This window comes from Melopsittacus undulatus, chromosome 6 (genome assembly GCF_012275295.1).
Source record: "Melopsittacus undulatus isolate bMelUnd1 chromosome 6, bMelUnd1.mat.Z, whole genome shotgun sequence".
Classification (NCBI taxonomy): Eukaryota; Metazoa; Chordata; class Aves; order Psittaciformes; family Psittaculidae; genus Melopsittacus; species Melopsittacus undulatus.
Window position 1 is genome coordinate 21,309,205 of NC_047532.1, and position 104,846 is coordinate 21,414,050.

The window sequence follows — 104,846 nt, forward strand, 5'->3', positions numbered from 1 at the left end:
AAATCTAATATAATTTTGGAATCCATGTGACCAGGACAATCCTTGTTTCCTTTGTTAACTTCCTCCGCTTGCTGGTTAGCTGCTCAGACATGAACAAAATTAAACATTCCATTTGTTGCTTAACACTAGCGAGCAATGTTTAGTCATTAAGTCTGAGAGACATCTTCAGTAGCATTTGCCTTACTTAATAATCTTTTATTGCCTTATGGAAAGGTTTACTAAGAGTTCCTATTTTTCAAACTCCATACTCTAAATTGAATCTGGAGTCCATTTTCTGATACAGTTAAATGAGATTGAAAGATGGAAGTGAGATAATACTGTCATATGCTCAGAAAGTTCATTGAGATGACATCCGTTTCCTGGCTTCTGTTGAGTTTCTAAAACAAGTTCTGCTACTGCTGACAAAGCGGGTTTCATTACTTTCTGGTAGATATATACCTTGTCCATGGAGTTATTTTTGCTTTTTTGCCTTCATTTTGTAACTCATTATTATGATCCATTGTATAACTCTTAAAAATTTCACTTCTTCCTTGTCAAATATGGTTTAGTTCCTTATAGTCATTCCTTAGCAAATCTTAACTTAGCTATTTTAATCCTTCTTCAAAAGCATCCTCTCTAATCAACACATAATCTCTCAGGATTTTTTTCTGAATTATATTTAGTTCATTGACACCTTTCTGGTATTAGAGTGCCAAAAGCTATGCACAGAATTCTATGTGCAGTCTCACCAGAGCTGCAAGGAGAAAGATAATCACATAACTGGGCTATGATACAGTATTTCTACAACCCAGAGTCAGTTGCTGTTTTGGCTGCTTCAGCTTTTCACTGTGAGCTTTAATTTGCCAAGCTTGGCTGTCTCTGGACTTTCCAGTATCTCCTTTCTATAAGATTGAAGTGCTTCAAAGCATAACAAGGCATGACTTCGATTTTTGGAGGAAGAACTTACTATTTTTACTCTCATTTGTAACATTTAAGAGGGTTTTTTTGTATAATTTCTTCATCTTTGACTAGAATATAAAACTGCCAAATTTATTATGAAATTATATGCTGATACATAAAGTATGTATTTTCTACTTCCTTTAAATTGTCACTGTTGTAGATAAAACATGCTAGCCTCCTGTTCACAGCAATTTTTGCTTGCATCCTGTTGCTGGTAGTGATCACATGTAATATAATTTCAATATATTTTAAATAAGATCTTATGAGAGGTTTTGCTACGTCTGTTGGTACATCAAACTCAGAAGACATAAAAAGTGGAATCGCACAAGGATCTTTCTTATGTCTGGTTGCATAAGCATTACACTACTGATTGAGATTATGAAATGGAGGGTAAAAGAAACCCCAAAAGGTTGGGAAGGTTTGCAAGGGGAAAATTAGAAGTGCAATTGGTGATGATAAATTGGAAAGGCATTCTGAAATCAGTAAGGGGACAACCAATACAGACAGGTCTCTAGATGGAAACACCAACACACTGTGAAGGGATTAGCTATGCAAAATCACTGCAGATAATTACATGGCCATAAACTGAATGGGAGTCACTGCACAAATGTGATGCTGGGTAGAAAAAGCAAATGCTATTCTGAAGTGTAGAACAGGAGTGTGATCTAATTATACCATGATTTTTAGTACTGCTGGGGCTCTCCAAGGACCACTGTATTCCATTTGCAACTTCACACTTAAACCTATAGACAGTTCAGAGAAAGCTGAGAGAATGCCCAGCAAGAACAATACAAGGTTTAGAAATGAAAGGATGGTAGAACTGATTCGTAAAGGATTTGAATGTAATAACCACCTGTGAGAAAAATTGTAATGAAGAGAACAGTAATATGGGGATTTTTATTTTCCTGGGTCTACTTACAATAAAAGGGAGAAATGAGCCTGTTTAAAACACACAGTGTTGTTCTGTTGTTAGGAAAACCTTTTGACTTATAAGATGAAAGGTTGGGAGCAGGCTGCCTCTGGAATTTTGGCAAGCTTTTCCCAAAGGATTTAGGGGAAAGGAAAATCGGCTAACCCATGTCTTGGGTGACAAGATTTAGTGTGAGGTGTCCCTGCCCATGGCAGGGGGTTAGAACTTCATTGTAAGGTCCTTTCCAACCCTAACTATTCTATGATTCTGCTCACAACTCTGTCTCAGAGCAAAGAGAACTCCTCCTAAGGCCTTGTCTAGCTCCATATCTTCATGTTTCTCTATGCCCAGTGTTTCCACCTCCCAGAATTAAAGCAATGCAAACTATAAGAGAGGTCTGACTTGATACAAGCTCCTTATTTTATAGCCAGACAGGCTCAGGAACCTCTTGTGAAGGTTATTGTAGCTTGTTGTTATTGTTGCCATACAGTGAAGGCAGATTTCATTGAATCACTGAAACTTTGGGGGTTTGAAAACTTTCCCTCAAGTGAAGGTAGAGATCTGGGAAGAACATGCTGCCTCCAGGTGAGTCTGCCCTGGCGAAGGGTAGTAAAAGCTCCGGGCTTCTGAGCCAGCCATACAGAGATGACAGTTTTCTTTGCTACTTGCCTGTCCATACCACATTTCCTTATTTCTCTATTTTACAAACCAAACTTACAAAACAGACAAAACAAAATCACAGTGCAGGCAGCTCAGTCATGTTTTGAATCATTAGTAAGGTAATCCTCCTGGTCTAATTTCTCATTAGTGTTTTTTTTTCTTCTTGATGCCTCCAAATATTCTTCTATTCACTGTTTCCTCTTTAGCTAAAATTACCTCAGTGCACATTTAGTTGGTCTTTTCTTTGTCCAGCTGTGCTCATTTATTTATAATTTCCTCTATTTCCAGAACATTCTCACTGCCCTCCATTTTTTGAGTAGACATTTGGGAAGCTTCACTGGCTGCTTGGCATTTTCCTTTCTTTATCACCAGGATTGTATTGTATTCTGATACCTTTCAGAAGTCTGAGGGCTTCTTGCATTTTCGTGTCAGAAAGCATCCTTGAACTTCAGTCTCTGTTGCTCTGTGAATCCATTCTTTAGCATGCATCAAAGGACTAATGGGCACTACTAGGGAGCATTCTTATTATTTAAAATCAGTTCATAGTATGAAAAACTGCTGTAATGAAAGTTAGACCCATGCTGAATGTTCTTTGTCTAGAATCTTTACTTCTATGACTCATGAAATTTTCTTTTGTATGATTTAATTTTCAGATTTAGAATGAAACTCCATGAGGCCAGTTTTTTAATTATTTTTGCCACCTTGCAAATACAGAGGAGCTATATCCAGGCTCTATATAGCCTCCTATATATATTCAGGAGCTATAACCAAGCCCTAGAAAATATTACCTGTATATAGAAAAGGAGAGAGATATTCCAAAACCACACTGCATCTCATTTTAACTGTCACTATTTTGTTGACATGGCTAAGAAGATTCAAGTCAATGCAGTATGAGGAAATAGTCCTCAGCCAGCTGCCTAACAGGAAAACTGTAAACCCCTGTTTGAATTTTTTCATACTTTGTCAAATTAACAGAAATCAGAGAATCAAGTGGAGAATCAAGGCTACTCATTAATTTGCACTAGTCATCCAGCAGTGTTTGGTCAGCTGGATGTATTTATGCATATGGTTACTATAAAACCTCACTGGATCCCTTCATTAGTATTACAGATTTTACCTGAATTCTTCTGTGGCCACCTCTCAACAGTACTGGAGTATCTCACAGTCGTTAAATTTGTCTGTCCACACACCAGTCCCATGAAGTCACTGTGGCTGCTTTCTAAATAGGAAAATTGAGTGTAAGGTAAATGTCACGCTTGAAGTCATAAAGGTTTGCAGCAAATCCCAGGTCTACATGAACTCTAACTGACAGTCACAAAGCAATGACATATCCAATATGTTTTATGTTACTTCAGATTATTGAGGGTTGAAATACCTGAAGATGGAATTAAATTAAATAACTTTTAAATGCAACCAAAAAAAATGTGGCCACTGTGTGTCCTACTTCTGTCCCCACAAGAAGCAGCAGGTGGACTTTTATTGGTAACTGCAATGAAACTGAAAAATGAAGGTAGAGAAAATCAACAGATTCTGAATGTCCTCCTCAACTTTGCTTTGAAACACCATCTTTTTAGCACCTGCAGTCCCTTTAGTGAAACGATGTAAGTCAGTTCTGCAGAAAACAAGACATAACAGTCCCACATAGTAAAACCTGAATTTCACTTGGACTGTAGAGATGGAAGCTCATTACTGAGTACTTTAGAGATTAAAATTCTTCCTTGCCCTAGGGATCCATGAAAAGACAGTCACAAGAAAGCTGAAACCCTAAGATGCAGAGGTATATGTTAGCGGGTACTGATGCAGTCATGGTTAGGTGCAGGTAAATGGAGACGCTCTACATTTAATTCAGAATAATTTAATAATAGAGCTTTTTACACGTTCTTTGTTTACAAAAATAAAGACTACAAACAGGACAGATACTGCCTGTGTGTTGTCTTACGAGAAGATCCATGTGTGTTGGATGAGGGAGGTAATACTCCATCACCCACTTCTAAACTAGTTCTTGAGAAAGATATTACAGATAATGCAGCCAGAAAGCTACACAGATGAAAACAGGAGATAGTGGGCAAAGGCTGACAAAGTCAGTTCATGAGCCATGACATTCAGTATTCATAGAACAAAACTGCAACCTGAAAATGCAGTACAGCAACAAAGCAAAAAGCATGTGAAATTGTTGTATGGAGTGAGGTGGACTTATGGTAATAAAAATTGCTGTGCATGTGTGACATCCTATAAAGCACCTCTTTCTTCATGTTATCAACTTGGCTGTATTAATTCTGTTTGTAGAAAGAAAAAAGAAGAGCTACTATCTTTATTGCATACTCTTGGTATAACAGGAGGGAAATAACAGATATATTTAAATGAACTGTTGTATTTTTCTTTGCATTGAGATGACCCAGTCAAGCCAAATATTAATAGTTAGTGGGAATTGCAGATCTGCTTTAGCCCTTTTATCTGTTCAATCATACATATGACTGAAATATCAGGTGCTTGCAGCTGAGAACTGATTTTTTATATATAACAAATTCAGAATCATCTAAACACAGAGCCTATGGGTTCCTGTTATTTTTAAATTAAAATTATTTCGTGGGGAGATCACTTGAGTTTTGCATTGGAAGAGTAAAGGCATGTAGAACCCCTTTCCATGGAGTCTTTCAGATGCTGAGGCTGCTACACAGGAATGATGGAGTACGGAGTCCCATAACCTGTGGACTGTTTCAATACAGTCACATGGAATCCTATACATCTGGGTTTAAGGAGCTCCCTTTTTCCTGTTCCTGTCTTGCTGCTCCCCAAGACTCAGGCCTCTGTCTCTATTACAGCACAGTCTCTTGGCCATTCATTTCAGCTGTTACTTTTTTCTTTTTTTGTATTGTCAACCCTGAAGATGTTCAGCACAATGGAAGGAGATCCCAGGCAGAAAAGAAAGTAAATTTTGAAAGCATTAACTTACATTTAGCAGCATCATGAAATTCGGTGAAGGGGTTGACTGGGGAGGGATGCTTTTCTGTTCATCCTCACAGCTATCTGTCACATTCTTTACAATTCTACAGCTTGTGAGCTCCACAGGTCACCCAGTGACTTGCCTGTATGGAGCCGGGCTAGGTGTCATACTTCACAGCTGCATTTCCTTTCAGGGACCTGATGAGAGCTCCAGACTGAGGCTTAGATTGCAGAATTGCCAAGGAAGTGGACTAATAAAAAAGACAGTGCAGCTGACTGCTTAGTCACTAGGTGAAGCTGAAACTGTGACTTACAGGAAAGTTGAACATGTGTCATATTATAGGAGTAAGCAAAGTGGAGGACTCATTCCTGTATTAAAGCAAGATAACAGCTATGAAGATAGATACCTTCATTTTCCAAATCTCTTGAGTGGACCCTGAATCAATCCTACTAAAGAAACAGTAAATATTATAAAATCTGATAGTGTGTAAGCTGATGGCTTTATAACCCTGAAAAACTTTAGGATCCCCTCTCTATAGGCAGGAAGTATACTTTTTGACTTTGCCCTGGGTTACAATCTACAGTTACTAGAAAATGACTGACAGCTTAGAAAATTAAACAAGCAACTTTTTGTACCTGTATTATGTGTGTTTATATATGTGTTTCTATCCATAAAACTTAAAAACAAATCAAAAGCAACTTGAGCACCATCTTTATCAGTTTAAGTGCAGATTTTATTCAAGTAAAATTCTTGTTGGGTTCAGAAAAGTCTGGAAAGGATGGCAATGTCCTTTCCTTCATTTTCAGAAAAGCATACACTGCACTGTAGCAATTTATGTCCCTGGCTGGTCCATGTGTAAAACTCTGTATAAATCCTTTATCTTTCTGCTGGGATCTGAATCCTGAGAAAACCAAGGTTGGAAAATGAGTAAAACTAATACAAAGCATTTGAAAATTACTTTAAAAGTAATTTATCAATATTTAGGGGCCAGAAGTAGCTTCAGCCTGTTACTGCAGATCTAGGTCTGCTGAAGACTTTCATCAGGCTTGGCTCTAAGCACATCAGTCATCTTTTAGATACAAGCATGTCTGCTGAAGTAAAATATGTGCACTTGTCCTTGCAGGATGAGGGCTTTGAACCATATGTGAGGCTTTGCAAATTGTTTTACCACTGAATTGTTTTACAAGTTTATGAAACACCTTGAAGTACCAAAATGAATTAATTTACAGCATACGTTAATAGCAGGAAACTTTGTGCTTTACACAAGGCTGTGAGACCTCAAAAACATCCTAAACCAACTGGGTAAACAGTGTAAAAATGATCCAGAAATACTGCAGATGCATGCCATTCTTCAGTCATTTTAAAACTTACTATTATTGCTTATTTATAAATCCCTAGAAATAGGTATTTCTGATAGATCTGCTGATAGATCCTGAACCACAATGACACAAATGGCACACTGTAATTAGACAGGGAGAGGGAGAATGAATCTGATGTTCTGCCAAAGCTCATTAAAACTGGTTGTGCACTCAAGTGCACAGAATATTGCTCATGACTGTTAACAGAGTAGCATACTACTAGTTAGATAGTTAGAATATGAAATTATTTTTTTTAAAAAGGAGGGAAGTATTGGAGAAGAATAGAGAAATAAAAAGGAGAGAGTTTTCCTTTTGAGGACTGAGATATTGCTGTTCTTGACCATATGTTGGTAAACCAAAATGCCATTGTGCTTTACCATTTATTAACAGGGCAAAGGTTTACTGCTCAGAGGTGCCAAGGCCAGAGTCAGTGTCTGTACTGCCTAATCTGGCTGGCATTAATTTGGCAAGGTGCACACTTTTGTGGCAGATCTGGTGGTTCCACTTGCTAATCATGTACTATGCCTTCCTCTGCACTTATGTTTGACAGTATGAGAAGATGTGTGTGGTGCCTGGAGCTACCATTTATTAAAGCAGATGCAGTTTTTAGGAAGCATTTTACTTTGGGTAACTTTTGTGCATTCTTACTCACCCTTGCTTTCTAATGGCCAGTTTTTAACTCTGAAGGATGATCTCAATACGTAGATAACACACATCACTACTTGCTCCAGCAATGCCAAACGAAACACAGATTGCTAGCTGGCAACCTTGGCTTTGCTGCATTTACTTTGGCAAGACAGAATGGCCACCCTCCACGTGGTAGCATAAGAGAGGGGGAAAATATTACTGAATGCAGCAACTCACTCATGAAGCTTATTCTGCAAGCAAATGTTCTGTATTTCACAGAGATGTAAAAAACAGTCAAGCAGGGGCATACACAGCAAAATAGCAAAATAAATGCATTGGATACCCCCTAAAAATAATAGAAATTAAATACTGTATAAAATACTAAGAAATGGTGATAAATGAGAGCAGATGTAGACTTGAAGGGTTAGGATCAGCTACTTAATAACCAATTAACAAAATTAGTGTAATGAAGCTTAACAGAAGTTAAAAAGGCAAGAAGATTTCCCTTCTGCCGAGTTTCACATAAGGGGAAGCTTCGGAGAAGTTGAATGTTACTTCAGTCATAGTGTGTCAGGGCAGTAGGTCAGATTTTAGCACCTCTTCTGTACAGGTCTTGAGGGAGAGCATAGGTCTTTAAAAGTCTAACACTATCTATTAAATACTTCTTTGGCTTTCATAAACTTTGTCTTAGCCAGCATATGGTATTCTGTAAATCCTGTATCAAACAAAATATTCCCACTTATATAGAGAAGGTGAAAGGATTTGTCATCACTCAGATACTAGATGTTAGGTTGAGATGAAGAACTGAACAGAAACCTCTTGAGTTCTGGTTCAGTATTCTCTTAGCAAATATTTCCAGCAAACTAGTTTTGGGACTCCCTGTTTGAATGCTGTTCTCGTATCCTATAGACAGTTTGTGCCCGTATTACATGAACAATATTAGCCTTGTTCATTAATTACTGATTAGAGATACAAAACCTCCCTGAACTCAGGTCTGATTTCAGCTATAATCCTATAAATCTAGTGGAACAACAAAGCTGATAACTTTTTCTCAGATTCTCTGGGGGAATCCAGAGTGAACACCTGCCAGCCATTCCGAATCCAAATCATGAACAAATGACCACATACTAACAAGTCAATGCAAGACTACACACAGTGAGACAAGGTACTGACGGAAATGCTGATGAAAAACAAGAGAAAGATTTGCTTTCCCTATTTAGGAGAAAGCAAAGAGCAGAATCCTCTTTAAGTTTTATTCTCGTAGGTGATCTGGAGTTGGCCTTATGTGTGTTGACGTGCTGAGAATCTGGGTAGATGCTCCCCCCTACTCAGTAACTGGGGACTGGAGGTTACAAACCACAACAACTATGGAAATCCTCGCCATTCTGCTGCTGTGTTATGTTCTCAGTAACAGTCCTGACTGCTTTTGATCTATGTCAATGGTTGGATACGTCTTGCAAATGCATGAAAAAGTTTTCATGAAAAAAGCCAGGGACTGGCAGAGGAAGGTCCTAGGAAAGGTGAATTTTCAGGCTTTGTGGCATGTATACGTGGTGAAATGGAGCAGTTAGCTGTGCTATCAGCAGCTCTGGACTAAAAGATTGTGAAGTTTTTATGATATGCAGCATCAACAAAAGGTTATATAACTTGTTTAAGTCATTGTACAAATTCACAACTTAGAATGACTGAAACCTACAATTGTTACTGAAACTAAACATAAATATTAATGGTAAAGCCTGGGAATATGTCCAGGCCTCTACAATACTTTGTATATTTACGTTCTTCCTCTGCACAGAGTTTCTCTTTGTAAATGGATGAACAGGTGTTAAGATGAACCAATAAAAAGGTTACAGAACATTAGTTGCTGCTTTGAAGTGTTACCTTTAGGGAAGGTAAATTGAGATATAAAGAAAGCAAGCCGTGAGTTTGCTCCTGTGGCAACAGATAAGACTCGCTTGGAGGAGTTTCAACACCAAGTGACCCAGCATTTTACTGCTGCTGAGGGAGGCAGAAAGTAAGGTACACAGCCAAAGGCTGGCCTCTATCACAGGTGTCCACCTCTGAAGCCAGGGAGGTACTTAGAGTGGATACCATTTTCTTAACAAGTTCTTCTGAAGTGGGTAGTTCAGAGCTATTACACCAGATCTTCATCAGAGGAGTATTCCTTAATTAGTAGAGTCTGCAGGTGTCCAGCTGAACAGGTGCTATAGCTGGTTTGTACAGTTTTTCTGGAGGCCTGTGATATTCTTTGTGTGGTAAACTTTTGTCCATCTGGGTATTTCAGAGTCACTTACCTGAGTAAACTCCTAGGATGCTTGCTTGCACCTCTGTCCCACCTGGGGTTGCAATTGCAACCTTGAAGTTTACATGGCAAGTGAGTGAAGTCTGGATAAAGACAAGGAAATAAATCCTTTTCTCTGCTCAAGTCAGGAATAATTTTGCTATCAAATTCAGTGGTACTCAAAAAAGACTTTACCCAGAATATGTAACTCTGACTCTTCTGATCTCTTGAGCATAGCTATATGGCATGACCCATTCAGAATCAAAGTGCTACTGTTGTGGGCCTCAAATATTGTGATGAATTCCCAAGGTATATGCCAAGGTAATTCTCTGAATTCTCTTGTTAGCTTTTGGTCCTATTCAGTGGGTTGTTTTGTTCCAGTTCTGGGATTTGACATTTCATATTAATAAATGGCGTTTGTGAGACAGTGGGCATTAATATCACAGCAGGCAGGAGCTTTACTGACCCTGACATTCGATGAAGACCTCATCTACCTACATAAATCAGCTTGGTTACTGGAAGACTTTTGTGATGTGTTTATTTCTGAACAATAACACAAGCCAAACAGATGCATCAGTAGAGTGAAAGAAAAAAAACATATCAACAGGAGCCTGAACAGAAACCAAATACTGATGAGAATGAAACCTTATCTCAGGCTGCAGGACTTGGCATTCCCTGCTGCCAGCAGCTTTCACAAACCAAAGAAGAGAGAGAAATGGCTTATAAAAATTATAAAGAAGTTGGGAGACCCCCTTAGATAACTATCCACCTACATGTAGCTGTCACTGAAAAACCAAACGGCAGGAATAAAATCCAATAAATGCTTATTCTTCAGTATGGCCAAATGTCAGCCAAGGGGCTCCAGGGAAATGAACGTGCTCCATCTTGTGTAAATATATATATTAATAGCTTGGAGCTGCACTATCAAAGACAACCAGCTGAACAACAGAACAGCAAAACAAAGAAGCTCTGAGGCCTTCCACTGCCTACAGCAATATACAGTTGAAGATGAATACGCCCCTCATTTCCATTCTGAACTGAACTCCATCTTCAATGGTATCAATATCATCAGCGTCATTACTGCAACTACTGCATGAGTTTGATGCAATAACTATTAATTAGACCATTTTGTTCTCCTTCAACGACAGCCCTAGTGCTTCAGTTCTTAATGGAGTTTATCTTATTGTATTTTGATTTTGCTCAGAGCAATCTTTCTGAATTCCAAGTTACTGTAAGGTAATTGAAAGTACAGCAAAGGTTATAGAATACCCTTCATACTTTACCAGCTCATCTGCTTCACAACATTACACATCAACAGCATAAACAGCCAACTCAATAATGAAGAATGCTGACATAAAAAATAACACCCTACAATCACACACTCCAACTCTTTTCACTCCTCTCTCGATGGTCAGCAAGGGGAACAAAATTGGGAATGGCAATTCAAAATGAGAGAGCACAAATGAATTAAAACTCTTCCCTTTCAGAGGCAAGAACTATTCATCCTTAAAACATCATCAGCTGTTCTGTTTGTCCTACACCCTGATGGTTGTCCTCTCTACCTCAGATATTTTTGGATTAGTCTAAATGTATTCATTTCTTTGGTCAGTCTATAGGCATATTTAGCATGTTACCTAACTTGCTGGTTTAAGTCTTTCCATTGGTACATGAAACTGCCATAAATTAATTTGCATTGTAGAAGTGTAAGGTTGCTGCGTCATCACTGCACAGCGAGTAATGCACATCTGCCTGTGCTGACATTGCTGTGGCTCCTGCCTCCTTTAGTCGTTGAGTAGAGATAGGATAACGACTACACATCTTGTTTTATCTAACTCTCTCATCTGTTTTCACAGCCCCCATCACAAACAGAGCTAAGCTGCTCTGCTTCTGCAAAAATGAAAAAAGAAAAACACTAGGTATCGCCTGAAAACATAGCTCCTTCAGTTTGCTGCAGGAACCAGCCACAGAAAGGCTGTAAAGATTTCCTGGTAGTCCCACCAATGTTCCATTCCCTTTTCCTAATCTGTGGGTATGACACTTGTTGTCCACTGATTCATGAATATGGAAACTGATGGACAATAGGTTTTGTAGATCATTGCTATTGTAATCCTTGCTGCTACTATGAGGGAGTTCCTGCTTACTCATTCAAATAATCTTAAGAGCTAACCTATCAAGCAAGGAAGTTTTATTGTGTATACTCATGTGTATACAGATATATATGCACACATACCATAGTGTATATGTTAGAATCAGCTGTTCTATTAAATGGCTCAATTTTCTGCATCTGGATTGAAGTATATTTTGAAGAAAAACACATTCTGATCAGATTTCATTTCAGAAATTATTGAGATATGTGGGGTTTGGGGGTTTTGTAGTGGTGGTGGGCTTAGGGTTTTTTGGGGGGGTTATTTTTGCTTTATTTTTAACAGAAAAAAAACTTAGATGGAACCTAAGTTTTTGCAACTACAAAATTCTGTGCCTCGTATTTGATACCAGTTCCTGCTTTTCAGGTTTATCATAACCAGTAAGTCAACATATAACTAGACAGCATGCATCTGATCCAGCAGCTTCTATGGAAGCAAAACCCCCATTGACTTCTGTTGACTTAAGGGAAACTTCTTATTGCTAGTGATGATGAGTTTGAGTTCCTACAAGTGTGAAGCTTTAGGCTTAAAAATATCCATGGACAGAACTACTGGTAATCAGTGTTGCTAAAATGTCAGAGAAGTAACCCAAAAGTGTCATGATGCAGCTTCCTTATCAGTAGTTAACCCTGAAATGGAAGAGAACTACAGGGGCTTTGCAGTCTTCAAATCTTTGATTCTGAAGTCCAGTGCATGTTTTGACTGAGTGATTTGTGAGGTTGATGTTAGGAAGGAGACTTAAGGATTTAGCCCTATATGTCTCTTTGGTTTGGACTCACAGGTATCTAAAACTCAATTATTGTTTTAGTAAAGCTATGTAAGAACTTGCTGAAAACTTTGTCTCCCTTGATTCTTAATGTCAACAGGATATTCCTTATGATAAATATTAATAATTTGCAAGGACATGGATGAATGCATTTTTATAATTATCAAGAAACAGACATACTGGTTTAGTGTTTAAAATTAATTATAGTAGGGAAACTAGCATTCCATAAGGGAATTACATTAACTCATCGGAGTGAGTTCATTTTGCCTTTCAATTTACATTTGTTAAACTTTATTTACTGATTTTGTATTTAACTTCTAAACAGTGAAACCTCAGTTTTTGTAATGAAAGGGCTTTATTCTTAAATGTTTGGTTTCATGTGCATTTTATTTACGTCACCCTATATTTAAATCTGTTACAAGTCCACAAATACAAATAAGAGGAGAATAAGAGTAATGAATTTTCAGAAAGGTCCTTCAGCTGCAACACTGTTATGGTGTGAGACTGGAAAATTAGCATTTAGGGCTTTTAGATTGGTTTTCCCTCCATAGATACTTCAGTTTACCGTGTTACTGAAAGGCAAGGGATGTCAAGAACTAGTGGCAGTTAGACATTGCTGATTTCAGGGTGAACCAAATGTCCCACCACCTTCTCTGATTCACCTGTGTCCTACCATAAAGATCACATTTCATCCAAGAAATGTATTTCCTTGGCCATGCAATCTTTTTCATAGAAGCAGTGATGATCTGATTACACCTAATTACAGAAACCTGTGATAAATTAGAACCAACTGCTTAGTTAGTTTCATCAGGTACTTCTCAGCATTTCACCTGTACTTTGCTGATTTCTCTATTGCCATAGGGACTAATTCCAGCTTCCCAAATATGTAGCATTGGGAGTGGTGTGGAGTTACAGGTTAGAGCTCTGCATGAGCTGGTAGTGGAAGGATCTTTGCCAACATCTATCTGCAAGACGCTCATCTAGTGCATGAGAGAACAGAAAGAGAAACTAGGAATGGGAGAGGCTTGAGTAAGGGTTGCCGTGTACCAGAGAGCACCACTGTGGGAGGATGGTCTCTCGAAGTTATTAAAGTGAGCATAATGCTGGACAGCAGTACAGGAAGAATCTTAAAATATCATAGAAGAGGGTCTGACATTTAACACGGGAGAAGCAGGAAGCTGGGAAACAGAGGAATCCTCATCTACTGAATATCTGGGAAGTTGTTTAGGAACTGTAGCTCCCTGCAGAATCTGTTTTAGCGTCTCAAAAGGGTTACTGATATATAATAAAATGGGATACCATTTAAAGGGCAGTCTGCAAATACAAGCCCTCAGCTCTAACACATTCTATTTTAGAGTTGCCGCCCAATCTCCCTAGTCTTTTAAAGATTGGTTTGCTTCCATTACCAAAAATAGCACCAACGGTGGGCACCTTTGACTAGTCTCCCTCGAAAGTCAAAATTGAGGTAGTATTGTGACATTAGTATGCATCCTTGCTCAGAACAGTGTAACTGATGCAATACATTTGCAACAAATTTTAAAATTTCCATCATAGTAAAGAGAAACTGCCATTCAATCCACTGAAATGCTTTCTCAGCGTCAAAAGATGCTATTACCACAGGACTGGCATCATTTTTCATCTTAAAGAGGATATTAAATAAGCACAGCAAATTCGTGCAGGTGAACCTACTCTACTAACCATAAAGTAAAACCATGCATTGTTCAGGATGAATTATTTTAATGCTTATACTTTGAATCAATTGGCCAATAACTTTGCCAATTTGTTAATACCTGCATTTAGGAGTAAAATGGATCTATGTAACGGGTATTCCTATATGGTTTAGTCTGTTACAATGTTGCCACAATCAGCACCCTGGAGCTGCAGAATATCTGCTGGTCAGCACCTGGTTTGCATAATCTAGTGTTACAAAGGTGCAAAACCAGCCAACATGAGCTTGCAGAAAGATGTTCCCTTTCTGCAATGTGAAGGCTAACCTTGTCTAATGATGACAAGATTTATAAACAATTCAATAGCAATAGACTAGAAATGTGAAAGGTCAGCCCATGTGTAAACAAAGACTAAGCAGCTTGGGGTGAGATGAAAGATAAAATGAAGATCCAGCTTAGATCCAGAGCTGTATTTTCAAGATAGCACAGCATGCTAAGAAGTAACATCCTTATATAGAAACATTTAGGGTTGAATTTAGGAATATGCTTTAATCACCTAGATTTGAATACAGTCTCCCTCTTAATGGATTTCAATCTCCAAGCAGTGTGAGGCAGAAATGTTATTTCTCTTTATTCCACTTCTCTATTAAGACCTAAAAATGGTATTTTCCTAAAATTTGGTATGGTCAGAGAGCAGCCATTGCATACTATGTTTTCTCTGTGTACTATCTTCTACTTTCTTTGCTAAATCCTAATTAGCTGGCTTGAAATGTCATCAGCCCAGGGCAGCCTTTGCGCCCCAAAGCTGTCTTTTCTGCTTGTGTGAGTGAAATTGCTCAGATCAGACTTAATACATTTCTTAATATCTCTTTTGACTTCCTGACTGCCTGTGGTGATGTCTAAGACCTTGTTTATTCCTGACATACTCCTCAAAGTTCTTCCCACACTGTGCTGTACCCATATTCTTTCCGCCGCACTAATTTCTTCCCCTTTCTCTTTCACCCTCAAATATGTAAAGCTGTGAATAGGGCACTCTTTCTTCTGTATGTTAGTTAATAATGCCCAGACTGTGAAACTAAAAGTACAGTGCTGCATTTCTAATTAATCAAAAAGACATGCTGTAATAATATATCTACAAATAACTAGCTGTGCTAGCAATCACCCCATGCTCTGTTGAAAAGTGACTTGCCAGGCAGATCCACCATTAGCCAGTTATATTGTGGAGCTCTGCCTGGGTTGGCTAAGTAGATGGTGGAGTGGAGGAAAGAGTAGCCAGAAAGGACCTACTTCAGATATTCAGTTACTGGACAAAGGACAGTTTAAAAAAAACCAACCTCCCCCCACCCCCCCCAAAAAAAAACCAACAAAAACCCCCCAAACAAAACAATAAATAACAACAGAATGAAAAGAAGTGCAGGTGTATCGACTTGAAGATGAGGGTGGGGGGATTTGAGAAAGGTTAGTTGAAGGTGTAATGTTTCGGGAAAATCGGTAGAGGGTAATTTGAAAGTATTGCAGAGATCAGGGGCTCCTGGGCATTTCTGGCTCATCTCTGCATAGTTTCTTGTAGGTCCTTATACTTTGCTGGCTGGAGAGATAGTGCAAAGCAAAAAGGGCTGCGCAAAGTCCCTACAGAAGATGAGAAAAGGAAACTTAAAATGAGAGGTGGCCCATATGTCTAGCACATATGCTAATAAAGGCCAGTCCAGTTTCTCATTAAATGAGCGTGTGCATAGTCCATCTTTACCTTTTGGGAAGAGTGAAGGAAAGACTTGTTTTTCCAATGGCCTGTTAGTCTCCAGTGTGTCTCATCAGCTTTTGATAACTGCTGATGAGAATGAGATTCTGTAACTTACAGTATCTAGAAATGTGCAGAATAAGAGTCAAGTAATGTTTCAAGCCAGCATTTGTACGAGGTCACTTTCTGCCCAATTCTGTTTGAGACTTTTTGAACTACAAGCTGAGAAGGGAGACATTGCTATCACAGCAGTCCTCAAGTGATGCTGAGAAGTAAGAGCAGTTGCTTTTGAGAAGTCAAGAAGGTTCAGATTTCCAAAAGACGTTTCTAATTTTCAATGCCTAACTTCAGGCTACATGAGCTTCAATACCCAAGATACTAAATATTCATAGCTATGAATATTTAGCTGGATTTGAGTGACCAGCATTCCTTACCTTCATTACAGAAATATTTTATGTAAATAGGGATGAGGCCACATGGATTTTGTGAGGACTACGTAGTGTGTAGACAATGCTTGAAGATGAATAGTGCTTAGGATAAATTTTTTTGAGGATCCTAAAGAAATAGACCAAGTCAGTAGTTTCATTAATTAAAAGGATTGAGCCAGCTACACAAACAGAACTGGCAGATAATTGCTTCTTTCCTCACTTAGGAAGAAAGTCCAATATTGTCCACGCTTTCTCACCAGCAGGATACCAAACTGTGTACAAAAACCATCTCCCAAATCAGTGACTGAACAGCTATTGCATTATTTTATGCTAATGCATCACACCTGTTGTTTTCACTTCTCTGGTAAGCTTTTGTTCTTCATTACTGTTTGCAAGTTCTTGAACCACAACCCACAGTCCTTCAACCTAGCAGATTGCTAGTGAGTTGGAGCTGATGTGCAGATGGACCCAAGCTCCTCTGCACAGGCTCCAAGCTGGGTGATGTGAGCCAGCTTTATCCCAGAAGGCTTTAGTCACAGTAATATGCTCCTGTGCCCAAGTTAATGTGCCAGTATAGGCATGCTTTTTGGATTCCAACCTCCACAGACTGATATTGCTTAGAAGCAGAGAAGCTCTCATTTATCAATGGACAGAAACTGAACCCGGCAAAATGGAGTAACCATTGCTGGAGAGTGATTTGGGATTGTGACAGAGATGAAGCAGTAGGACACTGAGCAGAGGAAACTCATACAATGAGCAAGAACAGCTTGTGTCACGTTACCACCTGTTCCTTTGACATCTGAATTTATGGTCTAAACCATAAATGGCCTAAGGCCTCATTTATTTGAACTCGGGACAGCAACAGCACGTGCCCAGCAGAGCTTAGCTTCACATTTGAAGTACTGATCACAAGAAAAAATGAACAAACCTTACAGAATTTGGGGCCTTTTGGTACCAAAATTAGATATTTACCATAGGAACAAAAACTATTGTAGAGAAAGAAGAAATAAAATAATCTCATCTGAGCTGAAATAAATCACAAGCAAAAAGGGAAAATAAAGCAATTAGATAAATGAGTGTTCGATTAGAATGATTTGGTCTCTGGAGAAATTCAGCAAAACAAAAGGCCAAATGCAATTCCCACCAAGGAAATAATCAGAAGGCAGTCAAAGCACTGCAACAAAAATGGAGTCTGCATGTTCCTGGCACTATAGTTTATGGGAGAGAATAGATACATAATCATAACCTTGAATAAAATATTTAACTGTGATTGGGAAAAGTACAGGATTTTTAAAGTTCTCTCACTTGAATCAAAAGCAGGAGGCAGGTGGTGGTGACAAAGGCTGGGGAATGTGATAACAAGTATTAATAGCAGTTCAAAGAAAGGAGGGTACAGCTGCTGCAGGAAATGTTGGATCCAGTTCTGCAGCTGAGCTGAACTTGGTCCTCTGCCCTGAAATGTAAGAAAAAAAAAGAGTGTGTATAACCATGGATTTGCTGTAATCCATGATTTGAAGTTGCCAGTAGACACCCAAGACATCTATCCTGTATGAAAGAGAAGCCTTATTTTTGTATTTAAGAGTGACAAATATCAATAATATGGCAGAAATGTTTAAACAAGGACACAGCACATTGCAAAGGAGGACTATCCATCTGTTTCAGCAGCTGCTTTGAAGCATTCAGTTAGGTATCTATTGCAGTGAAGAAACTCTCCCACTGTTTCAGGCTAATTCCTACAATGCTTACTCATCCTGGATAGAAAGGTTGTTTAGGGTGGTTTGCAGTCCCAGATTTGGACATGGGAAATAATTCCATAGCCAGATTTCTTCTAGGTCCAGATTTCATGTTCAGTTGCAACTAAGCAAGCCATATAAATGTGGTCACTACCTCCATACCTTTAAAATAACTGCATCCCAGGCCCATGATCTCTGATATTTCCTAGCAGAAATCTGTGCCCATAATAATCTGCAAATGGCTAGAACCAATGCTGTCTGTTACATGCAGCTCACTTGAATGCAGAGACCCTCCTTCAATCCCTGTCACTTTCTCTGGGAAACAAGAATACTCAGAACCTCTCAGCAGTAAGCTCAAATCCCCCAGACTTCATTTAGGTAGTTGTGTCTGGTGTATACTGGGTAAATAGAAGTACTTGTAATTTTAGAAGCACACAGGACACGAGCATGAAATTGCTGAGCTATGACAGGAGTCACTGGCAGCTATTCTCACACTGTACACTAACTGATTTATGGCTCTGCATTTACATATATGCTTATATAGTGATATACTATATGAATAGTAAAGATGGTTTCTATAAACCTGTAGATAAGAACAATAGCTATTACCAAAGCTATATATAGCTTGACCACTGAAGGACTTTACCTGATTCTGTGCCTTTTCAGTTTGATGGTAATGGATCCCCTTGTTGCCAGCTGTTGTTCAGCCTGTCATCATAAGTGATGTTTGTATTTGTTTTAGTAATAGCAGGAGAGTTTCTATTGACTCTAATAATACACAAAGAACTGCAAACTAATCCATAATGAGCACTTATCCTTCTTTGCTTCCTTTTTTCCTTCATGTCTGATATTTGCTTGGTAACTTCTTTTTAGTTTAGAAACTCTTTTCTATTTAACAGTTTGACTTCCTGTTAGTATAGTTTTTCTCTGCAAAGGAACAGACGTGCACACAATAAAAGCCAAGCCATTTGGAACCCTGTAGAGATCTCTTTTATTATAGCAAAGTTACCCCCAGAATATTGAAATGTATCCAATATTTTTTCCTTGGATGCTTTAATTCTTATATCTGTAGTATGTTTATAGAGATTATGTATGCTCTTTTGTTTTGGTGGTGGATGGTAAAACAAAAGGCCATGAAGAACAGTTTCTTGTCATGCCTGTTGGCTTGATCAAGTGATATTGGGTACCCCCATCCACAGCCTCCTGTGCTATTTTCTTAACCTCCAAAGTTTCTGAATTTAGACATGGAACTCTGGGTGTGCTGTATACTCCAGCATGTGCCTTGCTTAACCTTCTCTCCCCCATGCAAAAGTGATTAGAATGAAGCACAGTGTTTCACATGTGGTCTTAAAGCAGATGAGTCCATTCAGTTTAGCTAGACAGATTGTTTCTGAAACATCCAATACTTTTATTTATGCTTCCTCAACTGGGGAGAAAACTAAGAAATAATAATAAAAACAAAACAAAACAGCAGATTCAGCAGATCTTATCTCACTATTTTCTCCTTTCTGTTTTCATTTGCACTTCTATTTCCATGCAATATTTCATTTTTTTAATGCATCTATCACTGTTTGCTTCTGTCAGAAGTTCAAAGGCAGCCTGCTTTCATAAAGAAGAGACAGTATTGACTGATCTGTAATATTGTTTCTACCTTTCTTGACCAATCCTCAATGCATATTTCCAGTTTTGAAAAGCATTTCATGAATCACTGGGCAGTTTGAAAAATCGATAGTGTAAGCTCATTACTTTGCTGGCTGCTGAATGTTTTGTACCGGTTGAGTTTGTGATGCAAAAGTGCAGCCCTTTCTCTCAGGAAAAAGAAGTTAAAATTTCATGTATACATAAATAATAAAACAACACATGGAGGTGGTATCAGTGTGACATATTTCATTTCCTATATACTTTTGGCTGCCCCTCTGTCCATTAATCCACACAAACTTTCATCTTCCAACCTCCTTAGTAGCATCTTTGGTTTCATTTTTCTCATCAAAAACTGCTTACTTCTCCCCGTGAAGAGTGGCATTCCCAGCCATCCTCCCAAATGTCACTGTCTAGAGGTCCAGGACAGCAATATTCTTTTCTGTGCTAGTGATTGTGGTTTAAGCTAATACCTCATGAGGCTGCGGAACTAGAAGTGGGAGCTTTATACTTGCTTGTGAGCTCCATGCACCAGCAAACGAAGAGGGATAAAAGATGTATGGGAGTTAATTTTGGTGGGGCCAGGATTTTACTCTTGAGGAGACAGATCGAAGGCTTCACAGATCACAGAGTATAACGGAAATGATAAAACAATGCAACTTTAAAAGGAATCACTTTTAGATTAATTTTACACTTTGAACAAATATTTTCTCATGCATAGCCACTTACAGAATCTTGGTAAGTCAGACTTTCCATTTCAAAGGCATAAGGATACCAAAGTGGTCCTGATACAATTAAACTGCCCCGTGTCCCCTGTCCCCCCATCCTGTCCCCCCCATTCTGTTTAAGCACTTCCATTACCAGTATTTTTTCTGAAAAACCTCTTCATACATGTAGTGTGATGAGAATGTATTTAAGGTGCTTTCAGCACTCCTGCAGAGTAAGAGGCACAACTCACCTAGAATTTAACTACTTATATCACACAGATTCATTTTTTTTCCTCACTCTTTTGTGAAGAGTAGTAGATAAACAAAACCTTCATTTTCTTACTCTCTTTAAAACTGGGCACAGATCTAAAACAGAGCTCTAAAATATCCCTTTTTTTTTTTTTTTGCAGCAAAGGAGTCACACTGCCATCATTGAGTCACAAAATAATAAAACATTTAAGACTGTCTGGGCTTTCATTCTGAGGAGGTGACAGGGCTGAACAGTAGCTCCAGCTTCCAGTTTGTAGGTATTCTGTGTACTGACTGCAACCACAAACACCCTGCCTCCGGTTAGGGAGGGGAGGAGAGAGGGACAGCAAGTTCCAGAGCAGGGTTTGCTGGAGTCACACAGGTAGTATCCAGTGTGCTCTGGGAAAACGTCCTGGCAAATATCATCTGGGTCATCAGAAATACTGGCCATTGCCCTCACCTTAACTTCCATTGTATAATTTGTCTACCACCAGTTGCTGAGATGGCCTGGCAGAGATGAAGAGTAAGAGGCTCTTCCACCTTGTACTCAATTCTGTTCTTTATATCAAGGTGTAGATTATGCTGTGTTGTCTCTATATCAACCTCATGAAAATCAACCATAGTTTGAAAGAGTGTTTTATAGCTATACAATGAAATATCTGAAAGACAACCTGGGTTAAAATGCATTATAAAAAGATATTTGTTTCATTCATCCAGACAGCTCAGGATCAGTTTGTGTTTTAGCAGTTTTATTTAGGAATCGGTGAAAAGAGCTCTGTTGCTCCAAGTCCATTGTTGGTTTTAAGAAGTTTGTCTGCATCACTACTTCTTCAGTGGTTTTCTCACTCTACTTACAGATTTTTATTTTGGTCGTTTGCATCTTAGGTCCTCTGGAAGCTGCCACAAGCACGTTTTTATTTTATTAGACTGTTTTGTCAGCCTGTAGCTACCAGAAAGCTGGAAACAAGAAGGGTAAATTGGAAAAGGGGACAACCCACTCTTACCCATGCAGATGAAATGTTCTCCTCAGTCAGACTTTGTTGAAAAATCTAACCATGGCTCTGCACCTTTTTCTCCTGGGCTAGAGAAAGCAGCTGTTTATGCTTTAATCTGTCTAAAGACAAATAGAAATGCACAGACAGTGCAGGATCCCTTGCATATTGAAAATAAATTGGTTGAAGCAAGAAGTCAGATGGACTTTAAGATGTTCTCTGTATTGACTCTTTTCCAGGTTGATTCAATGCTTGTGAGTTCAGCCTATCCTCTTCTCCTTTTTGCAAGTCTAACTATTGGGTATACAGATGTGTACCTACACGTATGTAGATTCCAACAGTGTTAAAAGACAAACCTCCAGATAGCTAGAACTATTAGTTCATGGGAATTTAAAATTAAATTAAATAGCTGGGCTGTTTTCCAGATGATTTCTAAAGTTCCCATACTTACGCATAAAAATCTCGGTAGGATTTACATTACACTACTGTATTTGTTTCAGTGAGCATTTGACTGCCAAGAATACTGTCTATGACCATCATGGCAATCTAATTAAATATTTGACGAGCAGAAAGCTGGACATTATTCAAGTCAAGCATTAAATTAGAAAATTTAGTTTCTCTCCTTTATCAGTAGATTTTAAAATCAGTCTATTCTACCAAAACCCACAAGTTTAATGAATTTGGTCTGACATACTGTGTAACAGCTGTCTAACATACAGCCACTAGCCTAAATCATAAAAATGATGCTTCACTTTGGCATGGCAAAATACATTAGAAAGGCTTAGAAAGGTCAGTCACCAGCAACCTCTTTGCTGGTCGTTGAGAAACAGCACTGTAAAATGCATGAGCTGCCATTTGTAGTCTCTTGCAGGAAGCCTTGGAGAGCCACAGATAATTTGCTTTCAATGATTCATCAAGTTGGCCCTTTGTTCCACTAATTTGAGTGTCAAATGCAATCTCCTAATAAAGAATTACCAAGACCTGATAAGATTCTTCTTATATTGCTTCGTTTGTCTTAACAACTGGTACTACTGAAACCAGACCCACAAATTGAATAAATAGCAAGCATGCATGCAGTATGGCATTCTTCTCTGGAATGATGAAGCGTGTTCACTGTGCTATCCCCTGATGTTCTTGTTTCTTTTTCCTTTCTTAAAAGGCACTGAATGCTGCACACTGTGCATGTGCTAGGGATGACATTTGTTTCACTGTTAGTCCTCCACTGAATTAGTAAAAATAAAAAATGGATGTCAATGGCAGTTCCAGCCTTGAGAAAGCTGCTATTCTGACCATGGTTGAGTTAGCCTCCTGATCATTTTCTCCTTAATGTAATTTTTAATGTTATATAGTTATAGGTTAAATGAGAAGCCATCTATTAGAACCATTATTTCCATCAGTAGTTTCAAGAAAAATATCTTCCTGATTAGGAGATAGATGATTTTTCTTTTTAATGCTATGCTGTCAGTTTAATAACTCCATAAGAAATCAACATTAAAATGGCTTGTTTTGAAGGGGCACATATAAAAATGTGGAATTCCCAAAGCAAGAAATCTATGTAATTTGAGATCTGATGATAAAGTTTTCAGAACTGAACTGTACTCCATTAATACAAATAAAGAAATAATAAAAAACTTTGGGAGGCTGCTTAGGAGTGGGAAAATGTCCGTCCTCAGAAACCAAAAGGACGGCATGGGGAGCAATGTGAGATTTACTGTTAAAAAAAGATGTTCTGCCAAAAGGCTTTGAAACCGGTTTTTATGGCTTGGGGCAGGTTGTGTGACAGAGGGCGGTGTCAGCGCCGCACAAGGAGTTGAAGGCGTCGATTGTATATTTTTTTTCACTAACGTGAATTTAAAGAGTTGCCTGAACGCCGCCAGCCTCGGGAGACCCAGCTGGCGGCGAGAGAGCGACGAATTCTCTGGCAGGGAAAAATACAAAGAACATCATGTGAGGGTCGTGCCCCGGTGCTACCAGCAGGACAGAAGCCTGGGCCGAGGGAGGGAGCCCTTGCCCCGATCCTGCCCGCTCGCCCGGCGCCCACTGCGGGCCGGAGGGACTGTGCCGAGCGGTACCTGCCGTGGCCATCCCCGCTGCTCGCCAACCCCCATCCCCGCCCGGGGCTCGCCGGCGGAGCGGGAGGCAGAAGTTAACTTCCACCGACCCTGGAGCCGCCGCTGCGCCGGCAGGAGGAGGCGGAGGAGGGGGCGGAGGCAGGCGGGGCAGCCGAGGACCCGGCTCTGCCAGGCTCCGAGGGTCCGGCCGGGTGTAATTCCCCCGTAATCCCCACCACGGCGGCGCTTCCCTGGCCGAGCCATGTCTGCGGCTTCCCCGCCATGCCGAGCCTAGCAGGCAGCGGGAGGACTGGCGAGCGGGAGGCGCACAAAATGAAGACCCTGATGGTAAGTGCATTGTTGGCACTGCTCATCCCGGCTCCGGCGGCGGGGAGGAGCGGCGCGGCGCGGGGCTGCCCCGGGCCCCCTTCACACGCTCCAGCCTCCTCTAGGCTGCAGCCCCGCGGCGCTCAGGGATCGCGCGAAGGAGAACAGAACCCCAGCGGCGGCGGCGAAGAACTTTCCGCTTGCTTTCTTTTATTCGTGTTGCTCGCTGTTAGGGGGTTTTGTGTGTGTGTGCATTTTAAGGTGCGGATAGAAAACCGATATGCTTAAAGGACGAGGTTGGAGGTAGCTGCGCGGGGTGTGTGTGGGGAAAGCGCTACAGTCCCCATCACTCGTTAGAATGCGGGAATGAGATGCCCGACGGGAGGCGGCTGCATGGGAATGAGAGGCACGGAGGGAATGAGAGACACGGAGGGGTGAAGAAGCCAGGAAGCAGGGGTGGGGAGGCGGCAGGAGGAGGAGCGAGGGGGTTCCCCAGTTCTCTCCACACACTTTGCCCGATCTCCGTTGGTGTGAAACTTGCGGGCGGCGGTGCGCGGTGCGCGGGGTTGGGTCCGCGGCGGGGGGACCCCGCTGAGCTGCCTCTCTCTGTTCCCCCGCAGCGCCACGGGCTGGCCGTCTGCTTGGCGCTTACCACCATGTGCACCAGCTTGTTGCTCATGTACGGCGGTATCGGTGGCGGGGGGGGTCGCCCGGAGCCGCGGCGGAGGCAGCAGCAGGTGGCGGCGGTGCCCAGTCGCCCGCCGGGACGCGGCCAGCACCATCCGGCGCTCCCCGTCGGGGCGGGCCTCCTGGAGGGCTACATCAGCGTCCTGGAGCATAAGGTGAGCCTCGGTCGTGGGGCTGCCCTGTCCTCCCAAAGGGGAACCTGCCCCGTACCTGCAGAGCCTCCCAGGGATCGCGTTAGCCCGGCTGTCTTGCTGTCAGGGCTGGCTGCTGCACGTGCCATTGCTCCTGGCCCTGTGTGCACGGATTAACTGGGTCAGGACCCTGTGTCCAGCCTGCTGTTAGGCCTGTGTGCAGTGTTGGTCATCTCCTCCCTTGGCCTGTAGAAGATGGAGGGTGTTTTGTTTCTAGCGATGAATGCTAGAGGTATGCTACAAACGTATGTTTTTTGTTGATGTCAGGAAGGGTTAAAGAAGGAAGTTTAGTTGTTGGAAGGAAAAGTCAGTAGATAGGTGTTTATTCTTAGCTCATTTTGTCTTGGGAAACCAAGAGAACTGTATCTCCTGTACAAACAACCTTTTCACCCTCCCCCTGGGAAGCAGAAGTTGTCAACCATAGTCTCCGTTCTAGAAATTGGGGGCATCTCTTTAATGGTGAACAGAATGGTGTTCCTCCTCTTGACACAGGAATTAGGAGGCTGGATTGTCAGACACTAATACCCGTTTACCAGAGATAGACAGCCTAAGCTTTGATATCTCACAGGACAGACGTAATGAGATAAAGTGAGCAAGGTGGCACATCCATGCTGAAGAGATACTTGAGTTTCAGTAATTTTCTCAGAAGGCAGATTCCTCTGCTTGTGCTGTGTTCAGTTTGCTGCGCTTACCTAGAAACTCCAAGGACCCCCTCTACCAAACCCCCAGATAATATTTAGTACACACACTTCTTGCAGTAAAAATCTATTGCAAAAAATAAGCACAGGAAGTGAGGTTTCTCAACTTCATGTTTTCACATCCAGACTGACATCTCTCTGAAAAATATGTTTGTCAAACAAGTTACTGGGCTCAGTTTAGAGGCGCTGTGTGAAGACTAGTGACTGTGATATACACAGATTTTTATTGTTCCTTGTGGCTTCACTTTCTATGCAAGAGTTATCTGTAGGGCTCTTAACACAGAAAAATAGTTCATGATGGTCCCTTGTAGGCTTTATTTGTTTTCTTACATGATTCTTCTGGAAATCCTCAAGGGTAATGTCTGTGTAGCAAAAGCAAGTTTGGCTATGGGGCTTCCTACTGTGTGAAGTGTTCTCTCATCATTCTTTTGTTCTTCTTGAACATGACTGTACTGATGAGGTGTAGATATATATATGCACTTTCTTCTTTTATTATTTTTTTGTAAGTAATACTAATTGAAAAGGCATCTATGGGAGTTTTTTAGGGTGTATATGTGGATAGCCCCTCTGATACCATAACCCCTTGTGTTGGTTTCTCCTGACTCCTGAACACCCCTCATTAATAGAACATATTTAAAATCATTATTCTGTGTTTATTATTTTCTAGAGTAATTTTAATGTTTCCCTGTGTTTTGGAGAAAGATAATATTCTTTTTTAATATAATATGGCCCAAGCTCCACAGATACTCCTTTTCCGAATTTCGTTTAATGTAGTTCATACCTCACAGTAATACTCTGCTGAAGGTTTAATAGCTTTTACACATAACTTCTGTGGGTCAGAAAGCAGACTGGGCAGTCCCTGCTGTGTTCTCAGCTTGCTTTTTATTTTAATGCACATGGGATCATGCAGAGAGCTGTGTCACTGTGGTCTACAGGGGAGTGAGGATACTATATTACTATAAGGAGATGGAGAGAAAAGCTTTGACTCTTAATAGTATATATGTTTTAGTAATTTAACAGACCTGTATATTTAACATGGATTTGCAATCCCAGAGTACATAGGTTTCCTGCAGAAATAAAGCTGGAGAATGCAAAATAATCACAGACATTAGGGGCTTGGAAAAGAAGGATACAGGATCGGTGATGATGAGAAGAGGGAGAGAGTGCAAGAACTGAGAAACGGTGGAATATTGTCAGAGAACATGCTTTTTTTGGGGTAGAACAATGGAGAATATGGAGAAGACAGCTTGAATAGCAAACAGCATTAAAGTCCATCCCAAATTGGGAGAAAATGAAGGAATTGCGGAAGTTTTAAGGACTATTAGGAGAGTGGCAAGAAGAGAGCAAGATAAAATTCTGTAGCTGTGAGAAGGGGGAGATACTTGAAGAAACAGGGAGGCCTGGAGGGAGTTGAAGAGTACCTGTTGTATGAGGACAACGGGCTGGAAAGGGTAAGGGAGGAATGACTACAGCAATGGTGCGTGTTTTTCTGATGGCACAGAGGTGTCAGAGTGAAATGACAATGGATGGTAGATTTTCACAATACAGCTTCCTTAATTTCCCACATAGAATCTTGGGATTATCTGTCAGGTTGAATGACCTGAAGCTGAATGACCGTTATACTAAATTCATCCTTGGAATGTGTTCATGCATGAATGACAGTTATGGGAGATTAATGCCTAGATCATTCAGATCTAGGAGCTGAAACAGGTTCTTGACTTCAGGAAGACTTTGTTTCTGCATCCCATTTGCTTTAATGGGAAGATGTGTCAAGTTTTTGGTGGTCTACCCATTCTGATGTATCTGACATGAGTAAGCACATATATGTAAAAGCTATTTGATAAGTACTGATGGTATTACAAATCCATAATTAAAATATGAATATTGACACATACAGGAACTGTCATGACGTAGTATAAATATTTCAGGGATAGAATTTGACAGTTGTCTACATTGTGAGATACTGTATATTACAAATGTCCGTCACTGCGAACAGTACAGCTTGTTTGGTAGTGCTGGGTGATCACATATAGAGACTGTTTGCCAGAAAATCAAGGCGCTCAGTAAAGTACCAATGATTTTGAAATAGATCTTGCAGTATTATAATTACCAATAATTTTCCTCCTTTTATTTTATATTCAGTAAGAATTGTAGTTTCTCAATCATCCTGTCAAGATAAGTAGGCAGTTTCTGAAAATACAGCCAAAATACATAATATTCTTTTTACTGTGTTGAATAGTCTTTTTGCTGTAGTCTTTTGTTATTTGGTCAGATTTGTGCTGTTCTGTTTCTTAGTGCTTTGCCTTCGTGGTTTCTGCAAGCCCAGTTTTTCCCAAGTCAAGCAGCAGAGATCAGAACCCATGTTCTCAGCTTTAGCAGCCTTGTGCAGTTTAGCAGTGCAAACTTTGTTCTTGTTGGACTCAACTCTTAAACCAAGAAAATTCAGAAATGCAGTCACTTCAGAGATTGATTCTTGGCATTTTGCCTCTGCATGTCCCAGAGCAACAGCAGTCATTGTTGATGGACGTTTGAAATGAATGAATAACATCTCTTTTTGTTCCCAATAGCCAGATGTTTATATCCTAAAAACTCCCACATCTGGAACAGAAAACATGGTTTGCTGATGGTTACTATTGAAAGGTCAAGGATTGAAATGGAGAAGTAGCAGCTACCCTTCTAGTTCGAGGAGCTGTTGCTACTCACAGATGCATACTGGCAGAGTGTAGCACTGCTTAGTTATTGCAGCTGTTCAGCAATTAGAAAGGACAGGAGTCCCAGGCTGTCAAACTAACATCTTTCATGAGTTCTTTGCCTGTAATCCTGAAATTAAAGAGGCATTCTCACTGGCATCGAGGGAGGCAGAATTATGCTCTTCTGTGCAGAGGCATGGGGATAAGACTTTCTGTTGATTTATCATAGTGCTAGCAAGAAATTACAATGCTAATATTTTTAAAGCAATTACTGCATACAAATAAGAGAGTGTTAATGAAAGCAGGAAACCTAACACTCTTCCAGAACTTGCAAGAAATAAAATATTTAACTATTATATTACTATTCTGAAATGAATGTGAGAACATGTCTCTGGATAGTTAAAAAGCTTTCTATCCAGTATTGACTCAACAGTTGGTACTGCGAGTAAAATATGAATTTGTCACGTATGTAATTGAATAATATTTCAAGCCATCAAGGATTTTGTTTCTTAGAAAAGAAAAAACCCATATCAAAATCAAGCTTGCAGACAAAATCTATGATTTATTAGAACCACATTTAAATACCTCGAGAGCACTGAGATCAATGTGATAATTTAAGTGATCGCCATGATTTCTTTATGCTAATGTAAATTAGCATATGCAAAGAAATCTTTGTGATCCCTTTAAATTAGTGTAGATCAGAGAACAGTGTATTTAATGAAGTGTTTGAGGAAGACTCATTCTGCAAATGGTGCTATAGCTCCTTAAGCTCTGAAACACAGTAAGTTGTTTTAGCATGAAACTTTTTTTTTCCATGGTATTAAACTTTGTGCACTTAAAATAGCAAGTTGGATCTCACAACATTTTATATACTTTTTAATAAGTATTAGATATAAAGAGTTAGGAATTGGAATGTTTTACCTAAATAGTTAAAACGTTCACTGTTTTGGGCTGGGGCAGGTGGAGGGTGTCACTAAACCAACCTTCATAATGAACATATGTGGAGATGGGAAGGAATTAAATTACTTTGAGGGTTGTAGTGTCTTTCAAATGAATTTATCACAAAATCATAAGGGATCTTATAAAAAAACAGCTTGTCTTGCCTGAGGTGGGATCGAGCCCATTGAGTTGCAAACTATGTACCATGAGTTCACTGCGTATTTCTGCTTGCATCTGAAATTGTTACCTCTTATATGATGCAATTAAGTATTTGATGGAGCTTTTATTATGTGAGAGATCCGCCAGGGGGAGACTTTATTCTAGAATAACCTTGCTGGGGACACCTCTGTCTGCCCAAGATCCAGGCGCGGGGTGAATCCAGGAGGCCCCTGCTTCATGCTTTGGTTGGCTTCCTGGCTTTTTTAAGATCTATTTTATTATTGTTTTGAGGTACTGCAGTTACCTTTTATGCTGATAAGCTGCAGGTTTATTAAACCCCTTCATAATGCTGTCAGCTTAAGAAAAGAATTAAAACCATGAGTCAGAGAATGTAATTGAATATCCACAGACAGGGTAGGGACGGTTGTTTTACCAAGTTTACCCAACATTTGAATAATGACAATCTTATGCTTTGTATTTTCTTACTTTTGAGCTGCTGCAGTAGTGTGTTTTTTCAGCCTAACAAATCATAGTACTGGATTAATTCTTTTTGATGATTGTTGTCCAAAATCTTTAGCAGCGTCTATGTGCTAGATGATACTACCTAGTGTGCAATACAGAGCACACAAAAGTGATAGGAACTGATGGTACATTTTACTGCTTTCCAGGTTGCTTGACATGTCTGCAAAGAACCAGTAGTCCTAGCCTGGCACTGTTCCTACCTAAATTATCTTGAAGTGTTTTCCAATGTTTACATAAAGATATCAGTTAGCTGTGCAGCTTATGCATTTATATTATGAAAAAGTCTGTATTCTGTAGTTGGACAAAAATATTTTTTTGGTAGAATTCTGACTCCAGTGTCTGCTTGAGAGAGAACACAAATGTGCTATCAGGGGAAAAAAACCCCAAGTAATATAGTTATCATTATTCTAAAACAAGTGCCATTAAATATGAAATCCGACTAGTGGAGATAGTGACTTCAGGCATGGGTCAGGGCCTGTTGTTTATAATAATTTTCTAAAAGGAACACAGGTACAATTAAATATCCAGATGTCCCTGAAAATGGAAAAATGTTTGGCTGATATATAATGTATGGTGTTATTATTTTAATTCTTTAATGTGATGCATAAAAACATATCCAACCACAAACTAGCTGTGTTCTGATCATTTCCTGTTTATCGAGAAGGTAAAGGAGAGTAAATAACAATTGTTATACTGAAAACAGAGAAAGTATTGGAGTTTATATCAGGTGAAGATCTTGCCCCATGTAATTTGTGACATCCTGTGATGTGGCTTTATTCTTTCACAGAAGTTGAACTGAATGTTATTTCAGAGACTGTATCACAAAATCTTGATGACTGATTTCAGACCAAACATAAATAGGAGGTAGAGGGTCAGGTCAGGACAGTTAATGCAGAATCCTGTTTTAATTTTATCACATTTCTAAAAAGTCACATTTCACAGCAGTGTCTGATACCAGAAATTGGTTATAGTGTTATCTTAGGTTTACAACTGACTAAGACAAATTTCTTTTTTTTTATCTTCATAAAAGAAAATTGCAGAAGCATGAAAATACTCTTATTTATTTTGTGCTTCTGTTTTTTGACTGATTCTGGATTATAGCCTCTATCCTGCATCATGAAAAGTGACAAATGAGTAAATACCCACTTTCCTGGTTTATGAATATCTGATGTATCATATTTTAATAAGTGGATGCTGTCCGTTTCCCTTGTCTGCTTCCCTGTCTTCTTTAGTGAACATGCAGAATGCTTCATTTGATGTATATGCAAATACTTCCAAGCAGGGAACTGGCAACACTTTGTCTGCTAGTGAGATTTGCCTATCTCTCATGCAAACCCCCTGAATTGTTTTAATTTTCATCATTAGTTTCAATGACCACATTTATATACCTAGTATGTGCTGAAGTATTTTATATTTGATAACCATTTAAAGTTACTGTATAGTGTACTTTTTTCAGAGTCTTTCACTGTGAGCATTTTAGGCTATTTTCATCTTCCTCTGAAGACAAAGTGTTCTTTTGAAAGGTTTTAATCCTTAGTGGAAGCAAGTCTGAACTAAATGAGATTTTCAATGACAGGAAATGTAATTTTTGTTCACAGCTGATGGATATCTCTCAATAGAGTTCCTCAAGTTCTCCCTTTCTGCTTGTCCTGGGGCATAAGTGGATATTGAGTGTCATCCTAACTATGTAATATCCTCAGAACAGTAGACTGCCAGTAGTTTCCTTTTCTCAGTGACCTTCCTTACTATTTTAACCTGTATTACTAGGTAGCACTCTGTATGCACAACCTTGCTGCTGAGGTGGCATTGATAGAAAGAACTGGGTGTATTAATTGAACTTCTAATTAGGGCAATTATGATCAAATCAGCAGTCGTTTGGTGCCCATATAAGCATATGTGACAGCACAAAAGCTACTTTGAAGGTGAGGTGAAGCATTACAATGTTTCACCTCACTCTGTTTCACCTCATCCCTTAGCAGTCTCCATTAGCCATCATTCTTTTTTGCTCTAACGGTTAAAGCTTAAAGGGTTAAAACCAGCTTAGTTACTGAAGTTTTCTGCAGCTGGAAAAGAAAATATTTTCCAGTTCAGAAACTGCTATTAGTTGTTCTCCATTGTCAGTCTGAAAATACCCAAATACAGTTAAGAATCACATGCGAAGTGAGGGGACAGGTCAAAGCTGAAACCTTCTGTCTTCAGAGAGTCTTTTTGCAACAGAAGTGCAAAATACAAATGGAGAAGTGGAGTTCTGGGGTGCCCCTTGATGGTGTTACATGAAAGACACAACAAGTGCTAAGGAACATGTATGCATTCCTACAAAGAATATACCACATTTGGACAGAGGTTAGGTACATCTGGTAATACTGTTAGTGCCTGGTATGTATTCAGAGTATATACAGTGTAAGAGCAGCACAATGTGTATATTAAGTGCCATAATGGACACTAGATTCTTGTGCAACTCAAGCTTGTAAGAATACTTCAGAATAATGTTGGGTTCTTAATATACTATTTTTTTCCACAATGACAGTGAACTCTTGCAGAATGTTCATTGTCCAATCAAAGGGAACAGTAATGGGTTTATATGGGATACAGGCCACATAGATCAGGTTTTCTTAATTCAGATTTAATAATCTGGACTGTTGTAAGTAACATAGAACAAGAATATATAAATATGTACTTCATCACTGAATACAACTTGTTAAGAATTTGTTGCAGCTGCAGAAAAAAAATCCATTACAGAATGGATGGCTTAGTAAGAAATAATGTGGAAGAGAATGTTTCTCAGTAAACAGCCAATATGTTTGGAATATGTGTTTTTGTTTTGTAAATGTTATATTTGGATTTTAGTATGTTGTTAGCATCCTCAGGTACTGGCATGATGTTAATATTGCTGAAACAAAATATTCTGTAAATTTTATACTGTTGGACAATATTAAATTAGAATGTATCTTGCCCTCAGCTATAGCAGGTCATAAAAGTAAATGTAATAACACTCAGCGGAGCATCAGTCTAAGAGTTATCTCTAAGGAAAAGAAAAATTCAATGGTGCAAGTTTGTATAAATATATATCTGTATTGAGCTTTGTGCACAGGAAGGTTAAAGGACTATTGTTCTGCTTAAGAGATGGCTTATGGAGACTGCATTCATCACAAAGTCCACGCTACTTACCGGGTTGCCTATATGAGGTTTAAACCTTTTCTCCCAGTTTGAGAAAGCAGGGTGAGTTTTGTAGATAGTGGTGTGGGTTACATTCAGGCCCATTTCCTTTTCAACTTTCTCACCTGCATTGCATTCTCTGTGGGTAGGCATTTTTATTCCGTTTCAATGAAATTCACCTTTGTGACTTGTATAAAACATAAGCATCTCAGGAAACAGGTAATCAAGGCAACTGACAAGAGGGTAGCACATGGTTATGGGCCAATAAAGTGCAATGCAGAGATCCCAAAGCTAGTGACGGTTGGGTTAGTAAGCCTACGTAGTGCAGTTTGAGACAGGCTTGTTAGCTTGAGTTGCACAGTATTAAGAGCACAATAATCACACTGTATCTGAGCAAGTAAATCCTGACCTTTTCAGGTAAGTTTCTTCAGGGGCTGGCTGGCTCTGCTTTGTGCATTCTGAAGCAAGATAGGCTGAAGCAACGTGGGGTGCCGGGGGAGCAGTGGTACAGACAGGCTCAAAATATTTCTGAGCAATTCTCAAGTGCAGTGTTAGGGACTGAAAACAGCATTTGACATACTAGCTGTTCTTTAACTGCAGCCAGCCAAACTATATACACCTTGTATATTTGCAGAGATTGAGCATTTGGCCACAGCAAAGATATGTTTAGAAAACATTGTGGTTTCCAAGACTTGTCCATAGTCTTCATGAGAAAGCTTTTGGCCAAATGCCCGGAAGCAGTGCTCTCCAAACCTTATCCTCAGTCTTTACGCGGAGCACAGAGGCTCACAGTGAGTGTGTGCTGTTGTACCACCTGTGCTGTCCCTTCCCTGCCTCTTCTCTAACTTTCAGTTTGGCATCTTTGGGTCAGGCCTTCTAACACTTGGCTAAATTTCATCCCTAGACATTAGAATAATGACACATGTGCTCCTAAATTTTGTTGCTGTCCATTTTATTCTTAATGCTACTGTAAAAGGGTTAGTTTACACATCTTGGCATATTAGTTGACTCTAAAATAGGAACATAAAACCTCACCATACAGCCAGTGGTATCACTGCAGCTGCCAGAGTGATGCAGACTTAATACTGCATGTTCTTCCTCAGCTCATCTGCCTGTGCCTAGATAATTGTAGGTGGGCTCTTCTTTTTTTAAAAACAAAACATAGCAAACCACTTTTTTATTTAGATAATTTCTTCCTTAACACTTATATTCCATAAAATGCTCATTATTGATGTTATTCATGACTCTGCAAAATACATTTTAAAAACTAAAAACCTGTGGCAAAGTCACAGCTGTTTCCATTTGTTCATCTACTTATGTATTCTCTTTGTAATGCTGATCTGGATTTCTTCCTGTTTTTAATAGTGATTCATGAGCCTTACAAAGACTGAGACAGTTTGTTATAATATTGCTCACATTAGCCATGAGAGCTACCTCGGACATGAATGGGACTATACATAATAACCAGCACTTCAGTGAGGGTTTCCCCCTCTTGCTGAGTGCCAGCTGACATGATGTCTAAGCATATGGCTGTGTGGGATTTTGCCAGCAGACAAGAGCGCGCTCTGCCCTCCCTTTGAGCTGGTTGGAGATGCACCGGCTCTGCTCTGGCAGCTGAATAGCTGCAGTTAGCATGTTGCTAAGCCAGAACTAATAAGCTTGACTGAGAGGCAGGGTTTATTATCTTGGGCTCAGCAGTGTATTTGGTGCGGTTATGTAGCTTACACCATAGAGCTTCTCTGCATCCTGCTATATCAATGCACGGGCAGAGTTTGCTTGTGGTTGGTTGTATGGAACATAGTCAGTATTTGCTTGCATCTCCCTGTGAAAACCTGCTAGTCCATATCTGAATGGTTTCCTAATTCTGCTGCAGAGGAGTGTTTTCAGTCCTCTGCCACACCACCAAGAATTTCCCATCTAATACAATTGAGAAATATAACTACAATTTACAGATTTATTGTAGAATTGCACACTTCTCAGTGTTCAGTCAGAAGCTGTATTTACCTGTCTCAGAGTACTCTTGTTGCTTAAATTTTGGCCATTAGATTGCCACCAGTTTGGTGCACTTAACAAAAGAGACTATTTTTCAGCATTTCTTTTTTGTAGAGCAGCCTATATGATAGATGATGTTGTGGATCATCTTTCAGAGTCTGAAATGAGACCCTAAATTAAGTTCACAGAGCATGATTTAGATGACTAACTAAATCATGCTACTTAGATGACTAAGTCACCATTTATGATGAAATCAGCTCTTTTCACTGGGCGTGTACTTATCAGAGAAAAGATTTTAATTGCTTTATAAAATCATGAAGTTGAGAAGGGTTTTTGCTTGTAACATGGCTATTTCTATAGGCTGGTTATTTCACTGGCAATGTTTGTGTTTTCGTTTATGTTTTCTGGTATTCTTATCCTGTATATTTCCTATATATTTCTTTGGAAATGTTGAGGACTGTATCTTAATTTCAGTCAACAAAGAATTTTTGCTGATAGGATATTTAGTAATAGCTTCACTAACGTAAGACTTCTGAGCCTTAATGTTACTCTTTCTGTATGTAATTACCATAGATTTAATTTTGATTTATCTTTTAATTTTTATGAATAGCCAAAAGCTCTAGTTTTTTACAAGTAAAATCAAAACTAGGGCTAAATTCTTCCCTTTTGCTGTATCTGCTTTATGTCTCAGTAGCCTTGCAGAGCAGCAATGAACCTAGTTATATGTCTGCTGAACATTCATTCTCAGGACCAGTGTTGGTGTATCCCTGATGGTTTAAGGGCATAAATGAGGTACTTTGTGCAACTGGTAGATGTAGAGGAGGGATATCAGGGCCAGGAGGGTATCTCTGGTATTAATGTATCTGATTTCTCCAGCACAGTGATTCCTTTTGATCTGCAGCAATTTCTGCAATATAGAACAGCTTTCAGGGTATATTTAATTATGCCTGTGGACATTTTGGCCTGGAAAGTGAAATGAAGCTTTAGAATCCTCTTTCACTCCCAGCTGTGCTGATCTGAAACTTTGCTCAGCTTGATACCCACCTTTAAGTGTAGGGATCATCTTTCTGCTCTCATGGAAGATGCTGAATGTGCAGCATCTTGGGCTTCAGTAGAAGGTGCAGATGCTCTGTCTTTGTGTCAGAGCTATCACTGCTGTCAAGATGGAATAGCAACATATCCTATACATACGTATATGTGTAACCTGTAAGAGCCCATATCTTCAGATCAAAACTAGGTTTGGGACAATTCACAGGACCTGAAAACCTGTCTTTGGGATTTCATATAGGTGTGGAATACAATGAAATGGCTGTGTTTGGAGCACCTTAAGAATTTATGTTAAAATCAGAGCCATTATGCTTTTATCAGTGCTCTCAGACACATACAGAATAAATGATTGATGATAACATGCATCAGCTTTATTAAAGTTTCTCAGAAATGATTTTTTATAATTATGCCACTTCCTAGGGATATTTTTCAGTGTGTTATGAAGATGACATATCCTATTTGTAATGCATACTGTGGAAAACCAGATCATTTTAACATGACAATTAGTGTCCTAACATTTGAACTTTCAGGTATGATGCTTAATTTTCATGGTCTGTAGCCAATAGAAAAAGAAGATTGATTTTACTTGAAATTGCAAGAGGTGATTTGAGCCACGTCATACTAAGTCAAAGGACCAATAGATTTATAAGTTCTCAAGACTTTCTTAAAATGGAATGCATTGCTCACAGGAAGTGTATGAAAACCTTGTGACTGAATTAGAGGTAAAACCAGCTATAACAGCACTGTGGAAGCCAGTTTAGCTGAAATTGTAGTCCCAGCGCCACTTGATTGTGGATGATGAGGTTGCATCTGCTTGTCTATTTTTATTGGAATTGCTTTTCTGTGTAGCAGTCTGTGCACAGCAATGAGACTTTGAAATTCAAAATAAAAGTAATCTTAAGAAAAAAAAAGTAAGCTTTCTAGTTTCTCTTTGTTTCCTTTGGAAAACAAATAGATCTGTCAATAGGTTTTTTTTCTGTTTTGTATCCCATACTTTACATCAGTAAAAGTACTGAAAATTACATTACACTGTGTTTATTAAAGTTGTGCTCCTATGCAGTAATACACATAAGACATACTGCCTTAAGGATTAAGTTAAGCTCCTTTGTCAAGCCTGTTGGTATGGCAGGACTGTTAATCTTTAACTGTCAGAGTCTGGTTAGATCCTTCTTTAGACTGAGGCCATGTCTAAGCACAAAGAAATTAAAATGAATAAACTGTCCTAGTATTTATGCCTTATTTTTGCACAGAGCAATCAGTAAAAAGAGAAGCTGTATTATACATATTTCTATGAGAAGACTGCATTTCAAGCTCTTGCTTAGCAGCATTGTAATTTTATGTTTATGCTTATTAAATAAGAAGACAAAGTTGACAGAAGGTGTTCAAAATACTAAATTAATGAAAATAAGATGCGCGGTGGGTGACAGCCCATTGAAAGAACAGGGAAATTTTGTGGACCTGCATTTCCTAATTAAAAGTCCATAGAGTTGTCTACAGTATGTTCATGTTTTATTATATCAGTAATTATTCTTATGATTTCCTTTCAAATTACAACATTAAGTCACAAAAAAGGAAGTGTGCTATAGTTGCAGCATATTTAGACAAGGCAAGACTTGAAACAAAACTGTATAAAAAGAATGGTGAAGCTGGGAGGCAAAGTTAAATTAATTGTGGAAGATTAAAGCCAGTATTTTAGCCCCAACAAGGTGTAAAACTGGTAGTAAGGAGCCACGGTATTATGCTATAGAGGTTTACATTTCACTGTGGGTGTCTACAATTTAATTAGTGTTGTCCTACCTAAAACTTCTGAAGATTTTTAAATAATTCAAATAATTATCTGATAATAGCCAACTAGTGCAATTAGTGCAAGTATTCATTCAAAGTGGCAACATAATCATACAATGAAGTCTGGGTTGTATGTTGAAGCAGTAGGTAAAATACACTATATAGAAGCTTTTGAGTGTGATAGATGTACTTTTCTAATCAGGCTATATTTTTTTGAAGTAATCAGAAAAGAAGCCCTCAAGTAACAATTTCCTTTCCCATTCTCCTGCAAATACAGTTTCAAGTGTCTGTTTTTATATTTTACACACATACTACTTTCCCATTTTCTGAAACAAGAGATTCTTTCCCTCAACTCATTAAATAATAATACTTTATACTTACATATCGCCTTGTTTCTGAGGAACTCCAGGTGCCATAGAAGCATTAAATGGAGACTCCTGCCTTAAAGTACAGGAGTATTAATTCCTCATGGGGGATAGTAAAACAAAAAAGTTCAAACCATCGTTTTGAGCTTGAGTGCCCAACAAGGAATTTCAGGTAGGAGTTTGAAAACTGAGGGGGTTCAACCTCGGGATAGGTGCACAATCACTTGAGAGACCCTACATTCATGTGTGGCTTGGAAGTGCAATGTCAGACCATGTTCTGTGTAACACTGAAGGTATATGCAGTGGATTGGGAGAGTTATGCACCTCAATAGGAGATACCTGTTTTTCTGTGTAGAGCTGCCATCAGAAAAATATTCAAGTTCTCTTGCAGTCTAGCTCTTCTGGTGGGACAGAAACATGGAGGATGGTGTAGCCCAGATAAAAGATAATGAAAGAGAATATGATTTGTGGTCTTGAGTTGGGGATCTTACGTGGAAAAGGTGTGTAAAGCATGAGATCCTGCTCCAGAAGCTGTTAGAGCACACACTTTGAGAAACACATAAACTGAAGATTACACCATTACCCACTAACTTTCCAAAGAGCTTTCTGATAATTTTTGCTGAACTGTGTAACTCCCCCAGCTTTGTCATATGTGAAGATGTTGAATGTCCTTTGAGATTGCCAGACTTACACCCTGACAGATCATAGCGAGACACACAGAAAGAGCAGTGCTTGAGCTATATTTAGATGGTGGCTGAACAAGGCTTTTGAAGACCATGCAGGTGGTTTTGGCTTTCAGGTTCTGTCAAAGTGTCATTTACTATGTCTGAGGCACTGAGAGCTCACTCAAAATGAGTACACAGGCACTTAAATAAATCACTTGTTTTTCAGAGCATGTTGAGCCACACACATTTTGCACTAACTGGTGACTTAGGGCAGGTTAACTCTTTAAGCATGGTATGTGATGTTTGCAGGAAGGCTGCAATGTTTTGGGCTCTAATAAACTCTAATGGGGCATGCAAATACAGGCACTGAACAGCATAAAATGGGCACCTTCGGGTGCTTAGAGGAACAGTGTATTCATCATACTGGCACCAACTACTTACACAAATTTCATTAATTGATTATACCTTACAATATTTGGCATCTATTTTATATTGTTTTCAGTTGTGCATTTGGTATCTGTCATAAGACATTAAATATATATTCTACTTAAAAATCAGGTGTGTTAATTTCAGTGATGGGGAGAAGAATCATGATGGTGCATCTCAGATTTCTCTTTCTATATTCAAGTAATCCCCTAATTTTTTAGTGTAAAGACAAATAAAATCCTTACCTGACTGCAGAAGATGACCAACAAATAGGATGATTTGAAATGTATTTGAATACAAATGTGCTTGCATAAAGTAGCTGACTGATAGTTTTGAAGTATGAAATTTGTCACAATGCTGTGAAACAAGAACAGTTTGAGAAGACCAGAAAAATCTTGCCATATACCCATAAAGATCATCATTAAGAGCAAAGCTCTTGACTTTAGACTGTCAGTTCAGACCTTAACCTTTCGGTGAATGCTGATCCAACACTTTCCCTGGACATTTAGTCATGGCAAAATCACTTGTGGCGTGACTGTATTTGATCCATGAGATGAAAACAGTAGGTCTCCTGAAATTCTGTAGACTGAAAGGGCATTCACTGTATGCTTAGTGTTTAGATAGCTCTAGGTTTTCTTTAACTAAAATTTGTGAAGTCTAAAGAGCAAGTACAAAAATTATAGGAATACAGTTACAAAAAGTTTCAGTTATTTCCTGTATAGCTGTAGGGAGGTTTGAGCAACTGGATACAGAAGTAGAGGATTTAGGGAATATTTTCTTTGAAAAAAATTAAGGTGGTCTTTCAGGCTTAACATTACACAGCTGAAGTCTAAATGACCTCAGTTTGCTTTGTTTTCAATGGATTAGAAGTATTTTTCTCTTCCCTTTCAAAGAGTAAAAATAAAGATAAGACAATTCTGTTCCTGTCATTTAAATGAGGAAAGTTGGAGAAGAGAACTGCAAGTAGTGAATCCTGTTATCATGGATAATAAAACTGCAATAAAAGCTGCACTGCACAGTTTTCAGAGGGAATGTGTACAGACCAGACCGTTCTGATTAGACACTGAAATACACATATTCCTGCCGTGATGTTGCAGTTTAAGCTAGATACATGACTCACAAAATCACAAATGGTGAACCCTGACAAATAATCCATCAAGTGATGTTGAGACTCTGTCAGGGAAAGCAGCCGCAAAAAAAACCCCCTTTTTCCTGTATTATAAACCATCACTTCTTGTTGTGCATCTCCTGAGGGTCTTAGATTGGGCAGGCATTCTTGTACCTTTGTATTTCTTGGGAGAACAGAAGCACAGAATTGGGTGACCAAGGCCATTCCCACATGCTGCTTTGTGAAGCTAGGAAGAGGCATACAAGTTCAGGAAATGCTATGAATTAAATACTGTTATTAAAAGAGCCCAATTTTGCTTGCTAAAACTGTGGAATTCTCCCCTGGAAATCAGCAGAAACAGGATTAGTGCCCATGTCTGCAACTTAATCAGATGTTACTAGCAGAGGCAGCCAGTGCTGCGGGCATGGGTATGCGAGATGTTAAGCATCAGCTGCTGATCACCTTGTAGAACTCCTCTGTTTTGTTGGTGCATAGATATTTCTGGTTCTACTTTGAAGTTCTGAATCTATAGATCAATAAAATTTTAAGATAGAAGGGACAAGTATCATGAAAGGTCAGGCCCTCTCTGTCAGAGTCATGCAGGTTAGGGAGACTGGGAGGCTGCAGTCCAAGGCTAATAGTGGTTGGGTCCCAAATATTTCCTGCACTGAATGTTTCTAAAAATCTTTGTATGTGGATCTCATTGTTAAAGGAGCACAACTTAGAATATTGCAGAGGAAATTTGGGCAGCAGTGTAAATACAGAATGGTGATTGGGGAAATAATTACAGTATTTTAAAACATTTTTTAGGATTCTCTGCGTCAAAGGGTGAGAGTGATAGTGATACTTGTTTTTCTATTAACAGGTCTAAGTTTTAATAAAATACAGACTTTGGCAATACTTATTGCCACATGTTATTCTGATAGTGCCTGTGTATTTGTAAGGAATTCTCATTTGAAGGTTGTTGTTTCAGTGATCATCCCCATATCTCAGGAAATCTGTGTGCTTTTATGAGCAGTGCAAGGATTATACTACTGAGGGACACTGAGTCTCTGTCTTCTCATTCTTGACACAAGCACTGAGCTCAAGTCCCAGTGGTGCCCTGAAAGGCCAGAGCTTCCTTTCATAAACCGTTGACCTTTCTTCTTGATTATCTTTGTGAACTGGTGCTGTCTTTCAGTTAATAGAACTTTGTAATCAGGGAGCTAAGCAAGATAAAATAGAAATGACAATTTTTGCTGCTGGTTAGATGTTAATGTGAGCTCTGAATGCCTTTTAAATGTGTTGTACTAAATCTAAGAAAATGGAAAAGCACTTTCATGTATTAAAAAAGCTAGAAAAACAAAACCAGTTTGTCTGATGAGATTGAAGGACGTGTCACACAACGTGAAACTGGAGATAAAGGTACATAAACCCTTTATGAGTCTAAAAATACTTCTCACACTTTTGTATGCCTTTTTGTGAGATTTACTGGTTTAAATATAAATCCTGTCTCTAAATATTACTACACAGCAACTGACTTCTGGTTTAGTCCTGTAATTGAGACTGAAAGCAGCAAAATCTTTCTGGAGCTGGACTGTATCACTTTTGGCCCTAGGTGAGAGTTAGAGCAGCTCCATGCTGACTCTAAAATTATTCTCTCCTTTTGGTATCATTCTTTGTTGTGGTAAACAGAATGGTTCAATTCTGTGCCATTTGCTCCAGCCTGTACTAATGGCTGAGGGAAGGGTTGGTGTAAAGCCAATCTCAGACACTTCACAATGTGCCCACTTGAATAGTCCTGTATAATATTTTAGGAGTGTGAAATGGGCTTAGTATAAACTAGAACTAAGCTAACTAGTCTCAGTTTAAAAACTTTGGCTATTAAACCCCCAGCATTTCGAGATGAATTTGTCTGTGTCTGGATATGCTTCAGGTTTCAGAGAGGGTGCCTCCCCCCAAGAAAATTAAGGCTCTGCATCCTGAGATGTTACAGCCTTTCCACCAGTAAAGTATATGGTTGATAACTTTGTAGAAGGCATTAACAAGGCTGAAACTGGTGGTGAAAGCTCCATGTCTCCTAAACTTTGCTGTAGCTCCCACTTGTAAACATTGAATTCTTATTCCTACAGAGGCAGTTAGAAACAGTGAAAATACAGAACAAATGCTGTCAGCACCCTCATCTGACCAAAATTCAGGAGTCCCAATGACTACATTTTTTTGTCTTAAGCGAACTGTTCAAACATTTCTCTAAAGATCCCTGTGGATGTATTCTTATAGGGGTGATGTTCTACAGGGCGCACCTCCCATGAAATGGTCTTACCTAATGCTTTCTGTTGAAAGCAGCATTTAAATTATAATGTGGCTTCAGCGAGTGATGTTGTGCTGTTCATTTGCTTTTTTAGTACAGAAATGAAAATAATATGACAGTATGTGAGAAATAGTCTATTCAAGGGCATACAAGAAGGAGACTGCTATGAACAGACCTTGCTGTTGTTCCTGACAGTGAACTAATTGGCTCTGAGGACAGTGCAAACAGGACACAGTTACAAAATAAGATGGTTTTTTGTTAACATTATTCCTTTAAATCTTATTCTAGAGCAGGCTCTGAGGTGCCAGGTGCTTTCAAACATAGGGCAAAGAGATAGTCCCATTCTACTGATTGTTCTTTTGACATGATATACTTAGCACTTGCATAGCTCTTTCTAAAGTGCTTTGAGCCCTTAGGGTAAAGAATGGATCAGCATTAAGACTCTCAGTTTAAAGAGGAAATTCAAAGTGATAATTTCACTATAAGCTAGGCAGCCTATGGGCTTGAAGTGATCCACAGGGCTGCTTCTTAGACTGAAAGGAAGCCTGTGTTGTTGTTTGCTTGGAAAATCTCTATTTCTTGGGCAGTGGTTGACCAAGAGGATACTGAAGCTGATTGAGAGGTACAGCCTGGCTAGGCAGAGTAAGACTTACTCAGTTCACATCTATACCTACACTTACTGGACCTGCTGCATATCTGCTGTGGTTGTTTGATGAAAGGCAGCAAATACTTACTTAAGGGGGCTGAATTTCAGCCATTAAATTGGGTAGAGAACGAAATCAAATGTTGTATTTGGTTTGCATGGCAGTGTCTTGTTAACAGGAGTGACTTCTGTGGGTGGCTTCTGTAAGCAGCTGCTAGAAGCTTCCCCTGTGTCTGACAACCAGTGCCAATGGACCCACTGCTGGCTGAGGCTGAGCCCATCACCTCTGGGACAACATACTTAAGAAGTGGAAAAAAGCTGTGCAACAGCAATTGCAGCCAGAGAGAGAACATGCAAGAGAAGCATCTCTGTAGACACCAAGGACAGAAAAGGAGGGGAGGAGTACTCTAGGCACTCGGACAGAGATTCCTTTGCAGCCTGTGGTGCAGATCATAGTGAGGCAGGCTGTCCCTCTGCAGCCCATGGAGGTCCGTGCTGAAGAACATATCTACCTATAAAAGCAGCAGGCATTCTTTGCCATCTTTGCCAGTGGTGTATGTGAAATCACCAATTTTGAAGATATGCAGGAGAGGACACCAGATTCAGTATTTTCTCAATGATAAAACTTCTGGAAAGATTATTCCAGCTTTTGAAATGCCTCTGTTGTGCCAGTTCAGATTTGTATTTCAGAATGGTTCATCATCTTATTCGCAGTAAAAATGAGGATATGAATGTGATATGTAGTGTTGGGATATGGGGTGGGATGCAGATGTAGTGATAATTCACCTGTAGTGAATTAGTGATACATAGTGAATTTGGTTTAAAACAGAAAAGGTTTGTGTTTTGAAGCCCAATAATGACAATATAAATCAGCTTTTAGTTACATTGCAGCTGTGTTTACCTCAGATTGAGACGCTAGTGCTGAGATGGGAGCTGGTGAAATATTTGTTCCCAAGTCAGAGAAACTACCTCCTTGATTTTCTTTCAGTAAAGGTTAAATCCTCTGTTGGAAGAGCAGTAGTCTTAAAAATGCCAGTTGGACTTTATATATCATCTCAGTGTGACATTTTTAAAAAACAGTTAATTTTCCTGTGTGTTATTTCCTCAGTTTCCTCAGTGTGTTATCTCAGTGCAGTCTGATGCTGAGCATTCAAATGAAATACACCATTAAGATACATAATACCAAAGGCCTCTTTTTTGAAGTCCAATGAGACACATTTTCCCTTTTACTAGTATATAGTAATAATACAAGTCTCTAATCTCATTAGTTCAAAAGAAGCACCCCATAGCACTTGGGTGCTTTAAAAAAGCAAGAAGTAGAAGAGACGTGATTAAGTTTGTAGAAATTGGAAGGAAAATGTTTCTTTTGAGGTAACAATACACCTATGCTAGTTCACTATTAATGTCTTGGAAGACAATGTAAGAGTCTTTGATTCTGAAGTTAATTTGCCTTTGTCCTGCATGAGAAAACTTAGTATTTTGCATTTGTATGTTTGTGATACAACTACAAAATGGGATGTTGATGTCTTTTAGTATTTGTAATTTGTGTAATTTGCTGTGAGTATTCCCTGTTTATCTTCCTTCTCTCAGTGAGAGGAGCAGGCAACTCCCATTTTTGTTTTAAGCTACAGTGTTTATGGTTATTCTCAGGTGTGTGTTGCCACTCTTGGCAACTGCAGAATCTATCAGCATTTCATAGACATGTTTAGTAAGTAGCATTATTGTTTTATTCAAGCATTTAAATTTTAATAATGAGTTCATATATATGGGGTTTGCAGAAGCCTGTTAAATCCATCTATTTGATATTCTGATATAATTGCCTGTGCCTGTGTTAATGCTGTTTTCCAGAAGATTAAGCATATACTATAGAATCTAAATTCTAGTTTTTGAAGGAAAAGTGCTGATGATTTCAGTGCTTGATTTGGGTAGAAAATTAAGCTTGATAGGGGACAGATAAGAAGCAAGTAGTAAGAAAATACATGAAGAGTTGATCTGGCATTTGTTCACTATTCCCCTGAGCAATTTTATTGTCTGGTTTGTAGGTCCATCCAATGCCTATGGATGTCACAATTCTTGTTCCTTTATGCTGCTCTTAAATGTAAATGTCATTTTAAATGTATTTCTCAGCCTGTTTCGTTGAAAACATGGAAAAAGGCTAAAAGGTCAATCATCTTTATCTTAATCCAAATAATTTTCAGTAATTGTATTTTCACTCCTCATTGATTCTAATGGAACATAATGTATTATACATGCCCTAAAATAAATATAATATACAAAGTACTATTTATAGAATTATGTGTTAAAAAAAGAAATACCCATTATTATTCTTGTAATGCTGTATGTGTTTTATCAGCCGCACAGTATAATTTTTCAGATATGGTACATTGAATCCCATTGAAATCAATGAGAAAAGGATATGTGACTGTTCACCATGCTCATTTATTGTAATGTTTTGGTTATTTAGAGCAGCTAAGGGTTTATTACCAAAAGTGTGTTTTTGTGTGCATGGCAGTTACCCTTAAAACTTATCAGATAAATTAGCACTCAGAATGGAATAATTTGCTGTAGCAGCATTTCTGATAGGCATATCATGTAATGTCTTGTCTTCCCTTCCTGTCCTTTGTTTTGTCCTGTTACAGGTAGATGATAGGCATACAGATAGATAGACAGATAGATCTCATGCATATGGATTTAGAGAGTGGTGATAGTGATGAGGTGGATGCACGTGTGTATTAATGCAAGCTTCATCTGTCACTTTGAATCTTGCTGTGGGGGACTCAGTTGTTCTGTAGGTAGTGAAGCAAGAATGTTTAGAGGTCCATAGCAGGCAGTGTGAAGACTTACTATATATATATATATATGCCATCTAAGAGATTATGATAGAAGATGAGCCATATTAAGAAATGAGAGGAAGGACAATCAGTAATCCTAGGGTTATAGTACCATCACCTTGAATTTAAATAGTTACAGACTGTACACTCCTCTCCATAAGGACAGATGCTTACTTAGCATAAGCTTGTCTATCATGTTACAGAGATCTGTGTCATTACTTGCAGAGTTATAGTCCTAAACCTGCTCTTTCTCCATATTCTTTTGCAAGCTTGTCACTTTGAAGAACTGTTGGCTTGTACCTTAGTTATTCAGCTCTCTTGATAAGAGTGCATATGGCTCCTTGCTCCGCACCCTGTGAGGTGGTTCTCTAAAATTCAGTGCTTTTCCAGACTATCCACTCAACCATAGCCTTCAGTAGCAGTTGTGTCTTCTGGAATGCTAATGACTCGTTGTGCTTTTGCGTTATCTTAATTTTCATCCTGAATGTCAGATAGCCTGATGTGATGTACACACCATTAGGCATTCCAGGAACGTAGACAGGCACTTTCATCTCGTACTTGGTTAGAATTTATTAAATAAATATGACTTGGTTTGGATTCTGATGTCCTGGAGTCAATATTGAATTCATCAGTGACTTGTATGGAGCATTTTAAGTGATAGTAATGAATACTGAAATGCATTCTGTGGTAGTGTTTTACTCTTTTTGTCATTGACCAATAAATTAAAATAATTCTTTACTTTGGGACATGCACTCTCTTGTCTCCAGGAAGCTAGGAGATATGTTTCCTTTTGCTTCCTTTCCAAAGAATTTCCAGTTATGTAGAATTGAAAGCCACAGTCCTGCCAGCATAAGTTCAGATGTTGAGCTGTTCTAGTAGTTGTATCAGTATTTTATTTGGTAATGTATATGACAGACACCAGAGCTTGTACAGCAGATCCATAGGTTTAAAACCAAAGGGTGCTGTAGTAGGAGCAAAAGGACTGAATTACTCTAGCTGGACTGTAACAAACTGATATCTGTGATAGAATGGATTTTCACTGGAGACCTATATGGGGATATACATATTGTATGTGACCATATAATACATTATTCTGATTTGCACACCGAAAACTATTTTGGTTCCTGGAATATGAAAAAAACCCTGAAGTGTGGAGGAACTTGTGTCATGAATCTTAACACTGTAGCGTAGGGGTTCTTGAATTAGAAACTTGACTTGTTCATATACCATCTACTCACAGCTTTTAAGTGAAATGATGATTACACAAAGGGAATTGCTTGTCTCCCATCCTATACATTCACTAGCATAAGCTCTGGCTTCTTGAAACCAGAAAAACAGATTTTATAGTTTTCCTTCCTTTTAGAATAAAACTATATGACTTTTTTTTTCCCAAGATTTCAGTTTAAATTCTCAGCTGGACTGAACACAGCTGGTCTAGTCTTTTGAGTGTTCAGTCTTTTGAAAGCTACTATCATACTGGTCAAATGATTCCTACTGCCTGCACATGGCTGGAACTAACACAGTTCCTATTCTTTCCTCTGTAAGTTAGGTCATTCACTTCAGGTGTAAGAAAAGTCCTGTTCGATATTCTTACATATTGTCTGCAGAGCTTCATTGGTGTTTTGCAGGTATGTCTCTGAAGAGGTGCTGTGCCCTTGTAGTAGCTTAGTTCTTGTTACTTCAACTCTCCATACGGAAGTGTGATACAGGGTCTGTTTTTATACACAGATTTGAGGAAGAGAGTATAATCCAGATACTTTTTAATCAACAAGTGTGGCTTCATAACCTCTAATAGCTCCTTTACCCACTGATGGGTTTGTATTGTAGGAAGGGATTGAAATTTTTCTCCCTATAGCTGTAGGTTTGTTGTGGTTTAAGCTCAGTCGTAAATCAGCCACGCAGTCCTTGCTCACTTCCCCCACCCACCCCGCCCCCCGCCCTTTCTCCCCCTACTCCCAGAGGGATGGGGAGGGGAATCAAAAGAATGTAACTCCCATGGGTTGAGATAAGAGCAGTCCAGTAACTAAGGTATAACAGAAATCACTACTGCTACCACCAATAATAATAATGATAAGGGAAATAACAAGGGAAGAGAATACAGTACCAGCTGCCGAACGATACCCAGCCCAACTGAGCAGTGATCTAGTCCTTCCAGGTGACTCTAAGTTTACATCCTGGGCATGATGTGCTGTGGTATGGAATACCTCTTTGGCTGGTTTGGGTCAAATGTCCTGTCTCTTCTTCCTTCTGGCTTCCCCTCCTCCCTGGCAGAGAATGAGACTCAGAAAGTCCTTGGTCAGATTGAACATTTGAGCAGTATCTAAAACCATTGGTGTTATCAGTGCTGTTCCCAGGCCAAAAGTCAAAAACACAGCACTGCACCAGCAACTAAGAAGGATAAAAAATGATTGCTACTGCTGAACCCAGGACAAGGTTGAAAGTCAGTGCAGGAGGTCAGCGCCTTAAGATCTCTGTGTTTATTAATGAATGGCACCAGCTGATCTTGCAGCTCACGGTGGAGTCATCTGGCATGGGGTTAGTGTGACCCAGCCCCCCCCCCCCTCCCCCCCCCCCCCCCAGGCTCTTCTCTCACATAAACACCTTGCACTGCATTACCTGGTTGGCTGGTAGGTGGAGTGTGCTTTTGATCATCTTCCTTTCTTAACCCAGTTTTGATGTTGGGAACAAAGTTGACAAGTGTTATTTTTTCTGATGCTCTTTGAATACCAATTACAGTTGTGAGATGTGTTTGAAAGACCATGAGCTGTGTTCCCACTTACTGAAGACATTTTCTTTAAAAATTGTCCCATGTCATTATCAGTTATATTTTCTGTAAAAGTACTCTCTTTGAGACTTTTGCTTTTTGCCTACTCAATAAGTGAAGTTTTCTCTTTTATATTACAGTGTAATGCTCTTTACTGAGTTTCACATTTTCTTGCCTTTAGCTGTTTCTTCTTCTTTCTAATTCTTTTGCTTTCTACTTCCTGCTTGCTTATTTAATTCTGTTTCATGTTTTGTTTTACTTCTGCCTTTCAGTTTTCCCAGACTTCAGTGGTATCTTTGTGCTCAGTACATCTTGGAGGCTTATGGTACTAATAAGGGCTTACGATGCTTGTTTCGCCTATTACATATAATGGGGATCAATACCTCAGCTTGATTCTACCTCAAACTTCCATGTCTTTAAACAGGAATTAGGTTTGAGCCCAATAACTCTAGCTAATGCTAGACTTTATGCCCATAGTCAAACTAGTGCAGACAACTTACCTGTTCAGAAACAAATGGAGATTTGGAGGACCTTAGCACTGTCAAATTTCCCGATACTGAGTGCTCAAAAGAGTTATACATACCTCTTTGGAGTAAATCCATTTGGGCATCCAGCCTGGATCTGTGCACAATTCTCAGTCATATTTAATTACACAGGTCTATCTTTAAATTGTGTTTCCACAGGTGCACTTTTGTTGTCATAGAAAGCCTTAATTCTAAAAAAAAAGGTGGCTTGAATTTAAGCATAGAATAAATTTATGGTTAATTACCTCTCCAAACTACACTGTAATAAAAGTGAAGTTAAATTTGATGCTAGGCACACAAATCTTTGTATTAGTTACTAAATAAAAGCTATCCTATGTGGTCAGTTACTTGCAGCTGTAAGCATCATTATTCTGTATCAGGTGTTTTTATTGATAGCTCTTTTGTCTGAATACAGTTGTAGATATGTTCTGACAGCTCAGAACATTCTTTATTCCTATGTAGGTGGTTGCATGAACAAACCTTGTGTTCTAAAACCCAAATGTTACTGAGTCTAAGGAACATCGCAGGATATAACAAATGTTATTTTAGCTATTTATTGGATAAATTAATAGCTTGTACCTTTGCATTTTTTAATGGGCCTTCATAAATAACCCATGGGAGAGAGGTAGTACTTCTGAGCATTGCCATATGATGTCTTAAAATGAGACTGTGGTTTGGTGACTGTGGTTTGTGGAGGAATTAATGACAGTGAGTATACAAAATTACTTTAATATGCAGTATATTTCCCTGTGTCTTGAAGATCAAAGAAAACATAAACATAAAACCAAATAGGATCTATTTACTTACTTTACTCTAAGATAAAAAGGAATCTCAAGTTAAATTAAATTTATTTTAATTACTGATTTAATATAAAATAATTTGCTTGGTAGGAGTGTTTCTCCAGTTGTTTTTAAGTGAATGGAATAGATCTGAAAGTGTTATGTGTAGTTTGTATAATTTGTGTTTACCAGCGAGCCATATTATAGTAGTAAAGAGGGTGAGTTTCTTTCACCATTCTCACGTATGATCCTGTATATAAAAGGATGAGCCTTAAAGAAAACATATGTTGATATCAGTATATCTGTCTTCATTTTTAGGGATAACCTGCCAGAAGACAAAAGCGTTTTAAGAAAATATATTATTTTTTATTTCAAGTATTTCAAAACTGTTTTTTGATATTTGGAAAACTGTATTTTTTTAAAACTATGTTGCACCTAAAAATTAAAAATTGCATTTTAGTAAAACCAAGTGAACTTAGAAGTGAGGGAAAAAGCATTTCTAAGAAGCTTTGGGGTTATTTTTGGCTTTTTTTTAATAACTTAAAAGCATTTTGGATTTTTTTAAATAACTTAAAAGCATTTTGGAAAGTTTTCTGTGACAAGAATCTGTGTTCAAATTGTGATCATCATCAATATTTTTCTTTTCCTCCAAAGGAACCAGTTATTAGTGGTTATGATGGGATATTAGTTTGAGAGGTAAAGATGTGCCATTATGAACATGTATTTATTCTGTCAAATCATTCATTGCCTTTCACAGTGCTGGCATAAGATTGTAAGTTTGACCATTAAATACATAACTGAGATATTTACATACATCTATAAATTTTTCATACCACGACTCATCTAACTCCCTCCAAGCAGTTCTCCTTCCCCCTCAGTCCCTTCGCTGTACAGTTTCAGATTCTTAAAAGAAAACAAATGTCTGAAAGCCCAAAGCTTCCTTTATAATCTGTAACCTTCTCTTCTGAACAAACATCAAATGCAGTAATTCAGGTTCCAAGTTCCAACATCAGTGCTGTGTGTTGCTACAGCATGTCAGGGGTTCAGTGAATAATCAGGGCAAGTTACACTTCTCTGTAGCTAACAAATTTGGTATTTTCAACTGTACCAGACTTTTCAAACTTTCTAAATGTTTAATGATGGCAGCATTTAATTATGTGTTCAAATTCCAGAGATTGTGTTCATCATGAATTATTTACTAGGATGAAGATTTTATTTTCTTCATTCCTTATAGAGGATTTTAGGAAAGGGAAACTGAAAGAGTGTTTAAAAGCCTGTTTAATACCTGACTCGCCCTGTCTTCCTGTTGCTTCACAGGCCCTTGGGGAGGCATGGTATTTAGTCAAATAATGAATGCTACTGTATTTCAGAGGCATCACTGCATTCACTTTCTGAATACTTGGGGATATCATCTCATGTATGGGATGGAGTAGCATGCAAATACTAACTCAAATAATGCTAAGAAATTATTCAATGACTGTGCTGTTGAGGCTCCCTCCTCTCTGCCGCTGTTAGTCTTACTCCAGAAATGTCCACATAGTTTGGAGGTCTTTATTGAAAGATACTGGCAGGAAGAACAGCCCATAATTACAGCTATATTTCAGTGAGGTACTTAAGCATGTGAGTTCATATGTTACTTCAGTGAGGGTAATTAACCATTTAGGCCTGTGCTTTACTCTTGTGCTAGTGAGGGCTGTAGTAATCAGCAGTAGACTGCTGCTTACACTAGTCTGATTCCAAAATGGCATTGGCTTCCGCCAGTGAGTGTAAATGTGATCAGTGCATTCAGGAAGTGATGGCCTCTCACAAAGTGATCCAGTATCTTTAGAAGTATGTGGCTACTTAAATCTGCACATGGGTAGCTATTGATTAGTTACTATTGACGTGATCCATAAAAGTGGCATTAGTGCTTTTTATCCGGAAATGAAGCCTTGGCATAATAAGGGCTCCTTCTACCCCATGTTCAGTTTAATATTGTACATTAACAATACCAAAGTGCATGATATTTTGTGCATTTATGGTCAGAGGCTGTTTGAAAAAGATCAGAATAAATAAGTGTCAGTTTGCACTACCAGACAGATCAATTGTTACTCTGTGTAAATCAGCATTCACTCCATGGATCCTGCAAAGTATAGATTAGAGAGTGGTTTTTTTTTCGCTTTGTTGGGTTTTTTTTTAAGGATTGTTAAATTGTACTTATTATGTGTGGCTGTACATGTCAAGCTGTGCTGAGCTGCCCTTTGTTAGGTGCAGTAGCTTGCTGTGAGTGGAATGTACAGATTTGCATTGCTTTGGGCAGAGAGCTAGGAAGATGGGTGCTGAAGTGTTGGTGAGCAGCAGCCCAAGAGAACTGCCTTAGAGAACTCTTATTATGTGTGCATTTTAAGGCACAGGCAGGAAACCAAGCCTAAATGTGCCAGGAACTCTGCAAATGTATAATAAGAAGATCAATTTCCAGACCTTAAGAATTTGAGGACTAAGTATGATGACGGTTGGTAAGGCAAGAAGTTGCAAGTTAACATCTAAAGACTCAGGTGACTGTTATAATATACCTGCAGCTGAACTATGAGAACCTTCTGTAAGTGCTAGAAAGTACTGTTTATCATACTGGTACAGTTCCATAGTACCAATTTACCATAGTATCCTAGTTGCAGTTACATAGTACATAGTTACAGTTACAGATAAGTAAGGTAAGTGTATCAGACACCAGAAAAAAATACAAGAAGAAAGTTAAAGCATCACAGGATAAAATAAGTAACTGGTTTACCTACAAATATCTGTGCTTCTTGTAAGTGCTGCTGCAGTGGAAGGTTCCTACAGATCTGCAAAATGTTTTGAAGGCTCTGAAGTCCTGTGATCCAAAGCCATCTGCCTCTTAGTAGAAATAAGATTCTCAGAACAAGCGTGAGGATATATACCTCTGTGTGTTGCTCCTGGTTAGCCTGAATGTGTATATGGTAGGTAGAACATAATGTTTTACAGTGTTTAAAAATATACTAGATGACATTAGGATTATTAACTACTTACTAGGCTGCAGAGGAAGGTTGAAGTATTTCTTTAGAGCAGTGATATCAAAGCAACATATCTGATGCATGTGAAATGTCCACTATGGGGATTACCTCATATATCAGATACATTGAACAATTAATGTCTGCGTGCCTGTTGCTTTCTCAGATAAACCATCCTGTGTCCTTTTATTGGTTCTGATCCATTAATACCAAAGGCCACATTTCATATTACTCTGGCATGTGTAGAAGCATCAGTGTAAACACACAGTGGAAGTAGAATATCTTGGAGAATGCAGTTAAATATACTAATATTGAATTTTAATTTGATATTGAATTGAATATTTAAGAACTTGGGCATGATGCAGTTATTTTTTGAGGTACATTCCAAAGGACAAAGCTTAATATTTTGTAGAATGTGCTTTGAAAGAAAGAGTCTGCCTCAGTTTGTTTTGGCTGTTGTGACACTGTGCTCATCAGCTGTGTAAGACTGTGAGGTACTTCAGCGTCTGTCAGACTTGTAATCTGATGAGCTATACTTGGAATAAACCTGAGTTGATGAAACAATCAGTGAGCCTTTGGCACTCTCAGAACTGATTAGTGAAAATCTAGCTGGTCTTTGCTCACGTGGCACATAATACTGTGCTGTGTATACTAAGGCTGAATCATCTGGATTTTCCACCAGGACTGACCATTAATGCTGAGGGCATGATCACCTCATTTAGAGAGTTCATATATCCTTTCAAACATGGTGCAATGGTTATTAGGTAGATAACCCCAGTGCCTATTGATAGGTACTCACCTATTGTGGGTTTTGTTATTGATATTCCAGACAGCTCTGGTCATTTTTCCATAGATACCAGTAGTGCGGTGACTGGTAAATGCAAAGGAATGATTGATTCAAATTTATGCATGTTAATTTTCAGACTTTCTGTCTAGACTCTGTAACATTAACCAGTCATCCACTGAGTTATAACTGAATTTCAAGGTACTGCTTGACAAACTCCATCGGCAGCTCATGTGACACACCTCCACAAAAAGCAGTGGCTACTTGCTACATAGCTGATTCATGACACGTATGATACCCTATTTGAAATATCATATTCTATGCATTACACTTGCAACAAATGCATGTAATGTGGTTCAGAAAAACAAGTATGCACTTTCCTATCTGAGAAGAATGTGTACAAACCAATTGATGTGATTAGCCACATGGATCAGATTATGGGATTGATCCTGAAGTCTGGGGATTTACTTGAAAGCCCAGTCAAGGTTTGTGATCTTCATCTGCAGGCAAGCAAGAATACTACAAAATAAACTGATATATATATAGCTTTATAGTGTTATACTGAGTGATTTGAACCAAAATCTGTCTAATGCTAATTTAGCGAAATTCAGAAAATGTCTTTGGCACTCCACATTAGTATCAAGTAATTAGATCCAGCTAAGATAAAATGAGGGTCGAGACTGATTCTGGCTATTAGAACTGAAGTGTTGTTTGCTTTATTTGAACATGTTAATTTAAAGCTGCATTAGGAGAACTTAAATAGAAATAGATAATCCAAAGTGAATTTCATGGTGACTTTTTGAAGGACTGGCCACAGGTTGTCTTTAGAAGTTAAAAAAGGACTGTTGCAATTAACTGTATCTTGGTTGGATGCACACAAGCTGCCCTAAATTGATACTAGTTGACTACTTCTGTTGAACTTGGTATCTCACATTTAGGGCTCTTAAATGGAAAGATCTCATATCTTACTATAAAATAATGACACCAACTTTCATAATTTTGTAAAACTCATCAGAATGATAAATGTGGGAGAAAGAACATAGCCTGGTGTCTTACTTTCTGACAGGCCTTAGACTGGTAAAATTGTAAATGATGTCACTCAGCTCGTGTGGCTTGATCTGGCCATGCTGTCATGGAACCTTTGTATCTGGGAGTGATGGGCAATGCCATCTAGATGTTTTGCCTGGTACCCATAAATGTCACAATACTATAAATACTAGATCATTAGGTCTGACACTGATGTTGCTGTGGACTGGGTATTGCAGCACAAATGAATGCCAGAATCTTGCTGTCCAGCTTTTCCTTTATGACAGAACCCTTTCCCTGCACTGCTGTCTTCTTCATCTGTATTCTCCTCAAAATCTACAGATACTTTTTGCATGAGTTGCATAGCAGCTTTGCTTTTGCTTTGGAGAGGATGTGAACAGCTCTACATACTGCTCCTGTGGGCCTAGGAACTCCGTTTCAACCCACGCCAAGGCCATCTGTCCCTGCCCCAGTGACAGCAACACTGTAGGGTGCCAGGCTCCAGCTCTGCCCCAGCCCAGCCCTGCTGAGCCAGGCCAAGCCCATGGGCTGACATCCTGGCCTGGCCTCAACACATCCTCATCCCCATGGAGGTGTCTGATGCCTGGGCATGGGGCTGCCCCCCCAACTATCCTACTCCCTGTCTGGGATAATGAGGCTCTGCTCTGCTAGTCACTGGGAATTCCCCACTGCTCGTGCACCCCAGGGAGCTGCTGGAGATCACTGGCCCACAGATGCCATGACAGTGTGGTACATTCAGCACCCAGTAGTTTTAGTATATTTCAGTATTTGGTGCATGTAGAACCCTAATTTTACAGTGATACCAGCATAGTAGCCATCACAGTAGGAAGGGACCCAGCTGCCCAGAACAATTGTAGCTTCTAAAGCAGTTTGAAAATGTTCAAAATTTAATACAAGATGATTTTCTTCAGTGAGGAGAGTGCTGCAAACCTCAGCTCATGGATTGTGTGACTAAGCCAATTTCTTTCCTATGTGAACGCATTAGCTGTGATGATAATACCCTGAGAAATCCAGAGGGCCAGTTCTTCAAAAGTAGTTTGATAAAAATCCTCATTAATTTCAAACAGATTTAAATTAATCTGTGTCTATGTGTTCTAAAGATCTAAGCTAAAATATTTTAAAATCCACAACATTAAATAGGAATAATGGACATTAACATCTTTTGACTGTGACTCAGGTGAATGTATTGGTTAGCTGTTCATCACTATCGTGATTCTTACCTAATTCTTTAAATTAGTATTTGTTTGGAGGTTTGTCACAGTTAATCAATTTTTCATAATGGCCCCTGTAAATCCAAATACAAAAAATAAATTCTCAGTTGTTTATATTCCTTTCTTCTAGCACAAGAGGAAAGCTTTAGAGTATGAATTTGCATCAGAATAATTCATAAAGCAGAGTTTGTTTCAGGGCTATTTATTTCCTTCCAAGCCTCTCACAAAGTTGTCATTGTAGAATTATGGATGTTGTGATCTTTTTGCAAATTACTTGTACAATTGCCGCAGGAGGGCAACTTGATATGGACAGTGGCTTAGTAGATCTAGGTGCAAGTTTGGTTTCTAGGAGGCATTGCTGAAGAAAGCAACTGGCGATAACAGTGCTCGATGCTAGGGACAACACAAAGGGTAACATGTTTCCACGCTCTGGAGAGCTGTTGAAGAAATCCAAGCAGAGATAGACAATATGTATGCTTGTTACAGCACATTGCAGTCTGTTCAGAGGGATACTCCCTCAGCTATGAGGGAAAAAACCTACATGTATGTTGGTGTCCCAGCAAAATGTTTTGAATATGTTGGTGTCCAGAATATATCTTGGCCACAATAGGGGAAGATGTAGTGTTTTTACATGAAAAATAGTTTTGGCTATACTCACGAGTCACTTTGGTATTTCAGAGGAACATTTCTGGATAGCAGCTAGAATGGTTCTGTCAGTGAGAGACATTTCAGATTTACTAGCAGATATTCCTGTCTGAGCACCTGTCCTGCAGAGGTTGGTTCTGTTGCTTTGCTTCTCAGACAGTTTTATGTTGTAAACATTTTGGTTCTTATCAGCCCTGTCAGGAAGCAGACAGTGCTGCTCTGTCTATACATTAAATTGTATTCTGAAAATGGAAATATTTGGAACACAAGTGTTCTGAATAATCTGAATAAGTATTCCAAGTAGCACAGAGATACAGAGCGTCAAAAATGATAAAAATGCTAGGCTCAGACTTGCAAAGTGAAAACTCCATTGAAAGCACCTCCTAACTGCAGGTCTATTTCCATCTTCTATAATTACACAATGTGGAGGACTATTAGTGGAAAGTCTATATGTGCAAACACTGAGGAGGGCATCAATGAGAAGCGAAGTTTCCTTTGTGTTGATAATGGCGTGCCTTTGATGTACAAACAGAAGATAACTGCTTTTTTATGCTTTTTTTATCTACAACCCTATTTTCCCCATTTCTTTTTAAATGTAACTGTTAAATTAAAATGTTAAATTTAACAGAAATTTTACTTTGCTGTTAAAATGTGCCTTCTTTGTTGGGACTGGTCTCAGTGTGGTTTTTATTCTATGGTGTTCACATCCCTAGAGGAAATAGTTGTCATCTGCCATGTGCATAGATGTGTAGGGTCAAGACTAGCTTATCATGGAACGAACACCGTTATATCTCAAAATCTGTATCTATATTAAGACAATTGTACTGCTTTAATTATACTTTTATAATTAGAATAATATGACTTCTGCATGGGTGCTACATTTCAGTGAACATGTTGCTTTTGAAATTCTCTTTCAGGTATCCATCTTATTCCTGGCATGTTTGTATATAATCCTACCTCTCACTACCAGTAGTCTCTTACATGTATCTGAGTCCCTGATGGTGCATTGTGCCCTCAAGTCATGTAGCCCTTTCTCTGTTCATAATGGTACCACTGACCCCTCTGAGGCAATTCCTTGAAAGGAGATAACAGGTTTTCCCCTGACCTTGACCAGTGGGCTGACTGTTGTGTTCAGCTCTCATGAGGACACTGTTCTGTTTCCCTCAGGAATGTGAAAAAGTAATTTCCCCAGATAACAGCCAAAAACCCAATTAAGCTTAGATTAAAGAAAAGGAGGATTTATTGGCATTTTATGGAATAGAGAGAAAAGGAAAATAAAAGATAGGAGATATTAAATTGCCTGAAGTGGAGAAACAGGCTGTCCGACTGCTAACATTACTCTTGAGTTTACAGAATAATTGGTGGATTGGTAGCTGGTTTTAACCATATAGCCGTAAAACATTGGCTTTCCCACAGCCCAAAGCCATGCCTGTCTTTTTCTGTGAGAGCTGGAAAGACTGTGACATTCTGTCTTTGAAACAGTGTGTAGCTGGAAAACCCCCTCAGTGACTTGGTCTATGAATTTGATGCAGAGGTGTCAGTAGTTACAAAACATATTTATTTTCCCAATGGGATGCTCAAATACATGCAAATTGGGCCAAGTGTGCAAAATTTTAATTTCCGTTTTCCTAGTACATTGTATCTTAGCACATGATTTTATAATATCTTTCAGACAATGTACTTCACATCTCATTGTGATCTTCCAGAGGATCCATTGTCTTCTCATCACCTGTTTAAATGGAACACAAGATACTTGAAACACAAGAAAACAAAATATTTTCCTGTCTTTAATTAACCCTCTCTTTGTATAGATTAAGATTGCCTTTACTAACTGTGAAGTTTCTCGACCAGTTGAATAAACAACTTCTTGCATGCATTTCAATTGCTGTGCTTTTGTACTGCTAATGAGACTAAGCAACAGTTTCTTGGAGGCAATCTTAATTTAGTGATTTCACTCACATTTTTATACAGGTACAGTGTTCCAGCTCTGTAATTAATGGTACCATCTCAGCTTTAGAGGTGGATAGAGAATTAAAAATCAGCATGACAAATGCATCAGGTATAATTCAAATTGTGATGCCATGTTATAACTTATTTTAAATTATTTTCATGCTGCAGAGTCCTAAACTGCTTTACAGAGTATATGCAGAATTACATATAGTACAGACCTTTCTGTCCTCAGAAGGCAGCAGCGAAATGGGCAGTATCTGATTTAAGATGGTTTAGTCATGACCAGAACATGACTCTTCTGAATAAGACATGCCCTCTTCATTACTGGTAGCAGGCAGGACCTTAGGGCTGTTATGGTGCCATTAGGAGGGTTTCCTCACAGTGAACTGAGTGAGCCTCACAACGTGAAAGGTTGAGCTCACCAGTCTTATTAATATAACCAAATTCCTAACCAAGCTAATATAACCAAACTAAAATCAATGTTTACATATAGTTGCAGATTTTGAAGTTTCAGCAGCATTCAGAACATTCTTCAAGCAAAACTGGGTTCTGGCAGACAGCTGCAAAAGCAGTGGGGAAAACTGCAGTATGGTGATTTGTAAATGAGCCTTAGGTCTTTTGTAGTTAGTCAGAAGAAATTTGATTAGAAATAATTCTCACCAAACTGTTAAAACTAGCATTTAGCTTTCTGGCCAGGTTACTTCAAAGAGGATTTTGGAAGCATTGCATCAGGAAAAACTACCCAGAGATATTCCAGGGTCAAATGGTAAAACAGCATCAGGGAAGGTTAGCGGGATGCATTTGCAAGTCAAGAAGACATTGAAGGGGATCTAATTATAGGCTTAATTGCTGTAGGTAATGACAATTCAAGCTACTATATTTAACATAGTGTGGATAGTATAACTGAGGTCATCCAACAAATGAATCAACAAATCCAAAGCAGATTTTCAAGAAACATTTAGAAAGGAATGGAAACTCTTAGACCTGCTGGAGCCAAGAGGATTTTTATCAGTGTGTCAGATTTTCCAGGAGAGCCCAGATTTTACCCTGTGTATAGGAGGACTGTGGCTTTGTTTCAAAAAAATCTTCAATGTGATTATTCCTAAATTTCTAGTAATGTACAGACTTACTGTTTCACTGGAGCAATGCCCATGATATGCTGTGGGTTTCAGAGCTGGAATTCGATCCAGGGTGCTATGACCCTATTATCAAATCCATCACTGGCTTTCATGGTGACTTCGGCTGAAGCCTCTGTGAATGTTTATGGTTATTTGCTCCCCAGTGTCTTCACATCTAAACTACCTATCTGTCTTCATAAAATGTATACATCTATGATGAATAGTGCTGTGTAAGTGCAGTAACTTGATGTTTTCAAGGAGGAGACAAACAAGGGTCAGTGAAAAAGCTGACATATGTAGGTGAAGGTAGCTGTATTCTCTGCATTCCTGCTTGTCCGTATTTGTAGTTCACAAAAGTGGAAACAATGTGGTATTAATTTATGGTCTGTAAAACAAATCACATTTTTAGTCTTGCGTCTCAGTCGCTTGCATTTTTATGAACTTTGCAGTTGTGTTTCACTTGGGATGTATTTGGCTGCTTGACAAAGTGACTGGAGATTTATAATTCCTTATTAGTAACTCAAGGCTCTAAAGGGAATAACAGAGTACTTATTTACTTTTCTAGGTCAGACTCATGATGTAGAAGTTTAATGAACTTCTGCTAAACAGGAATTGAAGCAGAATTAAAATTTCAGAGTTCATCTGTCCAATAAGGTTATTCATCTTACTTTCTATAGGTTAGATATTTTTTCCTTGTGCAGGGCTGTTTATGCTGCACTTTCTAAGTAATCAGCCAAGAATATGAGACTGTCACATAGAACCTGGTATTAAGTCAATGCACTGATTTGATTTTGCTCTGAAATTACATTATGTCAGATAACTGTATTTATGTATCAGTGTTCAGTGCAGTAAGATCCCACTACAAATGTGCTGAAAAAGATTTTGTGATTCATGTTAGCAACTGAACTATTGCTGCAGTCTTGATGCCTCTCATACATTGTTTGAATCAATAAGGTGGGCACTTCTCTGTCAAGAGCATACTCAAATCTGTGTTCAGGAAAAGCAGTGCAGTATCTGGGCTTCCCTGTGAATGTCAAGGGAATACAATGTTTCAGATTCTCACAGGAAATACACATTGGGATTTACTTGAAACTACAAAATTAGTGATGGAGATAAAGATGCATGGAAGAAAACCAAAAGCATAATATATAACCAGAGTTTACATAACCTGCACTAGACTTGTATTGCAGGAAGTAACAGCTTCTCTTTGTTGAAAAAAAACCAAGAGTTGGTATACATTCTGAAATGCCTGTGAATTACATGTGTAAAACACAATATATTTGAAGATCCTAAGTATTTTAGTAGATACTGTTTGAGCCTTGGAGGTATAACTGTGTATGCGTATAAAATGCCAAATCTCCTTGGTTTATGCAGCATTTAGTAAATATATATCCATTAACATGCATTTAAGACAGTGTACAATTATCTGGAAAAAAAAACAAAACAAACCAACCACACCAAAAATACAAATCAAGAGATAACAGCAAACAATGGGTGAGGGGTTATGTCAATATATCCTATCTTCATGCTTATTCATGGCTCTGAAGAAACAACTTCCTTCATGCTGTCTTAAATACGGATCCTGAAATAAATTCCTCCACCCTTTTCTCAAGAATGAGAGATCAAGGTCACCTTTGCAAGAAAACATCTAAGGTTCAATTAAACCAGAGGGTCCTCTGCTTTGCCCTGAAGAGTAGCCTCGTGGTTAGAATGCTTGTATAGAATGCAGAATGTAAACCCTTCATGTCTTCCTTGGTGAGAGGTGATTTACAATTTTTTCTCTAAGGATACAACCCTAATCTCTAAATTACAAACTAATATGGAGGTCAGAGTACTTTGTATTTCTTGTTGGAGCTGTGCCTTTAGGCACAAAGAACTGAGCAAGAAGAAGTGCGAGCTGAATGCTGGGAAGAGCTTGGTTTAACCCCTGCTCCTCTTTCTGCATATCATCCAAGACCATTTTGCATAGAACTCACAAAAGTCCTTGGAGTATCAGCTAGTTTCTTTAGCCTTCAGGCAAGCATATTGTACGCTCTCTATTCACCATTTCTTCTCATTATTCACCCTAGTTTTTCCTTTTAATGTGGCTGATTTCTGCAGTAAGTGATAGAAAAAAGTATTGAACTTTGAATTAATTTTCTGCCTTACTCCTCACCAACCAAGTTGCCAACTGGCAGAAAGTGCAGAATTCTAATTGATCTCTATGATAGAAGAAGAAAGAACGTAGCTCAACATTTGGATCCCAAGTGTCAAAAGATAGATGGGAGAAAATAAAATGGCTTTTCTATTAAACAAATCTGACTTGGAAGAGAGGGAGGAAGGATTTTATATTTGCTTTTCTGGTTTTGACCAGAGAATACTTGGCTTGGAAGCAGTAAACTACCATTTTTCGTGCTTGTAAAAAGCACTTAAGAAGCAGGACTGCAAATAGTAAGATGAAATTTGTATTTAATAGTAGGCAAGCAAGGATGTGCCCATGTGACAGCTAAGCAGAGAAGTGAACAAAGGAGCCTTTCAAAGCATTACTGGTCAGTCTGACTTTCAGTTGCTTGGTGGGAGGATCAGGTGTAATGGTTTGTTTGCCAAAAAGAAAGGCTAAAGGTATCAGAATTTCTAGAGCTTTTGATAGGAATGCCTTATTGAACTGACGGTGGAGATTGCTGGTTTCTTTAGTATGTGGATAATGGGAATAAATTTGTCTGTGTTACTGTTGGCGGTGAAGGGAGGAATTGGACACCAGACCTATGTTAAGGAGCCCTGTGGATGTTGAGGGAGGAGAAAAGGTGTGATCATGGACAGGCACAGTTGTTTTGAAAGAGATTTTAATGTAGAAGCATTTGTACCCATATACCTGGTAAAATCTGCCTTGATTGTGAGGGGGTAATGCAGCTTGCCTAGGACAAAGCACTTCTTTCCCATATAGTTGTATCCCTGCTAAGACTGCTTTTTTCTTTTCCTTTTTTTTTAATAATATTCTTGTTTTGCAATAACAATAATGTGCCTCTAGAATAAAAATGACCTAAGAATGGGAAAGGCTGAATACAGAGAAAAAGTGTCTCTCTTTCTCTCTGGGGAGGGGTCAGTAGAGACAATAATGTAATAATAACATTCCTGTCCTATTCATTGATATGGATTTTTTTCTACTAAGATATATGGACTAGCTTGAAAACTGGGTCAACTTAAATGCTGTCACAGGTGCTCATCACCAAGCGTATATTGCTGCATACCTGTCACACTCAGCAGCTAGAATGAATTTCATGAAGAGACTGGGGTAAAAGGTGAAGCTCAGCAGGATTATTGCCTGTGAAGGAATCACATTTTCGTAGTTTGTCTGGTACAAAACAAAGGAAATGGGGCAAAATTGTGCTAATACTGATAAGTACAAATAGTATTTGTCTTTTTGTTTTTAAAGTGAAATTTTTTGTTAGTCAGATTTATTTGCATACATTTGGTAGAGTATTATTCCCATGGTGGTTTTTTTTTTTGCAGCTTAAGAGACTGAATTTATTGACATATCTAGGCATGGAAATTTACTGAGAATTGCTTGAAGCCCTTTAAGGGTTGAAAGTTCTTTAAATGGAATCAGTTTCAGTGCAATAATGGTATTGTTGGTGATAAATTACAATATTACATATTTACTGCTAGCCAAGAAAGAGCTTTTTAAAAGATGCATTTTCCTTTATGCCAAAATGAGGTTAGATGGATGAAAGCCATGTTGTCACCTCATGGCATATCTTTGCTTCAGCAACTCTTGGTGATCATAGTTCACTGCAGAAAATTTAGTATTCGTACTGGAGAATAACAGCATCTCATCCTCGTTGAACTGTCCACTAAGGCTTGGGAAAAAATAGCATGTATGATTGTTGTTCCATGTATGTAGGTAGCTTGCCAGCCTGGAGAGAGCAAACAGCAGGGCTTAAGCTGGTACTTTCCTCATTGTGTTAACACATTCCAAAAGCATCCTCTGAGACAGATCATAAGCTTTCCAGTGTGGGCAGGAAAGTGATAGGGTGCAGTAGTTCAGGCTACCTCTGTAGCTAAAGCCTGCCCTAGGAGTAAGTGATTCTCATCTGCTTCTACACGCATTCAGTTGTTGGCTTTCTCACTAATGATTACCTTCAGGATGCCAGGAGGCAGTGCTGGCTTTGTGATGCAAATCAGTCTTTCTAAACCTTACTAAGGTGAATCATTCATTTGGAATCCATTTTTAAGGCACCTTGCAACATCTCTCTGGTTTCTCATGAAGGATTTTGCCAGACATTTCAATGAGACGGTTACAGTCTCACTCATGGTGTTTTCTTTCTAATTCCTTTCATGCCCATTGTCACTTGGGAGTTGTATGTTAGTGCCAAGAACTGGACAGAGAAACACATAATTCACTCCCCCAGGGTGAGGAGAATTTTTGCCTGCAGGAATGAGTTAAGTTGCTGTTTTTTCTCAGAAGGAAAGCAAGAGTAGAAAGGACAAGAGTGGTCCAAATAGCCTTACTGTTTTTACCAGGACATGTGGCAGATACTGTCTTAGAGGCTTGTTCTTCAGAAAGAGAAGTGGAGAAGTAGCACAAACAAGTCTTTTACTATAGTGTGAAGAATAAAGCAAATATGCAAACCTCAGCGATATGGTTTAATGATGGTCTTGGCAGTCCTGGGGTAATGGTTGGACTTGATGATCTTACAGGTCTTTTCCAACCTTGCTTATTCTGTGATTGTATGAGTCAATGATGTAGAGGATCCAGTGCATTTGTTTGAGAGGGAGGGAATAGAAGAGACTCGCTGAAACTTACGTGGCATGTTCTGTCATAGTGGTATGGAGCCAGCAGCAGGGTGACCCAGCAGAGGAGTTGTTGTGATGCTGAAGGCAATGTTACCCTGCAGAAGATTCAGGAAATTCTCAGGTTGTTGCAGAACTTACTTTGGGGAGGAGGACATACTAAACTGAGGCCGAGGAAATGCTGGGCTTAAGTTTTTTAGAGCATCTGACCTCTGAGCACTGTTCTCCAAACCGCTGGTGGGAATCTGACACTAACAGGGTTAAAGAGGAGAGTATGGTACAGCACTTCCCAGGTAGAATTACTCATAACTTCTGGATAGCAAGTACACACAGATTAAGCATCAGTATGTCAATTATGATAACAATGGAAGTCTGAAGTGTGCATGTGTGACCATTCTTCACACACTCTCTAGATACCGTACCTCTGGACAGTCCAAGTCAAAAACTCAGAAATAGTGTCCAACTAATATTGTGGTTTAAAAATCGTAAGCTATAAATATTATTATATTTGGAGTTTATTTTTCCTTTGCTTTTGAAGTTCCATTGTGTACTTAACATTACACTTTTTCAGTTTCTCAGCTTCTCTGAGAAACTTGTTCTCTCCTAATCCCATCATTCTGGGAGGTGGAGATGTAAGAAAAACATGCAATATTATGATGTAATAAAATTGTAACAATTGTCAACATGGTAAGGAGAGTAAACAGGTAATCAATTTAACACTATTATATGCAGCAATTCATCCTTCTCAGCTAGTGATGCTTGAGTCAACTAGATTGTCTACTAAGGTCCAGAAATGCTGTTAATTTGCAGATGTGTCACTGTATTCCTGAGAGGAAGAACAAAACAAAACAGAATGTAGACCTGAACTTGTAAATGTATTGGTTATCAAAATATACTTTAATAAAGTAACAGCCATATGTCTTTAACAAGTGATGAATACACACGGAAGACAGATTCTACAAACTGTCCGTGGGCTGCAGTTTGTCCATCTTTGGTAATATTGTGATAATAGCAGATACAAAAGAAGTAGAAAAAGACTGATTTTGTTAACATCCTGAAATTCACATTCCTATCCTCAGTTTTTGATGTGTTCCGTTCATCCTTCGGAATGGATTTCAAGGATGTTTCAAATGTGTTCTTAATTTGCCTTATGTGCTTCACTTGCATTGTATCACTGCGATGGCATATCTGTGGCACAGCAACTTTAGTCACAAAAATAAAGATGTACTGGGGAGTGAGCAACCACAAAGTAAAGGAAAAAACACTGAAAAAATAGTGAGTGGAGAAGGTTGGTGCAGAGGAAGCCGCCTGGGTTTGAAAGAGAATTCTGTGATGCCAGCCAGCCTTTGAAAGCTTGTTGAAGTGTGTTAGGCAGTTGGAAATGGAGATGTAAAGGAGAAATTTAGACAGTGAAATTTAACTGATGCTGGATAAAGGGGAATCTCCTGTGATGGTGTATGACTGATTTTCACAGGGAATGTTTAATTCTTTCACATATTGCAAGACTGATTTTACTGCTTTAATAAATAGAGATTGCTGCTTGTGAAAATCTCCTTAATACATGTTGGAGGGTGTTGGCATCATACACAGTACTGAGGCTTCTTTATCTACTTTTTACCTGACCTGCTAAACAGCTGAAAGTTTTCTTCAATTCAGTAAGCTTTAGCTGAATAAATATCCCTACCAATTCTGGATAAAATTGTCAGATAAGGAAAGTCATTAATATGTGGAAAATTATTCAAAATAGAAATATTCTGCCTGCGGTTCTATCAATGCATATATAGTGCGCAATTATAGAATATAAGAATTACGTACACCTGTGTGTAGTAGACTGCATGGTATCTACCATATCTTTACACAGTAAATAATCTACATTTATTGCCAGAGTCAGAATTTTCCAATCTCAGAGGAAAACAAAGTCTTGTCAGCCATTCATGTTGTCATTATTACTGAATGTCTAGTAACCATTTCCACGAATGTAAAAGGCTAGACATCTTGGATGAGGTAAATTGATTGATTCCTGGAGCCAGTTTGCTCGAGATGCAACTGTCTGTCTTGAACTTGATGTAGCATTTGCTCTGGGTAAAACAACAAAGAGAATGCTAGTACTTGTTTGTGCTTTGGGCTAGTCTGGAAAGGCTAGAATATTTTATTTTATGTTTTATATACCCCTGCTACAAGTCTTGCTAGCAGGGAGAAAGGAGTCATTTTCTACCATGATGCCCACACTGCTTAATTAATACTCACCAGAGCTAAGCCCTATAGAAAACCACAGATAAAAAGAAAAGGAAATAAAGGAGAGGCCCACCAAGTACTAAGACACAAATTGCCATGGGTATCGCAGGAAGTGTGCAGTTATTTCTGATGAAGACGGTGTGTTAACATTTTGTCTGTGGGTTTGAGTTGGTCATTTCAGTTTTTCACTCAGGAGGGACAAATGCATTGTAAAATACTGCAACATAATGTTGGATAACTGGTCTTCAAACAGGATTAAAAGACATCATTCAGAACATAAGAGAGAACGCTCTTTCAGCATGCAAAATGCACAGACTGTATTTGTCTGGAATTAGTAAAGATATATGTAAATCACATTTACATAGTAAGAGTTTGCAGGCTGCACAGAGCTTGTATAGCCTATACTTGGTGGGCAAACACTGCTGAAACAATTCAGGGGGGCGATCAGTCCAACTTGTGTCACTTCCCTAATTAGAAAATTCCATTAATAAAGAGTGGCACGAGAAAGCTGGTTTGACATAAAAAGATATGCACTGAACTTGAATATATAGTTCGTCTGTGATACAAGTGCTGCCTCTGTAATGCAGATTTCCTCTCTTAAGAACTGTTCACTTCAAAGTGTTATGCAAACTACTGTACCACAGCAGCAGCTACAGAAATACACTGCATTGTGTCCCAGCTATAACACACACCTGTCAGGTGCAGGGATCAAAAAAACGATCAGCCAGCAAGTGATAGGATCTCACTGGTGCAATATTTTCTGCCTATTGAAAAATGAAGACCTAGGATAGGGTTGGTGTCATGTCCAAAGAAGCCTTCTGTGGATACCAAGCTATGGCATAATGCTTTAACCTGTCATCACCCCCAAAGGAAAGAAGAATCTGTTTTCTTTGGATTACCTGAGTGGCTACTACCTGGCAAACCAGAAATGCCTTCCACTTAGGCGCACTAAAGTGAGCATTAAGCAGGGCATGTCTTTATTAGCTCTGGTAAAAAGCTTTCTTGTTCTTTTGTTAGCAAAGGCTAGTATTTATTACAGTGTAGTGTGGGAAGAAATTAGTCATCCATGATGTGGAGTAGGGTATTTTCTCTTTCACATGGTTTCTTCATTTCTGCCTTGTAAGCCACCACTAGCACTTTCCTGCATTTTAGATGATGCATTTGCATTTTCAGTTTGCACATTTCCATTTCTGGTTTTGCTCTTCATTGGCAGATAAGAGGATAGATATGAGAATTAAGGCGAAAGGTGGTGAGGCACCTAAAGCCATGACAGAATGGTTTCAGGAGAAGTGATGTTCTTAGATACTGCTATGGCATATGGATACTTGGAAACTATGTCCATGCATGTGAACTAAACATAGAAATGCCAGGGTGCTTATAAATGGCCTAATTTACAAGTCATCATTTTTGCACTGAATAACTGATTTGTATTTGCAGTTAACACCATTTGTGTCTGAGATAGAAAAGTAACTGTTGTGTCCCTGTTTGCTAGCAGTTCAGATTTGGGACTATAATGTAAAGCATAATGTCAGGCAGAGCCTTGCCTAGTCAAATTTATGGCTTTGGAACAGCTGGTTACACACTCAGTGTGGGACTGAGTGATGGGATTAGAGAAACCCCCATCTTTTCACGTGCCCTAACAGCAGATTGCCTGGTCTGCAGAGCTCTGCTGCATCAAAAGTAGATTAAATCTTTATTTAAGAATCACAGGATGGTGATAGTGCTCTTAAACAGTAGCTGCTATTAAAATGTCAGCATTGCTGTCAGTCACTGCCGAATACCTGAGTTAGCTGTTTCCCTTGATATTGAGAATGGAAAATAGACAGGTTGCTACTTAAAGTGAACTATTGTAAATGAGGAGCACAGATCTAATCCTTTCTGATATGGCTTATTATCCATCTGTAATATTAAAAATGTATGTTGTATTACTTCAGGGGTTGCACTGACCTCTAGATTTCATGCTTCTGGATTTTAATATTTCTTATGCACCGTTATGTTTTTATTCCATATTTTGGCAATATAAAGGTTTAGACATATCTGTGAAAGGAAATGTAGTTAGAGATAACATGGTAATTGTCCATTTTATGAAAACTTGAGAGCTTTGTCTTGTGAGTATTGTGCAAAATGGCAGATACTGATATTTTAACTAATTATTCAATCAAGGATTGGCAGGTCAGTCAATGGGAAAGATGTACAATGGCCTAGAATTGATCACACTTCGTTTGCCATCAGTTGGCAGTGCAAATGGTAGCTCAGATAAATTGGGATCATTCTGGGGCTCATGCCTTCTGTTTTTTTTATCTTTCTTTTCCAAATGAGAACGCCCAGACCCTTTGGTGAAAGGGAATGTCTTCTGATGTCTGTGAGTAAAGCAATGCAGAGTTCTTGTAGCCTCTGAGGGATATGACACTATTTCAGGCTCCATAATTGAAGCTGCTCTATAGTCATGTAGCCACCTAATCTTACTGAATTGTCCCCATGTGAAGATTTGATTTCAAATTTAGTAATCATTGTATATCATTTATTTTCACATAGATTACAGGTTCGTCTGTAAAGGGACACAATTTCACCCCAGAGCTCTTTGAATGGTCGGCTCTTCACTTTTACTCTTTTTGGATATGCTTGTGATGGTGATTTACTAGCAATTAGTAGGCTTCCATGACAGATTTATGGTAGCCTTCCAAAGAGTGATGAATCAGGTATGTGGCTGTGGTTCTCTAGGACTTTACTTAATACAGGAACACAGAGTTAGTGCTTGTGGAGAGCTTTGGTATGTAAAGCAGGACTTAACCCAATTAAAGCTCCACTCCTAAACCTAAATGTAAAATTGCAGTATTAAAAATCTTTGCTTAGCTGCTGCCTAACCCTGAAAGCACCAACTCACTGCTTTCTCATTTGAATTTCAAGTGAACTGGGTGCCTACACTTCTTTTCCTGCATCTGCCAAAATCTTTCTCTAATTCCCATATAAGGCTGCTCAGGAGCTGGATATTAGTATTTCTTTCTCATAAATGGTGTGCCTGTTTCAGCCAACCCACCCTACATTCAAACAGCTAGCCATGCCCCCCAGAAACATAACTGGAAGTGATGATGCATCTACCTAGACAAGTTGTTTCTTCATAAGGTAGTTCATACTTCATAACAGAATGGTTTGGGTTGGAAGGGACCTTAAAGGTCGTCTCCACATCCCCTGCCATGGGCAGGGTCACCTTCTATTAGATCACATTGCTCAAGACCCCATCCAGTCTGGCCTTAAACACTGCCAGCAATGGGGCAGCCACAAGTTCTCCTGGCACCCTGTGTCTCATCACCCTCAGGGTAAAGAATTTCTTCCTAATATCTAAATCTACCCTCTTTTCTGTTTGAAACCATACACACACAGAGCCTTGTCCTATCAACACTTGTTCTTACAAGTTCCTCTCCATACTTGGTGTGAGGTTTCTGCAAGCATTCCAGTTTCTGAGGTTGTGTTATGTTGTCTTGTCAAAAGGTAATGCCCTATTTAGCTTTGGGATAGATTGATTCCTTTGGAAATGGTGACTATTCAAAAATAACCTGGTTTTGACAGGACTACTTGTTTTTGTATTAACAAGCTTTCTTTTAAAAATACATTGATCTGTTCTTTATTTGCTTTCCCAGATGTCTGTTGCTCAATACTGATTGAAAAAAATACCTCATTTCTGATGTGAAACCATCCACATGTAAAGCAAACGCATAGTGAACCAAAATAGACTATTTTAATAACTTATTTTTTTAATGAAATGAAAACTTAGCATCCATTGCAGTCTCTGAAAGCAAACAAAACCCCAGCATGTCTAGCATGTTAAAAAGATTTTGCTGTGTTCTCAGTGTAATACAACAATTAAAAAGGAAACCAGCGAAACCTTCAGAACCTGTCCCCTTCTATAGAACACAATTAATTTCTGTTGAATTATCATAGCTGTAATGTTGATAATCGGTTTTGAGGGGTAGAAAGCATGCACTGGTGCTATTTTCTGTGTTTTGGGAAGCGGGACACATAGAAAGGGAAAGATTTGAACCACATTCCAACTCTATAATTAAATGCTGACACATCAGCGGAGTTTGGCTCCTTGTTTCTCCAAATGTGGATTTGCAGGACAGATGCTCCTCCTGGCTGTGCTGCACTAACAGAAGCAACAGTTTCTCCTGTGAGGATGAACATGTTGGTTTCTCTTCAGATGTGCAAAACTGGGAAACAGGCCTAACACAGTGCAGACACTGCCATACCCAGGGTGAAATTCCCACTTGGTTAATACTGTCCAGGTGCCAGCTGTCCTCAAGGGCTCTTCCTTGCAAGCGGTTTGGACATCTGTGCACAGCTGGGCAGGCCAAGTCAGGATTATGCTCTCATGCCATCTCCTGGCAGGTTGTAACTGTGTTTGCTTCTCCTGCACTGTTGGTGTCCCTTCCTGCCCTACCCTGCCCTGTCCTCTGCAGGCATATTTGTCACAGCAGGAGACATCAGCAGGAAAGCCACTGGGGCTGCGGGTGGCCTTGTGTGGCACATGGAGGGGAATGGTGAGCATAGGTAAGGGGCACTGCACAGAGCCCTCCTGGGGATGCTGCAGGCTATTGGGGTCAGATGTTACACCTCAGGTCATGCAGTAAGATAGACATGACTGCTGGGCTCTGAGGGTGAAGCATCAGGCAGCTCCTGAGAAGCACCTGATACATGTCTGGTGCCACCTTGCCTTGTCAGCAAGGCAGTGGGGTTTGGGCAGCTGCAGGCAGAGGGTCCTGGACCATTCTGCTGCAGGGTGAAGCAGCGCCTGGGGGCAACCCAAGGGCCATGCAGTAAAGACAGATTGAATTACCTGGTCACATCTTTGTTCAGTGGACTGACACAGTTACACCTGATGAGTAGCTAGTCATCCTTTTTTTTTTTTAATTCTTTACTGAGAGATTCCTGTACAAAAAACTGTTGACACTTCAGTATTTCTCTCCTACAAGAAGCAAATATCCTGTCATGTCTCCTGAGAGCAGAAACTGTGGCTCTAGAGAGGTCTAGGTTTGTAAAAATATCCTGTTTAGGTGGGTGGCTATTATTTGGGGGGGCAGTAAAGCTGGAAGGATGACCTACGTGTCCAGTGCAGAAAAACTACTTTAGAATGTGCCTATAGCTCTGAAGAAACCATTTGACAGAAGTTCATTCACATGAAACAAGAATCCTGGGCTGCAGCCAGGCATCGTACAGAGTCCTGAAAGGCAAGCACTGCTTACAGGATTTGAAACTTCCTGCTGACAGGTATCAGTTAGATGTCAAGGCTTTCAGTAATGGTGATATGAAGCAATGAAAGATTAAGAAATGCTTTAAAGAAAGCCTCTGCAGCCTAGCACTTCTTGATCATGCTGCCATGCTCTCCTTTCCATTCTTCCATGACTACCATCACCCATTTTATTGTAGCATTTTGGGCTGAATTTTATGTGCATTAGGTATCACTAGAGAAAGCGGTATTATCCACCTATCTTCCTTTTTTTTTCCTGCCTTGTTTTTACTTATCTTTGCCTCCTATTCTCATTATGAAATGGATCCAAGGAGTGATCCAGTGAAATATACTCCCCCCATCCATGCAGGAAGAAGTGAGCAGAAATTGTTTAATGTCACTACAAGGTAAAATGCACTCCAAATGACACACACATCACATCCAAGGAGTACAATTTAGGACTAATAATGTAAAATGAAAAGCAGATAAAGTGTATAAAGCACCCACAAATCCCCTGGTACTCCGTGTTTCACCTTACTGCAGGAAGGTTCCATCTCTACTGTTGCTCACTTAAGGATGATATATTTTTTTCCTTGATTTCTGTGGTATCTGTACCTAAACCTACCTCTTTCATCCTCTCTGTGGCATGCCCTTCTACTCTTCAGATTCCTTGACTATGGTTGGGTAACTGTGGATTCAAGTTATATCATTTCCCCAGTTATAGATAACCTACATCTTTAAGCAAGGAATATACTGAAGAGAGTTAGCCAAGTGCCTGGGAATTATGCTTCATTCAAATCAGTTGATGGTGAAACGTATAATAATACAAAGAGTGTGTTTATATGCTACAGGGACAAGAGAATGCACAGTTATAAATGTCTGTGAAACACATAGATGCAGAAATAGACCTCTTACCTCTCTCATTGTAATTAGCTGAATTGATATCAGCTCTTTCCTGGCCCAGTTGTTCAAGGTCTCCCTCTTCTCATTTGCCCTGCAGCTCAGAGTTCCTTCTTCTGAGAGACACCTTCTTTGTTCTCCAGCCAGCCTTTTTCTCCAGTTACGAGAAACTGGAGTTAACCTCGTCCTTCTCACCCAAACTTATTTACCCCTAACTTACTCAGAAGATAGTTTCAACATCCTGCTATGTATTGAAGAGCATCTCTTTGGAGAAGCAGTGCCATGTTGGCAGACAGAGTGCCAACTCCTGTACTTGTCTAATTATCCCTCAGCAGGCACAATTCAGTGCTGAATGTTTCCATCCACCAAGTGTTTGTGTCCTGATCAGGTCTGTGATAATAGTGAACAATAGGAGAGACATGTTTGGAGTGCTTCAGACCCTTTAAACCCCCCTAAAAAAATCTAAAGAGCTGACCCTTGAATTCAGAGGATTGTTTTTAAAATTTAGTTGTACTCCAAAATCAGTTAATATTACACTGATACAGAGTTGCAGATACAGGTACTTCTTTTCATCTGGATGTTTTGACCAGTTTTGCTGCCAGTACTTGTTTCTAGCATCTGTCTTTAGTATCAATATGAATATCGAGGCTACCTTGGGATCGTGCTGTGGAGGTGGTACAACGTTATGTGTTGTTGAACTGGAAGCTCAAAAACACCTTTGCACGTCCATGACAGGTGCAGGGAGAGCAGCTGAGGGAGTATGTCCACGGAGCATTTGAACTGGAAAGGATTGCCAAAACACACCAAAGCAGATAAGAGAAGTTGATGTGAAAACTTCCTGAAGCAAAAATCCAACTGTCCAATACCCTTTTTTTTAGGCTGTTGAAATAATTCCTGTTTTTCTGACACTTCAGTGATAACATTTTGCATAGTAAGACACCACACTTATGGCTTTATTGGATATTAGTGCAAGTATTTTAGCTGCAGAACAAAAGTAAAGGAGTTTGATGTAATACGGATGTCTATTTGCACTCCTTTTAAGATAAACATTAGGTAATAACCATTTCTTCAGAGCCTGTATATTGTTCATATGATTCTCTCTCTTGTATAACAGCTCCTGTTCATCAATGTGATACATTCCTGCATGATTTTCCAGTTCTGTCTTTCATTGAGGATATTCTTTTCTTTCTCTGATTGCTTTTTCTTCTTAGACCATTACTCTAGTTGATAGCTTCAGGTTATCATTGCATCCTATCTCCCTCTCCAATAAGCCTATGATTGATACTAATCTTCCTCATGGGACACATTTATAGGATGCAGGATAGAAACTACTCTCTAAATCTTAGCTTTATATGTGCTGACAATTTGCAAGGTTGCACCTTATATTCGCTTCAGGTGGCTTAGGGGAAAACATCAGCACCTGTAATCATGCTTCCAAATAAGAAGAGAAATGTGCTTCATATACTAAAAGTTATCTTGTTGTTCAGTCTCATGTGCTGCTGCTGCTTGCGTTTTATATAACTAGAAAGGGCTCAGTTTCTGTAGGTGGTCAATGTCCTGTAACCAAACTCATGCCTTTTCTTTCCAGTGAGAGGAGCCATATTTTAATTAATCTAATGGAAGCTTTGACTAGCAGGCAGTTCCCTGAAAACGAGTTAATGTGCCGGAAAACACTTCACACAAGCAGAAGACTCTTCAGTGACTAATGTGCTTAACAGTACTTTCTCTAAGAAAATTATCCCAGTGAAAGCTTTATGGAGTACATTTGTTTTTCTATTTTTCTTTTCATAATACAGCCTCATGTTTTGAAATTGTATTAGACATGTCTAAGGGCCTTTTTAAAACAAAATGATTGTACTTTTATTACAGGTTTTGCAGATGCCCATCAGTATAGTATCATGGAAAACAAAAATACTCCATTCCTTGGAGGAATAAAGCCTAGGGTGCTGTGATCACTACTGTAATGAATGCTTTTGCTGAAGGTTGGTTATTTCACTGTTTCTACTTATCAAATATCTGAAGGCAGAGTCCAGTTGTATAATTAACTCTGAAGAATCAATGGGAAATGAAGATGCTAATGTTTCCATAACATTTGCATATGCAAGCTCCACAGCCCAAGAAACAGAAGTAATAAGAAATTCATTTGTTTTATCTTTTATCTTGTTAAACAGATATGCATTTATCTTTATGAACAGACTTGCCAGGCCTTTTTTGAATTGCAAAGTTTTGTTGCAAATGCTTGTTATTTAGATTTGCATAAGGATGAACAATGTTGGGCAAGTGGTATCTCCTACCTTTTGTTTTTACTTGTGTGGTATCAGCCACTAGGATATAGTTTTCAAGACAATCAGTGCTTTTAGTTCAGCGATAATACAGTTTGTTTTCGTGGCAGATGCTCCAACATTCCAAATATCTATTTCAACAGAAATTATAAATGTGTTTGCTCAGAGGATTTTTCTCCCCCTCTTTAAGGGGTCTCCGTACCTGCTAGCGTAAGGGTTAAAGAAGAAAAATACACAAAGTTTGAGGGGGAAGTCTGAGGTGACATGCAGAGTGTAGAAATTAAGCTACACTTTGCATCTGAACATACATGTGAAAATGTCAAAGTCAAAGCAAAATCATCTCTTAGATCAGAACTTGGCACCACAAAAAACTCCCAGAGACCTGAAAAGGGTATGTACCAGAGCAAGTTGAAGTTGGTTGAAGTTCAAAATTCTCTTCACACGTTAAGTGTTTCAGTCTGGTTTTTTGTTCCAGCTTTTTATATACAGAAGTGTTACCTAAAATGTCCCTCTATGCATCTGAAGGATTTTTTACTGTTTGGAGACTAATTTGTGAGCATCATTTCATAGTGCATCAGGTAGATGGGGCTTGAAAAATAGCAAAGCAAACTCTTTGTGCTTGTATGTATTTTCATTTTTAGTTGTTTCCATATTTTTATGAAACATCAACATACTACAAAGCAAAAATAATCGGGGATCTTGCATTATTTTCACAGGATCATGTCTCTCAGAGTACTTGCATTGTAGAAATCACTACTGCAGTGCAGTACAGTGCAGTGCAGCTGTACTTCACTAACAAGACAGGTTGAGCCCCACAGCTTGCTGTGTTGACTTACAGAACAGAAGTTACTCCACAAGTGTGAGGATTCAGGGTTTCTATTCTACTTTCAGGTGATTGTTAAGAATTTCTCAAAAAAAGCAGATTTGGCCTTTATAACTGTCAGTCTTCTGGGGAAAACATTAAGGAAGGAGGCAATCAGATAGAAACAGTATGTATAGCTTGCTTATGAGGGATGGATGTAATGGGTAGAGAAGCTTTACACTTGGAGCAGTGCTGAGGGGCTCACAAGAGCCAGAGCAGCCACATGTCACTTGCCAGCAATGGACTGGGGCTATCTAGAGCTCTTGCAGAGGTTGGGGTGCCATTGTGACAGATTGTCCTCAAAGCCTCCAATAGAAGAAAACTGGGAAGGAGGAACCAGCCTAGTGGAGCAGTGGTCCCAAGCCAGCAGCTTGTAAGAAACCTCAAAGCAGCTTAAAGCTGCAAGTAAGAAGTTAGAACTGAAGCTGCCAGGGCAAAATACTGTATTACTGGAAATGCATTAATTATGCAGTGTTGTTGCCAGTGGCTGTTGACCCAGCAGTCAAGAACAAGCCTGAAGTCTCAAATGCCTAATTAAAGGTCATTCATCTGAAAGGAATTTGTATATTCTTTAAATTTTCTCAGTCTCTCTTGCTCTTTCACAATATATTTACTTTGAAGTCATCTATAGTTTTTCCAGATGTGTCTATGAGGAATGCTGGTGTTCGTGAACTGACAGGTAGTCTTTTTCTGCTGAGCTCTGTAGTGAGCTGTTCTTCACTCCAGAAGATCTTGGGTTTGTTCTTGGTTGGTTGGTTATTATTTGCTGTTTTTTTCCCCAAGATAAAATACTCTATTCTTTATACTACTGATAATGGAGTGATCTGAACCCAGGGGTCTTGAAAGTAGGTCATTAAGTACTCTGTATAGAAGAAAAAAGCATTTGCCAGGGTTTCCTAATTTTACTGGGAGGAACTGTCTTGTTTTCTAAATCTGCTTTAAGATAAAAGACTTTTATAAGGGAATAAAGAAAAATAATTTGATTGCATCACAGAGACAATAATTATATCTAGGAGTAACATATTTTGAATCAGGAATAACGTTTTTCCATTGATTTTTTTTGAGCAATAAAGTGTCTGAAAGTAACATTTTTCTATCACTGAACAACATAGATTTGGAAGTCAATAACAGAGCAAATTGCCTCAAATATATACAGAAACAATTATAGCATTGTTTTTTGTTCCTGTTTGTCTGTTGATTGGTATTCAACAAATCAGAGGTATGTGATACAGCAGCAGTGCTTACTTCCCAGACTATAATCTATGTAACTGAAACTTGCCAGGAGTTAGTTTGGCCTATGATACTTAGAGTGATGCAAGGTTGCACTCATTTGTTACAGGGTTAAGTTGCTATTGTGGGGTTTACCAGATGTTTACCTGCTCCCTTCATTTCCTTGGGATACCCCATCTATCCCAAAAAAACAGCAGCTGAATTTGCCGTCTTCCGGGTTTTTCATGCTGTGAGCTTGCTGTCCTGTACCCTCTCTTCTCACTCTCCCTGCATGTATTTTTTAGGTGACTGGAACTGAGAGGTAACTTGGGCAATTTATGTGGCAAATTCTTGGCTTGTTCACTGTCTCAGTGCCTTCAGTGTTGATATGACTGCCCTGTGTTGCCCAAATAGCCACACGCCCTGCCATGTTGTGCAAGGTGCTGTACATGTGGTTCAGGTACATATAGAATTGTGGCTGCTTACTGACAATGGGTATGACTTGAGTGTCAGCAGCTTTTACATGCCCAATATGCTACATTTCAAGGTAATTAATACAGATGCCATAAAACTCACCTGCTCTCACCCTATCCCTTTTCTGGTCATTTTGAAGCAAGGATCATGAAGCAAGAGTTGCATCTCCTACCTAAAATGTAACTCATGTTACGGGTTTGCTTTTTTTTTTTGTTTGGCTTTTTTCCCAAACATCACTGTAATAATTACTGTAACAGAGCTTTCTGTGAAGCTAATGTTCTTCTGGCTTAATGGCCCCTGGTTATTCTCAGGCCATCAACTTTTCCCAGCTGGTCATCAATCCCAAAGAACTGGCTTGTGCTTCCATTACTATTGCTTAAGTAGATGCCATTTCTAGTGCAACTGCTGCCTCCCAATGAGATGATATTACAGCCAATAGCTTTTTCCCTCCTTGCTTTCAGTATTGTCAGAGCATTATAAACAGCTGGTAGGAGACTTTTGTGGCTGTTGGCTGTGAATTCATCTGACAGTTTTTAGGTGCGAGTTTTGTAGACAACTGAAAGTGTCTGAGTGAGGTGACTGAAAATGACTTGCCCAGAGCAGCTACACAGGCTCAGCCCCCATGCATCATTCAAGTAGCGGGGCAATACCTGAATATCTCTCAGTCTAAAGACTTTTTCCTAGAAGAAACTGTTTTCAAACAAGATCTTGGACAGGTGTTCTGGGGGGTGTTAGTGTTTGGCATTTAGCAAATGCTGACATCTTCTCACTCGCCCTCCCTCCCCAAGTTTCCACAGCTCCATTAATGGTGGCCCTTGTTTTCTTACAACTCATGGATTCTCTGGCAGACTTTTAAAAGAAACAAGTAAGTCCTAGCTCAGTAGGCCAGAAACCAGCAGAGATTGTTTAGGTGAAAATGTCTTGCTGTGTGGATATTCAAACCCATGTGAGTTAATGTTGGTGCTGACTACATTTCCTTTAACCTCATTAGCACTTCATCTTGCTTTCCCAAGCATGATGGTGAAGCAGCTAGTTCACCTTAGAGCTTTTGCTTGGTAATTCATCAAACTGGCAGATGAAAGCTTAAAGGAAAATGCATGTAAATACTGCATTAGGAACCTTGGCTCACAAAGGCATGAACATTTCTACCCATATCATTAGCTCAGGATTACAATCCATATATGTGAAAGAAACGGGACTTTGTTAACAGTTTGGGGAAGATGGAGATACAAAGCTTACCGGTTGTATCATTACACATATTCTCTCTTTAACTAAAAAGCATTTAATCATTCATTAGCTGTTCTCACAGAAGAAAGTCTCAGACTACAACCACTTACTACCTTCAAAATTAAAACCAAGTTACTGAAGTAACATATGGAATGGAAGTCTGAGATAATCTCAAGCCTAGGTTGTGTCTTCTTTTCAGCTTTAGAGTTTTAAGCTGTGCCTCACTTCACACTGATTTAGTTATTTGAATCTAATATACATGTGGTTGATATTAATTGTAATTGTATTTCACCATAATGTCCCCTTATTGCTGATAAACCCACCAGGTAAGTTTACACCTGGAGGTATACTGGCCATGTTTGTAATAGCATGAACAACAAGCTGCCATGGAGACCACAGGGTTTGATCCCGAGGTGTTGAGGCCCTTGTTGTGAAAGATGGGCTTAGGTTGCTAGCACTCTACAGAGCAGTAAATACTGTAACCTCTTTGGTACACTTGATTTACTTGGTATTACAGGATCAGGCCAGTGCCACAGTGCAGGAGACAACAGCTCTCCTCATGTTGTGTGCCTGATGGAATTAGATCAATTAAGCCTCTGGAATTAAACCAACCTGCTACTCACCAGGAGGGTATTGGAATGCCATTCTTTATGGTTAGTGATGAAAGACATTTCTGATGGACATCCTTAGGGAAGAAGATCAGTAGATCCAAATGGCCTTCCAAGGAAGCCTGGACCAGTGAGCAACCACAGTTCAGTCTGCCAGTTTTGGTTTTGGTGTTGTTTGTTTCACTTGTTTTTTTTCAAAGAAAGGAGAAGACACATGTATGTATATTCTGTAATATAATGTTATTGGTCTTAAATTCTGCAAGATACTGTTTCCTGAAAGGCCACCTTTTTAAACAGCCTTTACCTGTCAGTTTATTGTATTCTTGTTATAAAGTAGCTCATCCTGTGCAGCAGATACAGTTTCATACTTATCTTACTTATATCTGTATTGGTGGCATACTTCAGTAATATGATTTATCATGCATTTTCATTTTCATGAAAGCTTGTTTTACTCTCCTGATTCCATTAGGTCAGCTGTTCACTGATCAGACACCTCTTTGTTCCATTTTACTGTGTAACTTTTAAACATGACCTGACAAGCTAGAAAAAGTTCAGTGCACTAACTCCCTGTCATGTAAAATATACATAGACATTAATGACCAGCTCTGACTGTTGAAACACAGAGGTACAAGAACACTTGTTCTATTGCAACTTGGAAATAGCATGAAAGGATTGGACCAAGGTATAGCTCTCTTCCCGTAGCAAAATTCCCTGACCCCAAGGTTGAAAAGCTATTTACACCTGTGCTTATGAGGACTTAAAATTGATGATGTCCTGCAAAAGACTGAAAGGGAAGAATTAAAAATGCTCTAATTATAGCTCATTTATGGCAAGAGGAAGTACAGTCCTGGCAGCCAAGAACAGTATAGAAGCTGCTGTGAATACTCTGTATGAAGCAGCAGTGGAAAGGAAAATTTAAACAGTGGACTTGGATATAAGGAAGAAATTCTTTACTGTGAGGGTGGTGAGGCACTGCCGAGGGAGGTTGTGAATGCTCCATCCATGGTGATGTTCAAGGCCAGGTTGGACGGAGCCTTGGGTGGCATGGTTTAGTGTGAGGTGTCCTTGCCCATGTCAGTGGGGTTGGAACTTGATCTTAAGGTCCTTTCCAACCGTAACTATTCTATGATTCTATGACTTGAACCCTCAGAGGAAGTTTAAAGGCTGTAGACCTACACAACATTTTTCCCCATCTACAAACTGTGCAGATAATGTGTCCCCAGTTATTTGGGAAAACTGCCGGCAGAGAATTATATAAAGTGCTCTGAGATATTTGCTGTAAAATATGCCATGTACATGTAAAACATAGTTGTCACGTAGTGAGTGGGAAGATGTCTACAGCTAATTTTGAAGTATGTATGTCTTTGCAGCCTTTAAAAATGCATTGCAAGAGCTGTGCATTGGTAACCAGCTCTGGACACCTTCTGGGAAGTAAACAAGGTGACAGAATCGACGAGACAGAGTGTGTAATACGAATGAATGATGCACCTACTCGAGGTTATGGAAAAGATGTTGGGAACAAAACGAGCCTTCGAGTCATTGCACACTCCAGTATTCAGAGGATTTTGCGAAATCGCAATGAACTCTTAAATATGAGCCACGGTGCCGTGTTTATCTTCTGGGGTCCTAGCAGCTACATGAGGAGAGATGGTAAAGGCCTGGTGTATAACAACCTGCAGCTGATGAACCAGATACTTCCTCAATTGAAAGCATATATGATTTCTCGCCACAAGATGCTTCAATTTGATGACCTTTTTAAACAGGAAACTGGGAAAGACAGGTGAGAACTTATGTGGATACATTTGGGGGATGTTTATGCAGTAGTAAAATAACATAGTTTATATATATACCAATTTCAGATCTGCTCAGAGGGACCATCACACCCATTAAATTCTCTGTGTCTGCCTCATGAGTTGTAATATAATATGACATGCCAAATAACATCACTTGTAACATAAGTAAAAATATGCATCAAAATAATTTGTATGGAATATTGCCTCATCAACTTTGAATACCAGAATCTGAATGTACTGTTTACACAGCCAAGGAGGCAGGAGCTGTTTAAGTCTCACTTTGGGGTAGTATACCTGAAAGTTTTTTTTTTACTGATTCTGAAAAATCAGAATGGATAGGTTTTGTTTTCTGATAGAGGAAATGTCACCATTCAGTGAATTATAATAGCTGTTTATTTAATTTAAGCATTCTTGGAACACTGCAGCTGTAAAGCTTCTTGTAAAACAAATAAAACATTAGTTATACATTAGGTGCTTCAAAACAGTTCATCTTATGCTTCCAACTGGGAAAAAGAAAGTTATTACAATAGTTACATCTTTACGAGACTGTTTATGACTTGTAGGCAGATCTTCAAATCAAATTTTAGTAAGTGACCCACTGCAGGACTTGAGCATTTTCACATATAATGTCTGAAAATGGACATTTAAACCAGACTTCCTAGCAAGAAATAAATTTATTTTTAATGAATTCCTGTTTTTTACTCATTAAATATGCTGCTGTAAAAGTGGAACAGGGTCCCCACCACTTACTTAGGTACAAATGAAGAGGTAGGTTTATTGTGCAGTAATTCATGGTGAGATTTTCTAGCTTCACAAATACTATACATACACACCAAACTGTGTGGCAGGGAGGACTCGAGAACTGGGCTATACAACAAAGGCAGAACCAGTGTTAAAGGAAGCTTTTGTATCCTCTTAGCTGACGGTGACTGTATCTTTGCTTGGCATTTCGCTGCCTTTGTCATAGCCCCTCAGTTTGCTTGCAGAGCTCTGTTCAGTTATAGTGGATCAAACTATGCATCTAAGTTCTTGACTGATTCACAGTAAATTGGTCAGTTTCTTACCATTAAAGGTCCTTTTCATCTTCAAAACAGTGCTTGTGGGTCTCAGCCAGAGACTGCCTCTGTCAGAACAAGGAGGGATACTAAGGGGAGATACCATGCCAGTTCTGATGTCTTTCCCAGGTTTATTCACCTAAAGTACAGTGAAGTGAGAAGGTGAATTAAGCATTTGAACCCTTCAAGAACAGTGCAAAGGATTATCTATTTGTATGCCCACTGTTTACAAAGGCACGTAAGTTAACAAAGTTGTAGTCGCACTGTACCATGGCCCACCATCAGCCCTAAGGGTCAGATCCTTACACAAGGAGTGCACACTGCTGCCTTCTTTCCTGGATTACTCTTCCAGTGTAAGACCACTTGCAGTTCCCAGTTTTGAGGTACAAGTTGCCTCCTCTGCTTCAGTCTGGTCAGTTCTGCCAGGGAGAGCCACAGTCCCATTCCTTTCCTGATACTTGCTGTGCAAGCTCCTCTTTCTGGTTCTGCATCACCCCTCCAGAGCAAGAGGCCTATAGCTGTGCATGTGATGAAAGCATTTCTGTTTCTGCACAGGCACGAGGCTCAGTCTTGGCTTCTGAAGTACTCTCAAGGCATTTGAGACATTAATGAAATTATAATCAGTTTATAGCGGACTCAGTCATGGGCACCCTATACTCTCAGTGTGAATCAAGGGCATGTGAACACTAGCAAAATTCAGCTGCATGAACAGGTCCTGTTGCTTTCAAGAAATCACAGGCTCTGCTGTGTACGAACTGCTCCTTTAGAGGGCACATACAGCATACTTGAAGGACTAAGAAGATTAAAATGGGAGATGAAAATAAATGAATAGGCAGTACAGCAAAAGAGAAGGAAGATGAAAAGAAATATGGGTAGGAAGGAATTAGTAAGGGGAGAAAATTTATGTAGTTGTGGGGGCAGGAGCAGAACATTGTACAGCCCAGAACACTGCTTGCTGTTCCCTGTGAGGTTTCTGCTGAGCTCTTGACATTAGTGCCTGCAAAAAACAAAAGAGGGAGAGAGAAGCCTGATTACAAGGTTGCAATGATCAAACCATTCATTTCTGTCTTGAGAATGATGAGAATAAAGGTAATTGGATGTATTGTGCTTTTCAAAAAAAAACCACCTGATTTTGAAATGAAGGGAAACCTTCAGAAAACAGTGCCACTTAAATTGTTTGGTGAATGACAAAGGCTGCAGAGCAATATACTTGGTATTATAAAGTACCTATACTTCAAAATAACTTTATAATTGAATAAGGGTACATTAAGAAAATATGATTCAGAACCAATATTACAGTAATTAGATAAAGGAAGCATAAATGAAATAACTGCAGGAAGAGTATTTCCGTAGAGATTATAAATGAGATTTTGGTGGAGCAGAAAGGCCTTTAATTGTAATTTAGTGTGCACTACAGAATTATCAGCACAGTGTGTTAGTTCAGGATATAAAAGAATATCTGATAATTTCCCCTAATAAGCACATGACAGTTCTTCATATTCTTCCATTACAGCTGATTAGGTATAAAAACAGTATTCTTTTGTTGGACTCTTGTTCAGATCTTCTATGAAAAGGCAAGACACTGTAATCCTGTGTCTGTATTGCTGTCCTACAGACATGGTATTTAAAGAGGCTAGAGTGATACTTGAGTAAGTTTTAAATTTTATTTCATTGTTTAGCTTTTAAGCTAGTTTATTTAAATTCAGTTATTCTCCTATTTATTGAAAACATTAAATTACAAAGTAAGTGTGTGTAAGCAGAAAGAAAACTAACCCAGCAGGCAGCCTAGCTGGGTTGCCGAACCTGTGTAAAGCACAGCCACTTTGGTCATGGTCTAGATATAATTGCTCCCTTGGTTTTGGAATGTAAAGTCTTAGCTAAAACAGTGGCCTTGTGCAAAGTACTCCAAAGTACTCTTAGCCTGACCATGCTCCTGATTTACTTAGCAATTCACACACTCAGGAGCTCTCCAGTGGCATTTTTTTTTTTTAGGCTTTTCCCTATCTCTCCCTTTCCTAATAATTTTGAGCCAAAAATTATTTACTGGTTTCACGGTATTGTTTCAGTGCCTGAAGGCCTCTGCTGAGCTTATGACCCAGCTACAACAATGTGACAAATTGCACCATCACCCCCAAGCTTAAGTGCAAATTCAGAAAATAAATAAGGCTCTGTAATTGGAACTAATGAGATGCTTAAATCATGTTATTCTCCAAATGCTAGCTTAGCCCGAAAGTCTATATGTCAGGAGCAATAAAAATGTACATTTCAGGTGTTCACACACTGTCAGATGCCCAACAAAGGACAAGACAAACTACATAGGCTCTCCAGCATCCTTCAGACACTTTTGGTTAGAGTTCCCGTATGTTTAGAAGTGTTTTTCAAGCAGCAGGTATTGATACTACCACTTGGTTGGTTTTTTTTTTTTCTTTGTAATAGTCTAATTCACTGAGGGAACTGGGAACCTTCGTATAAGGCATTCCTTAATCTGACAGTGCTCAAAACATCTCCCTCCTGCTGCCCTTAGGTGACCTACTTGGAACCAACTTGTTCAGCATTAGCTTAGGAAGCTGCTTTCCTACTGAATCACTCCTTAGTGATCACTGGCACTTGCTCGCAGTAGCTGTTGTGGCTTCAAGTCCCTGCTTCCAGGATTGTGGTGCGTTCTGCTGTCACTGTAAAAGATGGCCCTGGACTGAGGTCAAGACCTGGGATTCCTGGGTGACTGCTCTGATGAGAGCTCTTTGCTATGTTTTTTTTGAGGGGCTCACAAAACTTCACAGGTGTAGTAGAATGCGGTTAATGTACATTCCACATTAGTACAATGTGATACAGCACACAAGACATCCATGAGCTTTCATGGTGCCTCAGTTTTAGCAAGAGATGAAAGGACAGCCAATCACTGCAACAGGGTGCCATCAGGAATCTGAGCCGTTCCTGGTTCACAGATGACATCAGCTTGAACTTCTTCCTCCAGGACTTCTTTAGCTGAGGGAGGAGCCATTAGGGAGGCCAGCTCTCTCCTTTAACAACATTTGAAGGGAGACTTTGAGTGAACTTGTTTTTTCTGGAGCAGATATCCAACTTTATGTGCCTCCATTTCTAAGAGAGGTGCCCAATTCGGTCCTTTAGGGCTGCCCCTAAACATGTCTTTACAACACTTTTAACACGTGCTTCTCTCTGGCATTGCCTTGACCCTTCTGTTACAAGACTGCCAACATTCCCGAAGCATAGGGACAGTGTAGGAACATAACATAGGACCAGGACTTTCCATGTATGTGCCATGCAGCCAGTAACCATTACAGTACGCAGCTCTTGCACACTAAACAGCAGTGACTGGCAAATGCTAGGAAGACCAAACATTACTGTTGCCATTTTGCAGATTAGAACCTGTACTACAGCAAAGTTTAAGCACAGCTTCTAAATCTCTTGCATTTGTGAGCATTTGAGATCTCTCCTATTTTGCATAAATAATGCTGGGATTGGTTGTGCTTCTTTTCAAGATTTCTCCCATTCTGCAAAGGCCAGGAAAGGAGCTGCCTTAGAGGGCTCCCTTGCACCACTGTCACTCATATTCAGAGGGCCCACCAGGCAGGGAGGGAACTCCGGGCAGGTTCACTCCCAAGCTGGCTAAGGGACAGGCACAGCAGCTAACTAAAAGTTTCCTGCCAGCAGTCACAGTGAGGTTCTGGGAGCTTCTAGAAATCATATAATGGACAGGGTAAGAGGAAAGAGGGTTAGACCAAGCACTTGAGGCTCAATCTCGTTCCAGCAGACACACTCCTCTGCATGCTGTGGGAGGCAGCATTTTAATCAGCCCTCTTTACTCCTCATGATGCATCTTTCTGAGCACTTAGTATATAAGTGATTATAGATGTGTATACATTACTAGCAGAAGATTATAAATACAGCACATGGAGATTCAGTCACTCACAGTAAACTTAACAAAAGGTCACCTAATATTAACATTGCTGTGCCCAAAATTAATTACAGCGAGGACAGTTTCTGCATAGATTAGTCTGCTGGCAGAAGACACTAGCAAAAGCCCTAAAAGGTGCACAAGCAAAGTAGTCTTGGTTGCCCAATTTTCATAACCTTTCACAAGAATAAATTAAAATGCTCAGAAATTGCTTCAGATATATCGCGAATTATTTGTCAGCCTAGAAACTTAATTATGTTTTTGCTTTCAGGAAGATATCCAACACTTGGCTTAGCACGGGCTGGTTCACAATGTCTATCGCATTAGAGCTCTGTGACAGGATAAATGTTTATGGCATGGTGCCACCGGATTTCTGCAGGTAGGAATTATTTTGGAACCGTTATTAGCCAACAAGGTTGAACGCTACAGATAAATATCTGAATCTTTTCATTTTTTTTTCTCTGCAACATCTTCAGCCCTCTTAAAGCAATTAATTAACACGTCCAAGGATCTGATTCTGAAAGCAACAAACAGCATTTAATTATGTTATATAAAATATTTAAAAATGTTGTTTGTAGTGTGGGAGAGTTAATCCATCTTGCTGGTTTCGTTTAGTCTCTGAATATTTATCAGCTAAAAGTAATGCAATAATTGGCATGAAATTAGTCTGCAAAAAAAGTAGAACTGGAAAACATTACTTTTGTTTTTAAAGTTTTCTCCCAGCTAATAGAGGAACAGAGATCTCACAGTGACTAGTTTCTAAATTGAACTTCCTATGCAGCTCAATTAGAATTGTTGTATCTGTCACATAAATCCTAGTCTTCCAGTCAACTAGCTTCCTAGATAATCCCCACCAAAAAAAACCCAAAACAAAAAACCAAACAGGATTTGGACCTACACAGAATAGAAGATCTAGATGATAGATGATGTAATCACCCATTTGGAGCATTCAGGGCATGGGCTGCAAGTGGCAAAAGCAGCAGCAGCACACAAATTTTGCCAGTGGGAGCTGAGCTTAAATCACTACACCCTTTCACACTGCTTATGAACTAACAGCTTGAGTACATTTTATGGATATGTTGTGCCTCCATACATATTTGCCACTTAGATGCCAGGTGCTGGTTAAGGTTCCCTGCTATGGATCAGTGATACAGGGAAACAGTCTTCAGGATTTCAGCTACGGGACCAAAATCACATTTAGCCACATGATGCAAAGTATTGATCTAGTATAAATTCATACAGATTTGTTTTACATTAACAATCTTAATGCTGACTTAACTATCACCTGTCCATGCATTCCTAGGCCTGGCACTCTGGGCTTCTAGAAAAATGTACTTGTGTGCCCACACCTCGTCCTGATGCCATCTGCACTGTTTCATGACCAGTGATGCACACAGAGCTGGTACTGGCAGTCTGGAACAATGGCATCAGTGCAGTGCTTTGTCACCTGCTTATGAATCCCTTTCACTAAGAAGTACTTGTTTGAATTTTCTGTTGCAAATAGAGTGATCTCACTGAGGTCTGGTCCATTGACTAATTCAAGATGCTTTCCAGGGGCAAGGGGAGCAAGGCTGCAGTGACAGGTTAGCTCATCTGTCAGAGAACAGGACTGCTTTGACTTCCTTCTGAGCACTGAAAGGATCATTCAGGAATCTGCATTTGTCCTGGGCACATAGCAGAAATCCCTGTAGAAATTACGCTATAAAATGTCAACACTAAATACCACTTTGTGAGAATTTCTACAAATTATAACAGAACACTAATGATAAATGCTGTGATGTACTGCCAGATTTTATTATGAATTCTCCAAGGAAAATAACAAACCAAATCAGATATTCCAGACAACATAAATACCTTCCACAGCACAGCATTTCAGTTCTCCTGTCACTGCAGTAGACCAAGACACACTCCTTCAGTTTTTCTGAGTGGCTGGTCTGTCTTACTCCAGTGGGACATGGAAGTAATTCCTGAAGAAACTGATAATCTGAAAATGTAGAAGACCGCAATTCCCTGCAAAGTTCATGATGCCTCAGTTTTAGCAAGAGATGAAAGTACTTTTCAGGTCGAGACCATATGAAAGGCTTTCATATAGCTGATACACTTTATTTTAGGATACATCCTAAAATAAAATGGATATAATACTGAATTATAACACAAAAAAAAAAAGGCTGTACTCAGTCCTACCACTGATAGCTGTAATAATTCTTACAGCCTTCATAAAAAAAATCCGAACATAAAGGTACACTCACCCTTTTTACGAAAGGGAAAAGGTCATTTCTTAATGAAAAGAATATAGTGTCTTTACTTCAGGTTTATTTGCCATGTGATGAAGGAGAAAACTGCAGTTGCCATGCCTGGAAGAAGCTATCCATGAAGATCTACAAAAGGAATCTCTTGCCATAAATACAGTTAACCTTCTTAGTTTGCTCTTCAGCCACTCATTAGGAAGTTAAACAGTGCTTCCTTTCAAAGAAATAAGACAGCAAAATAGAATAGTAGAAAGAAAGAAATGTCTTGTAATTTTAAGCCACATTTCCTGGTTTTCAGTCAGACAAAATACAAACCTACCATGAAAAAGAACAGAACAAAAACCAAACAAACCCCCAAACAACAAACCCCACCCTATTTCTCATGTATGTGCACAAGATGGTATACGTATGTCAGTTGCTGTGCAACAAAAGAATCACTAAGATTAAAATAAACCCAAACATTTTCTCTATTCAGAGATAGTATCTCCAAATTTAAACTACAGCAGTACCCATTATTTTTTAAGTATTAATTTGTGGAGTAAGTAATGAGTGCGGGTGATCACTGTCATGGAACTCCATTAGTATCACATCTGTAACGTGAAGGACATCTCAAAGGTACCGTGAATATCATACTGTTGATTCTGCTACACATTATTAGCTTAAGATCATTAACCAAATTGCTTCCCACCCATGCAGGGAAATTAGCCTGGTGAAGGAGTCTGGAGTACAGACTAAAAGATTTGTCACTATTAATTGCAACAACGTTTTTTAGGTTCATTTCTATTTACTTTCACTGGACATTGATTTTTATAGCTGAACAGGAATTGGTGACTTGATTATTATAAATTTTTAGTACTTTACAGCAAAGCTATATGTTACTTTGGATCCCTTTATTTTGCTACAGGTTTATGCTGTAGTAAGGGTTAATGGCTTTGATACTGCCCTCATGCTCTTAAATACATCTGACTTGCACATTTTAGAGTAAGATGAAACCTTGTGCTTCCTTGCACATTGCATAGATTTCAGAGAGCATGTGCACCTCTCACAAGAAAGACAAGCCATCCTGATGTATTTTTCCAGTGCTCAATCCTAGCCTTTGCTGGAGCAAACTAACACCCCAGAGAGGAAGCATTTCCCCTCTTGGAGCTCCCTTTAGGAGCCTGCTGTATGCATGGGTCTCCCTCCTAAACTGGGATATGGAGGATTTCCCTCTTGCCTCCCTACAAAAGCAGCTAGATGGTGGTGCTCAGAACTAAGGCAGCTAGATGGTGGTGCACAGATTACACCACCATTCCTGAAGGCACTCCAGTGCTGCTGCTCTTCTTTATGGTGGCTCTGCAGGATCGGCAATATGCGGGAAGGACATAGACAAGCCTAAATGCAGCTTGTAGTAATTCCAGCACTGGAGTATCTGTAGCAGCAAGAGGCTGATTCCTTGCAGGTATCTCTGGCTACTCATGCACACAAGGAAGACTTGAAGTGTTACTGAGAAAAGCCCTCTTCAACCCTCCTCCTCTTCAAGGGTCTTTTTGAACTACCAGAAACTTAAAGCTTAATTCTAAACCTTATTTTAACTAATATGAATAATTTTTGCTCCAGTTATGGAACCAGATCATTTTCCTGTAAGAATCCTCATTTGACTGCCAGGCCATTTCCCATCTGTGATAATTTGCCTGAAAACTGGCATTTGAAATCCTTTAATTTATTCCTTTGGGTACAGCTTTTAAATCTAGTGTTTTCTTACCTCCCCCTCTTCTCTTTCAATTGCTTTAAATCAAATGCAAAGAAGCAGTTGTTGCTAGTTTACGTTTCCTAGGGCTTAATGGAAGAAGGGGTGCTCACAGGACTGTAAACTGTGTGGGAGACAGTCATGCCCTTTCGTCCATATGACTGAATCTCACTTCATTACCTTAATGACAAAATGCATAATTGGTTTGGCAAACAGGACTCTTCCAGAGCTCAAAGAAATGGGATCCTAGGAATGGAAGGCAAAAAAATATCCTGAAAGCTTCACAGTCCCAGCACCTTGCCAGTCACTCAACATATTAATGACCCTTTATTCACCCTTCAAAATACAAATTATTTTACAAAGCATACATATAGCTTCAGTGGGTTGATTTGTAATTATCTCTTCATCTGTAAAAGAAGATGTTGACCAAAATGTGATATGGGATGCCCTTGTGTTTCTGCCTTGTTTCTTATGAGGCAAACACTGTTTGCTGTATTTTCAGCTTTCACTGTGGGTGGATACCATCTGTGGGAAAATGTGCACTGAAGTGGCAAACAGTAGAAGACTGACACTGGTTACAAGTGCTTAGGCGGTTGCTGTGCTGGCAGGCTGTTGGGCAGGAAGTACAGCGTATTTTACAGAGGAACTTTCCTAGATTCGCCCAGCTGTGATATTAATATGCATGCAAAGTCTGACAAAATACTGATTAATGTCCAGTATCAGTCAATGATAAAACAGCATCTGTTTTAACATTAATAAATGAGGTGGCAAGCAATTTCCGCATAGAAATTACTCATGCATTTCATTTGCTGGTGACACAAGCTAATTGCAAAGTTAGAAGATAACACAGTACAGTTAATTTGGGTTGCGGTGTAGCTACTAAAGCCAGAGTTCAAATGCAAACCTTACTAGCATGTGATCTAGTGGAATCCAGAACTCCCACAAAAGGAGAAAGACTTCATACAAAACATTCTAGGTAAGTATTGAGTTGCCTTTTAGAGTTCCTAAATCCAAAATATGACATTTGGAATTTAGCCTCAAAGCCTCGGTCAGCTGCAGAGTAGGCTTGGAGAGCTACTCTAAAGCTACCAGCATTTTCATTTTTGCATTGAATTCACGTCCAGTTCAGCCAGCAGACCTGCATGCAAGCCCTGACAGCACCCATCAGGGGATGCCTGAACCCCACAGGGTGCCCAAACCATGCTCCTCTGCCTCTCTCCTACCAGGCTCTGTGCAACAGTTGGCTCTGGATTGTTCCTGATGGACCATTGCACAAAACCCAGTGACCCATTATACACCCTGGAGCTAAGGGCTTAGGACACTCTGGTGCTAGGTTCAGAGCCTTTGATGCAATGTGGAATCCCTGTCTTCAAAAGGGAACCCATTGCTAAAATATCCACTGGTAGAATACTATAACATAAGAGAGAAAGCACTTACTGGGAGGCTTCAAAATGTTTCTTCAAAGAGGCAACAGAAGAGTGCAACCTGAGGTAAATGCTGTTACCAGAGTGATGGAGAAGCAAGAGGATCACTATTAGGCTTTTTTTCCTTCCTCTATTTCATCCACCAGCAGTCTGTATCTGTATACTCTGGGTTTTGTGTGGAGGATAAAAATAATGACCCGACTTTCCATCCATTGCTAATTTCAGTTATAGCAAAGGAATAGGGAAGAGATGTACAGCAACTGATTTTCTGCAAACCCAACTCAGGCCTTCAGAACACAAAGGGTTGGGGTGAGGAGACAGACGGAGGAGGATCCTGGCCAAATGTACTGCAGTGCTGGGCTTTCTCCCACTGGGACTGCATTTGTTCAAAGTCTGATTTCAACTTTACTAATCCTAATGTTAAAGTAGTTCTTTTACCCAGAGCAACACAGGTTTAACCTCAGGAACACAAGAGTGAAATCCAGCTTCAGTGCAGAGAGGAAGAGCAGTCTAAATGAGAGGCAGAGGCCTGTGCATTTAAAATGTGTCCTGTTAGACTTAACAGCAACCATAAAAATAATCCATTTAAGAGATTATAATAAGAGGTCCAATTTATCAAAACCTCTGTAAAAATTAATTGAAGATTGAAATCTAATAGTTGTAGCTTTCTGTAGGTGAGGTATTAAAGGTTCTCTTTTCACTCTTACATATTCCAGTGGGAATAAATATATAGTAAATTTAGAATCCATCTTATTCTAGAAATGTAATTTTATTATTATTCTGTATGATTGATCACTGTGTTGTGTTACTGGGAAGCTAGACTGATTGAATTAAAACATTAATCTACAGTACAAATGGAAAGCAGCAGCAGTACTGTACATTACCAGTGCATATACGATATGGATAATGGTAAAATAAGAAAAATTAGAGAATTGTGTAAGTGACAGAATTGCATAGTAAAAATAATGACCAGGACAAAATACTGACAGGTTGTAGATGCATTCAACTGAAAGTGAGCTTACGTATTACCTCTTCAAAATGAAAATAATCAACTCTGTATTAGAGCTGACAGCCCAGAATCTGTATGAGATTTCTTGCTCTATACTAGGGTCCTGTTTAGCTCAGGCTTTAAAACAGAGCAGTTCCAAGACTTCATTAAATGGTAATATTTGGATTTATTTTTCTGCCACTACAAAATAGTTTGTTGATAGGAGCTGTGGAGATTGGTACAGTTGGGTTAATTCTGTCTGGGACATCTCTCTTTGAATTCATGATAGAGGGTTGTATGAGTCCTTGTCAGCCCAAAATGCCTGTGCCCAAAGTAAAAACCTAATGGGTACAGTTTAACATAGAGAGTAAAACAAAAGGAGAATGAATCACTGGCTTATTTTAATACAGATGTGCATTTTACAGAACATAACATCAAAACATTGAGGTTAGAACTGCTAAAATGAACTTCATCCTAAATATGTAATTGGTCTTCAGTGTATCCCGTGTGTCACCACAGGAGTACACATTTCCTGCTGGTTAATGCCAGTGGGCTCACAGTGTCAGAAGGATACTATGGCAGAACAGTTTTAATTTTTAGCTTAGATACATGAAAGTTGCTGCTGTAAAATCAGAAAGAACTCATTTGTGCATCAGATATATGATTATAAAACCAGCAACAGCAGACTCTGTCACTGACCTAGCATGCATATGCACTCAGCAACGTGCCCTCAGAGCCTCATGTACCATGCTGGGAATGCTCTGAGCTGATGTGACACAGATAATCACTTCCCTCTATCTCTCTCTTCCCCTTCTTCTCAAGCTCAGTAAACACCTCTGCAAGGCTTTTTACAGATCACAATCTAGATATAAATCTCTTTTAAACACTTCGCTTCGAATTTCAGAGTAACACAGCCCTGCAGCACTCTCCCTTGATTTTGAGCTGCTGCTGTCCTTTCTTTAACTGGGAGGAGGCGATTAAAGGACAGCAATAGAAAGAACAAAGAAAACACCTCTGCCGTATTCTGATGTATTAAATATGCAAAACCAATGCAGCCACCTAGAAATTTGGTTTAACTGGGAGAAAAAGTGGATTTAAGCCCATCAGTTTATTAAAGATAGCATCTTTTCAATCAGTGAAAAAGAACATCTCGGTCTTCCATCTATTTTCCTTCTTCCACAGGGATCCTAATCATCTTTCAGTACCTTATCATTATTATGAACCTCTGGGACCTGATGAATGCACAATGTACATGTCACATGAGCGGGGACGGAAGGGCAGCCATCACCGTTTCATCACAGAAAAACGAGTGTTTGAGAATTGGGCACGGACATTCAATATTCACTTTTTCCAACCAGACTGGAAGCCAGAACCACTCACTGTAAACCACCCTGAGATTAAACCGGTGGCCTGAGGGACAAATGCACACGACCACAACCACAGTCACCTTCTCTATCAGCCTTTGGGGTGTTGGACCTTCTAGAATGGCAAGGCAACCTCTAGGAGAAGGGTGTCGGGATTTGCAGATGATCACTGCAACAACAGTCAGGAAGTTATGATGAAGGAGCAGAGCATACCAAGAGTACTTTCTGTCGAGCTGTGTGTTAATCCCATACATAGCCTTTTTTGGCAATCTGACTTCCTGTATGTGTATGTGATTTGTGATAAACAACTTGAGCATCATTACAGATGGTTACATCATTATGGTTTTTTAAAGTACAATGCCACTGAATTTTCATAGTGAAAACTTACAGTATTTATTTAAAGAAGGTTTTTATGCAACCTAGGCCAGTATTTTTCTAATTCACAGTTAGGTGGTTGTTTATCTTTCAAATCCAAAATTAATATTGCTGATGGTTTGAAAGGCCTAGCTTTTTATTTATAAAATTTGTTTGAAAAATTCTATATAGCATGTAATTAATATCTGATCTGCAAATGTTGCATTTCTTTTTAAAAACTGGGGCTCTATTCCAGCCTAAAGCCTTTAACAGCAAGAATGGTCCCATGTGCAGATCTAGCTAACTCTACATACTGATGTCCTATGTTAATAAGAAAACGGTAGTGAAAATTCTGTTTGATATTAATGTGCATTTGCTGCTGTGCTGTCAAGCTGCTGTTTTTTAATTAGGGGTGGGAGGAAGGAGGGCAAAATTTATCCAAAAAGATCACTGGTATAGCAGCATGCTTTTCAGTGAAGGCTAAGGCTGGAGGGGTTGTGTTCTTTTTTGCCTCTTTAGCAGTGCGAGAGGCTGAGGAAGCAACCCTCCTGAGGGAACAGACTACAAAACAGGAAACACCATGACCAAATCTCTGAAATCAAGACATTAAACTACCAGGTTCTACAATACCAGCCACACTAGCAAAAAGAAAATATTACAACACTGCAGCTGCAAACATCCCGACATTCCAGTGGTTCCAAGATCTCCACTGACCTCTGAGATCCTGGATTGTGTTCAAGATGGGACGTGAAAAGAGTTTCATGAGTACAAAACTGTCCCCTTGAAAAAAAGCAAAGTTACATTTGGCAGTTCCTTCATGAAGTACTTGTGCATGGCAAGCCACAGGATGGACAATGAGAGTGCTGTAAGTGGAGCCTCACAGTGTGAATTACTGGGTTACATTACTTCTTGTGAATAAAGAAGATTTCAGTTAAGCTATTATTTTTCCTTTTGCCTCAAAAACACTGAATCTCTAATTTCTTCAAAGTAATTGGTAGGAGTTAACTATTGCATGAAACGTTATACCTCAGGTGACAAAAAGTGTCTCCTATTAGACAACTACTAAAGCTAGAACAAAAATACTACCTTAAAATGTCTAAATCCAAGAAGCTGAACCTTAGAGGTGATACGCAGAACTGGGACCAAACTCACTATCATTTAAACCCACTTACAACCCACAATCTTCCCAAAACTGGACAGCAGTAGCTGCAGCTACCCTACAGATACCCCGATTCTCTGGGGACAAAGTGAACTGCTCTGTGAGTGGCAAAAAATACTACCCCTGTAACACTGCCTGGAACGGAAAAGCAGGCCTGCAAAAGCCACTCTCCTTGCTGCAGCCCTCCACACTATAAAAGAGCAAGAAACTAAACCTTATTTTGCCTTAAAAGCTGTCTTTCGGTGTTCTTCCTGGTACACCCCTCTCGGCATACAAACTGAGCACAAAGCTCTACTATTGCCAATTGCTTATAACCTGGCTCTTGTCAGCTGGTGTTTAACTCTCACTCTTACACTGATGTTTTAGTCCTTCCACTTGATTTCACAACATTCTACAAAAGACAGAATGGATTTCGAACTAATGGTAAGTTGAACATCCCTTTCAGCATGCGTACTGGGGCGTGCAACCAGCATATATTGCTCAAACTGATGAACTCTGTCAGACTGATTACAGATAATTTCTAATGGGACTGCAAAGAGATCGTACAAATCATAGTAGGTCCTCTGATGCCACTATCCTTTTGTTATTAGTGATGTAATAATAAAAAGACCTTGCCATTCTAAAAGAGAGCTCTTATTTTTCCATTAATGAAGTGCCACAGGATGTGTATACTAAATGTTTTGTTAAATTATTTTTAAAACAAAATCATTTAAATATAGATTACACTGATCTACTTTCAGTATTCAGTATAAATATGGGGACTTGCCATGCTCCTTCATGCTACACATGCTTATTTCCTGTCTGAAACACTGATCAATACCAAGTAGAGCAGATGAAGCATGAAGAAGGTGAAGAAGAAACATGGGATAAACTGACAATAAATATCCTAACTTCTAATAGAGCAACCCTAAGGATGGTAAATATTCCTTCTTCAGTTTTCGTTAATAAGAACTGTGTTCTCGTTACCCATACACACATCCAGTCTTTAAGACAACCCCAAAACTCACTTCAGCCTTGACCCGGCAACCTCCTCAGTCTTAGCAAGTTCCCCCTTCTAATTACAAGAAGTATAAAAGAATATTTTCTAAAAGTCATGACGTGTATAGAAAACTCACTGCAAAATGAATCTGATGAAGCAACGGAGACAGCAAGTTTTAAATAGGATTGAACACAGATTTATATGGAATATAAATAGCTTTTAAAGTGCTGCAATTTTAGTTTACAAATTACTGATGTATTTTTTTTGTAAAAGCACAATTTTTGAACCACAGAGTATAGTGCTACATTTCAGCCCAAACTAAGGTTTTATAGCCTAGTTATAAACTAAACAGATTTATGGTAGAAAATGCTGCCAGAGCAGAGATAAAACAGTACAAACTCAGCACTACTGCCATTCCCTGGCCTATGCAGTCATCTTATACTCTTCACTATAATTTGATCGATTCATGATCTTCATCACGCATCATTTCACATGTTAAAAACTTGCAAAACAGTGTTTACAGATATCAGCACTTTCAAGATCTATGTTGCTTTAGTTCTGAACTCTGTGCATACCTTACGCTTTTATGCTTGGCTTCACCACAGTAGCTCTTTTTCATCTCAAAGAAATGCTGTGATACATACAACTGTAATTGAGAATGATAAACAAAGTATCTCTGCAGCTAAAAACAGAAAAGTCCAACCGCTGTTATTTTGGCACAATGGTTGCAATATGCTCAGCTACCAGCATCATGGTACAAAGCAAAACCATGATTCACTTTGAGAGAACCTTCCACCCAAAGTGTTAAAGCACCTCAAAAAGACAAGTTAATACAGTTTATTCTTGGGTAAGGAACCCATGGAAGGGGAGGTCATGAAACTTGCAAAGACCAAGTTACAGCCTTAGAAATAGATTTTGGAGAGATTCACACCAAGTTACAGCCTTAGATATGGATTTTTGAGAGATTCACACTTGCTGACAGCTACCCCTGGCTCTAGCCAGTAGAATACATGATGGCAATTTCACCTATTGCATATACATACGTGTGAGCAGAGTGAAAATGGATCAGATTTTGCAGGAGGTACTTACCTGGGTCTTGCCCTGCAGCACTTCTCAGGCAAACTTAAGAGCAAATGAAGTGATTTTTACCTGAAATAGCTCTAACGAGGCAAAGACACAATCATCTAAAAACAGCAGGAAAAACATTGTGGGGGGGTGATGAGGCATATCTAATGAGTAAGGAATAAAATGTGGTTTGTGTGTTGAGCCCTATTCCCTTGGAATATGAAGACCAAAGTCCGTCTGGAGCTGGAGCGAAAAGCTGTGATGTAGGAGCAATGCCTGTTCTGCAGAAACTCCAGTGTTCTACAAATCAACCACAAGTGCCATATAAACTTAAAAAAATCTGGTAATCACCTCTGACTAATGAAAGTTTATTTGATGCAAGGAAATACAATTCTTAGCTCAATTAAAAACAGCTTTGGGATTAAAAAAAAACCTAAAAAGCTAAACAAAAAGCCCATACAGAGTTAAACAGTGAGAGAACACTTTTTAGTGTTTTTTTTTTAGAAAAACATCAAAACATAGTGCAGAGGAGAAGAAAACCTCACAGGTATCAGGACTTCAACTTTCCTGGTACCCCAGTTAATACTAATCACTTCTGAGTTTCCAGCTGCCTACTGCAAAATCCCACCCTGCCCATCCCATGTATAAGATTTTATAAGGAGAAAAGAGAAGAAAAATATTTGAGGACAATCTTTAAAAAAAAAAAATAAAAAGGCAATACAAAAGGGCGAGAGTCTTAAGGTTGTGAGAAATTTATCTGTACAGAAGCGGAAAAGTATAAAACTCAAAGGATGTTTTGTAAAATGGCTTTGCTTATGCTAAATACCACTAAAACCACTTGATTGTTAAATGTTTTCTACACTGAAAATCACAACAAAGCCCGAAATAGTCAAATGAAACCCTTTTACCATCATATGGATGGAGTTTCAGTACCACAGTGGAGACAAATATGGTGACTTCTATGATAGCTGCCTGTACAACAGGCTCCATGGCAAACGCAGACGTGCAGAAACAGGCTATAAACCAGCATCTCCTTCCCTTCTGTGGGAAGAGGGCATTCTGCTCTCACAGGACATGCTCGTGCACTGCCAGCAGAAAAGGGAGACACTTCTTCATGTTGTCTGCTGCTGAACACCAGATCAAGCCAGAGAAACCACTCATCAGACGATCAACTTACAGCATTCCTTGTTCACTGTGGAATTCTTTGACTGGGAGTTGTCAGGAAGAAAGACAAGACAGGAAGCTACACAAGACAAGTCAAGAAACACAGACAAACAGATGGAAAACTGTAACGAAGACCAGAATTAGCAGTCATAAAGAAGATACACTGGCTAAGATGTAATGCAGCTTTGGTAATAAAAGCCATGCCCTGCAAATCTATTTAGATTTCTTCAAGTTCTCTCAAGCAAATGGACAAGAAGATCCACCTGGAGTTCCACAGCTACTTTTGCAAGGTGTCTCTTAAAAGACTTCCAAAGAAACGACAGTACCATGGGATAAAAGAGGCGATCCTCACCTATGCAACCCATCTGAACATCTGAAATAAGGCTAAGAAGACTCATCATCAGCTTAAGGTGACAGACAGAATTCCACCAGAAAATGTCACAATACATTTTCTCTGCTTTTCTGTACTCTTCTCTTGATGTCTACCACAGGTCACTCCTAGACACAGGATACAGGAGCTAGACCCTACATAAACAGATACATAAAATACACAGGGGACAAAAAAAATGTACAGTGAACACCAGCTCACACACTAGAGCCCAGTTACAGCCCTGCCACACTCAACATGCAAGGCAGCCACAAGATATAACAACATTCCCATTTTACTGAAAGCAATGTCAAAGCATCCAGCTCAGAGAGCAAGGCTGTAACCTTTCCAACAGCCAAGGAAAGTCATCACAGTAACTTGGTTTCTCAGAACAAGTTTAACTCCAGTAGGAGATGCCCAGTGACACCTAATCCTTCACACAACCCAGACAGCTGTTAAGATAACATCAGTAGCTTTTAGGACACTAGATACTTCCTGATGTGTAAGGGGGACATAGGAAATAAAGCACATTTAGCAAGGTATAAGGTTTTAGTACTTTGCTGACATCGCTTTGGCTATCAGATCAGTTGGAGCCTGTTAGTTAGGGTGCAGACATATAGCATGGTGCAAGTCTGTTAACAGCATACTGAAGGAAATTCTGAAGGGAACCATTTGGTGTGGTTTAAGGCAAGAGCTCAGGTTAGGTTTATGTTTTAACAAAAAAGGCAAAATAAGTGAGCAAGGTATGCTTCCCCCCACTGCATCCTTGCTGTAACCAGGCTACACACAAAGCCAAAAGGGAAAGAGGTTACTGGTATTCAGTGGGACTATTTGTTTGTGTTGGACAAAACTGGAATACTTTCCATACAGTGTTATTTTTAATATGCCTCTACATCTGTAGTCAAACATTGCACGAAACGCTGAAAAGCTACCTCATCACTCAGCTGCAAATGAGATTGCAAGAGATAGAACACCTACACAAAAATGAGCAACAAAAGCACGGGCAGAAAACCTATACAAACAAGAAGACTTCAAAGGTATGGACAAATGCAGGGAAGGGGACATAAAAGATTTGCACAGAATACAAACACACATTGCAGTGATACACCGATGTCCATTTGTTATTCCATTTGCACTATAAAGACTGGGGGGGGGGGGGTAAGGGGACCCTAAAATCATCACAATCTGAGTAATGGTATTTTGAGCCACAAAGTTAACCTGCACAGGAAAACCAGTACAGAAAAATTAACAAAAACCAAACAGCTCTATTTAATTCTTAGTGACACTTCACTGGTAAATATCAAAGCATTTGATGAAGGAAATAAGCACCATTGTAGTGGAACAGGATATAAGGACAAAGCCTAAGCTTTAAATGCTCACTGCACACAAAACCAGTGGATCAAGTCATGCATTTAATACATGGCAGCATGCTTCCAGTCAGTCCTGGGGCAGGCAAGAAAGGAAATGTAATTGCTATTTCAAATTAGTCAACAGTGACATTGGAACTAGCATGACATGCCATGAATCACCCAAATAAACCAGAGCCAAGTGGCCTGGTCTCTGCAGAGCTGTCACCAGAGCAATGTAGTGGTCAACAGTGTAAAAAAACCTGCTTCAAAAGAAACAGCAACTAAGCTGGAGTTTTGACAGCACTGCTGTGACACCTGAAATAGTCTGCTCCTGCTATAGCTTATTCTGGTCAATGGATTGCGTTAAGTGATGCCACCGAAGTAACTTCTGCTGATACACTTCACATCTTTATTTAGCCTGCTGGCCAGAGCAGCAAACCTGGGTCAGTTTTGGACAAGGCTTCAGTGTTCTTTGTGCATATACATTAAAGGAAAAAAAAAGTTCTTAATATTTGCGTGGGGAAGAAGACATGGCACAAATATTAATAGATGTATGCCTTCATAAACTTTGAACCAAAACCTTAAATACTATCAATTTAATCACTACATCAGGCAGAAATCCTCCTTAGGGGAGAAAAAGTAACTCATTTTAAAGAACTTGCAAATAAAACTAATGCTATGAAATGCTGATGTCAGTGTTAGCCTGCCTATACAATTTTCCATCATAAAGCATCCACACTTTCAAGATGCATTTCCGCACAGCATATTATTTTTAAAAGCTCACAGAAAGAGGGAAAGCAGAAAGAACAGTAGAGTGCACACAGCAGAGGGTATCTTCCAAGAGAAATACATTTCTCTTGTAGGTTTTTGTTTTGGGTTTTAAATTCGCCTTTCACAACTGAAAAAATGCAGAACTTACTACGCTAATTATTGTACAGAAGTGTTGAAGTGAATGCTGAAAAATTTTTGTGGCACATGCAATCAATTTGTAGAATACTGGCAAGAAACTTGGGCAGGACAGCCACTGCAACTAAGCCACAACTTTCCAGTCCATCAGCAATGCCTCAATTCAATGTTCATATTCCAGGGGAGTACAACTCGATGGCTGAGAAAACACTTTCGTTATACACACTGCTATTTTCTGTAGTTCATCATTTAATGGAGAGATTAGTCTCTTGGGTGAAATATTTTATGCCTGTCCTCAGTCCAAAGGTGAATTAGTCTGAAGCAGGGTAAAATTCTACCAGGTCACACAGTGCTGTGTGACAAGACACAGAGCTGGAAGGTCTGTACACAGGCATACCGAGTTTTTTGCTACACTCAATCTTTACCCCCAGACTGCACCATATACAATGGTTGCCTTGTCTCCAAATGCCACGGCCTCTGTGAAATGCACCATTCCCACTTCATGAACTGCCTTCCATTTCACCTGTTCTTATGAAGTCCAAACAACCCTGAACTTGTAGAAGCTTTTCAGTGCACAACACAATAAAGCACTGGATCAAATCTAATTACCAGCAACTGGCAGCATCTCATTTCCCCATCTATACTGAAGAAGTAATTAGGTCAGGTTTTGGAAATCTTTAGACCAGAAACTTCTTTTAATTCCTTCCCTCTAAGTATCCATCAGAGAAGAAGCTCTTGAGCTTTGTAACAACCCCTGAATGCTACGCTGCAGTATCGGGATTGCCAGGGTTGCAGACTTCACTTGTCTGCCTCAGAGAGTCAGTCCTTCAAACCTCTCTTACAGGAATACAGCACAACCCCTCCCTGTCCTTGCCACTTTGCAAATCCTCTCCATCCATGATAAATTTACAGCTGAATCTGGTCTTTCCTCCTTCACAAATCTCTGATTTAGTACTATGTCAACACAGCCCTGCTTTACCATGCAGCGATGTCCATCTGAAGGCACATGAGTCCATGAGATCCATTCATATCCAGTACATTTTGTGCATGCGGTACCAGGGAATGGAAATCCCTGACTGCTGAAACATGAGATGGAAACAGGCTCGATTTGCAGACACCCTACAATGGAACTGAAACCAATTATATTTGCTTTTCTGTAACCAATAATGGAGACCAGCTTTGGGGGCAAAAAACAACCAACAAACAAAACCCCACAAACTCCGAGTCCCCCCTCTGGAAGAGGTGTACTATCACTAATGATATTTATAAAGAGGCTTTTGAACAGCCCGTGTTCTTTTCTTGCACTAAGATGACAGCATTTCATGGTGACAGCCACATAGACACAAAAAGATTCTGCTGGCATAGACCAATGAAATGCTGTCTGCTCATGGCTCTGGCTTCTCTCTCCACTGATTCTGTGGAAATCTCACTATTGAGCCTATTACAAAAGTGTAGCTTAGAGTCATACATTTGTGTAAACGTTTGGGCATGGTCGTACATTTGTCATTCAGAACAGCGTCCTCAAATGTATACAGCATTTCCTAGAGTTCAGAAATCAAACGCAGACATGACAGAATGTGTATGTGAATATCACCCTACTGTTAACTTACCATTTCTTCAGTTCAAAAATAGTAACACCTTTCAATATGTGATCCTGAAAAAGCTGTAATGAAATGAAACAACTTACATGCTTATCATCCATGAGTATTCTAAACAATATCTATGACACTAGCTTCAAGACCTGTCAATGCGGTTGGTATATGGTGCAGACATGAATGTACGAAATCTTGCGAGCCCAGGCACGCGTGGTTCACAAACCTATCTATGGAGACTCACAAAATGCTGACATCTCACTTTGCTCTAGGAGTTTCTATACAAAGAAACATCAAGAAACTGACATCTGGCTTGTTTGCTGGATTCCATTACAAAGATCATCTGTGCGCAATGGAGGAAGCATCTCTATTGCATGAGCACATTGTCTGGCCTGCAAAACACAAATGGTTTGTAAGTGAGAATGGCCTGGCTTGTTCCTGGAGCTCAGATCCCAAACTGAGTTTGAAGGGCTTTCAGGGAAAATTAAAAATTATGAGATTTAAATAAAGAAATAAATAATTGTACAAAACACATTTATAGACAATTCTGTGATATGTCTATTCTTGCGTTCAGGCTATAACTATTCAAGGAATAAAAGTTTTCACAGTATGGAAAATACTGTCTCATAAGTCTATCACAGACAACTTTATGGTGATTCTGAGAACGATCTATTTAAGCTCCCCACTCTGTGCATAGAAAAACATTGAAACTGCCTGAAGCACAGTTTGCTGCATTCCAGTCAAACTGTTGTTCTCACTTCAATTTAATCACCTTCACAGGCACACTTACTGAGTGCTTCTATTCATAAATTGCATTTTAATAACCCACCTAATTGCCTCCTTCTCCCCCAGCAAATAAGCTTTTAAGAAGACAGCGTCTTTGGCATCCTCTGCTACTTGCAAAATTCAGCTGAGTTCTGTAGATGTTTCTATCTATTGCTTCCTGCAAAAGGTGGCTGAAAGAGGGAAAGAGAAAAATTGAGTAAGGCCTGAGGAGCCTGAGAAGCATAATTGCAACCGAAGCAAGGCACAAAACTCTATCAGCTTCACTTTAACCACTTCTTAAAGTGTGACAAAACTTGCCTATAGAATAAATATTTGATTAAAATATATTCGTTACAATTCAAAAAGAGTATCAAAGGCTGGATTAAAAAATGAAAGCTAAGCAAATCCTCTCAGAAATTCTGTAGGATTCATTTCTGTACTGGGTCTACACATTTCTATAATGTGTATAATCTAGATTTCTATACAGTCTGTCCACAACAGATCTTAGTCATTTGTTGTATTAGAAATAGCTGGGGGGAGGGGGACGAATGTGTTCCGAATTTCAGAAAAGTCACCATTGCATCAGGTTTTGGATAGAAAGTCATTGCTTATGAAAGTTGCTATCCAAAAAAAATGGCCCCAAACCCCATACAC

The 104,846-nt window shown here is 39.3% G+C and overlaps 1 protein-coding gene across 1 annotated transcript; it reads left to right on the forward strand.

Moving 5' to 3' along the window:
• The first annotated feature begins 24,034 nt into the window (after positions 1 to 24,034).
• ST6GALNAC5 (ST6 N-acetylgalactosaminide alpha-2,6-sialyltransferase 5) lies at positions 24,035 to 96,593 on the forward strand. Its single transcript, XM_005151243.3, has 5 exons — positions 24,035 to 24,180; positions 24,780 to 25,001; positions 81,345 to 81,754; positions 87,010 to 87,117; positions 94,311 to 96,593. Exons 1-5 carry the CDS (start codon positions 24,115 to 24,117, stop codon positions 94,540 to 94,542), a joined length of 1,038 nt encoding a protein of 345 aa, XP_005151300.2. The 5' UTR covers positions 24,035 to 24,114; the 3' UTR covers positions 94,543 to 96,593.
• The last annotated feature ends 8,253 nt before the right edge of the window (positions 96,594 to 104,846 follow it).

Bases quoted from the DNA above. Each gene is read 5' to 3' on its own strand.
- ST6GALNAC5 (XM_005151243.3), top strand. From the start codon at position 24,115: ATGCCGAGCCTAGCAGGCAGCGGGAGGACTGGCGAGCGGGAGGCGCAC. The intron at 25,002-81,344 runs GTGAGCCTCGGT...ATGTCTTTGCAG, and splicing joins TCAGCGTCCTGGAGCATAAG to CCTTTAAAAATGCATTGCAA. The intron at 81,755-87,009 runs GTGAGAACTTAT...TTTTGCTTTCAG, and splicing joins CAGGAAACTGGGAAAGACAG to GAAGATATCCAACACTTGGC.